This window comes from Argentina anserina, chromosome 7, assembly GCF_933775445.1.
Source record: "Argentina anserina chromosome 7, drPotAnse1.1, whole genome shotgun sequence".
Classification (NCBI taxonomy): Eukaryota; Viridiplantae; Streptophyta; class Magnoliopsida; order Rosales; family Rosaceae; genus Argentina; species Argentina anserina.
This window is the reverse complement of record NC_065878.1, coordinates 10,150,394-10,286,203: the sequence shown is the minus strand read 5'-3', so window position 1 is coordinate 10,286,203 and position 135,810 is coordinate 10,150,394. Positions and strand designations below refer to the sequence as shown.

Sequence of the window (135,810 nt, the reverse complement as noted above, 5' to 3'; positions counted from 1 at the left end):
TTATCTCCAAAAGGAGATTGTAGTAGCAGATATTGATCCGTTAAAACCTAGCCTGATTGAATTTCTAGATTATCTATATAGAGAAAAAGGCAATAACAAAGTTGCAGAACAACTCGAAAGGTTTAATCTTCGATTAAATCAACTCAAAGAAATAAATTCCCAACTAACAAATAACAAAATGACAAAATTAACAGAAAAAGAATATTTTAACGGAATATTCCAAAATTTTTAACATAAGTACCTTATTGATATCAGAATAAGAGTTCAGGGATCTCTTTGATCATTTTTAAAGGTCAGGGATCAAACTGTCCTTACCACATATGTTCAGGGACTGTTAGTGAATTTTCCTCTTTTTAATATGGCATATTGTCTTTAATTTATTAAAATCAAACTAACAAATGAGGGGACAAAATAACTTGACCTTATATGTCTGATAAACTCCAACAAAGAGGATAAATAAAAACTCAATCTGATATTTGTACACCCACCCATGCAAAACCATAGATATAAAAACCTCTAGTAAATAGCAAACCCTTAGTCAAGAAACTCTTAATTAAAGGACAGGATGAAGCTTCTAGCATTGACAGACAGTTGTGAGATACCAATAATAGATAAAATAGACATATCGTGATGTTTCTTGTAAGGATGAAAAGAATGCAGAGCAGACTCTCTGAACAATTTCAAAAGATGACGTTGAGCTTCCAACACATTAAAAATCTTACCTTCGAAACGCACCAGATTCCTAGTTATCCAAATAAACCAAATTAGATTACAGGAGACTAGAAACCAAAGTCAACGTTTAGGTTTTGGGAACGCTAAAACACCAATACCATTAAACACTTCATCAAGAGTACCCCAATGCGAGCATGAATGAGAAAATAGAAAGCAAACTCATTTCTATAAAGCCACAATTTCATAACAATGCAAAAGAAAATGTGTACCTGATTCTGCATGACTTCCACAAAAGGAGTAACGAGATGGAAGTGAAAAACCTCACCGTTGTAAAACATCATCAGTTAGTAAATACTCATGAAGAGCATTCCAAACAGGAAGAGTTTTGCAGGGTTGAATTGTTTTACTCCAAATCACTTTACCATAATCTTTATGCTCAACATGATTTGAGAAGAAAACAAAAGCTTCTTTTGCTGTCAGAATTCTTGAGGAGGAGTGCGACAATAAAAAAGAGTCAGATGTGTCTGCATCAGGCAGAGCAATGCACTCAATTTTTTCTGCTGCTTGAGGGAATGAAGAAATAAAATCTACTGGGAGAACCCAATGAGAATCAACAATAACATCATTCACCTTAGCATGAAGTGGAATAGAGCCACTTACTCCGACATTAGTAGCAAGAGGCTCACCCAACCAATTATCTTGCCAAAAAGATATCCTCTTACCATCACTAACACTCCAATGCAAAAGAATTTAAAAACATGGGCCAAACTTTTTTGAGACCTAACCAGACTGAAAATCTCTTGTAAGACTTTATAGGTTGGAAATCATCTTTTAAAAAATGAGCTCTAAGCAAAATAGAGACTGGAGAGGAAGAAGAGAGCATCTCCCAACATCTCTTTATTAGAAGAGCACGATTAGCCTCAAATAGATCACGTAACCCCAAGCCTCCTTCCTCTTTTGGTTTATAACAGTGACGCCAAGCAACAAGAGGCATGCCTATTTTCAAAGGGTCTCCAGTCCAAAAACATTTCCTGATCCAAGATTGAAGGTCATGAAGTAAACCAGCCGGCCACTCATAAATCTGAAAACTATAAACCAAAATACTTTGAATCACTGACTGAATAAGTTGTAACATACCCGCTTGCGACAAAAAAGAACATTTCTAAGAGGATAACTTGCATCTCACTCTATCTGCAATGGCCTGAAAATACACCATTTTGGGACGTCAATGGAAAATCGGAACCCCAAGATATGTGAATGGAAGAGACCCCTGCTTGACACCTAAAATTTTTCGGATAACAAAGCGTCTACGGTGTGGGCGAGTTACTTGCCACGTGGGGGAATTTCCATTGGCTACTTGATGCTCGAGTAAGCAAATGTTGTCGTGGCGTGATATTATTGTGTATATGCTGAAATCCGTTTCGTGAAAAGTCTCGCACAATTTTATTGTTTCCGGGTTGCAAAGGGAAACTAAAACAAAGACTAGAGTACAAAATCATTCGAAAAGAAAAAAGAAAAAGAGAAAAAAGAGACTGAAAATGGGATGTTGAGAACCTCTTCTACTTCTAGATTGCCAATGACATAAGCAATATAGCTTCTTGTGGGATAGAGTAACGTTAGCACCACGATGTTGCTAATTATGTACGAAACTTGCCATAGTACCTGCCGGAGGTCGGAGAGACATTGCTGGAAGCGGTGGACGCAGTGGATCGTAGGTAAGATCGTTGATGGGAATAGTAGATGCGGCCAAGGAAACAAGTACTGTTGAACCTCATCAGAATATTTCGACAGTAATCAAGAGTTAGAGAAATGATTGATAAATTCATCTTACCTTTTATTCTATATAAAATAATACAACGTACACTTCATCTATTTTATCTTCTATACATTAATACATACCAAATATCTACGCCTTATGGGTAGCTTTGCCAGTGTTATTGGGTACTTTTCGTTTCTCTTTGTTGGCCGGAACCTTCCATGAGTTCCAACATCCCCAGTGACCGGCCCACCGGAAAGCCTCAGCCGTCGCATTAAGATCAACCCGTCTATGTGACGCTACTTTCTTTAATTTCTTCCAATCCCGGAGAACAGCTTTCAAGTCTTGCACTTTCGCAACAATGCTTCGACAACAATTGGCATGGACAGTACTAACTTCCCTAACATCCCTACTGTTCTGGCAAAAACCACTGAAATATACAGTATCCAAGAACCTAACTCTAAGCCCTAACTCTGGAACAATACCACCTCGGAGTAGGTTTAGCAATACATCTTGTTCTTTCAGTCCTGTCGCATTGTCCTTCAAAGTGTACCATTTATCAAACAGTGCGATGGTCTTGTTGTTGGATTTGACGTAGTAGAACCCGGTATTGATCAACTGTTTTGTGTTCCATGGATCTCCAAAGAACATGTCGGTGCTCATTTGTAAATCCTCAGTTTCGTTGTTGCTTAGCTTTGTAAATGGGTTCCTTAACCAAACCACATCAGTGTCCTGTTATAAGAAGAAAGTAGAACAAGAATGTTAGCAAGTGCGTAACATTATTAAGTATAAAAAGGATATTCGTACGTGTTCTACTGAAGCTGGAGTACTAACGTTACCAAGTATGGCTTTTTTTAGGTTAAATGTTTTTGGTCTAAAATTCTTGAAGGTCTGGCTAGTCTTTATTTCTAGACAGAACTATTAACCAAGTGCAAGTGCAAAGTTGTTGGTTGGAAATTGTCACATCACTCACATGTATCACCTTAGAGCAAGATGAATTTGCTCACATGTATACGTATGTGTCTTCTCTATGATTTCTCACATGAATTAGAGCAGCCTAAAGGCAGTGGCTTAATTAACACACCATGCCCATCGGTATACTCACTTCACCACTCAACCTCATGAAAGCGGCTCTCGTTAATGTCACCTCTTGGTGATGTACGTACCGTCACCATCACTCTCTGACTCTGAGCGACGGAGACTGTCAAACTACCAATAATGGCACGGCCAGTTGTTGTTTCCAATACCTCCCAAATTTTTGGGTTCTGTCATTTATTCTAAGTCGACACACAGTATTGTTATTGAGTCCGCATGACATCACTACATGTAAGTTTCACCAAACCCCATGACATCACGGGTCACGCTACTACACAGACGACAAACCCATTCCTCATCATACCAAAGAAATCCTAAATCGGAAGAAGAAGAAGAACCATAGGGGGTCAATCCCTCCCCATCTCCAGGCTCCCCACGCGTACGCTGCTTCCATCTTCCCAAGCATGCAATAGATTTCAAGCTAAAGCAATAGTATATTCCTTTTCTTCTCATGCGTTTTTATCTAACTATATATGAATTAGCTGGAAGCAGTTATGGTAGAAACTATCATATACCCTAACCCCTGAATTCCTGATTGAGAATATTTGAACTTCCTATATCTTCCAAAATGTTGACAATACTGTATCTATACATACGCGGTGAGATATCAAATATGTACGTACATTCATACACTTGAGTGTTGCATGTAGTAAATCGAAATATGTAGTCACAAAAGCGAATTAATATTATAGCAACGCGCGTACAGTACGTAGCTAGCTAGTTTATAACCTACATAGATACGAAACGATCTGATGACTGACTTTATTGCGTGGTGATGGGACTGATGGTCACATATTCCAACAACGTCCCTATAATGTACTAATGCTTCACAATATAGTTGACCTTAGAAATGGGTTGAGGGGAACGGGGGAAATGGTGGGTTTGGGTAGTATGCGGTGGTTGATGGATGAATACAGCGGGTGCGGTGGCTTTGGGGGAGGGTGGTAGAGGAAAGGGACAAGTAGAAAAGGATGCCACACAAGGAAAACTGGAAAAGAATGGTCGATCATATACTTGTGGAAAATCTCAAATTTATGGGCCATTATTGCACTGCGAGTGAGTTAGAAGGTCTCAATTGCCAACTTTAAGATAGAAGTGGCAAATTTGCCCAAAAGTTCGAACCCGGCCCGGATCCGACACGTTAAAAATCGGCCAGAGTCCGTTAGCTGCCCGGTCCGACCCGAGCCCGTTATTATAATGGGCCGGGCTGCGATATTTTGGCCCATGGGTCCGGCACGACCCGAGCACGATAAATTTATGGGCCGGCCCGTTAAACACATAATTTTATATTATTTATATCAATATTTAAAACAATTATCATTATTAAACTTGAATATTATACTTTTTAAATTAAAATCTATTGATTATTTCACTATTTTAACTACAATATTTCACAAATATTATCCAAAGAGTGAATAAAACGTTATTATTTTGAAATACGTAACTTTTTAAAATAAGATTATAAAATGTGTTGTAGTATTTTATTTATTTTACTACTCTAAATAGTTATATAAAACAAATATTCAAAGTACATAATATTTTTTATTTTAATTGTGTCATATAATGCTTATGGGCCGCGCCGTCCCGCTTCTTGGTCCGGCACGACATGAGCTTCGGTCATGGGCCGGGCCGGGCCGGGCTTAATATTTAAGCAAATGGCCCCAGCCGAGCTCGGCACGATAAATAAATGGGCCGGCCCAAGCACGACACGAGCACGGTTTTGACCCGTTTAAAATGGATCGGGCCGGCCCGTCCCGTTTGTCACCTCTACTTTAAGATATATAACATGCATCTAGCCACCGTAAACAAAATCATATGTCCACCGTAAATAAAATCATATATATATATAATAAAGTGATTTGTCGTTTACATCCAAAACCAATTAACAATTGATGAAGTGGGTTAAACCCTTATAAACCCATAGGATATGTCCAAATTCTCAATATGAGATGCATATTCTTAACACAATCCCGCATGTATGACAAATTTTCAAGTCATACACATCAACAATATTTAGGTTAATATAGAGTCTGTGTGACCATTGAGGCTTCACACGTGGATGTGGGTTACCCACTCTAATATCATGATAAAGTGATCTAAAGTTTATATTCAAAACCAATTATAAAGTGACTCACACTCTTATAAATCTATAAGTTAAGTCCTAATTCCCAATATGCGTGATGTGTGATTACTGGACTTGTTTTTCCGTTAAACCCCTTGATAAGTTGGACTCCCATTGTAAAAACTTTGGAAACAAATGTTTCCCCAATTATAGTAAGTCCACAATCGACACTTTTGCCATGATTGTGAATAAAATACTTGCATACACAAAACGAAGGAAGCAAGAACAAGGACTAGAAACATACCGTGAATACGAAGCTGTAACCACGTTTGAGAACCTCTAACAGGAACCAAGTTCTCTTCCACATCATTCGAATGAAATCCTGGGACATATAAATCTTCTCTCCTCGAAAATCTACGCCATCGGTTTCCAGTCTGTAGCAATTCAGCCTCAGAAACCGGCAGCGGTCGTAGGCCGTCTGATCAACCGCCACCACCACCAGGTGGTCGATCAGCTCCCTCGTGCCCTCCCCTTGCCAAAAGCTCTCGATAAAGAGGTCAAGCATGGTTGTGTCTGCTTTCACATCTTGAACTGCGTAAGCCTTGTTTACCACGGCAATGATCACCGTCTTGTTCTCCATTGACGCCTTGGATAAAGTGGCCTCAAGTTCGTCTTGAGGCTCGAAAAATGTGTAAGTCTGTCAAAACAAAACGAATAGCTTAGAAAATCACAGACACCTTATATGGTGCAGAAATGGAGCTTGACGCTTATAAATTAAGCTCCTGCGTTGAGTAGTGTTAGTAGGAAGTCAATGACGTACCTGGTTTTCTGATACGCACCCATCGTGTTTCTGAATGGCAAAGACAGGGTTGATAGAGGAGGAGGAAGACCATATGGAGACATAAATAACACAAGCTAGAAGTAAAGAGAGAAATGCAAGACTGGATCCCAGAGAAGAGTAGTGATGTTTCTGGTGATGGTGAAGAGGTTCCATATTCCTGTTTTGTACAAATGGAGCACTAATGTGTGTTTGGATTTTGGTTTCTGAGTTTCTGATTTTGGGTACTTGGGTGAAGTCTAAGCCGGAGGATAGAAAGGAGGAGGCCAACAAGGAGCTAGAAGTACTAGGTTAGGTAGAGGCTAGAGAGGTCATGTAATGAGCCTGACGATGAGAATTTCGGTGCCATGAATTTTCTCATGAGGCTTGAAGACTTTGTTCATTACTATTTTTCCTAGTAAGTCCAAAGTTGCTTACCAACAACAAGAAATTATTGTGTAATAAGTCCCATTTTTCTGTTACGACAATTGAGATGCATGTCCCTTTGGTTGATATTGGAAACTTCTACTATACGTTCATTGTTTTTCTATTTCTTTGAGTTATCGATAACATATATATATATAAATACTTGGGTTTGGTTCCATAATCCATACTCGTGTTTTGTGTAAGTGGAGAACTAATGCGTACGTGGTTGGAAAGTACGTATACAAAATGGATAATATATGTACACCCACACCACTTGGAAACAGATTCTCATTATTCAAAGTTTCAAGCTCGAAAAATGACCGAGTCGGGTTCTATTTTGTGACCAGTTTGGTATTTGCCAATCGATCATTGTGATTCCGCACGAAATGCATGTATGAATGCTTATGAGGCTTTGAATTTGGTCAGTCCTTATTCTGAGAGAGACTCATCAGTATGAGCGACACATATATATAAATTTCGCGTCTGCTTGCTCCTATAAGCTCCACACGTCTCGCTCTGTCTTCTTTGTAGCAAACTTTAGCAATTGTGGAGTGCAGAATTTGATTGATTCTGTGATTTCAGTCCTTGTAACTGGTTCATACACTTATTCAATTTGTATTCTGGCTTTCTCTTCAGAATGATTATAAATTATACTTAAGATTCATTAATAGTAATGCTTAAAAGCAAAATAAAACGGCAAGTAATAGTCTGAAGAGAGTATATCTCTCGTCAAATCCACCCTAGCTACCGAAGTCCGTCAAATTACACACAGCATTAGTAAACAGTTGAATTTTTCTCTTGAATCAATTAAGCTCGGAGTCGCTAGTATCTTATCAGTAGTAACTTTTGATCTACGTAACAGCAATTGTTTTATATTAATTAGAGGAAAACTGACTACCTGAGTTCTACCTTCTATCCTCTTTATAAAAAATTTAAATAAAAGATTAGGGTTGGTGGTTCACTTAATTAATAAACTTAATAAGAGATGTACTTTCTGATGCAACATATACGTTGGTGATACCAAATGATAATGAGTCCCCCTATATATACTTAATTCTCTTTTTAATAAATCCATAGCTGATGTAACCTTCTGCCTACACATTTTTGTCCATTTCCTATTGCAATCTAAAAAATTAGCTAGGGAATGCAACTTCCTAACTAATCAGGGGCAAAAAATATTGCAAGAAGCATCTACTGATGATCCACCTACAAGCTTGATTAAGCCTCGGTATTTGGTAGGGAATATGTCTTCAAGGTAGCCATTTCCCTAGTTAATCCGATATTATAAAATTTATAATAGGGAAATCAAGTTGAGAAGATTAATTATGTATACAAAATTAAGTTCAAAGTTGTGACTGGCAGGTAGCTAGCAAAGGGATTCAACTCTTTGAGATTGGCTGATTCTGCGGGTCGTACGGCTCTAAATCTCTTGCTGGAAGCATTCGTGATCAACATGATTCAACAGTTCAACTTAAATTACACGTACGTACAGACAATTTCCCCACCCTGTAATTGCTATGCCCGTGCCTAACGGCTTCAATAAGTAGCTAAATTATGTTATCCTCTTTGAGTTTGATCAATCAATAATCCACTCTGAAGGTGTCTGGAAAATACATATTTAGTTGGGACACTTTACCTATATATGAGATTTGGCCTTGAATTAATATGTTTAGGGGTGAATTAAATTACCCCATATATTTATTCGTAACTATGTTGTTCTAATAAGCTTGGAAAAATTCACATCGAAGCTATGCATGGTTCTATATACATGCATTCAATTTGTTACTCTTATACGACAATTAGTTAAGCTTCGTAGCATTTGATCGATCTTCTAGCTATCATTTGATTCTATTCTGAAAATTAAGGCAAGTGCTTTTTTAATTACTTTTTTCTTCGATGGCCAGAGAAGACCGAGTTAAATGGCCGGTACGTGCATGGCTACTAAACCAGATAGAGAGCAGACAACGGAGTTGTAAACATCGGCCCGTGTTGAGTGCCCTAGCTAGCCTCCCCATGCCAAGCCATGCTGTAGGTTGCACACACATTTTCAAATCGATCGATCGATCGATCTGAAGAAAAACAGATGAAGAGAAAACATTCTCTAATGATAATGTTTCAGTATATGGAACAAAGGAGATTACAACGTATAAGTATATATAGAGCCAACAAGAATGAAAAAGCGAGACCTAATCCCACTAAATCTGCAATAAACATGACTACTATGATTTAAGAGATTTTACACAGTAGCAACATTAACAATTCTTCATAAAATCAGTGATCTACCATGTTGCAGCCACATTCTTGTCTGCTAAGAAAAAAAAGTAGATGCAAATGTTGCTAACAAACTTCATAATTCAACACGCCCCCTCAAGCTGGATCAAGAGGGTTAATTGATCCAAGCTTGGACAAAAATCTTTGAAATTGTGCAGAAGGAAGAGTTTTGGTGAACATATCTGCAATTTGGTCTTCACTGCACGAGTATATAGTTTGAATTACTTTGGCTTGCACTTGATCACACACAAAATGACTGTCAATTTCTATATGCTTCGTTCTTTCATGGAACAGTGAATTTTCTGCAATGTGCATAGCAGATTGGTTGTCACATAACATAAGCATAAGACTAGAACACTTGAACCCTAATTCAGCAAAAACTGCATGCAACCAAATTAATTCACAAGATAAAGATGCCATAGCTCGATACTCAGCCTCTGCGCTGGAATGAGCCACAAATGTTTGCTTCTTGCTCCTCCATGTTACTGCATTTCCTCCAATAAAAGTACAGTAACCAGTGGTTGACTTACGATCTAAGGCATTACCAGCCCAGTCTGTATCAATGTACCCAACAACATCACAATGACCATGATTTTTCATCAATATCTCTTGTTCAACAGACCCTTTCAAATATCTTAGCACACGATTAACCATCTTAACATGCTCAGAAATGGGAGAATGCATATGTTGACTGATTAAACTCACTGCAAAAGATATATCTGGCCTAATGATGGTAAGATAAATGAATTTCCCAACAAGACGCTGATAGGAAGTAATATCACTGACCTTGTCACCATTTTTAGTGAGTTTATGTTTTTAACTCAAAAGACTTTTGGAAGGCTTGCAATCAGTCATGTCTGCATCTTCCAAGAGATCGAGAGTATACTTTCTCTTATTTAAGAACAGTCCCTTACTGGAAGTAGCAACTTCAATGCCAAGAAAATATTTGAGCACACCAAGATCTTTAATGGCAAACCGATCTCTTATAGATGATTTAAGAGCATCAATTTCGTCTACATTGGTTCCAGTGACAATGAGATCATCAACATAAATCAACACAACTAATATACTTTCACTGCCTTGCCTCACAAACAGTGAGCAATCAGAGTAGCTGTGTTTGAAACCTGCACTGACAAGTATTGAGCTCAATTTTGAGTACCAAGCACGAGATGATTGCTTTAAGCCATAAATAACTTTATGCAATTTACACACTATGTTTGGATCAAAGGCTTAAGAGTGTCCTGGAGGAAGCTTCACATATACCTCTTATTCAAGATTTCCATGTAAAAAGGCATTCTTAACATCCATTTGAAATAAATACCAAAAATGATTGACTGCAATAGACAACAAGACTCTTACTGTATTCATCTTAGCCACAGGAGCAAAGGTCTCTTTGTAATCCACTCTATAAGTTTGAGTGAACCCTTGAGCCACCAATCTAGCCTTGCATCTTTCAACTGAACCATTTGACAAAAACTTGGTTTTGTAAATCCATTTACTCCCCATTACTTTCTTTCCCTGTGGGAATTGAACAATAGTCCAAGTTTGGTTCTCATCTAAAGCCTTGATCTCCTCATCTGTGGCAGCTCTCCACTTGGGATCTTGAACAGCTTCAGCAAAATTGCAGGGATCATGAATGCTAGAAATTTTGGTTAAAAAAGGTTGATGGGAAGTAGACATCTGATTATAGCTCACATAATAAACCATGGTATGCTTAGGAGGATACATCTGATAATCCATGAACCTCATAGGTAAATTCCTAGTCCGACTAGGATTTCTTCTAGGCTGAGATTGATCATTTTGATGATCATCAACATCTTCATCATGCCTCTCTTCAGCTTGAACTATAGAATTAGTGTGATCATCACTATTGTCATTATTTGCACTGGAATTCTGATAAGAAACTGCAACAGTATCATATGAACTCTCACTGCTTGTAGAAATAGTCTGAACAAATGTTGAAGGTAGAAATATGCATAGGGAACTAGCCTGCATTAAAATCTTGTAGATCAACCTTGTTTAGAGGAATATGGAAAAATGAGGTGCCCTCATCAAATTTCACATCCCTGGACACCACCATTTTTCTGGTTTTTGGATTGTAACATTTGTATCCTTTTTTAGTGGAAGAATAACCTAAAAACACATATCTCTCAGCCTTAGGATCAAGTTTATCTCGATGATTAGTTTGAATTTTCACATAGCAGGTACAACCAAACACCCTCAAGTGATGTAAGTTCATTTTTCAGCCCTTCAAAATTTCCCAAGGTGATTTACCATTTAAGACCTTGCTTGGTAAACGATTGACAATGTATGCTGCAGCAAGAACTGCATGAGACCAGTAGATTTTTGGAATGTTCATCTGAAACATCACATATCGAGTTTTCTTCAGCTTATCTCGATTTTTCCTCTTAGCAACACCATTTTGCTATGGTGTTGCTACACAACTTGTTTCATGAATAATGCCATGAGAGCTTAAGAAAATTTGCATGCATTACAAGTATACTCAGAGCCATTGTCAGATCTTAGAACATGAATTTTTGAAGAAAATTGATTTTGCACAATATTGTGAAAATCTTTGAAAACAGACATTAGTTCACTCTTGAATTTCATTAGATATAACCAAGTGACACGAGAGAAGTCATCAATGAACAAAACAAAATACTTATATCCATTGATAGATAAAACCTGAGCAAGTCCTCATATATCAGAGGGATGAGCCAGACATTGATGCCACAACTTTTGGTCTGCATCTGAAACTGGATAAGCATTGAGGCTTGAATTTTAGCAAAACTAGACTTTGACAGAAAGTACAAATCACCTAGACAAAAACCATCACCAATCCTCATCTGGGAAACATGATCCTGAAACACAACATCATTTTCAGAAAAAATAGCTAGACATTTTAGAGATTTTGTTAGCTGGCTAACAAATAAAAGCTGAAAGAGAAAACTGGGAAAAAAAAGCACATTGTGTTACAGAAGAATGTAATACCCATGGAATAGGGAGAAGTATATTCTTTATTCATTGATAAGGAGGCCTTATATATAGGCATTACATTAAGTATCCTGTAGATTCAGGAATTATATATCATTCCTAAACTAGACTAACTTATACTAATTAGGACAAGATACACCGGAAGATTACGGAGAGTAATTCTCCTACAACACTCCATCTTGTATCACGATTCTAATGTGTCATGGTGCATATCTGTTGCCTCGGTAAAAACATTGCCAAACAAAACAAAAACCTCTTGGGTAGAATAAAAACTTGGTCGAAGGCAAAAAAGAGCACAACGCACCAACTACAATTGAAGATAACATGTGGTATAGACTCCCCCTGAAGTCTGCAAAACAACTTCCCCTGATTGGTAACTCAATCTCAGAGTTTAGATAGATAGCGTATACGAATGCTTTTCACATTCTTCAAAAGTAGCAAATGGTCAATGATTTGAATATCAAATCTCGCCAAACATTCTTAAATCAAATATGTATACTTATCCGTACATGGATCAAAGAAAGAGAATTGCATAACAACTCAAAACTAGAGTTTGCAATAAAAACAAATTCACGTGTGGTATGACCTTCACGCACTTAAACAATCATAACTTCTTCGATACAATAGGTATCAATGAATTGTAAAAACATCTGGAAAATAGACGACCGTGGATTTCCAGTGTTATATGGTTCACAACCTATTTCGTTCTGAGCTGATCACAAAGCTCCGTCTAAGTTGACTCAGCTGCAGTTTCTGGATAGATCCGTTCTATTTTACTAAAATAGCTATAACTTACTCAATATAAGAGATATTGTCAAATGGTTAGTGTCCCTAGAAAGTAGATACATAGAGCTTTCCAATGGTACCAAATTCACCATTTCCAACAAGTGAGCTGCCCTATAAGTCCCATGGAAGTTGACATACGAATCTGGGAAGATTCTAATATCGCTTGATTAAAGTGTCTTTTGTGTTGGGATATAGGATTTGATGTCATAACGTGTTGTGATCAAGCATTGACATATGTGTGGGCACACTCAGCAATCATCTTAGCCTTACAAGTTTAAGCCGAATGAGATGTCGAGTCATGTATATTATAACAAGTACATACATACATATATCGTACTTAAATGTGGAGAGTTTCATCTTTTAAGACTTATCATCGCTCATACGGCGGGAACACGTCTTTTATGACTTCGAATGATTCATAGAATACTTGTAAGCATTGGTTTAACGTCCTTGTTGCCTTTAGCCAACTTATGAATAACATCATCAATAACGGTCATCAGTTTCGAGACTTAGTATTCTCAAGATCCTTTCATTCTAAGTACAACTGCATGCAATATTGCATATCCCCAGATAGTTATGGGTAAATTATTTACGCGTAACGAGGGCCCTATCTATAAACTTTAACTGCTTAATTATCGCTCTTGCTCATCCATTCATGTAGAATGAACATGGGGTTACGGGGATGTCCAATCCCGTCTATGCAATAAAAAGTCTTCGAAGTGAATTCTCCTTTATTGTCAAGGTGGTGAGCCTTGAGTTTTGAGCAAGGAGCTTCGGAAAGCAACATTTTGGCTCTTAGTTCATCAAGAGTCCATGACACTTCATTTTACTATCTTTACCTTAATCAAGTTATCGCACTCCGTGGTCTGGAGGCACTTAAAATAAGTGAAAACCAATCCATTCAGGATTTTTATCTACATCTCTTTAACTTAGTCCCAACAGAGATGATCTGTGACCACAAGCTGCAAATTCAGTTATTTTGGAAACCACCTAACTGATAAGGTATTATGAGAACAAGTCGTCTCATATTTTATTCCAGGGCGTTTTGCTAGAGAGTTTGCACTATAAGCTGAGTCTAAACTCTTCTCTTTCTCAGTACGCCTAAAGGTATAATTGATAGGATTTACATTTGCGGTGTTGACATTACCTGACCAATGACTTATCTCTTTGTTAAAACTGGATCCTACGGCTTTCTAGAAGGCTGTGGCGGCGACATGGGTTGATCATCACCATCAATTCCTACCGGATAACACTTTCCATGTGGGCCAATCTACAATGTTGGAATTTTGCTTCAACAGAGTATGTATAGTTTGACATCAAACTCATTCAACATCGTCATTCTTCGAGATCTCTCATTTGTATTAGTATTGACATTGAGGCGTCCCCTAAGGATATCCATCATCCAAGATAACAAACGAGTGAGTTTCATTGATCATAGATTAAGTTGTGCCATAACTTGCATTCAGTAGGTATATCGAACCAAGTGGTCTATCTACACTTTCGTAAGAGTCACGTCCTAGTGACACCATCTACCACATTTGTGGTGTCACCACGTCACCAACAAAGAGTGACTACATGTCCATTTATTGGACAACAATTCTTACAGGCATAGTTGCAGCAATCTATAATCTCGTCACTTCTATTTATAAGACTATTAGGAATATGATGAGGCACAATGGGACAAATTACGACAAAACTAACTCGTTTAATTTGAACAAACCTGTTCTTCTCTCCCCCTAACGACGGGGAGACTGGCTCATCAAAAGTGACTATACGAGATTGCATGGTAAGGTCTTTTATATAAGCGGACATAGATTGGAAGTTCATGTCTTATTTAAAGATGAAATTCAACATCAAATAACCATCATTATGCGGTTGTAGAGGCGCAATTTGGCACATAAAATACGTGGACGATAAACCGTTAACATAATCCGTTAACAAACATGCATATTGTTAGACTTGAAACACTAACATGCGAATCATTACAACCATAACGTCAATGATGGTGGTATAGATGGATACCGTAAATCAAGAAACGCTACAAACTGTAGCTTATGGTTCGAATTGTTGATTCGTTGGAAGCCTAGGCACATCAACGACCAATACCGGGCCTCTGTTTTACACTTCCATGAATCGTTCACTGACTTTCCAAACCCCGAATGCTACAAAATTTTAGAAGCAAGTAAAAACGGCTGTTAGGAATCCAATGCCACCGTCCTCACTGCCGGAACTGGTCAGAAAGGCACTGAATCGGCTAGAATACTCGCCGGAGGTCAGTGACCACTTGTGTCGAGCGGTTCACCATGTTCGAGGTCTCCAAATTGGCTCAAATGTTGTGTGTAGGTAGCCTTGGATGTTAGGAATCAGTGGACGCAAGTAGCACCTCAATATCCTATCTAAACGTAGGTGAACCGGTTCTTACAATGACAAGTCCGCAATCTGTAAATCCTGAAATTTAAGTCTTTTTCAACTTTTGTCATTGTGTTGGGTGCTCCATAACATTTAAGTGTTATGGTTTGAGTTTAACCATGATTATGTATCATTACAATATCTTTTATTCTCAAAGTGAATCATGATAAACTAATTTCGGCTTCCATCGTATCTCTCATTCTCTTTAGCGTAGGAGGGTGTATGTCACTCCTAAATTTTGCTAAATAATAGGTTTGGAGATTGAGTATAGTCAATGAAGGATCATAGAGGAGACTTATGCACTTGTTAACGCATATATTACATCTCCATTACTTTGGAGGAATATTACTGATCCGTAAAACATTTTTGCTCAAAAGAATAGCCTAAACGAGTCATCGATTCATTATTCCGAATCATAGTGTCGTGAAAGAATACAATTCACACTATTTCGACTCATGAGATGTGCTACATCATTAGAAGCGATACATAAGAACTTTTTCACAATGAGTTTGTAAGTGATAAATAATGTTGGCACAAGGATTGTCGTCAATTAGCTTATCGTCTCACCAATTTTTATATATGTTATCGTTGTGAATACATCAACGTAGACAACTACTATGACAAAAACCATTTCATAGGTTCAATTGCTCTCTTGATGCATAAAAGCATGTGACTAGAATGATGATGTCATAAGGCATTTAAACTTGAGCACATAAACCGCTCTTGATTCTATGTGTAACGATCTCGTCATCATAGTTACAATGGATGAAGACTAAATTCATTAATAGCTTTTATTTAGCTATGAACTCAATGTCTTTTTAACATATGAGAAACTTATGTGTGCTAAAGAGTAAGCACATTGCCAGTAGATCAAATAACTATGATCGGTAAAAGCAAAAAGTAGCACTGTAGAGTCGCATGGCCATGGCGGGGCTGCAGGGCCTGGGCAGGTGCCTAGGCGGGGCTGCATTGTCGCCGTGCAAGGAAGCTGCAAGGGGAACTGTAGGGGGGCCGTGCAGGGCTGCGGGGTGGCTATGCGAGGGTGATGCAGGGGTCCTGCGGGGCGGCTGTAGGGGGGATTGCAGGGTGGCCATGAAGGGGTTGCGCGGGGGCATGCATGGTGCCATGCAGGGGTCGTGAGGGGGGGGGGGCTGCAGGGAGCCGTGCGGAGGGGCTGCAGGGGGTCTACACGGTCGGCAGCAAGGCTGCAGCGGTGGTTCAGGCGGCGGTTCGGCGACTTTCTGGGGACATCTCCGGTGACTTTTTCCGACCAATTTCTGGCCAAAAAACCCAGCTAAAAAGTTTTAAACTGCTTGCGGGGGTAAACCAAGCGGCGGACGGATTATCTTCGTGAATTTCCAAGGCCACAGCTCGCGAACTTGTTATAGTTTGCCACTCCTGATAGGAGCACAAAGTGTGACGTTCTTAATGCGTTTATGCCCTATTCTTAGTCTTTGTTACATCTTATTTAGTATTTTTTAGTTCCTTTTATATGAATAAGTGTCTAGGTAGAGCTTATATCAATTATGAGTGAATTGATGATGAAATCGTGCTAAGTGTTAAGAACCCTTGTTGAGATAAGATTCCTTGTTCTAGTAGGATTCATGCTTTCGTATTTCTTTGTTTCTAACGCACTTATTCTTATTAGAAAATACCAATCCATGTTTGAGAAGGAAAGCTTCCTAGTTCCACAAGGAAAAATGAGAAGAAGATTTGCACTTAAAAGCCCAATCAATGCAAGAATGAAAATGCTGTCAAGATTCGTAGTCCAACTTCGACGGGGTCCCATGGATAGGTCCGATCGAGTTAGAAGATGTGCCTTATATGGATAGAAAGCTATGTGAGTCTAGTTTCTGTAGGATTTGGAATCAAATTAATATCTTATTCCTACAGAGAGATATGACTGAATCATTTCTCGGAGGTCCAGTGAGCTCGGCGGAATTATCTCAGCCATTGATTTACTTTTGATCCAAGGGCTATGAGGGTAACTTGGGACCTTGTTTCTCCTACATATAGAGCACATATATGTATCAAAATATCCATAAATCTCTGCACCAAACAATGTCAAAGCAGGCATGCAGAAAATTACATGAGAAGAGGGAAGAAAGTCAAAGAAGGCATGCAGCAAATTTAATGAGGAGAGGTAAGAAAATCAAACATGGCTGCAACAATTAAGACTTTTGCTGCCTCCCTAATTCAAAGGAAGAAATTTTTGCAAAAGAAATCAGCACTAAAGGAGGAAGAAGATATGCAATTAATGCAAAAGATATGCAAACCTTATAGAAATCAGAATTCTGGCAGTGCAGATCATCCAACGTTGACGGGCTCCCCTGGACAGCTCACAATGACTGAGAAAATGCATGATATGTGGATGAAAATCCATGGAAGTCTAGTTGAAATTTCCAGTTGGAATCATCTCAATATCTATTTTCTAGAGAAAGTTATGGCCACAAAAAGGGACAAAGGTCAGATCTGCCGAATCTAGGAAACCTCAACCAATTTGGTTTCAACTTTGTGGACTTTGTGGCCATCCTCCCTTGGGTTTCTTCCTCTATATATAGCACCTGATTTCCACAGAAAAACATCATCAACCTTGCACATAAGCACAAGCCATAGCTCTGCCGAATCAATCGCTCACCCTTCCAAGAAATCCTAAACCCGATTCCACCATTCTTCATCTTCATCTATAGCCTTCAAGCACGATTGAGAAGAGGTTCCATTCCCCTAGAAGTCTTGGCTACACCTTGTAGAATCGATTGATTGATAAAGTGTAACCATGATTCTCTCTTTGTTTCAATTCGGTTTTTGGTTTTCTTGTTCTTGGATGAGTATGTGATTTGTGTAGTAGTGTAATCTTGTTTCAATTTTGTCTATGAAATAGCTACTTGATTCAATTTATAGAAAGATTCGAATTTATGTTTTGGTTTTATGGATTTTCTGTTTTTGGTGTCTGTCGTGTACTATGTATGAACAATTTCGATTCCTAAGTGTTATGTATGCCATTGTAGCATGATATTTAGGTTGTTGGATTAAAGACTTATGCTATGAACATGTTTATTCTTTTCTATATGATTTTCGAAATTGCATGATTGGGGGTTAAGTAGGTAACATACTTGATGAATTCGATATGCATGGCTTTGGGATTGTATGGTAAGATGAACATGTTAGATTTCAATGAAGCCGAGTGGCAAGAATTGAATGTGTTAAGTGTCTATGCATATAGGTTACTGATTTGGAACTTAAATTGCATGATCCAACCTTAGTTGTTCATGAGCTAATCTCGGCATGACTCTAAAAGGGAGACATAGGACTTGTTTCGATTTATCTATGTGAATTGTTTTGGTGATTGTTTATGTGTTGGTTGGTTGATAACATGTATATATTAGTTTATGTATTATTTTCTGTTTTTATATCTCAATCCGAACCTATATCAAACCTTTTAAACTCTTATGAATTCGTTGTTAAATGTTTGTGATTCTTTACCCTGGTTGGATCCCCGGTTTGTGAACGATACCCTCTTGCTTTATACTACTAACGATGCTTACAGGGTTAATATTGATCTCGAGTAATCGACCCGATCAACTCCCCCCAAGTTTCATGTGTTAGTTCAATTCGAACCTTGTGAAAATATCAACATATTTTAGAACGGTGGAAATATATAATGCATTACATGGCATGTAACACTGCAAATTATCACCAAAACAAGGTGGAAACATGGCATAACAATACATCAATTTTATGCCACAATTAAAACCGTGGACTTATGTAGGTAGTGCCATGTACTATGTAATGTGTTACATTGCATTAACATATTGTTTTTGGTAATGAAACTATAAATGCATTGAGACATTCTCGTATGTTCGTTTACTTGAACTACGTGAGAATTTTATAGCCAAAAATTGGATTGAGATCTTGACCAAGAACCAATTTAAAATTGTAAAGACTAAGTGACATTAGTCATATTAAACTTGGAAATAAACGGATTTCTAGTCATTTAGACTATTAATCGAAGCATTTATGCTTCATTATTTTCATAAAATAACCGCAATGTATAATTGCTTTAAAAATCCGTAATTTTGATGGGAAATTCTCATGTTCTTCCATATAATGAGTGTCTTGCATGTTTCAAGAACGTCTCATATCTAACTCTTGTATATTTCGACCATAATGTTTCTGTCTTTCAATGAAACGATGTTGCACCAAAAGAAATCAATCTGGACTAGGTGTATAAACACATCCAACATGAAAATGCCAAAGTGTAGTCGCATGTTGCGGTCAACAAGAGAGACACAACTTCCAAGTACTGAATTAGAGGTCAAGTCCCAAATTATGGTAACTCAATTCAATAAACCGTGAAAAATTCCGTCACAATGGTATACTTGACAATTTTAGTCACAAACCGGTGGTATAAGTGACAATTGTCGTCGCAAACCAATGTTTGTCCCGTTTTTTTCAAACTTGTAGCTACACACAACGACTACGAATGGTAACAACGGCACTCCCATCCGCTTCTAAAACTCGGTACCAAGGGAATCATATCCTTGTGTACCACCCGAGAAGCAAAAGCATCGGGTTGAAAAGGAAAGGGAGGTTTAAAGTCCCCGATGAAAGACAAAATTCAGAGGAATTTAAATTTGTATGAAAGCATCAACGTTAATTTAAAACATACTTGTTTGTCTGCCAAATAGACAATGTATTATAGTGTTGCTCTTGCTTGATTTCCACAATCATGCTTGAATCCACGAATACGTTGCGAAGTAATTCTCGCCGTTCGATATCGTATCGTCATGTGATAAATTTCACTAAAATGAAAACACATGGTTAGTTTAAATTCATCACATAAACAAAAACAGTAATATTAATACAATTACTGTATCTGTGAAGGTAATTTTTTTTACCTAAGGCAAACTTACCATGCCCCTATTTGTTTACCGTTTACCGAGAGGTAATGAATCATTAAATTTGAACCGGGTGGGACACTGAAATTCGGGTCAAAAGGGTCCATATCGGAGCTGGACATTGTACGGATGATAACAGGACGTCGTAAGAGCTCCGACCGAAAGAGATCGCTATTGTTCAAGGTCGCAAAGCCGCTGAATTTAGAGCTGCGTTGTGGGTCGATCTCGATGTGGTCTTAAACCGGAACCAATCCGGGTTGTGCGTCGGTGCTGGGTTTGGGAGATGTCGGTGCACAAGGCATCAAGGCGGAGACTTTGACTTTGGGGTGGCGTCGCTGGGTTGATGATGGGATTCGGGGCACAAATGCATGGACTAGGCGCCTCCGGTAGCTTAGCCTAGAAGAGGATCCGATCGATGTAGATCGGAGATGGGGAGGGTGCCCAGAGAGGATTTCTGGTGCCCGGAGGCAGAAAACTATTTTTTTTTCGTCTTTTCTGCGATTTTTTCAGCAGAAGAATTTCTTCATGATTTTTCTTCTTCTTTCGTCGAATTTTTTTTCAAGACATAAGGAATTTATGTCTTCTTCTGTCGAAATATTTTCATGACAGAAGAAATTTTTTCAGAAATTAGGTTCTAGACTTAGGAACTCAAGGTTAGAACTACGTGTTGATAACGTGTTACAAAAGAATGTAATACACATCGAATATGGAGAAATATATTCTTTATTCATTGATAAGGAGGCCTTTTATATAGGCATTACATTGAGTATCCTGTAGAGTCACAGATTATATATCATTCATTAACTAGACTAACCTTTACTAATTATGACAAGATACACTGAAAGATTATGGAGAGTAATTCTCCTACAACACATTGGATTTAATGGCTTTTGACATAAAATTAATTTTTTCTGAATCAGAAACATGGATGCTTTGGCCATTTGCAATAGACACATGAGAATGATTCGTATGTTTCTGAAAATTATGCAGTATTGACTGATTATTAGTCATATGATTCGAAGTCCCTGAATCTATGATCCACACATCATCATCATTCAAACTAACTTTCAGAGCAGTAGCAAATGCTTTAAGGATACCTGAGTTTTCACTTTCATTGATATGCTCCGATTCTGCAAGAAATCCTCCAAATTTCCCAAGCAGTACAGTTGAAATTTCTTCAATCACTTGGCCTCCTTCTAATTTCTTACTCAGCAAGTAGTTTGCAAAGTCATTCAACAAGGCTATAGGATTGGTAGTGAAATCCATAGTTGCATTAGTAATTCCAGCAGCACTAGCACTGGAGCATGCAACAAGAGCTTTAGGCTTGGACTCACAAGATGAAGTAGATGCTTTTTTGTTGTTGAAGGATTTGTGTTCTCTTTCATACTTGACCTTTAACTCAGGATGCAAGATCCAACAAGTCTCCTTTCTATGATTTGTTTCTCCACAATGACTACACTTCCACTCTTTCCATCCAGTTTTTTTCCTTTATAGCCACCACTTCTTTTGTGATTCGCAGCAAATCCACGTGCTTCTCTAGTATTGGAAGTTGACTTCACCTTAACTCTCATCACCTTTCTGGGTGTTTCTTCTCGTTGAATGATTATGCAAGCATTTGTAAAGGTAGGGAACTCAGAATTCATCAGCATGTGTGACCGCAAATCTTCATAATCATCACTTAGACTGCCAATAAGCTTAAATAGTTTGTCCTCATCAGCTCTTTTGAGTTGGATAGTAGAATCAGTAGTGTGAGAACGATGAAGGTTAAACTCATTCCATTTAGCTGAAAGACAACCTAAATATTGAATAAAAGAGGTTTCTCTCTGTTGAACTTCAGAAATCTCTTGCATAAGTTGATAAATACGAGCAGTATTATTCTAATTCCCATAAAAGGCTCTCAAAGACTCCCAAAGCTCTAGAGCAATTAAAGAGTATTGAAATACCTCTTGAAGATGAGCTTTCATAGAGTTAAGAGTCCAAGCTCTGAGTAGTTGATCTCTACTCAATCAATCATTATAATTAGGATCATCCTCCAGAGGAGCAATTGATTTTCCATTAATAAAGGCAATCACATTCCTTCCACCCAAAGCAAGAGAGACAACATTAGACCATCGCAAGTAATTGAACTCATTGAGCAAGACTGAGCACAATCGAAGACTGGTGTTAGGATCATCACCACCAGAAGAGCTGGGCTGCCTGAAGTAGGCAAAAGGTCACCACAACTGCTACCACCGATGTTTCCATCGGAAAACGGATTTTCACCAAGACCAGTCATGATGAAAAGAACTTTCAAACAAAGTTTGCAAGAATAAGAACAACAAAAAATAACTCAAAGAGACATGCCTAGATTAGAACCTGCTCTGATACCATGAAGAAAAATAGATGAAGAGAAAACATTCTCTAATGATAATGTTTCAGTATATGGAACAAATGAGATTACAACATATATATATATAGCCAACAAGAATGAAAAAGCGAGACCTAATCCCACTAAATCTGCAATATACATGACTACCATGATTTAAGGGATTTTACACAGTAGCAACACTAACAACTATTCATAAAATCAAGGGATCTTTAAGTGTGTGAGACCATGTTGCAGTCACATTCTTGTCTGCTAAGAAAAAAGGCAGATGCAACTGTTGCTAACAAACTTCATAATTCAACATGATCGGTGCAGACTTTGAGGGTTGTGCGTACGATTTATGCAGACATAGTTTTAAACTTTTTTACAGGAAATCAATTCAAACCCTTCACAAAATTAATATGCCTCTTTGTAACACTGAAAATATTATTGCCGCACCGAATATTTGGATTGTGAATAATTAGCTGAGATTAATGAAAAAGAACGATTTTCTTTCCATAAGTATAGATCATAATTCCAATAATATTTTATATGACTTCCATATATGTAGTCGGTTATATCCGAAAAAAACATGAAAATCACAGCTCACCAAGATTATTAATCCAGTTCAACCAACGTGAGAGTTATAGATCATATTTCAGTGAAACTTAAAGATATGACCTCATGTATATATGTAGTCAATTATATTCGAAATAACAAAAAAATTACAGCTCACCGAGATTATTAAACCCGTTCAACTAGTGTGAGAGTTACCTGTCATATTACAATGAAAAATTAAAGATTTGACTTCGGTGTATGTAATCGGTTATTTGAAATAACCAGAAAATCACAGTCCACAGAGATAATCAAACTAGTTTTACACACTAACATGAGAGTTACGGGTCGTTATAAGCAGTGGCGGATCCAGAATCCCGTACCCGTCTAGGCTAATGATAAGTGTCAAAAAAAATTTCTTCTATAGGTATATTTTTTCAAAAGGCCTAGAACCTAATGGAATGATCATGAGAGGAATTGAAGTGTAGAACTATATTATAAGGAAATATTTTAGTTTTTTTGCTCTACTAAATGCTAATAAAAAATAGAAATTTAGAACAAAAATTAGAGAAAAATGCTTTAACCAAAAGAGGAAGAGGAAGAAAGGTGTGAAAATGGGATACTTAGCCCATAACTCGAATATATCGTACCTACCCTAGTGTTACAGCCTACATCTCTATGTTTTTGGTTATTTCATGTTGAGTTCTTTGCTTCCTAGTGTTATTGGCCTAGTCTAGCCAATCCCTATTTGCTTCTGCCTTGCATTAAGTTCTCTTGACATAGTTCCGCATGTGCTTAAATGAAAACATAAAACATTTCATTAAGATGGAAAGGGTATCATCAAAATCCTAAAGAGTCACTAATCTGATATCGGATTGAAATGATCTGTTATGGAAGATTACAGGAATCCCTAATGGTATCCAAGCTTAGTAGTATAACAACAACAATGAAACATACACCTGAGATTCATAAAAACAGTACAAAGAATATTCCATTACTAAAACAAAAATGAAGCAGGCACTGGTTCATTCTAGACTGCTAATGGCCGGGTAGCGAAGCCCCTGTCAACCATTTTTTCGACCAATTCCTCATGTTTCTTCAATTGTCCTGCATTCCTCAACTGCTTCAGAACCATCTCATAAACATGCATACTCGGTTTTAAGCATTTCTCCTCAATCATCTCCCTATAGAACATGTATGCAATGTTCCAATGCCCCATTGCACAATACATAGATATCAATACCTTATACGTGTTCACATTAGGCTCCACTTCATTCTCATCCATCTCCTTATTCAGCTTGAGCACCATATCAGTAGACTTTGATTCCGCAAACATCTGCATTAACACATTGTAGGTCAATGTGTTCGCCTTGCAATCCAAATCCTTCATCTTAGTATACATCCTATGAGCGCCATTCACATCCTTCAGCTTCGCGATGCACCGAAATATAGGATTGAAAGTCGATGCATTAGGGCTGCAGCCTTTCTTCACCATCAAATTCAGCACCTTGGTAGCCTCTTCAACATTCTCATCCTTACACTGACACTCTATGAGAAAATTATAAGTAATGGCATCCGCATTGCACCCCAGCCTTTTCATCTGATTATAAACCTGCAACACCTTTTCTGTCCTTCCAGCCTTCACATGAACTCTCATAAGATTGTTAACTGTGATAGAATTCGGACAGTTGATTTCTTTGCTGCAGTCTATATATATGGAGGATCAGACGGTACGGTACCAGTGGCGGATCTAGGATTCCATACCCGTTTAGGCTAATGATATGTGCCAAAAAAAATTTCTTCTATACATATATGTTTTTGAAAGGCCTAGAACCTAATGGAATGATTATGAGAGGAATTGAAGTGTATAACTATATTATAAGGAAATATTTTAGTTTTTTTGCTCTACTAAATGCTAATAAAAAGTAGAAATTTAGAACAAAAATGAGAGAAAAATATTTTAACCAAAAGAGGAAGAGGAAGAAAGGTGTGAAAATGAGATACTTAGCCCATAACTCAAATATATCGTACCTACCCTAGTCTTACAGCCTACATCTCTATGTTTTTGGTTGTTTCATGTTGAGTTCTCTAGCCAATCCCTATCAGCTTCTGCCTTGCATTAAGTTCTCTTGACATAGTTCTGCATGTGCTTAAATGAAAACATAAAACATTTCATTAAGATGGAAAGGGTATCATCAAAATCCTAAAGAGTCACTAATCTGATATCGGATTGAAATGATCTGTTATGGAAGATTACAGGAATCCCTAATGGTATCCAAGCTTAGTAGTATAACAACAACAATGAAACATACACCTGAGATTCATAAAAAGAGTACAAAGAATATTCCATTACTAAAACAAAAATGAAGCAGGCACTGGTTCATTCTAGACTGCTAATGGCCGGGTAGCGAAGCCCCTGTCAACCATTTTTTCGACCAATTCCTCATGTTTCTTCAATTGTCCTGCATTCCTCAACTGCTTCAGAACCATCTCATAAACATGCATACTCGGTTTTAAGCATTTCTCCTCAATCATCTCCCTACAGAACATGTAAGCATTGTTCCAATGCCCCATTGCACAATACATAGATATCAAGACTTATAGTGTTCACATTAGGCTCCACTTCATTCTCATCCATCTCCTTCTTCAGCTTGAGCACCATATCAGTAGACTTTGATTCCGCAAACATATGCTTTAACACAATGTAGGTCACTGTGTTCGCCTTGCAATCCAAATCCTTCATCTTAGTATACATCCTATGAGCGCCATTCACATCCTTCAGCTTCGTGATGCACCAAAATATAGGATTGAAAGTCGATGCATTAGGGCTGCAGCCTTTCTTCACCATCAAATTCAGCACCTTGGTAGCCTCTTCAACATTCTCATCCTTACAATGACACTCTATGAGAAAATTATAAGTAATGGCATCCGCATGGCACCCCAGCCTCTTCATCTGATTATAAACCTGCAACACCTTTTCTGTCCTTCCAGCCTTCACATGAACCCTCATAAGATTGTTAAATGTGATAGAATTCGGATTGCTGCCTGCATCAATCATCTCCGCGAAAACATCATGAGCGCGTGTAATATGTCCACACCTACACAACGCATCGATCACAATGCTGTAGCTATACACATTCGGCTCAATCCCCGCCGCCTTCATCTCCCTAAACACTCTCTCAGCCTCGGCTATATTCCCAGCTCTACACCATCCATTAACCAAGCTAGTGTACAGAATAACATCGGCCTCGAATTTATGCTTCAAGCTATCGAAAAACGCCTGCGTTTCGCTCGCTCTTCTCTTCTTACACAGAATGCCGAGCACCACAGAGAAAGCAATCCTATCAGGATTGACGCCATACTCCTCCATACGGTTAAACGCGTGCACTGCCTCAGCAGCCAATCCGGCCCTCACGTACCGGCGAACCAGAATCAAGAATGTGTCCACCGTAATCTCCACATTCCGAGCCTTCATCAAGTCGATCACGTGCCAGGCCAAATCAAATTGCCTCACTTTTCCGGCGAGGTCGACCATTAAGAGTTGTACATGTATTACAATAAAGGAAGAAAGAGATGAGAAAAGGGATAAAATGAGAAAAAAAAAATAATGTTTGCTTCTAGGAGGATTCGGACATCCCAACGGGAAGGTACATGTTTGGTTATATGGCCAATGAACCAAAGCTCCAACACTATTGGATATGTAAGCATTTAGAAATATATAAGATTTTTGTATGGGTTAAGCCCATATAGCCCTCCACGTGCATCCGCTGGTTATAAGAGTAGTGTTTGCATGTATGCATGGTCTGATGGCCACCAAGCCACCCACCGCCCTACCGTAGAATGCACTAAAACTAAGTTTGAAGCAACAATTAAGTCTGATGATCGATGGAAACAAACAAGTACACGACTAGATGCTACTGCACGTCTGCATGCATTATGTTATGTCTTTGATTTGATGAATAAAATGTGATTGCCTTGAAGTTTGTACGGATTTTCTTGTACGGAAAAGAATAGTATGGCATTGATGCCCGTCGCAATGCGCGACTACCCGACTGCAAGGTTTCAGTAGAGGCGTGGCTTGGAGGAAGGTACGTTTGACTTTCACAGGGAGTTTTAAGGTTATTAACTCATTATTTTTCGGTGGTGATTTTGGCAAGAAATTGGACCAAGAAATTCCCTTATTTCTTTTCTCTTGATCGACTATTTTCTAGAACAATCCGTTTCACTTCTTGACACAAGATCTTTCAAACAAAATGTAACGACATGCCTCAATGTTTGCTTAGAGGTTCAAGACAAATAGGTAATGTACATGGTTGATTTAACTCATTGTGGTCGAAGCTGTTAAAGTTGGTAAAAGAAAGAATACGAAAACCGCAAGATTTCGAGCTTCATTTCTAATGCTCAAGGTGTTTACAAAGAGCAAGAGTTGTCTTTCAAGAAAGGATGGACAACAATCACAAGATGGTAAGCTTCTACAATCTACACCACATGATTTAGGTACCAAGCAGCACTGATGAGTGGAGTTTCTTGTTACTTTGACCAATATATATGTTAATGAACTTCATAGTGTGGTATATGTACGCGGTGAAAGACATAAAATATTATTTAAATATGAGTAATCAATCAGAAATAAACACAGTAAAAATGAACCAATAATATTAAAGGAGTACGCCAGATAAACTATATACAGATATATACAATGTTCTAAAAATCGCCGCCTAGGCGCCCAGAGACCCCTGGCCGCCGCAATTTTGTGCTAAACGACGGTATTAGGCGGCTGGGCGGCTAGGCAATATTTTTTAAGTTCTGAATTTTGAGTTTGATTCAGATACATAATTAGTACTTGAAGGATACAGAGAAGAAGAATTTTATGAGCTCCGAGGAATAGGCTTGTAAGAATGCATTCCCGTTGTTTGAATTGTTTTTCTTATTTTCCAAATGGTTGGTGAATTGTGTTTCTTATTATTGATTTTCCTAAGTTCATTGTTGTTGAATTGTATTTTTTTTCCTAAGAGGCTAAGATCATTAGATCAATATTGTTGAACATTTCTAAGGATTAAGGATTAAGAACATATGTATTTTCAGTATTCTAGACATTATATATTTTTTTACATTAATTTCATGCATTATATTCTTATTTTAATTATATTTATATAATTATTTGTTATTAAAAATTTAAAATATATACAAAAATACAAATCCGATTAATCTCCATTTAATCCTCTGGGCGCTGGTTTTCAGCTGTCCACCCGATTAACGCCTAGCGTTTTTTATAACCTTGGGTACATATAATAATTTTTCATATTTTAATATGTGGATAGCCGAAATAAAAGCTGAAATGTGCGAGTGTTGAAATCTAAGAGAGCATACATTTCGCCAAAAGAAAAGGTAATTACAAAGATGGACGTTAAAGCATATACAGTTTCTGAAATTTTCTAGAGCATTTCTGGTTGCATATATTACAATTAAAGACACAATCAATCTACGTTCAAACTTTCTCCTAGAAAAGAACAAAAGGATGAAAAAGAAATGCATGGGGAAGTAAAGGATGAACATGCCGAGAAATATATATACTAGGTTAGACAACATTGCAGGGCATCAGTTTTCTCTTGTGCTTCTTGGACTTTGAAGGATAGAGAGCCAACTTAATAGCTGCGTCGAAAATAGCCTTCACGTTCTGCAAATTTAGTACTATGCTTTCAGCATAATAAGAATGATTCTGGTGTAAAACTGATTGATTATCCCATTCAACGTGAATGATACAATATATACAGGATATGAGAGTAGTTAACTCCTTGATTCCAGCTAGCTACTATTAAGGAGAAGATTACGTATCTGTTACAATGAATGAAAACATATCAACTATAACTACTTAGGATTAGTTTCCGTAGATGTCTCAATACTCCCCCTCAAGTTAGAGTGTATGTTGATTACACCTAACTTGCTTAACAGCTTTGTAAACTGTTTAGGATGTAGTGGCTTTGTAAAAATATCAGCAGGGTGCTCTGCTGTTCGAATATGTGCAGTTTGAACAAGTCCTCTCTGGATCCTTTCACGCACAACATGGCAGTCAATATCAATGTGTTTTGTGCGCTCGTGGAAGACAGGATTAGATGCAATATGGAGAGCAGCTTGGTTATCACAAAATAGTAATGCTGGTTGTGTACCTTTGATGTTCAAGTCCCTCAAGATATTTTGCAACCATGTAATCTCACAACAAGTAGAGGCCATAGACCTATACTCAGCTTCTGCACTTGATCTAGACACTGTACTTTGTTTCTTTGTTTTCCAAGATATAGGTGCATTACCAAGGAAAATACAATAACCAGTAATAGATCTTCTGGTATCTCTGCATCTCGCCCAATCTGCATCACAATAAGCTCTTAACTGCAAAGTACCTTTAGATGGTAGAAGTAATCCTTGGCCAGGTGTATGTTTCAAATACCGAAGAATTTTATGAGCAGCTTCTAGGTGTGGTTCTCGTTGCTTGTCCATGAACTTACTGAGGATATGAACACCATATACAATGTCCGGCCTTGTGATAGTTAGGTAGATTAATCTTCCTCCCAATCTCCGATATTGTGACGGATCAGGCAACAACTTTCCTTCTCCTTGTGTTAGAGTACTATTGTACTCAACTGGAAATGTGGTAGGCCTTGCTCCAAGAAAACCTGAGTCTTCTAGTATCTCCAACGCATATTTTCATTGGCTCAGGACAATCCCTTGTTTGGATCGAGCAACTTCTATGCAAGGAAGTACTTCAACACTCCCATATCTCGTAGCTTGAACTTGTCAGATAGGTACTTTTTCACACTTGATATGTTATCAAGGTGGTTTCCTGCTAGAATAATGTCATCAACATATACCAACAAGACTGTGAAACGACCTCTATGATTTCTTGTAAATAAGGAGTAATCTGACCAGGACTGTTGAAAACCAGCTTCTTTGAGAGCATTGGATAATTTGATAAATCACTGTCTTGATGCTTGTTTAAGTCCATATAATGACTTACGTAACTTGCAAACTCGTGTCTCCCCCTTTCCTCCGAAACCAGGAGGAAGCTGTATGTAAATATCCTCATATAAATCCCCATGAAGGAAATCATTGCTGATGTCGAGCTGATGAAGATGCCATCCCTGGAGAGCAGATAAGGTGAGAAGAATTCTTACTGTAGTAAGCTTAGCAATAGGCGCAAATGTCTCACGATAATCAATTCCTTCAACTTGACTGTAGCCTTTAGCAACAAGGCGTGCCTTGTATCTATCCACACTGGCATTAGGATTGTACTTGATTTTATACACCCATTTGCAACCAATATGGTGTGTATTTTATGGCAATGGCACGAGGCTCCAAATACGGTTAGTCTGCAATGCACATATTTCTTCTTGCATGGTTGTACGCCATTTTGGATCAAGAACTGCTTGGAAAAAAGATGTAGGCTCACGGTGCATGGTTAGAGCAGCAATAAAAGCTCTATGTGCAGGAGATAATCGATCATATGATAATACATTTGATATAGAAGATGAGACCTCGGTCGGTGAAGAAGATGAAACAGTATGTGAGGGGAGAGTTGCCTCGATGTGAAAGTCTTTTAATATGCTTGATGTTCGTGTCGGGCGAGTGAATCGACGAAGAGGAGGCAGATTATCAGACACATGTGTGGAAGGACTAGGTAAAGAATTTGTGTTTGTGGGAAGAGAAATAGTAGTGTTTGCGGAAGAGGTAGGTTGTAGAACAGGGGTTGAAGTGGTAGAAGGTGAGCCTAAAATCATGCTATCAGGGAGGTTGGAAGCAAGATCTTCTGTGGAGGAATGACGAATAGTTTCAGAAGGTTGTGTTTCAGAAGAAGAAGAAAGAGAGTTTGGTGCGTGATTTGTGCACGTTGACTTGACAAAGTCATAGGAAGATGAATGAGGAGGAGATGGTGGAGAAGAGTTAGGAGTGTGATGAGGAGGAGATGGTGGAGAAGAATTAGGAGTGTTTGAAATTTTATCTTGATAAGGAAAATCAGACTCAAAGAAAATTACATCTCGAAAAAAGAAGATTTTCTCATTCTTTAAGTCATAAACTCGATAGCCGTTCTTACCATGTGGGTACCCTAAGAATATGCACTCAACTGACCTTGGATCAAATTTGCTTGGCTTGGATGGATGTGTGGAGGCAAAACAGCGACAACCAAATACTCGGAGGTGATCATGTGTTGGTTCCTTTGAGTAGAGCCTTGCAAAAGGTGTTTTCCCATTTAAATTTGGGGTTGGTGTTCGATTAATGAGATAACTGGCAGTCAAAATGGCTTCCCCCCAAAACTCTTTTGGCAAATTAGCTTGGAAAAGAAGAGCACGAGCCACATTTAATAGGTGGCGATGCTTTCTTTCTGCAACTCCATTCTGTTGGGGAGTATTGACACAAGTGGTTTGATGTTCTATGCCTTTAGAAGCATAAAATTGAGGCATGGAAAACTCGGGACCATTGTCACTTCGAATGACTTTGACGTGTTTATTGAATTGAGTTTCGACCAAATGGACAAAGCTAACAAGAAGGGAACGTGTTTCAGACTTGTGTTTCATGAGATAGACCCATGTACCCCTTGAATAATCATCAACAATGGTTAAGAAGAATTGTGCACCAGTGAGTGAAGGAACATGATAACCACCCCAAATATCAACATGAATCAACTCAAAACATTCTTTACTGGAAGTAGTACTTAAAGAAAATGGTTGTCTAGTTTGCTTGGCCAAAGGGCAAATTAAGCAATTATTTGGTAAGCAATTGTTCTTGGAAAAAGGTAATAATGAAAATACTCGTTGTGATGGATGTCCCATCCTTTGATGCCAAAGATTTGGCGAATGAACTTGAGCCACATTACACGTTGCTTTCTGGTGAATGTCCAGGCAATAGACTCCCTCCCTCTCAGTTCTTGTCCCAATCGTCTTCCCCGATCGTAGGTCCTGCACAATACAAATTCGTCTTAGAAAGATGGTGATGTAGAATGAGTCACAAGCTAGCTTGCTAACAGATATCAAGTTCAGATAAAATGAGGGCACACATAGCACATTCTCAAGCTTTAATTGTGAGGGAAACACGACAGTTCCAATATATGTAACATGAGCAGTTGCACCGGAAGGGAGTCACACAGTGTAATTCATGGCAAGTTTCTTTGTAGTAAGATATTTATCATCACAGACTATATGATCACTGGCACCACTGTCAATAAGCCAAGTTGGTGTATGACAACAAGTATTGGCTAAGGAAGTAGCCTTACCAGAAAGTTCCTCATAATTGGTAATTTACCGTTTGGATTCACTGATGACTGACTTAAAGATTGATCTTCTTGAAGGAGTTCCAGCAATTGTGCACGCAAGGAGGATTTGAGAGATTGATTCTGATTTGTGCAGTGTGTTGAGATGTGATTCACTCGGCTTGAACCTTCTCCAGTTCGCATGAATCTCTTCTTTTTGTTACATTCTTCAACTACGTGGCCTCTGTAGTTGCAGAAGGTGCAGCACAAGTGAGCCTTGCAATTATTAGCTGTGTGCCCTTTATAGCCACAAGTGTTGCAATGCAAATGTGCCCTGCAATTTTCAGTGGTATGATTGGATCGATCACATTTTGTGCATCTTGGTCTGCAGTCATTGTTGCTGGAACCATGTCCTGCTTTGCGTGTGTAACCCACGAAGGATTCAGAAAGGGAGTCGTCCCTATGTTGCTGCTGAACATGGAATGCAGTTGCTTCAGAAGGTTGCATTGTGGATTTATTTGCTGCAACTGCCACTTGCTTTTCATGTCTGATACAAATGGAAAACACTTTGTTTAATGAAGGAAGTGGATCCATTGCAATAATGTGGCTTCGAGTAGTGGCAAATTCATCGCTCAATCCCATCAAAAACTTCATGATCTTTTGAGTCTCAACATATTTTTCCAATTCATCTCCTGCCTCACAAGTGCAAGAAGGAATGTTACAGAGATCTTCCTTCTCATCCCAAAGGCTCTTGAGCTGAGTGAAGAAGGCTGTGACAGTTTGAGATCCCTACTGACAATTATGGATTAAATTTTCAATATGAAAGAGCTGAACAATATTTGTTTGTCCAAACATTTCGTGTAACTCAAGCCATATCGTCCTTGAATTCTTGCAATGAGAAAAGCTCTTGCCAATTTCCTTGGACATCGACGCTTTCAGCCAAGTTTTGACTAAAATATCGCATCGATTCCTTTGATTCTGCTCATCTGGGTTCTTCTTGGGCCTAGATAGAGTCCCATCAACGAATCCTATTTTGTTTTTGATCTGAAGCGCTGCATTCATGTTGTCTATCCATGTGTTGAAGTTGTCTTCTGCCAGAAGTTGTGGAACCAAGATGGCTCCTGGTTGATCTGAATGATGAATATGCAAAGGATGATTGGAATTTTCCCATGCCGGAGCTTTGTCTGAAGCTGTTGCTTTTTTATCTTCACCTCCCATTGTTTCGGCAGGGTTGTAGTTTTAGGTTTTGTGTTTGGTTGGTCCTCAAGAGCACGAAGGCTCTGATACCATAATAAGAATGATTCTGGTGTAAAACTGATTGATTATCCCATTCAACGTGAATGATACAATATATACAGGATAGGAGAGTAGTTAACTCCTTCATTCCAGCTAGCTACTATTAAGGAGAAGATTACGTATCCGTTACAATGAATGAAAACATATCAACTATAACTACTTAGGATTAGTTTCCGTAGATGTCTCAATACAGCAAATCTGCAAATGCCAATTACATCCAATATATGTTCCAACTGTTTCTCCATAATTATCACTCAGTGTTGTGTTTGCATTGAAGTGTTGAATCAAACTAAAAACATGTCAAGCAGATCAAGTATTGATGATGACATTGAAAAATGACAATAACGGAAATTCATTGCCCTTTACTTGGTTCTAATAATGAAATATGATCACATATTTATTCACAATATCTGAGACGTATACCTGCTGTGTCTTTGAGCTGCACTCTATATAAGCCACTGCTCCTGTTCTCTTTTTCAGTTCTTCACCCTAAAACATCAAAAGTGATTATATTGAACAAGATTAATATTCTATGAAAGTTTTCACTCTACTTCTTTTCCTTTTGTTCATTTGCTTTCTTAATAGCCAAAAAGAAATATTAACATGCAAGGACAAATCAGTATATGTGGAGAAGGATTTAAAGATAGAAGTTTATTTACTTGTTCAGTTGAGATGGTACATGCCCCAGGGTAATTCATTAGGAACTGTCTGCCTTCTCGCAAATCTGTGTATTTTGTTGAAGCATATATATATGATTAGAATGAAACAATTGCAAATTCAACAAAGACATAAGCATTTGTATCATGAATAGTAACCCATTAGTATGAGTAAAGATTCTTATCCATGCCAACCCCTCGTTTTACAGTGCACATCAGTATTTTGTTTAAGTGGGTATAACTTAGCAGGGTTCCACATCCTATGAACATCAGAGCATGCAAGCAGTTTTTATGTATACTTTACATATTCTTTCTCTTCCTTGATAGAAATCTCCAACTTAAAACCAATTAGAGTTTAGACTGTTTAGGAATAAAACTGAGACAGATGTTTTGCATCTTTTACGACCCTGTCTTTCAATCAAACTCAATTATTTTGGAGCATACATTGAAACTTAAGGGAAAAAGAAAGGCATATCTGTCAAATTATCAAATTTGAATTGATTTGGTAGTGGAAAAAAGGGATTACCTAGTTTAGTCCCCACGAGAATAATGGGCACGGTTGGGGAATAATGTCTAAGCTCTGGAACCCACTTCTCCAATATAACATGCAACAGGTCAAAAGAGAAGAGAGAACACATAGATTTTGGTAAGTATCATACTTCCCTAGCTGCATATGCAAATTGAAAAAGTGAACCTTGAGCTTAGGATAGGACACTCCCACACTGCTAGAGAAAAAAGAAGCTTACTATCTTTGATATGTTTTCAAAGCTAGGCCTAATGAGGGAAAATGCAAGAAGAAAAATATCAGCCCCTCTGTAACTAAGAGGCCTTAGCCTGTTGTAATCTTCTTGACCTACGTTATAAAATTTACAGTGGTTAGTTTTATTTTGTTAATATACTAATTAACAGTATGAAGTACTCATATATGCATTTACAACATATGATAATGTTAATTAGCTCAGAAAGGTACTATTATCTCCAAAAGGCTTTTTTTTCTTTCTCCAAAGCAAAAGAGAAGGCATTTAAGTTGTCGTTGATAATTGATACACATGGATGAGTTACCATTGAAATGCATTCAATTTCTTTTCTTTTCATAAATATGGTTTTTCCTAATTGAGACCTTTTCGGGATCTCATGCAGGTGTAATGCTCACAATCATTGACATGTTTGAAAACATCATAATATCATTATGCAGTTGACAACTTTATGGACTAGCACTAATCAATAACAATTTCATTTATTCTTCGACTGATATCCGAAGTTGAGTTTATCAACTTGTACAATGGCTATGTATGAGAAAGTACTTCAATAAATCTTAACCCTCTTAAGCTGAAAATTATAAGAGAGTGAGAGAAAATAGCTCGTACCGGCAGTATCCCAAAGACCCAAATTCACAGACTATCCATCAACCAGCACTGAAGTTATCAAATATAGTTGGAACATAATCCTGCCAAGAAGAAGAGGAAGAGGAAGAGAAGTTCAAGGATACAGAAAGAACAAAGATCCTTCATGAAGGAAATTAAAACTATGAACAATACAACAATATGAAGAGAAAAGACATGGCATGGAGCGAGGAAAGAAACAGCCAGAAAAGAAAGGACTGAGATTTATATGGAGGTTGAAGGTGAGAAACTTTATACAGTAGGGAAAGCGTTGCTAGTGTAAGAGATGAGAAGGGATGTCTTTCCAACAGCACCATCTCCAACTGTCACACATTTTATGAACTTGGATGTTGATGATGAAGATACTTCTTTTGTTGTAGTATTAGTATTTGCCATACGATTTCTTTTGTTTTCTCTGTCACTCTCACTCTCAAATGGTTTTTGTTGGAGAAAATTAAGAACACATTTTCCTCTCACCAATTATGATATAGTGGTTGTAGAAAAGAGAAAGAAGAGCAATAGAGAAAAAAGAAAAATTCTTCGAGGTCGTTTGAGAGGGGAAGGAAAAGATTGCCATGATCATTGATATCACTTTAACTTGAGCTGTCATCGAGGCAAAAGGAAGCATGAGTCCCACATCGGAAATAAACATATTATCTAAATCAAACACAGAAATAGTGAGACAATGAAATTGCCGAGATGATGGCTACTTGATTAAATGACTAGTCTTTCGTTAACTGTTCATGAAGAATTTTGTCTCATTGCTGACGGTTAATGAAGAGCATATGATGCAAAGGAAAGTCTAGTTGTTTAACCACGTCCAAGGATCCATTCCTATCTTATATTTCAATGTTGAGATTGTTGACAAAATTTGCTTTCAATGTCAGTGTCACACACTCTAAAAGAAATAAAATGAAGCCAGTATGACATGTACTAGGTACACTTGGTCTGCGGACATGGTCCAATCTATCAAAGGTAAAAGTAAAAAAGTAAAAGTTTGTTATCTTACCAATATTGCCGTCGTCATTTTGTTATGGCTTCGGTGCTTTTGCCTCGCTGGGGCCTCCCCTTGATTGCATTTAATGTTTAAATCAAGAGAGCCGAGAATAGAAGAGAGTAGATATCCAAGCTTTATCAATGGCTTCATTATCATCGAGTGCGTCAACAGCTCCATACCCAAGCGCTGCTAGAATCTCTGATTCTCAATGTTATCAGCAGTACACTGCCTCTCTCAAATGTAAGCCTCTACTTTAAACCCATCTCCTTTTCTCTTTCTTTTGTTTATCGTCTTTCCTTATTGTTTAGCTAACTATAGCATGGCCCTTTATCAAATGGGTTTCTGACTCGTAGTGAAAAAGGATGTATCTTTTTGTTATGTTCTTGCTGGGTTTGCTTTAACTTATCTGATCCTTTCTGGGTTTAACATAATTGACCGTATTTGGGTTTAACTCTTTTGAGGGTTTTAGTCTGTATCAGTGTATTGGGTATTCTTTGTTTGAGTTGAATGTAATAAAGTTAGTAGCTTTTGGTTCAGAACAAGGTTCCATAGTAGTTATTTGATTAAGAATTTTAGAGGTGGATGGATGGTTTCGTATCTCTGGGAATGATAGAGGCTATGCCAATATGGGATCACACATCCCTGAGATACACATTATTAGTTTCATAGAATTATATAGATGATTTTTCTCTCGAGTAAAAATCATTGGCTGTTTCATAAAACTTACCCCAGTTGTTCAAGGTGTGCTTTTGGGACTTTCTTATACTGTATGACATTGGTAATTGCTTGGTGAGTCCTGGGGACTGGATAGTGGCGTAAGACACAAGTGAATACCTGAGGCTTAGACCAACACTCTATGTGGGGATGAGACTTTAATGTGGGTGTGGTGGTCGTAATAATGGCTTTAAGTTATTTGTAAGTTACTTTTGAACAGAAAATGATATATTGTGCATAGAATTGGCTATGTTTAAATTAGGTGATGAGGCTCGATGTAGACCGGAGTCATTATCTTATATGTGTATTAGAAAATGCATGCTATTTTTCCTTTTGAATTTGCTCCATAAATTATGTGATAGGCCCTTTATAATGAGCTCTACTTGTATGTGATGCTGCTGGCTTAGTCTAACACTGAAGTCACTTTAGGGAGCTGATATTGTAATGAACTAAATGCTGAAAAACGATTGCCTTAAGACAGAAACTGAATGGGGCTGCTAAATGAAACTATATAGTTTTTTGGAGGATGTGCAGTATTCAACTAATGAGACAACTTCCAGAGTTCTATTGACGATACTTACCATCAGAGTCTAGAATTGGAGTTGGATTAATTATTAACCTAAAGATTTGAAGATTGCAGACTAGGTAGGCAACAGGGTTGTATAAGATATACTTGCTTCGATTTAATTTTTCAGTAAGTTATTGTAGCAGCATTCCCTCCCCAGGCTGGTAGCCTGGCTTTTGGGTAAGGTTTTCCTCAGTGTGGGTTATCTAAATGTTAGGAACCCTCAAAAGTGTAGTTGTGTCTGGTTTACCACAATCTAGCCTCCATTTCTTTCTCTAGTGATTTTACTTTCAGAAAGCTTCATTCACATTCATCATAGTAAGTTATTTCAGCAGCTGATTTGTATATCGTAAGTGATATAATATTTACTGACTTAATTGATGTATGATCAACAAATCAGATACTCACATGAGATATAGCTCTCTTCTTTAATCCTCCTAGTTGTGAAACATGTCACGTTGGTTACACTGTCATCTCTTCTATGGCACTTTTAGCTGACATTAAGTTTATTGCCTTTTCTTGGTTAAATCTTTTCTTGTATATAGCTCAAGTGTGATCATGACATTGAGAAGGAAGTATAGTGTCTTAGCTTTTTATGATATGGTTATATTGGAGGGTGTATGTTGCTGACAATGAAATTCTCTTGTAGTCTATCTGTACATCCAGTTGGTGTATGCACACATGGTGCACATACACACATATAATGGATAGATACTAGTAAATGTTTGCTGACTTGGTTCTTGATTTTTACTTTATTGTTCACTTGCTCATAAGAGTTAGTCTCTAGGAAGGCTTTTCAGTTTTTTAGGCCAAATATTGATTTTGTTTTTTTGGTAAAATTTGCAGGTCTAGAAAAGTATAACTCAGACAAGAGCAAATGTCAAGAACAATTTGATAACTATAAAGAATGCAAGAAAAAGGAGGTAATGTTGCTTTTAGATACTTAATGTTAATGGTTTTCAGTATTTCATAACGTACCATTATTGATGTTATGAAAGGCTCACTATGGCTCTGAATATCAATAAATTATATACTGTAATATAAATATGTGTATGTTCTGGTGTACAAGTCCTTCCCACCTAGAAATACACTAGGGTTTTTGTGGTTCTCTGTTTTGAAGACTGCCTGCAACTTGATCATATTCTGTTCAGACTGTTAAATCCCAGGGGTATTCGAAAAATAAGTGCTCCACATATCTTTAAAAGATAAAATGACTTGGTTATTGCATGAATGATCTGTAAATAATTTTGAAGCCCGTACATTGTGTTTTAGGTTTACAAACATGAATTTTATGTAGTAAATGGTGGAATAATCTGTTTGCAGTATCACTAATCATGATTGAAATTTTGTTTCAACAGAGAGAAGATCGACTGGAGCGAAACAAGAGTAGGTCTCTTTTCTCTTGAAATCCTCGCATGATCTTAACTCATCATAAGGGTGCAAAGCTTAGATTTGAGCTCGTCACTCATCAGAATCGGTATTAGATACCCAGGCAAATATAGCTGGTTCTGTGTGGCTCATCCACTTTATTGCGGCATTTGTAAAAACACGATGATTATTTATTATATTGTTTCCAGACAATTTAGACTTGGATTTTGCTTCAAGTCTGGAATGGTGATGTTAGTTCTACTATAAACCATAAAAAAACAGAACGGTTATCATAGGCTTTTGGCCTTGCTTATTTGGACGGGACTGTTTCTTTTTGTTGCGTTGTTAATTACCCACGAGAACACTAGTTAAGTAGCTCAATTGGAAATTGGAAATTTACCAAAAGAACAAGGGAAGAAAAAGTAGCTCAATTGGAAACCTAAAGAATGGACTGCCACTTCAGTCACTGACTCACAGTATTATTTTGGTCGTTTGAAATGAAGATTTGAACTTTGTTTTAGTTTTATAATGTTTAGATTATAAAACTACAACACCTAGTTTATGTATCAGAGAGAGTTGGCATATTATCTCCAAAAGTAAAACTGTAAAGGAGAGATGAAGTATACACCAGTTGTAGGTTTTTGAGAGTTGAAGCACTAGATTTTTGACCCTAGGATAACATCGTAAGCAGGAAAGATTGAAGGAGGGGGTGGAGCTGTTCTATATACAGTAATAGATTGAGGAATATAAACTTGACACCAGAGATAAACTCAGAGAGGCAATTTCGTCTATCTGAAGAATGACAATTTCATGGTTATAATAAGAATAAGATAAGTCGTTCACTCAATCTCGTTCATCTTTAAAAAGGTTGTTGAACTTGTCACATTCCAGTTAATTACTGACATGATTCTCTTCATCTTAACTAAATAACAACGCAAAACAGTACACAGATATATCATATAGTTACACAAACTATACCAAACCTTTAAGATCCTCACTGGTGTGACAACATTGTAATTTCTTTACATCCAAGTCCAAGGCTGATAATACTACTAATTTGTGAATACAACTGTGATGGATTTTGTCTATTATTCGTCAACGACTTAGTGTTACTGCAATCCGGGGGCATTGATACGAATATTTTGACCTTTAACACAAGAGGCCTGGAGCTTCTCGATCATCAACAAGTCACAAACTCTTCATACGGAGAATGACACCATGTTCAGGCCCCGTTGTGATTTTATAAGCAGGGGAATTAATGATGGTATGCAGGCTAAGCTCTCTCTCTCTCTTTTTTTTTTTTCTGAAGGCTGCATACACAGTATTCACTCAATAAAAATGTATTTCAAAACCAGAACAACAGATCACTCATGAATTTGTGGGAATCACTGTGTTCTGGGATACCACTCTACACTCCAGATTCCTGGATATCGACTTTTTCAAGAAATAAGTGCCATACCAATATAACCATAAAATTGGTCATTTTTTGTAGAAAATCAAATTCCCGAAAGAGGCAAGTCTTACTGCTCCAAAGTAGATTTGGGAGAACATTTAGTTGTCATTTAAAGTATCATTATCCATTTATCTTTGTACTGCAAGTGTATAAAACTATAAATAAAATCGCCAGGGTAAATATACACACACATAAATATATTTAAATTGGAATGATTTGAAATTATCTTTTCTGCCAGGTTCAAGTATTGCTAAACAAATAAGTTTAATCGCCAAGAAATAAACAGCAATGCTCATGCTAAAATTTCAGCTTTTAAACTATTTTAGTTTAATAAGAAGCTTGTAATCAACTTGATTTTGAAGATGATGGCAATTCTTATCAGTTTTGTCAATTGAAAAAAAAAATAGTAATTTCGAAAGGAAAAAAGTAAAAATAAAACCTTGATGATAGAAATGCAGAAAACAATCTAAGAGACTCGCTTCGAGGCATAGTAAGTGAAACATGCCAAAGCATGAATCAGAATGGAAATAAATGTAAAAAAAAAAAAACAGAGAGAAATATGTATAAGATTGAAGTTATAGGCCAACAGCCCATAAACTACAGGACATATAAATAATCAAGATAACTGAACTTGAACCAGAGCAAAGATGAAAGAATTATAGCATCAAACAAAAACCAATTCTGAAGTTAAGTACAATAATTTCCAACAACATAATGCATGCTCATGTAGGACTTTAAACAAAGAGAATTGCAATTGACAAACGAGTGAGACACAGTTAAATCATGTACCAGCCAGGAGATAAGTGACCATGGACCTTTCAACTTTGTGCACAAGGATGAAGAAAGCATGATCAATCTAACCCACCACCCAAAGATGCGTGCACAAAAAATCAAAACAATAATCAAATAGACAGCTTACCTGGAGATTAATCACTGAATGATCTCTGATTGCGCTACATCTCAGAACATAACAGAACCTCCCAAATTTGAAAAATTCAGAGCACAACTATATAGTATGTAATTAGTATCCAGCAACATTCCAGTCACGTTCTCAATACAAAACGCAGGTTACGTTACTTTCGTGTATCAATATTACAGAAAATAAGGCACATATGAGAACTCAAAACCTATATTTGGTATCTATTGGTTTTGGATCAACACTGAGTAGAGAGGGGCATGCATTTGTTTAGTACGGAAGATTGTTCTTCACGAAATGGCTAAAATCTGTAAAACCCAGCTATTAAAGGGAAGAAATAGAGGAGCTGCCATCTAGCCTCAGTTGCAGTACCTCTACTTGTCCTACAATGACTTTGTGAGCCATGACGGTAACACTAACTTTGAACTTTTTTTCACCTCTTAAGTTAATGCCTCAAACTCCCAAGCTTAAATTAGCTGGGAATAACCTAGGGGGAGAGATTGAACTAGTTAATGCCTCTAACCATTTCCTTGCAAAAACTATTCAAACCTACCTCACAGATCCTTCCAAGCTGAGATGCCATATGTTCTTAGATACACATGCTGAATAAAATATCTAAATATTGTGAGATTGAAGCTTAGATAAATGTAATAACCCGATTTTTTCGGAACGATGTTTGGATTGTTTAATTTCTAGAAATTCATTAAAATGAAATTTGGATTGCTTGCAAAATTTCGAAACTCGAACGGAAACGTTTCGGAACGTTTATTTAGTAAAAACGTTACGTTTCTGCAACGTATATATCGACTTTTATTCCGTCGATCGTTTGTAAAAACTTTCTTCACGAAAGTCGTAGAGCTCATCGATACGAATGCGAGGACATGTGACACGTCCTAATCGGACGTCGGAGGTGAAAGTTATTAACGTCGGGAGTTCATTTCCGATTTTGGAAACGAGTATAAATAGAAAAAATTAGGGATTAGGGTTTCCATTTCTGGAAACCCTTCACCCGCGCCTCCCTCCTTCTCTCTCACCCTCCCCGAGTCTCTCTCTCCCTCCCTCAAGCTTCGCCTGCAACCTCACCGACCGGCCTCCGTGATGCACACCGCCTAGCCCAGAAGCATCACCCACTCATCCGCAGTCGACCCCGAGCTTGCGGCGCTCCGTCTCGCCGCTGAGAGCCTCTCTCTCTCTCTACCCGAGCCTTCCTCTGCCTCGCACCCTATCTTCGCCTCCAAGCTGCGGTGTCCCTCACCGCCGTTTCCTAGGGCATCGCGAGACCCTCAAATGCCACCCTCTAGCACCCCGTGCCTCGCTTCGCCACCAAGGAGCCGGATCAACGATCGAAGATCCTGCGAGAAGCTCGTCGACGATTCAATCCTTTCCAACGTATTTTGCGCTCCGATCTAGGTAAGGATGCATTCAATTCATGGTTGTGATGATTGTGTGATATTTTTAGATGGATTGGGAGGATTTTGACGGAGAGTTGAGCACCACCGCCGTAGGCAGCGCGTGTGAGTGCGTGAGATGGTCAGGAGGTGGCCTTGGGCCGTGCAGGGACGAAGAAGAAGGAGAGGGGGAGAAATGGGGCGGCGGTGGCGTGCTACATGCCGGCCATAGGTTCGGCGCGTGTGCCCCACGCGCTGCCAAAGTGAGTGGCGCGTGAGCGCCACACGTGGTTTGCCGGAGGTGGCGCGTGTACCCTACGCTGGTAAATGTAAATTTATTTTACATACAGTAAATGCAAATATAAATTACTTTCAGTAAATGTAAAAAGTAATTTCATAAGGGTAAATCAGTAATTAATATGTACTAAGACAGTATGTACATTTGACTAGTATTTATACGTATAGAAATACGTAAACAGTATGTACTCGTATAGGAATACGTAATGGATGAGTATTTGTACAGTAATACGTGAATAGTAAATATGTGAATAGTACATAGTGAATAGTACATAGTGAATAGTACTCAATGAACAGTAATTCGTAAAACCAGAAATTGCTTAACAGTAACAGATTATTACTGTTATGGCATTTAAAGGTTTACGAAACGTTTCTAAATTCTTTTCTTATCTTTTCAAGGTGATCAATAAAACAAGGAAAAGAATTATCTTCGGGAATTGTGGAATTACGCTCGAGTTGATAAGGTGAGTAAAATCTCACATATTTACGAATCTACCCTTGCGGTGATTCAAGATTTTTGCAAGAGTTTTAAATATTGAAATACGACATGTATATAATATAGTGGGATATATATATATATTTGTATAAATGGTAAATAAGCACATATATATATAGTTTGCTATATTATATACTGTTATGAATTCATTGTGAATATGTCATTTCAATGACTAGAATTATATATTGAGCATGTGATTTAATTTGTACAATATGAGGTGTGATTATTGTACGTGGTTTTAACATGGTGTTTGTCAAACGTTTTGTCTTCGGACTTGTTTATGAAATATGACATGTATATGATATAGTAGATTATATATATATTGTATAAATCGTAAATAGGTACATATATATATATATATAGTTTGCTATATAATGTACTGTTATGATTTTATCGTGATAATGTCATTTTGATGATAAGAGTTATATCGAGCATGTGATTTTGATTTGTCCAATATGATGTGTGATTATTGTACGTGATTTTAACATGGAGATTGTTAAAATGTTGATTTGTCTTCGGACTTGATTTTGGTACAATATGAGGTCTGATTATTGTACGTGTTAGCAAGTCGGAACCTAGCCCTTGGCCGGGCGAAAGTTACGATACAGTTAGAGCTCTAGTCTGTCTGCCGGAGTACTGCATGTGAGGTAACAGGTGGTTATCTGCTCATGAGTACTCATATTGTTTTGATGTTGGGTAGCAGGTGGTTACCCAATATCGGCGGTGTACTACGTGAGGGGTAACAAATGTGTACCAGCGTTCATTAGTACCCGTATTATAAATGTATTTGGGTAACCAGAAGGGTTGCCCGATTTCTCATGAGCACTTTCATTTCATATATTTTTAGGACAACCAGATGGGCCGTCCATTAACTGATGAGTGCATTTATATTTGTTGATTTGTGGATTTTTCGTATATATTGATATGCGAGTGTATTTTCATTTTACTCATACGAGCTATAAGCTTACCGGGTTTGTGTTTACAATCCCGGTGCACCAATCCGATGGTGTATGGGATAATTCCACAGGTGTTGATTAGTGGAGATTGAGAGACGACTCCGGAGACTCGAAGTTATTCATTATCCTGCTTGTGGTGAGATTTTTAGCGCGAATTTGTGTGTGAGAACTTGTGAGGATTTATTTGTGAGTTTTGTGAGAGATTGTGAGGATTATTACATTTCCATTTTATGTAATGTTGAATTATAAATTTAGTTTGTAATAATTGGTTGTCTGAGTTGTATTGTGAACTCAGTAATGATCCGATGTGCATTTAAACGATTTCGATTCATTTGAGATTGTTTTAGTGTCGTACGACTTTAATATTTTGAGTTTTTATGCTCAAAATTTTAGGGTCGTTATAGTTGGTATCAGAGCCTAAGTACGTATTTGGCGATTATCAATATCATCCGGGAGCGATGATCTGACTGTAGGCGGGCACCCATCACATGCTCCTCGGTATTGATATGTCGTCGGGTACGCGAGAGTGTTTTTGGAGCCATACCTTATGGTTTGGTCCTCTAGGGAGTATCGTGATGATACTTCGATGATTCATCTTATTCTGAAATTTCATGTTGATATCTATTGAATCTGTTTTGGTTGAATTTGAGACTTCACAAGTATTGACTAAGTGTTTCATTGTTTGAAGGTGATGAACTCGGATAAGGTCCGAGGACAGGGCCGAGGACGGGCGAGAGGCCGAGGTTGAGGTAGGGCCACAGGCCGAGTCCGCAACGTGGAGAACCTTTATGAGGAGGCTGCTCCACAGGAAGAACAGGTTGAGATTGTTACTGCGGTTAGAGATGATGGACGAGTGTTGAAGCTGATCAAGGATATCAGTGCACTGTCAGCGCCGACCTTTCATGGTGGACTAGATCATATGGTAGCTGACCATTGGATCGAGGGTATGGAGACTTATTTTGAATGATAGAGTGCACAGAGATTGAGAAGAGAAAGATAACTACATTCTTTCTAAAAGGTGATGCTCTAGACTGGTGGAAGAGCATGAGACAGACAGTGGATGTGTCTACATTCACATGGGGAAGTTTCACTACCATTTTCAGGGAGAAGTATTTTCCAGCCTCAGTACAGGAGAACTTAGAGCTTGAGTTTCTGGCACTGGTACATGGAGACATGACCGTTAGAGAGTATGATGCTCATTTTTGGAACCGTACCGGTATGTCAGACCTATGGGTGCGACCTCCTTACCTCAGAAGTATCTACGAGGGCTGAAACAGGAGTACATGACCATGATATCAGTTCTTTGTCTAACTACAAAGGAGTTGATATTTGAGAGTGCCATGAGCTTGGAACAAGCAAATAATACTCGAGCAGGAGATGTGGGGAGTAGAGATGCAAAGGGAAAAGGCAAGGCAATCTGTTCAGGCAGCGAGCATTCAGGGCCGACGGGTAGGTCATGGAAGAGGCCAAGACCCCACTATCAGGTTCCGACAAGGGCAACACCCCTAGCTATCAGGGCTGCACCAGTTAGACCATTGGCATCGGTGAGGTGTTATGGCTGCAACGAGATGGGACATTACGCCTCAGCATGTCCGAAACCGAAGAGAGCAGGCTGCCACCGGTGCGGGCAAGTGGGACACATAGCTAGATATTGTACCCTACCTCTTCAGGGTAGAGAGGAACGGCCGCAGAGACAGCTACCAATGGGCCAAGCTAGAGTGTTCGCAGTGGGTCAGCGAGACACAGGGGTGGAAGCTAGAGTACTGTTTGATACAGGATCATCACATTCATTTATTGCTAGTTCGGTAGTAGAGATGCTAGGATTGATTCATATACCTCTTGGGAATGCCTTATGTGTCACTTCACCCCTTGGAGTGTCTCTTGAGTTAGAGACAATCTGCAAGGCTTGTCCGATTGTGATTGGGAGTAGAGAGTTCACTGCTTCGTTGATTGTGATTCTGGACCACACCTATGATGTGATCTTGGGGATTGATTGGTTGAGACCGCAGCATGCGGTGATTGATTGCTTTGACATGGTGGTATCCTTTCATAGACCTGGGGAGCCATGTTTCGTTATCGTTGCCTCAAGTCAGATAATGTCATGAGATCACGAGTTTTGGCACATGTGGAGTCAGTGGATCAGAAGGTAACTATTGCAGACATTGTGGTAGTATCTGAGTTTAGTGAGGTGTTCCAAGAGATACCGGGGCTACCTCCTTGAAGAGTGGTAGATTTCTGCATTGATGTAGTACCTGGTACAACACCTGTGTCAAAGGCGCCTTATAGAATGGGGTAGAACGAGCTTAAGGAGTTGAAGGTGCAGATCGATGAGCTACTGGACCAAGGGTTCATTAGACCTAGTGTTTCACCTTGGGGAGCACCGGTTTTGTTCGTGAAAAAGAAAGATGGTTCTCTGCGGTTATGTGTGGACTATAGAGAACTGAACAAGGTGACCATCAAGAATAGGTACCCCTTACCTAGGATTGATGACTTGTTCGACCAGCTTAAAGGTGCTACGGTGTACTCTAAAATTGATTTGAGACCCGGTTATCATCAGCTCAGGGTGAAGGAAGAAGATATAACGAAATCAGCCTTCAGGACTCGGTATGGACATTATGAGTTTGTTGTCATGCCATTTGGTCTAACAAATCCTCCAGCTGTCTTTATGAGTTTAATGAACCAAGTATTTAGCCCGTACTTGGATGAGTTTGTGGTAGTGTTTGTGGATGACATTCTGATATACTCCAAGACTCAAGAGGAACACGTGGTGCATCTGAGAACGGTGTTGCAGACCTTGAAGGAGGCGAGATTGTATGCCAAGCTAGAGAAGTGTGAGTTCTGGAAAGAAGAGGTCAAATTCCTTGGTCATGTTGTCTCAAAAGATGGAGTACTAGTGTACCCGTCAAAGGTAGAGGCAATAAAGAATTGGAGTCGTCCAAAGAACCCTACAGAGATTCGTACTTTCCTCGGATTGGCAGGTTACTACAGGAGATTTATCGAAGGGTTTTCTAGTATTGCATCTTCATTGACCAAGTTGACCAAGAAAGATGTTCCGTTTATGTGGACAGAAGCATGTGAGGAAGCATTCAACAAACTAAAGACCAGTTTAACCACAGCTCCATTGTTGACTATTCCTTCTAGTGGGGGCGGTTATGTCATTTACAGTGATGCTTCGCTCCAAGGTTTGGGTTGTGTGTTGATGCAGCATGGAGGAGTTGTTGCTTATGGCTCTAGACAGTTGAAGATTCATGAGAAGAACTACCCCACACACGACCTAAAGCTTGCGGCAGTTGTGTTTGCCCTGAAGATTTGGAGACATTACTTGTATGGTGAGAAGTTTCAACTCTTTTCAGATCATAAGAGTTTGAAGTACTTGTTCTCATAGAAGGAGCTGAATATGAGGCAGAGAAGATGGATGGAACTCCTCAAGGATTATGACTTCACACTGGAGTACCACCCGGGAAAGGCAAATGTGGTGACCGATGCATTGAGCAGAAAACCGAGAGGTGTGGTGGCTTCTCTTATGGTCCAGGAATGGTTCATGCTCGAAACTGCATCAGAGTTTGATTTGGTACCATCAAGAGGAGAACCAAGGGTGTTTCTTGGTAGCGTCACGAGGATCATACAGGGTCAGGCGCGAGATAGATTCTCACGAGCTAAGTTGGCAGATCTTGTAGTGGATACGCTTGATGAGTGCCCTTCCGAGTGGAGACTTGGACCCGATAGAGGGTTGAGATTTGGGGCAAGATTGTGTGTCCCAGATTGTGATGATCTCAAGCAGGAGGTCCTTCGTACGGCACATCGATCACGTTATACCGTTCATCCAGGGAACACCAAGATGTACAAGGACCTATGCAGGCAATTCTGGTGGAACGGTATGAAGAAAGATGTTGCGGAGTTTGTATCGAAGTGCCTTACATGTCAGCAAGTAAAAGCAGAACATCAATGACCAGCTGGCATGTTGAAACCACTAACTATTCCTCTTTGGAAGTGGGAGCAGATATCTATGGATTTTGTGACTGGATTGCCTAGATCAAAGAAGGGTCACGATGCCATATGGGTGATTGTTGATCGGTTGACGAAGTCGGGTCATTTTCTTCCAGTGTCGATGAAGTACTCACTGGACGTGCTTGGGAAACTATATGTGGATGAGGTAGTGAGACTTCATAGTGCTCCAGTTTCTATTGTTTCCGATCGAGACACACGTTTCACTTCGAAGTTCTGGGGTGGTTTGCAGAAGGCGATGGGCACTACCTTGGATATGAGTACAACTTTTCACCCTCAGACGGATGGACAGACGGAAAGGGTGAATCAGGTGAGGGAAGACATGTTGAGAGCATGTGTGCTGGATTTCAAGGGTAGCTGGGAAGATCATTTGAGATTGATTGAGTTTGCCTACAACAACAACTACCATTCTAGCATTGGCATGGCACCTTATGAGGCTCTTTATGGTAGACCATTTTGATCACCGATCTGTTGGGCCGAAGTTGGTGATGAGGCACTGATGGGTCTAGAGTGTTATAAAAATCAATGATATATTGCATATATAATTTAATAAGCTGAATTAGATTGTTATAAAAATCAATGATATATTGCATATATAATTTAATAAGCTGAATTATAAATAATTATAAATCAGAAATGAAGAACACGAAAGAATTTCAACAAAAATACCGAACGATTTGTGATGGAAGAACTAGTCGAGACGTGTGTGATACCACACTGTCCTTAAGACGTTTACGCCTTCTCTACCGATGCAAGGATGCTTGGCGCTTGTCTCCCAGGATATAACGACTAAAGAATTCTAGAAAGTTGCACTACTAACTAGAACCCTCAACGAACTCGTAAGGTACCTCTATCTATCACCAGAGAAGAACTAAGAACTTTGAGAGTGGGAGAGAAATGTGTTTCGAATGGGATAATATTACAATGAAAGGATGGTGGCTATTTATACTGTGAGGATTTGCAATCAGCAATTAATAAGATGGCTGTTATAGAAATTAAAAAATCATAACATATATGAGTTACATATGTTACAAACATTGATTTCAATTCTGTTATAATTCTCCATAACACACAATAACTCAGTTGTTACAAAAGAAGAATTTGAACAGTCAAGAGAATTTGAAAAGTCAAAACCGAATTTTCGGAAATGCAAAAAGAATCTGCGTTCCGACCCTCAATTCGGTGTTGCATTCGTGTCCGCAGGTCGCACGGGCATACACGAGTTTCCCTTGCGACCTAGGATTTGCACCCCCCCTTGCGCGTGCGCGAGACGGTATAAGGGGGCTTACACACTTTACAATCCATACACAATGGATTCTATATAAAGTCTTTTCAACACTTCTCTTTTCCAATGTGGGACAAATACCATTCCCTCATTCTAAGTAGCCTTCTTTGAGTGACAATTTCTTACTCACCCACAAACCAAATTACACAAACAAACATATGATCTTGTAGCCCTCATTATGGAGAACTCAAATCTATGTTCATCTTTGATTAATTATAAGTTTAACTTAATTTAATTAATCAATTAAAATTTGGTTTTAAATGGTTTTTCCAACCATTTTCCAACAATTCCCCACATGAATGAAATTGGCCACCAAAGACTCGATAGAAATTGGTGATAGATTTCTACGGTTGAAACCTGCATAGGATAGGTAGGTTTGACCCTTTGAACCTTCCCTTATAAAAGTATGCTTACTTTACTAACTAAATAGTAGACGCGATGTCTTTGAACTATTCGTCATTTGTGTAAATGATAACATACTTTACACAGGAGTCTCCCTGGTACACTTCGGTTCTCATTTTTGTGCCCATTTTGGCCATGGAACACACGCCTGGTTCTGCAAGTAGTTTGATAAGAGTTATGCCCTCATTAACTCCCCTAGAAGCGGCCCCACTTCTCTCTTGCATAGGTGATCTCTTAATTAAGAGTAACCCGCATTACTCTGCTCGATTTCTCGACGCATAAGAATCATTAAAAGTTTTAACTTAACCTCATCCTTCACGGGTATCACTGGTTTTTATCATAGGAATGGACTTGGGGAACTCCCCACACTGATCCGAACTAATCTCTACAGTTTGGTTTTCCCTTTTGAACCTAGATCTTGGGATCTCCAGTCAGCTAGGTTGGGTATCCACTGTAGTGATTTTTAATTTCCAATGGGCTTTAGTCCCATTCCCTTCGATGATTTTTCAACTAATACTCTGTTTAACCCTTTAGTTAAAGGATCAGCAATATTATCCTTAGACTTTACATAGTCTATAGAGATAACTCCAGTTGAGAGTAGTTGTCTAATGGTATTATGTCTTCGACGAATGTGTCTAGATTTACCATTATACATCTTACTCTGTGCCCTGCTAATTGCAGATTGACTATCACAATGTATACCAATCGCAGGCACAGGTTTTGTCCATCTAGGAATGTCCTCTATGAACTGGCGTAGCCATTCTGCTTCCTCCCCACATTTGTCTAGTGTTACAAACTCAGACTCCATTGTGGATCTAGTTATAACTGTTTGAGGACTTCCAGGACACGGCTGCACCTCCTAGCGTAAATACATATCCGCTAGTAGACTTTGAGTCTTTCATGTCAGATATCCAGTTCGCATCAGTGAACCCTTCTATAACAGCTGGGTATGATGTGTAGTGTAACCCGTAGGTACGAGTATACCTTAGGTATTTGAGTACTCTTCCAATCGCTTGCCAATGCATAGCTCCAGGATTACTCGTGTACCTACTTAGCTTATGAACCGCATAAGCTATATCTGGTCTTGTACAACTTGTTAAGTACATTAGACTCCCAATTATTCTTGAATACTCTAATTGAGAAACACTTTCACCTTTATTCTTGGACAAATGTAGATTCAAATCTACAGGAGTTCTGACAATTCCAGAACCTTCCTTGTCAAATTTCCCAAGAATATTGTCCACATAGTGTGTTTGACTCAACACTAGCCCTTCTGATGTTCTCGTAATTTTAATTCCTAAAATGACATCAGCAAGTCCCAAGTCTTTCATGTCAAACTTAGAATTCAACATGTCTTTAGTAGACTTGATCATCTTATCGTTGCTCCCAACGATAAGCATATCATCCACATACAGACATAAAATGATATATCCATTTTCAGTGTCTTTGATATATACACACTTATCACCTTCATTTATTCTAAATCCACTGGTGATCATGGCATTATCAAATTTCTCATGCCATTGTTTTGGTGTTTGTTTTAAGCCATATAATGACTTAACCAATCTGCACACCTTCTTACTCTGAGAAGGAGCAGAAAAACCTTCTGGCTGTTCCATGTAGATTTCTTCTTCTACATCTCCATTTAGGAAAGCCGTCTTTACATCCATTTGGTGTACTTCAAGTTTGTGCAACGCTGCACTTCCAAGTACCATCCGTATGGATGTTATTCTCGTCACAGGAGAATAAGTGTCAAAATAAACCAAACCCTCATTTTGCCTATAGCCTTTAATAACAAGTATAGCCTTGTACTTGTCTATTGACCCATCAACTTTTAATTTCGTTTTGAAAATCCACTTGGAAGTCAAAGGCTTACATCCAGGTGGCAAATCCACTAATTCCCAAGTGTGATTTTGCATGATGGAGTCAACCTCACTTTTGATTGCTTCTTTCCATAGAGGACCATCAATAGAGCTCAATGTCTCTTTGAAGGTACGGGGATCACCTTCAACCATATATGACAAGAAGTCAGGTCCATAGGACTTTGCGGTCCTTGCCCTTTTATTTCGTCTAGGTCCAACCTCAGACTCAGATTCGGACTTCGACTCAGATTCTTGATCCTGAGCATCATCAGTTTCGGCTCGGTTGTCTTCACGTGCCCGTTTAGAAGAATTAAATTCCTCTCTAGACTTCCGTGGAAATACATTTTCAAAGAAAGATGCATTTCTCGATTCCATTATCGTATCCTTATGAATTTCAGGAATATTCGAATCGTGGGCTAGGAATCGATAAGCCGAACTGTTATGTGCATATCCAATAAAGATGCAATCACTGTTTTAGGCCAATTCTTCACCTTTTTAGGTTTAGGAATTTTCACTTTTGGGCACCTTATTTAAAAGGTAATTTGCCGTGAGAATCGCGTCTCCCCACATGTTGGGTGGCATCCCAAAACTGAGTAGCATAACATTCATCATATCATTTAGAGTATGATTTTTGTGTTTTGCTACACCATTTGATTGTGGTGAGTATGGAGCAGTCCTTTGATGTATAATCCCATTTTGAGCACAAGTCTCAGCAAATGGCGATTTATACTCACCCCCTCGGTCACTTCTTAGTGCCTTAATTTTCTTGTTGAGTTGGTTCTCAACCTTATTTTTATAGAGAATGAACTTCTCTATGGTCTCACTTTTGCATTTTAGCAAATACACATAGCAATATTTCGTGCTATCATCTATGAAGGTAATAAAGTATTTATTATTCCCTCTAGATACCGTTGATTTTAAATCACACACGTCTGTATGAATCAGATCAAGGGGTTCATTGTTTCTTTCAACACTTTGGAAGATGATCTAATCAGTTTTGTCTCTACACAAGTTCACACTTGTGCATGTTAATTGACATATATTATATTCTTCACTACCATAAATTAGGAAGACTAGTTTTTGACAATAAACAATCCACCACCCATGGCTCTATGTCAATTTCAGACAAAACACATTTGTCAACACGGAGTTTTATACTCATAAAACCCTTAAGAACATACATCAATTTATTCGATAATTTCAGTTCTGTTCTACAGATCAATCCAAAAACTTGGCTTGGTCATACCATAGCTCTAAGTCATTTAGTCCACAATCATAATCACTGACTTTTTCCATGCTATCATCTGATATCATACAACAGAGGCTGATGTCTGCAACCTCCTGAGTGACGGCTTCAATCAGGTTTGCCTCTCTCTTTTTGTTCCTCTTTGGTTTGTTGCAGTCCACAGACTTGTGACCAGTCTTGTCACAGTTGTAGCACTTGCCTTCAAACCTTGGCTTCTTGGAGATGCTACCTTTCGGCCCCAGTTTGGACCCATGATACTTGCCTTTCTTGTTTTTGGAACCTTGACCATGTTCCATCATGTTTGCCTTGGCAGAGACATCATTGATCCATGCTTTCTTTTCGGATCCTCGGTTGTCTTCCTCAATGCGAAGTCTAACCTCTAGATCCTCCATGGTCATTTCCTTTCGCTTGTGCTTCAAATAATTCTTGAAGTCTTTCCAAGCAGGTGGTAACTTTTCAATAGCACATGCCACTTGAAAACTTTCACCTAGTTGCATTCCTTCAGCGTGAATCTCATGCAGGATTAGCTGAATCTCAGAGAATTGACTCATTACAGTTTTGGAATCCACCATTTTATAATCAAGGAAGCGGCCCACGATAAACTTCTTGGCGCCGGCATCCTCGGTTTTATATTTTTTCTCCAAGGATTCCCATAGCTCTTTTGCCGTTCCCATGCCAATGTACACATTGTACAATGAGTCGGCTAGACCATTCATGATATAATTCCTACATAAGTAGTCAGAATTATTCCATGCATTCACAGCAGCAATCTTTGCTTGATCGCCATGGTCATCTTCCTTTAACTTAGGAGCATTCTCCGTCAAAAATCTTGCAAGATTCAGAGTGGTCAGATAAAACATCATCTTTTGTTGCCACCTCTTGAAATACAAACCGTTGAACTTCTCAGGTTTTTCCCCATGGGATACTGAGACAGGTACAACGGGAGCAGTAGGCACAGTTGGCACCAAAGGTCCCTTGCCATTTCCAGAATTTCCTCCGTTAGTCATTTTTAGAAACTGAAACACACACAGATAAATATCGAATACAAATTATATAAGCAATATCAAATTAAACGTCTTAAGATTGTTATAAAAATCAATAATATATTGCATATATAATTTAATAAGCTGAATTAGATTGTTATAAAAATCAATGATATATTGCATATAAATTTAATAAGCTGAATTATAAATAATTATAAATCAGAAATGAAGAACACGAAAAGAATTTCAACAAAAATACCGAACGATTTGTGATGGAAGAACTAGTCGAGACGTGTGTGATTCCACACTGTCCTTAAGACGTTTATGCCTCCTCTACCGGTGCAAGGATGCTTGGCGCTTGTCTCCCAGGATATAACGACTAAAGAATTCTAGAAAGTTGCACTACTAACTAGAACCCTCAACGAACTCGTAAGGTACCTCTATCTATCACCAGAGAAGAACTAAGAACTTTGAGAGTGGGAGAGAAATGTGTTTCGAATGGGATGATATTACAATGAAAGGATGGTGGCTATTTATACTGTGAGGATTTGCAATCAGCAATTAATAAGATGGTTGTTATAGAAATCAAAAAATCATAACATATATGAGTTACATATGTTACAAACATTGATTTCAATTCTGTTATAATTCTCCATAACACACAATAACTCAATTGTTACAAAAGAAGAATTTGAACAGTCAAGAGAATTTGAAAAGTCAAAACCGAATTTTCGGAAATGCAAAAAGAATCTGCGTTCCGACCCTCAATTCGGTGTTGCATTCGTGTCCGCAGGTCGCACGGGCATACACGAGTTTCCCTTGCGACCTAGGATTTGCACCCCCCCTTGCGCGTGCGCGAGAGGGTATAAGGGGGCTTACACACTTTACAATCCATACACAATGGATTCTATATAAAGTCTTTTCAACACTTCTCTTTTCCAATGTGGGACAAATACCATTCCCTCATTCTAAGTAGCCATCTTTGAGTGACAATTTCTTACTCACCCACAAACCAAATTACACAAACAAACATATGATCTTGTAGCCCTCATTATGGAGAACTCAAATCTATGTTCATCTTTGATTAATTATAAGTTTAACTTAATTTAATTAATCAATTAAAATTTGGTTTTAAATGGTTTTTCCAACCATTTTCCAACATTGAGGTGGTTCAGGAAACTATGGAGAAGATCTCGATCATTCGAGATAGAATCCGGACCGCGCAGAGTAGATATAAGAGCTATGCGGACTTAAAGAGAAGACATGTGGAATTTGAGATCGGCGATCATGTGTTCTTGAAAGTTTCGCCTATGAGGGGTGTAGTGAGATTTGGCAAGAAGGGAAAGTTGGCTCCGAGGTACGTTTGGCCCTTTAAGATACTTGAGAAGGTGGGCGAACTAGCATATCGACTAGCCTTGCCTACTAGCATGTCGGGCGTTCACAACGTCTTCCACATTTCCATGTTGAGGAAGTATGTACCGGATGAGTCACATGTGATTGATCATAGTACCATTGAAGTGAAGGAAAATGCCACATTTGTTGTTGAGCCGGTTCGTATTCTGGATAAATCCACTAAGAAGCTTCGGAGGAAAGAAGTAGAGTTAGTCAAGGTATTGTGGAGCCACCATGATGAGGGTGACGCATCTTGGGAGCTAGAGTCGGACATGATGACTAGATATTCACAGTTATTTGTTGAGTGAGATTGAATTTCGGGACAAAATTCCTTTAACGGGGGGTAGAATGTAATAACCCGATTTTTTCAGAACGATGTTTGGATTGTTTAATTTCTAAGTTGTGAAATTCATTAAAATGAAATTTGGATTGCTTGCAAAATTTCGAAACTCGAACGGAAACGTTTCGGAACGTTTATTTAGTAAAAACGTTACGTTTCTGCAACGTATATATCGACTTTTACTCCGTCGATCGTTTGTAAAAACTTTCTTCACGAAAGTCGTAGAGCTCGTCGATACGAGTGCGTGGACATGTGACACATTCGAATCGGACGTCGGAGGTGAAAGTTATTAACGTCGGGAGTTCGTTTCCGATTTTGGAAATAAGTATAAATAGAAAAATTTAGGGATTAGGGTTTCCATTTCTGGAAACCCTTCACCCGCGCCTCATTCCTTCTCTCACCCTCCCCGAGTCTCTCTCTCCCTCCCTCGAGCTTCGCCTGCAACCTCACCGACCGGCCTCCGTGATGCACACCGCCTAGCCCAGAAGCATCACCCACTCCTCCGCAGTCGACCCCGAGCTTGCGGCGCTCCGTCTCGCCGCTGAGAGCCTCTCTCTCTCTCTCCCCGAGCCTTCCTCTGCCTCGCACCCGATCTTCGCCTCCATGCTGCGGTGTCCCTCACCGCCGTTCCCTAGGGCATCGCGAGACCCTCAACTGCCACCCTCTAGCACCCCGTGCCTCGCTTCGCCACCAAGGAGCCGGATCGACGATTGAAGATCCTGCGAGAAGCTCGTCGACGATTCAATCCTTTCCGACGCATTTTGAGCTCCGATCTAGGTAAGGATGCATTCAATTCATGGTTGTGATGATTGTGTGATGTTTTTGGATGGATTGGGAGGATTTTGGAGGAGGATCGGAGGTGTAGGTGGAGAGTTGAGCACCGCCGCCTTAGGCGGCGCGTGTGAGTGCGTGAGGTGGTCAGGATGTTGCCTTGGGCCGTGCAGGGACGGAGAAGAAGGAGAGGGGGAGAAATGGGGCGGCGGTGGCGTGCTACGCACTAGCCATAGGTTCGGCGCGTGTGCCCCACGCGGTGCCACAGTGAGTGGCGCGTGAGCGCCAAGCGCGGTCTGCCGGAGGTGGCGCGTGTAATCTATGCGCCGCCACGTACGGCGGAGAATGAACATTGTTTTCGAAGGGTAATTTTGTAATTTATTTTTACGTATGATAAATGTTAATTTCAGAAAATGTAAATTAGTAATTAATACAGTAAATGCAAATATAAATTACTTTCAGTAAATGTAAAAAGTAATTTCAGAAGAGTAAATCAGTAATTAATATTTACTGAGACAGTATATACATTTGAATAGTATTTATATGTACGGAAATACGTAAACAATATGTACTAGTATAGGAATACGTAATGGATGAGTATGTGTACAGTAGTACATGAATAGTAAATACGTGAATAGTACTCAATGAACAGTAATTCGTAAACCAGAAATTGCTGAACAGTAACAGATTATTACTGTTACGGCATTTAAAGGTTTACGAAACGTTTCTAAATTCTATTCTTATCTTTTCAAGGTGATCAATAAAACAAGGAAAACAATTATCTTCGGGAATTGTGGAATTACGCTCGAGTTGATAAGGTGAGTAAAATCTCACATATTTACAAATCTACCCTTGCGGTGATTTCAAGATTTTTGCAAGAGTTTTAAATATTGAAATACGACATGATATGATATAGTGGGATATATATATTTGTATAAATGGTAAATAAGCACATATATATATAGTTTGCTATATTATATACTGTTATGAATTCATTGTGAATATGTCATTTCAATGACTAGAATTATATATTGAGCATGTGATTAAATTTGTACAATATGAGGTGTGATTATTGTACGTGGTTTTAACATGGTGTTTGTCAAACGTTTTGTCTTCGGACTTGTTTATGAAATATGACATGTATATGATATAGTGGATTATATATATATATATATATTGTATAAATGGTAAATAGGTACATATATATATGGTTTGCTATATAATGTACTGTTATGATTTTATCGTGATAATGTCATTTTGATGACGAGAGTTGTATCGAGCATGTGATTTTGATTTGTACAATATGATGTGTAATTATTGTACGTGATTTTAATATGGACATTGTTAAAATATTGATTTGTCTTCGGATTTGATTTTGGTACAATATGAGGTGTGATTATTGTACGTGTTGGCAAGTCGGAACCTAGCCCTTGGCCGGGCGAAAGTTACGATAGAGTTAGAGCTCTAGTCTGTCTGTCGGAGTACTGCACGTGAGGTAACAGGTGGTTATCTGCTCATGAGTACTCATATTGTTTTGATGTTGGGTAGCAGGTGGTTACCCAATATCGGTGGTGTACTACATGAGGGGTAACAGATGTGTACCAGCGTTCATTAGTACCCGTATTATAAATGTATTTGGGTAACCAGAAGGGTTGCCCGATTTCTCATAAGCACTTTCATTTCATATATTTTTGGGACAACCAGATGGGCCGTCCATTAACTCATGAGTGCATTTATATTTGTTGATTTGTGGATTTTTCGTATATATTGATATGCGAGTGTATTTTCATTTTACTCATACGAGCTATAAGCTTACCGGGTTTGTGTTTACAGTTCCGGTGCACCAATCCGATGGTGTAGGGGATAATTCCGCAGGTGTTGATTATTGGAGATTGAAAGACGACTCCGGAGACTCGAAGTTATTCATTATCCTGCTTGTGGTGAGATTTTTAGCGCGGATTTGTGTGTGAGAACTTGTGAGGATTTATTTGTGAGTTTTGTGAGAGATTGTGAGTTTTATTACATTTCCATTTTATGTAATGTTGAATTATAAATTTGGTTTGTAATAATTGGTTGTCTGACTTGTATTGTGAACTCAGTAATGATCTGCTGTGCATTTAAACGATTTCGATTCATTTGAGATTGTTTTAGTGTTGTACGACTTTAATATTTTGAGTTTTTATACTCGAAATTTTAGGGTCGTTACATAAACTGAAACCGTTTGAAGCTGTATTGGATATGCAAATCACAATTAAGCACATAGCATACCTACATATATATATAGTATTGCCTTTAGAGTTGACTAGTGAAATATTTGCGCAAAGTAAGAAACAAGGAAAATATATTTCATTAAGGCAGGGATGGATAGCACCAGACATAAAAAAACAAAGCAAATTACCAAATAGAAAGTCTAGTTTGGCATGGGATGCTCTTAACATGATAACATGCAGGGGAAGGAAAACAAGTAGCTCCTAAAGGATAATTATACATATAAAATTTGCCACAATGATGTGTTAAGGCGGTTAAGCAATGCAACAAAGTAAGTCATCCGAGTAGAAAACAACCAAGCGTCGGAGAAAAAGGAAGAGTGGATGGGCTGGAAGCGTATCCAAACATGCGAGGAGCCATGAATTGGAGAGTGAAACAATTCTTGTAGTCGTCGCTGTCCACCTTACTGGCAGCAACATGAAACTGAAACGGAAGGGAAATCCCCCGCTTGTTATGAATTCCGGGGGTTGACCCCGTATCACGTTTTAGAAACTGAGTGATGATAAAGCAGCCCTTGTTATCACCAATGTGGACAATATCACACGCTCCAGGGTCGTCCCATCCGCGAGGAAACACTGACACTGGCAGCTTGACCAACCCAATTCGCTTCAAGGATTCTTGTCCCTTTTCCTTATCCTCATAGAGATATATTCCCACACGCAGAGTATGAATATGATAACCAAAAATGAGCTTCTTCTGGTTCTTGTTGTTGTTGTTGTCATCATCCGGCAGGTCCAGGACTAAAGCTCGGCAGTAAAAACGAAAAGGGCCGCCAGCGCACATAGTAGGGACTAGTCTCCATTTTTGGTCCGGGAAAGCCGCGTCAAAGCAGAAGACAACACATAGTTCATGGGACACAAACAGCTTGGTGCCAACAACTAGATAAGAGAAGTAACCTCTGAAAACAAGTTTTGCAATTATATCGCCGGATATTTTTTCAAATTCTCATGAACTGTGATTCTGCTGTTCCTCCCTGTGTTTGGATTTCACTTTCCCAGGTTCTTAGCACTGAGGTTGTAGACTCCACTATTAAGTCCATCATACCCTTAAAATAGAGTTCCAGAAAAGATTAATGCAGTTGAATAAGAAGACCAACTAAAAGTTGATGTCATTCTGCTTTCTTATAATGGGATCATAGAAAGTAGAGGCTAATGTTATATAGTTAGAAAATCTGGTATGTTTGTTACAGAATTGACAACATCGACCACATTGTTATACAAGGATCACCAGATCAGTCATAACTTTTTCTTCTGTTTATTACTAAAGAGGAGAAAGGTACAAGTCCCTCTACCAATTGAGATAGGAGCTCCCACTTTATTACCAAATTCCAAAGGCTTAGTGGCATATTAAACTCTTTAGAAAGACGTAAGAGAAAACTAATCTGAATAAGCTGTCACGCCCCCGAAATTTCAAGTATGAAACTCGAATTCGAAGCCATGAAAAATTCTAAAACAATCTCAATAAATCGAAATCATTTTAATGTCACAGCAGATCATTACTGAGTTCATAGTACAACTCCGTTAAATTGATTATTACAAACCAAATTTATAATTCAAGTATTATATCAAATGAAAATGTAAAATCTTCTTAATCCTCACCACAAGATAAAATAAAACAACTTTAAGTTTTCAGAGTTTTCTGTCGATTTTCGCTAATCCACATCTGCGGAACTATCTCCTACACCATTAAATAGGTACACCGGAATTGTCCGAGCTCCTCATGTCCCTTTCCTTACCTTTATCCTTGAACCTTACCGAGTAGCTCTCTCAACGGGGCTCCTCCTTGCGTTGGCTTTTGTCTCCCCTACCTGTGGCATAGCGGCTCTTCTTCTCCTTCGGCTTAGTGGGCTCTCTTGAACTTGAGAAATCCACTAAGCCTTCGGCCACGGCTATGGCGGTGGCAAGGTCTTGTACTCCACGTCGCCTAAGCTCCGTCTTGGCCCATGATTGGAGACCATCCATGAAATTGAAGAGAGCATCCTTGTCAGATGTGTCGGGAATATCAAGCACCAAGTTAGTGAAATCTCTAATATAATCACGAATAGGCCCCATGTGCTTAAGCTTTCGCAAGCGAGCTCTTGCCTCGTCCTCGGCATTCTCGGGATAAAATTGCTTCTTGAGCTCTTTAACAAAGTCATTAAAGGTAGAGATGGTGCACGTACCTCTTTCGACATCTCATCGCCTTCTCCTCCACCATAGCATGGTGGTGTCGGTGAGATAAAGAGACGCGGTCTTTATCTTGGCATCCTCCTCCATGAACCCTACGGCTTCAAAGTATTGATCTAGCCCCCATAAGAAGTTATCTACTTCTTCAGCGTTGCGCATCCCTCCGAAGCTCTTTGGCTTTGGCACCTTGATCCGCTTGGACTCTACGGTATTGCTAGTGTTAGCCCCGCAGCTAGTGCGCGCTTGCATAGGGCAAGATCTGCCTGCATTGCCTCCATGCGTGCATAATCTGCCTGGATCTCCTTCATGCGTGCAAACATGCTATTATGCTCCATTTCTTGTACTTCACGCATCCGGGCGAGTTCCCCTATGAACTCCTCGCGAACCTTGTCTATCTCACCCCACAAGGACTCCTCTAGCTTGAGCATCATGCCCTTGATCACAGTGTGGATTACGGCGTCCTCCGCCTCCAAGTCTTCCACCTGTGCCCCCATGCCACTCACACTCTCTTCCACTTGAGTTAGTCGTGAGTCGATTGTAGCTAACATGTCCTTGAGTCGTTCCTTCTTTGGAACCGTTGGGTTGACAAGTTCTTCATGACCCTTCTCTTGCGTGTCGTCGGAAACACTACCAACAGGATTGCTATTCTTAGCCATTGTGTCGAGTTAGTCTCTTGATCGAACTTCGGCTCTGATACCACCTGTCATGAGCTTACTCTTTTGCTATGCTACTTGTGCCGCCTTAGCAACTCCCTTATGTTAAGTCAGCCTTACTCTCGCAATCGCCCTGCTAGAACAATTGAAAAGGCAAAGAATATATCTCTAAAGAGAACTTATATTGAACAAGGAAAGAAAGCTTACAAGTATGCTTGATGACTTCTCGCTTGATGTCTCAAATGTGAGGGGTGTCTTGCTATTTATAGGCCTCCTCATCCTACCTCAATATTTCTAGAGAATTCTAGGACTATGTACAAGTGTAGTTGCTTCTAGAGAGTTCTACACAAGTATATACAAGTCTAAGTAATACCTTGAGTATTCTAGAAACTTCCGGAGTGGTCTAGGTCTTTGAGCCTCTCTAAGGTTCTAGAGAGTTTGAAAGATGTCCAAAGGTTCCCAAACCTTCTAGAGACTTTTAAGACTTTCCAGAGTCTTCTATAACTCTCTAGAGGCTTCTACGATCTTCTAAAGTCTTCCATAACCTTCTATGACATTCTAGAGGGTTCTAAAGTCTTCCATATGCTTCTAAAGTGCTTAAGTGATCTCTAATACCTTCCTTGAGCCATGCTGGCTTCAAAAATGCCAAGGAAAATTCTATGAAGGTTGGCGGGGCGTGACACTAGGCATGCAGATATTCGTGTTTTTATAAGAGGATGCATGTGCTTCGGCATAGAATATAAACCAGGGGCGGACCTACGTGTATTCTAAGGTCCACCCAGATTTCTGGAAAAAAAAACTTACTACTATATACTTATAGAGTTTGGTCTTCTCAAGGGAAAAGAGTGGTTTCAAAAGCAAGAGATTTAGTTACGTGAAAACTTCTTAGATACTAGATTAAGTGGGTTGAGTTCAATAGATAGTACTAAAAGCATGAATACAAAAACATAATTGATATCTATCTGAAAAAAAAAGACCTCTCTCTCTCTCTCTCTCTCTCTCTCTCTCTCTCTCTCTTGACTAGGTGTGAAAATTCTCTTACACCGTTAAGAAAATTTTTGTTAACAAATTCAAGTCCACCCTATGTTGAATTCCTGGGTCCGCCCTTGATATAAACAGATAACTAGCATCACGATCTATAAACACGAGCAAATACCCATAACTAATTATAGAAACTGAAAAACTGGGTGGCAAAGTGAAACACGGTTTTGTGTTCAGTCGATGAGAAGAACATGGAGGAATAAGGTAATAGAGATGAAACCCAATTGACCCAGAAAAGTACTCAATACTGACTACTCACCAGAATGTTTCATTTTTCTTTCAAGCTAATTGGATGCCCTTTTCTCCTTGCTTCTCTTTCTGGGATACTCGAACGGCAGGGACCGAACAGAGTGAGGTTATGACTGCAACGCAAAATGGTGATATGGGTGACTCATGAGTTTAAAAACATTTAATTTCAACAAAAATTAGCTTTTTTTTTCATTAATAGAAAAAGACAGAATTGCTCTGAAATTTTATTCACACGTCTTACTGACATTTATTTTTAAATAAAAGGGCATACTATTTAATCTAATGAAACAAAATCGAATTCACAGGGGATGGAAGATTAGTATGATGCATTTGAGTTGTTTGTATAATACCAAAAAAGAAAACTGAAATCAACCCCCTTCATTTTTCCATGCCCACTTATTCAAGTTATTTTGGATATTTTGTCATTACGTAGTTCATGTGTTTTGGCCTTTTTTTCCAAGTTTTTTTTAATAGGACAAACTGCCCTTAATTTATTGAAATCAAACTAACAAAGGAGTGAGATAAAAGAACCTGACCTCCTATGTTTGATAAACTCTAACAAAGACGATAAACAAAAGCTCAATCCGGCTTTTGTACATCCACAAATGCAAAACCATAGATATAAAAACCCCTAGCAAATAGCAAACCCTCAGCCAAGAAACCCTTAATTAAAGGACGAGATGAAGCTGGTAGCATTAGCAGACAGTTTTGAAATTCTAAGAATAGAGAAAATAAACATATTGTGATGCTTCTTGTAATGATGAAAAGAATGCAGAGCATACTCTCTGAACAATTCTAAAAGATGACGTTGGGCTTCCCAAACATTAAAAATCTTACATTCAAAACGCACTAGATTCCTAGTGATCCAAAAAAACCAAATTAGATTACAAGAGACTATCAACCAAAGTCGACATTTAGGTTTTGGGAACGTTGAAACATCAACACCATTAAACACTTCATCAAGGGTACCCCAAGGCGAGAATGAATGAGAAAATATAAGGCAAACTCATTCCCATAAAGCCACAATTTCATAACAATGCAAAAGAAGATGTGTACCCGATTCTGCATGACTTCCACAAAAGAAGCAACGAGATGGAAGTGAAAAATCTCGTCGTTGTAAAACATCATCAGTTAGTAAACGCCCATGAAGAGCCTTCCAAACAACAAGAGTTTTGCGGGGTTGAATTGCTTTACTCCAAATCACTTTACCCCAATCTTTATGCCCACCATGATTTGAGAAGAAAACAAATGCTTCTTTTGTTGTTAGAATTCTTGAGGAGGAGTGTGGCCATAAAAGAGAGTCAGATGTGTCTGCATCAGGCAGAGCAATGCACTCAATTTTTTCTGCTGCTTGAGGGAATGAAGAAATAAAATCTACTGGGAGAACCCAATGAGAATCAACAATAACATCATTCACCTTAGCATGAAGTGGAATAGAGCCACTTACTCCAACACTAGTAGCAAGAGGCTCACCCAACCAATTATCTTGCCAAAAAGATATCTTCTTACCATAACCAACAGTCCAATGCAAAGAATTTAAAAACATTGGCCAAACTTTTTTGAGACCCAACCAGACTGAAGATCTCTTGTAAGACTTTATAGGTTGGAAATCATCTTTCAAAAAATCAGTTCTAAGAAAAATAGAGGCTGGAGAGGAAGAAGAGAGCATCTCCCAACATCTCTTTATTAGAAAAGCACGATTAGCCTCAAATAGATCACGTAACCCCAAACCTCCTTCCTCTTTGGGTTCACAACAGTGACGCCAAGCAACAAGAGAAGCCTATTTTCAAAGGGTCTCTAGTCCAAAAAAAAATTCATGATCCAAGATTGAAGGTCATGAAGTAAACCAGCCGGCCACTCATAAATTTGAAAACTATAAACCAAAATGCCTTGAATTATTGACTGAATAAGTTGTAGCCTACCCGCTTGCGACAAAAGAGAACATTTCCAAGAGGACAACTTGCATCTCACTCTATCAGCAATGGCATGAAAATACACCTTCTTGAGACGTCTCTAGAAAATCGGAACCCCAAGGTATGTGAATGGAAGAGACCCCTGCTTGACACCCAAAATTTTCCGGATAACAAAGCGTCTACGGTGAGTATATTTCCCAAAGAACACAAGCGATTTAGATTTTATTGACTATTTGCCCTGAATTCAAGCCATATTCCTCCATAAACTTTTTTAGATTCTTCAAAAATCTCTTGGTACCCCACATAAAAACCATAATCTCATATGCAAATAGAACATGTGAGGGTAGAGTAATACTAAGAGGAGCTGACAGTAAATCAATAAGTCCATCCTCAGCAGGTTACTGAGACGTCTACTTAAAACATCTTCCGCAAGACAAAAGATAATAGGTGACAAATGATCTCATTGATGAACACCATGAGAACAAGGAAAAAACCCTTCCATCTCACCATTAACTAAAATTGATAAGTTTGTAGACCCCAAAATGGCTTTAATTCAGTCACAAAAAGGATCTAAAAAACTAAAAGCCTTCAAAACCCGAAGTAAGAAACCCCAATCAAGCGTATCAAATGCCTTTTGCACATCAAACTTAATTGCAATTTTACCGCCCTTACAATTATGATCCAAGAGGTTAATGCATTCTGAAGTCAATATAATGGGGTCTGCAATAGTGCGGCCTCTATAAAAAGTACTTTGGTTGGATGGAATAATCCGAGAAGCAATACTTTCCAAACGGTCAGCTAAAATCTTTGTGATAAGCTTGAAAATAAAATTCGCCATAGCAATAGGACGCAACTGCATTACGGTGTCTACTCTAGGGACTTTAGGAATCAAGATAATTAAATTGGAATTGAAGTGGGGGAGAATGTATCCAGTATTGAAAAAATTATGAACAACTTGGACTACCTTTACACCACAACTGACCAACACTTCATAAAAAAAATTCCACCAAAACCATCTGGACCAAGGAGAGCTATTATGATCTATGGAACACATAGTTTGAAATATTTCCTCAGATGTGGAAATGGTTGTTAACATAACATTATCCTCAGTAGTCACGAGATTAAGAATTACTAGAGAAACTAGACTAGTGTCTCTTACAAAAGAATTTCGATTCTCATTATCTTTCATAAGTCAAGTAGGCGAACCTATAGGTCCTTAGTAGGCGTTGACAAAGAAGAACAGCCGGTTAAAAGACAACTTTGTTGTGAAGAGGCCATTGAAATAATTTACCACATGATCACTAATCTCTTTTGGGTCATCAATAATGTTGTTTCCATCTCTCATAATTGATAATGACTGTTTAATATGCCGGACTTTAACCATTGCATGGAAGAAATAAGAGTTTCGGTCACCTTTAGTAAGCCATTTTATACTTGATTTATCACATAAAAATTTCTCTTGAAGCAAAAGAGCCACATGAACTTGAGCACTGGCAACAGTCTCCATGGAAAGCAAGTCATCAGAACGACCCAAGCTAGCAATTTCCCGCTGAACTATATGCAAATAATCAAATGACTTCTCCACCATTATGTTTACATCCCCAAACTCAGCTTTATTCCAAACCAGAATCTGTTGTTTAAGAGTCTGCAACTTAGAAGCCAAAACAAATATTGGATTACCATAGAAATGATAAATCTGCCAAACCTCCTTCACCAAAGAAAGAAAATTTGAATGATCTAGCCACATGCGATGGAACTGAAATGGTGATCTTTGGGTAAGTATAAGCTTTGAAAAGGACACTAAAACAGGACAATGATCTAAGAAAAAACGAGGAAGAGTAGTGCACTCCAAATTGCGCCAAACATCCATCCAAGAGAAATTATTAAGACACCAATCAAGCCTCATTTCAACACTTGCACTGACACCCCTTCTATTCGTCTAGGTATAAGGCAATCCTTTAGTAGGAAGATGAACCAACTCACAATTAGTTGACATGTCCTGAAAGTCTGAACATGAAACGACATTAGGAAGAATTCCATCTCGTTTTTCATGAGCACCTAGGACACAATTAAAGTCACCAAACATTATCCAGGGTCTCTGAACAAAGACATTTTTAACATGAAACAGATCATTCCAAAGCCGGCGACGCTCTGTTACCGTAGTTCTTGCATAAACCCAAGTCAAAATACAACTAACATTGTCCAAAGTGCAAGAAATTGTGAGCTACTGGTTTGTAGCTAGTAACACAGTAAGTTGAATAACTTGATCACATAAGAGCCAAATATTTGGAGGTTGATCCCCACTCTGAAAGGAAAATGTAATTGGAATGACCTTAAAAGGTCAATGTCAGAATGTACTATTAAGTGAAGCGCACTACCGCTTTAAAGCAACATCGTTTTTGGTCTGCTCGGCCTAGAAAGCTAATCGCTCTAGCTAGAAAAATTGTTTCTAAAGATTCGCAAGTAAAGCGTCTCTACCTAGCCCAGTTGATTCTAGATTTTCAAGTAAATTGTTAAAATGAGAAATAATTTAGTCATTATGGTACCATTGGTTCGTAAATCCTAACATTAACAGGAAAGTAAAAGATATACCTGGTCACATGAAAAATAAGGTGACATATCGTACCCTGTAAATGAACTCCTAAGTTCTTCAAATGGAAAACGAAATATTGCTTATATGGATCAAGCTTAGTTGCTTATTAACAGAATAACAGCATATAAATTGTTCACTACTAGCTCCTATTCGGTGAGTGAATGATACTTCCAGTTCAAAACCTAAAATCATAGTAACATCGATATGATTAGCCTTATGCTTTCTGTGCATCAAGAAGCTCTGCGGATATGTAGGATAATACCGTGTTCAGGTTCAGTAACAATGTTATACACAGGCGAATGCTGGTATGCTGATGAGAAGGAGAAGCAGAAATTCGAGAGCATCATAGAGAGAAACACCTTAAGTTCTGTCATAGCCAAGTGCTGACCAACACATATACGAGAACCTGCTCCGAAAGGCATGTAGGCTTGAGGAGACTTGCAAGCCTTGCTAATCCCATCGGCAAATCTTTCTGGGTTAAACTTATGAGCATCGGAGCCCCATAGATCAGGGTTCTGGTGTAAGAAAGGGATTGGTATTTGAAGGAGCACACCCTTTGGAAATGTAATGTTTTTAAATGTTATGGGTTCAAATACCTCTCTTGCTACGAAGAATACAGGTGGGTAAAGACGCAGTACCTCCTGAATCACCATCGTGAGCTGCACATGAATGTTTAAGGCGTTAAGCTGGTAATTTATGAATAATGAAATTAATTTCATATGTGACAAGCTAACCTACAGACTACGTACGTACAGTCAGATTGGTATAGATTTTGCTATGACTTACCACTTTCATGCGTCGAAGCATATCTGCATCTGGAGGCTTATCACCACAAAGTTGAAGTACCTCGGCACGAGCACGAGCTTGCCAATCTGGATGGAGAGCTAGTAACAGCAAGCTCCATGACGTTACAAGCGCAGTGGTCTCATGGCCAGCAAAGAACATTGTCTTGCAGTTATCAACTATAAATTTCTTCTGTGATAGGCCATGTAAGTTACCAGAAGTTTTTGCCCCATCAAGAAGCATTTGCAGCAAATCTTTCTCGCATGAACCTTCATTGCGTTGTTTTACCACCTTCATTATTAGTGATTCAATTTCCTTCTCCAGTCTCCATATCTTTCTATTTCCTGGTGTTGGAAACCATCTATATCACCATGGTTGCATGCAGGGAAAATTGCACTTGGTCATGGAGGAGTAATAAACGATTAAACGTGTATATATATTAGGCTAGGGTTACCCGATATCCTTTGTTTTTTTTTTTTGGGTTAAATTTGGTGGGTTACCCGATATCCTATATATTGAGTCTTGTCAAGGTATGTAAGTGTTGTATTAATTTGACCTACTTAAGTGAAAATTCTAAATTAGAAATGTGTTAACGTACATATTGCCAGAAGCTAATTCCGGAGTACTTTGTCGACCGAAAGATACAGAATTATGTATGATATATATATAGAGAACATGGGGGTTTCATCAATTGGCCAAGAAGCTTCTTGAATAATTGACAATTTCGTTTGTTATTATGATAAAAACATCAATGTGCGTACTATACTAATTAGAGTAGAAGGAAAATTTAATTATGCATACCTGGTCAAGCCTTCTATCCCCAACAATCCCTTTGCCAAAACGATTTGCAGCTTCCTAATTTTCGAAAATATTTCTTCTCCTTGACAATAATTGCTATGAAAACAAGCTTTTGAGATGACATCTGCTGATAAGTTTCTCAAATGATTATCAACTCTAATTTCTGCAAGTCCTCTCTGACTGTGGACTTCTTTATCCCAAGTTCTTAGCATTGAGGTTGTTGAATCTACTATCAGGTTCATCATTCCCTTAATTACAAAGAGTTTCACAAATTAATGACTTTATGCTATTGCATCAACGACCTAATCAAAATTTGTTTAATGATTCCAAATAAAGGGTGTGTAAATTACACCACCATAAATTATTTGACTTTAAAACAAATAAATTAAGTTACTAAAAAAATAAGGTACAATTTTTTAGAATAAACACACCTATCATTTAATTATAATTTTTACTCAAATATTATCAAATAAGATACTAGTGTCTTTCGTTTTAACAAAATTATATATTACCACTATTTTAATTTTGATTAGTCAACTTTACCTTATTTATAGATTGCATGTGATTTTGCAAGTTTCCTTTTAACTCATCATTACTGTTAATATGTTAAATTTAAATTAAGGTATAGAATGAATGTAAAACTTATATTTTGGTGATTTAAGATTTCTATCTAGAAGGTAAATTTTTGTGAAACTTGAATATTGTTACGTTCTTATGTCATAGTCTTTTGTACTGTTTTTTTTTTTTTAAGTTTCATTCATCTCTTTTTAACCAAAATTAAAGGGGAAATCTAGTATGTACATGTGCGTCTGAACTCTATCATTTACGTACTTTTCACAATATAAACAAACAATTTAAACCATTTTAAAATTGAATAAATCAATAAAGATCATCTATGAAAAAAATTTAATACAAAAAAATTTATTTTTTCAAACAAATTAACGGCTAATTATGAGACTACTAACATTTATCATGGTTGTTCATTTGTTTGATGCAATCGGCTAACCAAACGATTTTTGTTTGCATTGATTTTTTGCAGGAATGATCTTTAATGATAAATAAACTTTTGAACGGTTTAAATTATGTATTTATATTCTCCAAGTACTAAACGAGAGAGAGTTTGGGTCGCACGCATACATACTAGGTTGTACGCAAGTTTTTTCCAATTAAAGCTACGTAGGAGTTTAAGTATTTAACCTAGTTAATAGGTATCTCTTTAATTACAACCTAAAGATCATAAGCATCTAATTATAAGCTCCACTTAGAATCGACTTTTATTCTGTCGCTCGTTTTCGAAAACTTCCTTCACGAAAGTTGTAGAGCTCATCGATACGAGTTCATGGACACGTCACGCGTTCTAATCGGACGTCGTTCATGAAAGTTATTATCGACGGAAGTTAGTTTCCAATTTTCGAAAAGGGTATAAAAAGAAATTATTAAGGGTTAAGGTTTCCATTTTCGGAAACCCTCATTCTCTCTCCTCCTTCCCCTGCAACCGCTCCTCTCTCTCTCCCCAATCCTCTCTCTCTCAAAATCGCCTCCGGCGATCTCCCAACCCAGGCTACCGTGGCCCTCACCGCCTGCCCCAAAAGCTTCGCGCGGTCCACCGCAGCAACCCTCGAGCTCGACACGCCTCGCCTTGCCGCCGTGAAGCCGCACGACATCTCGAGCCCTCCTGTGACTTCCTCCGCCGTCCAAGCTCGACGCCAGCAAGACCAGAGCACGAGGGATAGCTTGGCACTCTAATTCACACCTCGGGTGCCACCAGCGAGGCGATTGGAGCTCGAATCGCATCGCCGCCTCGCCGCTACTCAATTTCGACTCCGCCGGCATCTCGAGCTTCTCCGACGACTTCTGGCCGTCTTAGGGCTTAACATAGGTATGGAAATGCATTTAGATGATTGTTATGAGTGATTGCAAGGAATGAAATATCAGCGAGAACAGAAATATCGAGGATCCAAAAATTGGAAATTTCAATGGAAAATTCATTTTTAACAAATAATTAAGTAAATTGATGGAAATTTATATAAAAACATAAAATTTTTGAATGAAACTTTGAGAAATGTTTATTTGATCAATTATCTACTATATGTCATAAGAAATTATTATATAACTATTAATTTATAGTGAGTTATAGTAATTTGAGGTGAAATAATCGTTGAGCATTATTAAAAATCTACTTAATATATATATATTTACCTAAACGGAGACTAGCTCATCACGATTTATTTACATATGATATATTAAACATGAAATTACATAAGTGATTTAGAACCACATAAATGATCTATGAGGTACAAATCTTTCACTATTTTCATTATGTTTTTGAGTAAAATCCTTAGTATATTGTGACAAATAGTCATTAAATGATACCTCTCATTTCTAATTTTGCATATATTGACTTATATGCTAACCATATGAGTCATGAGTGATTAACTGTGGGTTGTGCTACTGGTAGTTCCCGTTTGGATCAAGTATTTCTCGACTTTGACCATAACCATAGATTTGTGAAGATTGTGCATCAGATTGTGTCCATATGTTTTCACTTGATTGCATCTCATTAGAGAATAAATATGGTGGATAAGGCATGTTGAATTTCCCCCATAAGGGTAAAGTCCATCATTGTTTTCTCCTAGGCAAAATGGGTTTGATTCCCTCAAACAACTAGTTCGGTTTTATTTTAATTTTAGATGAATGTTGAGACATGTAATGCAATATATAATAAAAAGAGTCATATATAAAATTAAGTTATAGCAGAGTTGACTATAACTTTGTTCTTGCAAAATGATGGATCAGATGTTTGATTCTCTTAACCAGTGATTTTTAATTTTATTTGAAATTGCTTTGACACGTGGCGATATTATGAAAATATCGGGAAATTTCGAAACTTTCCGGATATATCGGGAAATATCGAGAAATTTCGAAAATTTCTATCGAAAAATAATTGGTATGTAATAGATATATCCATATGTCGAAAATGGAAACTTTCGCGGAAATATCGAGGAAATTATGGATATTTTAGTCCTTCAGTGATTGTGTGTGGTTTGGGAGGATTTTGTGGAGGAATTGGGAGAGAATCGGAGGAGGAGGAGGAAAGTGAGCACCGCCGCCTTAGGCGGCACGTGAGGGAGTGTGAGGAGGGTAGGAGGCGGCCCTAGGCTGTGAGAAGGTAGAAGGGAAGAGAAGAAAGGGATTCAAGCGGCGGTGGGCAAGCCACGCGCGCCGGTTTGAGTGGCAAGTGAGCTCCATGCGCTGCCACTGTGGAGAGGCGCGTCAACCCCACGCGCCGCCACGTGTGGCAGCGCGTGAACAATTATTTTTTTAAACAATAATTTTTGTAAAAGTGATTTTCTGTACGGTGAATGTGAAATGTAATTTACGTATAATAAATGTAAGTGATTTACGTACAGTAATTTTGAAAGGTAAATCGGTGATTAGTATTTACTGACAATATTTACTATGAATAGTACATTGATGTATATGAATGCGTAAACATTACGCATATGAAAAGTAATACGTAAACAGTACGTATATGAACAGTAATACGTTAATAGTTATTACGTGAACAATAATTTCGTAAAAACCAGAAATTGCTGAACTAGAAAACTTCAGTACTGATTCGGCATTTGAGGTTTTACGTAACGTTTCTAAATCACTTCTTATCCATTCTAGGTGATCGACGAAACAAGTAAGGATTGCTTTCGGAATTGTGGAAAATTACGCTCAGGAATATAAGATGAGTAAAATCTCACAGTGACGAATCTACCCTTAACGAAGATTCATAATTACACTTATTTTAAAATATCGAACTATGATATGTATATGATATAGTGTGTTGTGTATGTGTATAATTGGTAAAATCGATACATATATATTGGTTCCTATATTATATACTGTCATATTCCCGTTTTCAAATAAGTTCATTTATGGCATTCATATTATTTATTTGAGCATGTCACTTGGTTTGTACGATAACATGTGAGGATTGTTTGGTACGTGGTTTGAACTTGAGTTATGCTAAGACGTTTTTGTTGTCTTCGGACGTGTTGGCATGTCGGGACCTAGCCTTGGTCGGGCGACAGTTACGATACAGTTAGAGCTCTATTCTGTCTGCCGATGTACTGGCATGAGAGGTAACATATGGGTTACCGGCTTATGAGTACCCATATTTTTGGGATTTTAGGGTGACATATGGGTTGTCCAATGCAGGGCGGTGTACTGCATGAGAGGTAACAGATGAGTACCTGGGTCTCATGAGTACCCGTATTATAAATGTAATTGGTTAAACATATGGGTTGCCTGATTTCTCATGAGCACTTATATTTCAAATATTATTGGACAACCAGATGGGTCGTCCTTTGACTCATGAGTACATTTATAATTGGATGTTTCAATATTTACTCTCGTATTACTATGCATGTTATTTTGTTGTTTACTCATACGAGCTGCAAAGCTTACCGGGTTTGTGTTTTGCAATCCCGGTGCACCTATTCGATGGTGTAAGGAATAGTTCTGCAGGTGTGGATTAGCAGAATCGATGGACAACTCTGAAGACTTCGAAGTTGCCTTATTTTATTTTGTGGTGTGAGAGGATTTTTACATTTCCATTTGATATAATGCTTGAATTATAAATTTAGTTTGTAATAATCAATTCGAGTGAGTTGTACAATGAACTCAGTAACGATCCGCTGTGACGATAAGATGATTTCCATTTATTGAGATTGTTTTAGAGTTTTACATGGCTTCGATTTTTGAGTTTCATACTCGAAATTTTGGGGTCGTGACAGATGTACTATGAACTCAGTTATGATACACTGTGATTATAAGATGATTTCGATTTATTTGAGATTGTTTTAGAGTTTTTCATGGCTTCGATTTTGAGTTTAACACTTGAAATTTCGGGGTGATGACATTTTTCCTCTATAATAGAGATTATTTAGGTTTTAGAGGAGCTATTGGAGATGTTATAATATCTCTTTATTAGATTTTATAGTGTACATATATACTTAAGATTCTTGTCTAGAAAACTGTATTATACCTCTTACAATGGATTAATGTGACATCTAACAAGAAATAAAGAAAAGAAAAAAAAAATAATTCAACAAGGAACAAGATATATACCTCACGATAAGAAACACTTAATGAATCAAGATCTTTTAGTACTTTTTATACCTTCATATGAATTTATCAAATAATCGTCATATGATTAGCTCTTATTGCTTGAAATAAGAACTGTATAAAATTTTACAAAATTGAATAGATAGAAGAACAAGAACAACGAAAAACTTTTATGATGAATACACACACATTGATGTTAGCAATATTAGAAAAATTATATAATATAGTTTTTTATATGTTAGAATGGTAGATTAGACTTAAACAAAAAATGAGAAAAAATAATAATAAACGATTTGGATGTAGGATGAAAGAAACAATGTGTGGACTTAGATTTAAAGAGGGACTCCTTTATTGGGTTTAAGTCTAATTCTCTCAAAAATAAAACGAGAAGTGTGGATGTACATTGGGGAGTGCAACTTTCATTTTACTAGTAACATATAATGGTACGGTAAACGATTAAATTTCATAGCGCCAATACTAGTTTATCAAGGTATACCTTAACAAACTTTATTGGAAAGACCAAAGAGTTGGTTTGATATATGTTTATGCTATGTTTACCTTCACCTTTTCAGGGTATAGTTCAGGAGCTATAATTTTCCTTTGATGCTCCCACATTGATCCATTCGAAGCTAATAGTCCCTGTCCCAATAGTGGCCCAAGAACCTTGGATGTTATAGAAGGATTTCCCAGGACTAGAGACTTGCACAAGCTAAATTCCTTCACCAATTCCATATCTGTTGTTACTAATTGTTGTATGTGTGCAGTTGAATACAAAAATGTTGGACCTGCCATCAATGTTGAACAGAAAGTATTGAAATTGAAGAATCTGACGCGAGTGGAAATAAAGATATAGAAACACATGCGTGCATTACCATTTACTGTTATCTATGTAGCAAAAACTACAGAAGTATGCTGATAACTTCTGAAACGTGAATATAAAGCAATGACATAGCTATCGATCATACGATTCATATATACCAAATGAAAACAATGCAAATCCAATTAGAAGTATAAATTATTATAATGGATCTCTACTCTATCTCATCACGTTCTTAATTATTTTCTTTTTGGCATACTGCCGTTTCCGATCCATTGCATGTTTCGTTTGGATGTAGCTCTTCTGGGATTTTTGTGCAAAGCTTCCAGATTTTATGAAATTTCAGTATACTTGTTCAAACAGTTGATTTCAGGCTAAAAGGCATACGTACATCAATCTCTTCCAGACTCGAACAAAATAGAGGTTATAATTTAAACAGAAGATAGAGTTCAAAGAACATACAAAAAAGGGGGATCGAGCTATAGAGTACCCACATACCATATTCACTTCTCCACTGTTCTATGTGAGGGAAGAGTTTTAAATGCCATTGATGAGAAACAGAAGCTACACGATCGCGACCATCATCATCAGTTGTTGTTGTTGTTGCCGTTGACTGACCCTGCTGCTTGTTTTGGAGTCTCTTCATTTCAGGGAGGGTTCCCAACAGAAATGTAGGAGGAGGCCCTCGAATTCCTTGCTTTTGCAGCTTTGATCTAATGGATTTAGGCCTTAGCAGCAGAAGGTCATACAGATATGAAAACAAGATCAAGCAGCCACCCACCAATACTGACAGTACTATCTTCTCCGCAGTCACAGCTAATTCTGCTTCCATTTCCGGCGTACCTTCCTGATTTTCTTCCCTAGCTAAGCAGAGCTTCCCCTAGCCTTCTTCTTCTTTTTCTTCTTCTTTTCTTTTTTCACCCTTGCATTATGCTGCTGCGCCTGATTTTCATGATCCATGTATTGATGTATAGCAAAATGCAAAAGATCGGGTCAACGTACAACAAGTGCGCTCTATAGTATTTTTTTGATAATTTCTTTGTTATAAAAAATTGTTTTATAATAAAATATACACCAAAAACTATGCTCGTGACTCGTGACTCGTGAGCAACCTTTTTTATATGTGCACATGCTAATGTCTCTCACCATTTCTATGTCTGTAATGCTTAAAAACTGTATGCTTCCTGTTGAATAGGTGAAAATTGGCCCTGTCATCAATATACAGTACATTAGATAAGCTTGGCCCTTCCAACTGATAGTTTAAATGCCTCTAAAACTAGTGCTTTTAGTTACCGATCCTCCTATATGTGATGTTGGGATATATGTATGTATGTTATATTATTCAGTCATTGTTCTCCTAAATCTTCACTTACATATAGCATAGTAGAGCACTATACTAATGACAACGTATACAACAAGAATCAGCATTCAACCATCCAAATTGCTTTTTCCATAACATAACCTATTTTAACAAGAGACCACTAATGACATTATGCTGATTGCTGTTCACATGTCCTACTGAGGTTCCAAAAGTAGGTTCCAGGTGAGTCTCACTTTAGTGAAAGATTTCCACAGTAATGCAGTAAACCTGAAAATTTTCAGGTATAGGAAATGAAATGCTAAGCATGTATAGTCTATGGTTTTACATAAGAAATGTTTGGTCATTTCCTTCCAACTAAAACTAGGGGATATTCAGTACATCAAACAAAACAAGCAAATATAGCCCCTCTACTAATTTCTCCCTTTCTATATGAACTAGTATCCTAAAGGAAAAAGTAGGGTTGGAACCCCAAAAGGGGTTCGTTTCGGATATGAGTATGAGAGCAGGACCAAAAAGATGACCAGAAGAGTTCTTGGGTAATAGAATGTGTCTTAGTTTACCACTACATTTCCTAAACCGAATGGTAGCAGATTGGATGTCAAGTATATTAGCTCAACTAGTAACCAATTGATATACAAAAACTCAAACTTTGCAGCACCAGTGATTGTTATAATAATCAGTGATATATTGCATATATAATTTAATAAGCTGAATTATAAATAATTATAAATCAGAAATAAAGAACACGAAAAGAAATTCAACCAAAATCCCAAACGATTTATGATGGAAGAACTAGTCGAGACGTGTGTGATACCACACTGTCCTTAAGACGTTTACGCCTCCTCTACCGGTGCAAGGATGTTTGGCGCTTGTCTCCCAGGATATAACGACTAAACGATTCTAGGAAGTTGCACTACTAACTAGAACCTTCAACGAACTCGAAAGGTACCTCTTTCTATCACCAGAGAAAAACTAAGAATTTTGAGAGTGGGAGAAGATTGTGTTTCGAATGGAATGATTTTACAAAGAAAGGATGGTGGCTATTTATACTGTGAGGATTTGCAATCAGCAATTAATAACGTGATGACTGTTATAGAAATCAAAAGATCATAACATATATGAGTTACATATGTTACAAACATTGATTTCAATTCTGTTATAATTCTCCATAACACACAATAACTCAGTTGTTACAAAAAAAAAAATTTAAACAGTCAAGAGAATTTGAAAAGTAAAAACCGAATTTTAGGAAATGCAAAAAAAATCTGCGTTCCGACCCTCAATTCGGTAAGACATTCGTGTCCGTAGGTCGCACGGGCATACACGAGTTTCCCTTGTGACCTAGGACTTGCATCCCCGTGCGCGTGCGCGAGAGGGTATAAGGGGCTTACACACTTTACAATCCATACACAATGGATTCTATATAAAGTATTTTCAACACTTCTATCTTACAATGTGAGACAAATACATTTCCCTCATTCTAAATAGCCATCTTTGAGTGACAATTTCTTATTCACCCACAAATCAAATTACACAAACAAACATATGATCTTGTAGCCCTCATTATGGAGAATTCAAATCTATGTTCATCTTTGATTAATTATAAATTTAACTTAATTTAATTAATCAATTAAAATTTAGTTTTAAATGGTTTTTCCAACCATTTTCCAACAATGATAATCTCATCAAATTCCAGCAAGCCACCCAATAACCCAAATGAATAAGGAATTGAAGCCTGAAATTCCTTATTTAGCTCAAGCAAACTATCATACAAGTGGTTGGATTTTGTTTCATAATTGGCAGAAGTTTTGTAGCTGAAATTTATATTTCATAATTTTTGGTAGACTTACTTCCATAGGTTAATACTAAGATACAGAAAATGAGAATTAAAAGTTGATGAAATGGGCTACCGTATTCCTGTCGCCACTGCACAATATGAGCGAAGACATCAAAAGCCCAATCATGAGCAATAGAAAGAGAGTCATCCTTTGCTTCTGCTGCTGTAGCTTTTAGCTTCTTCATCCTCTCCAGCTTGATCTTCTTTATTTCAGGGATATTCTCCAAGAGAATTGATGAAGGAGGAGGCCCTCTGATCCCTTGCTTTTCAAGCTTTGATTGTAGCCTCTTTGGCTGTAGCACCAATACCTCAAAGAGATACAGCCCCCTTATCACCAATCCACCCAAGAAAACTGATACTATCACCTCTGCTACCATTGATGTTTTCTCTGCTACTGCTACTCTCATTTTCATTTGTGTCTTCTAATCCTTCCTCCTCTGTATAAAGATATATCACAGGCCAACTTTGACTGTCACCATTATCAGTACCAGAAACCAATAAACGTTATAGAATATATGTGCAGTGAATTGTGGCCGGAAGAAAAGGGAAAGACAATGAAGATAAGAATTAAGAAAGCAAAACGAGTTGTATACTGTATACAATTAATAGAATTACTCAAATAGTTGATTATGGACACCTCTGCTTCTTACACCCAAGCGCATGCAGTGGAGAGAAAAAAGCCAAAAAGGTGCTCTTCTGGTTATCTTGTCACCTACATTGACATCTCCAATAATATACACCAATGAGATTATTGTTAACACCAATGAGGTGCTCTCCGACTTAATTTCTGACTTAATCTCCTCCTATTCTGATCGTCGGACCCGTGGCCAGAATCCTAGCAACCCAGCTACCTCCTGAATGAGGTGCTCTCCGACTTAATCTCCTCCTATTCTGGTCGTCGGACCGGTGACCAGAATCTTAGCAGCCCAACTGGTGGGCAATCCAGTCAGGTAGCCTCACTACATGCATATGTATCACCATTAACGCCACTCACGGTGGCTTACCTAAATGACAGACGTTATGTGCTGGCGCACATTCCCACATTGAAGGAAGAGCCAGACATATTTTCTCAATGAACTTATAAATAGGCTGCCTAAACCACTTAAAAGAGATAACGTATTCCTAAGTCCTTAACTCTCGAACTTATTTCTGCACTGGACTCTAACTTAAGTTTCAGAGGGTTAAAGACCGGTGCACCGCTGCCCTTTGACTTTGACTTGTATTGTGTGCATGTCCCACTGAACTGACACATCAGAATACAAAGCTACGAGGTTAGATCTCTCAGATTTAACTCCCGTAACAATTATTATCCATTATTACGTAATTAAAATTATCTATTACTTGTTGTAGAATCTGCATTGGTCTGATCATCTGGCTGACCATTTTGTTTTATGGATACCGGCCTTAATACATGAGAGCTGCAGATTCCTAGTACCATCCCAACAAACCAAAATGATAAAAATAATAAAATAAAAGGAAAATATTTATAATTAGAGATAAACTAAGAATTTTTTGTTTTTTTAGTTTTTGGAAGATAATCATTTTTGGATTCGGTTATAGAAGCTTTGAATGAAATTGACTTTATGATAGCTGCTTTAACACTACTGATCTACAAGCACATCAACAATACTGGGATGATTTGGCAAGAACGTTGCATCAATATTGAGGATGAGTTCCTCATTTGTAGCTTGCATCCAACCCTGTTATGGTGGTACCGATGTTGCTTCTTTACTGTAATGACTCTTTGATGTACTCTTCAAGCCAAGTAAAACTGCTAATGACTGTTGCCTGCGCATTCTATGACTTCTGCATCCACAAAGTATGATTGCCATCTTTTCAAGTTTCCAGCTTGGTCATAGGAAAAGTCACACTAAGAAATATGGTGGTAGCCAGGAAGAACAGGCAAATAATTTAGATACAATAGATTTTGGAAGTATAAGATGATTTTTTTTTAATTTTATTCTAGTATTACATCACATGACAGTTGGGATCAGTGTTTTCAAAGGCGAAATTGAGGCGCGCCTTGGGCGCGCTCCGGTGCAATGCGGCAACGAAAAGCCTCGCCACCCCAAACTGAGGCGACTTGCTGGAAAAGTGGAAGAAAAGCGTTGGGGCGGCCTATTTTTGCCGAAGGCGAGCACTGATGCGGCCGTTCAATCTCTCGTTTTGAGCCGCAGCCACCCAAAATGTCGAAGTGAGGACGCGGAGGATCTGCTGGAAACAAGTTCCGGATGTCGCTGGGTCTACCGGTGGCGGCGACGATGAACTGCGTCAACAACACCACAGCGAAGAATCTGTACATCATCTCCGTCAAGGGAATCAAGGGCCGTCTAAACCGTCTGCCTAGAGCTTGCGTCGGCGACATGGTCATGGCCACCGTCAAGAAGGGGAAACCTGATTTGAGGAAGAAGGTCATGTCGACCGTCATCGTCAGGCAGCGCAAGCCGTGGCGCCGAAATGACAGTGTCTTCATGTACTTTGAAGATAATGCTAGTGTTATTGTCAATCCCAAGGAGAAATGTAAGGGTCTGCGATTACTGGTCCTATTGGGAAGGAATGTGCTGATCTGTGGCCAAGGATTGCTAGTGCTGCTAATGCCATTGTCTGAGTGATACCATCCTCCATCTCTCCAGTTGACAGAACTTGGTAATAGACGTCTCCTAAATTTGACAGAGTTTTGCTTAATGGGTCTCATATTTTGTGTAAACTTGAAAATATACCCACATAAATCTTTTTTTTAAATCTATATAGATTCATATTTTATTTATGAACATAATACATTAAAATAATATATGTTGGAAAGGCGGTTGCCTTAGGTCGCCTTAGCACGCCGATGCTCTCGCCTCGTGAGGTTTCCTCACATCGCTTTCGCCTTCGTTTTTGCCTTTGAAAACATTGGTTTGGATCACAAATATTAGGATTCATTGAGGCCAACAATTATTTTCCATCACTGTATATTAGAACAGAAAGAGGTTCAGATTCTCCTTATATGGAGACTTGCTCCATATTCAGTCCAATAACCAACCTAAAAGCTGAGCTGTGTTGGTATGTAAGGGGGAGAGTGAGATAGAAAACTTGGCTAGTAAGAGAAACAAAATCACCTCCAGTTCTGTCAAGGCTAGGTGTTGGTCAAGACAAATGCGACCGCCAACTCCAAACAGCATATAAGCTTGAGGAACATTGCAGGCCCCAAGAATTTCACGCTCGAATATATTTGGACTGAAATTAAGGGTATCAGGGCCCCGAAGTTCATATTGTTGCTGGAGTACTGAGATTGGAATCTGAATGTTCATTCCCTTTGGAACCATAATATCTTTGAAAATAATATCTTCCGTGGCTTGCCATAAGACATTTGTTGCTGGGGGGGTAATGGCGCAATGTTTCTTAGAACACCATATTTATCTGACAACAAAGATAAAAGTGTACAATGAATATCACTTTGGTAGACAAAAAAAATGTACATATACATATACTTGGACTAATGTATTCAGAATTGTCAAACTCCATTTGAATTCATTAGGAGAATAGTTCTGAAGAATGGAGATTAAATGATACGTACTAATTTCATGTTTTGAAGCATATCAGCATCTGGAGCGCCATACCTGCAAATTTCAAGCACTTCAGCACGAGCACGAGTTTGTCACTCAGGATATGTACCCAATAACATCAAGCTCCATGATGCTGTTATTGCAGTGGTCTCATGGCCAGCTTAGTATATACCCTTGCGATTATCTACTGTGAAATTATTCTAAAAGATACCAGAAAATATACTATCTGCGTCACCACAGTTTTGTCCCCCTTCACGGATCATTTGCAGAAGGCCTTCTCATTTGTTCTTTTAAAACTGCATTGTTTTCCAACCCCTGATATCATCAATTGGATCTCTTTCTCTAATCTCCTTATCTCGCGGTTGTTAAACAGCGAAAATTGTGGCTCATAGACCAACTGTACCGATATTATCTCAACTTAGCCACCTCACAGGTATTGGTTTTAATCACAAAAGGACTCGATACAATTGGATATTATTCACCCACTTATAAGCTTTATTTTCTTTGTCACTTCTTAGATGTGGAATCTCTCATCTCCAACACGCCCCCTCACGTGCAACCTAATTTTTAGGTCTGCACGTGACAGATTAACATCTCACATAGTATGACGAAATAAACCAAGGTCCAGTAACCAACGACACTTGGTGACCATCCAATCGGAAACTCTCCGATGACATGATAATGACACCCATTTTAGGCACATGACAAAGTGGCACCCAACTCAGACCCACAACAGATTGGAGGCGCGACTGGAGAGGGACCCGCTCTGATATCATGTTAAACAGCGACAAGTGTGGCTCATGTACCAACTGTACCAATATTGTCTCAACTTAGCCACCTCACAAGTGTTAGGTTTTAACATAAAATGCCTCGGTACAATTGGGTATTATCCACCCACTTATAAGAGGCCATTGAAATAATTTACCACATGATCACTAATCTCTTTTGGGTCATCAATAATGTTGTTTCCATCTCTCATAATTGATAATGACTGTTTAATATGCCGGACTTTAACCATTGCATGGAAGAAATAAGAGTTTCGGTCACCTTTAGTAAGTCATTTTATACTTGATTTATCACATAAAAATTTCTCTTGAAGCAAAAGAGCTACATGAACTTGAGCACTGGCAACAGTCTCCATGGAAAGCAAGTCATCAGAACGACCCAAGCTAGCAATTTCCCGCTGAACTATATGCAAATAATCAAATGACTTCTCCACCATTATGTTTACATCCCCAAACTCAGCTTTATTCCAAACCCGAATCTGTTGTTTAAGAGTCTGCAACTTAGAAGCCAAAACAAATATTGGATTACCATAGAAATGATAAATCTGCCAAACCTCCTTCACCAAAGAAAGAAAATTTGAATGATCTAGCCACATGCGATGGAACTGAAATGGTGATCCACCCACTTATAAGCTTTATTTTCTTCTTGTCACTTCTTAGATGTGAGATCTCTCCTCTCCAACATCGGTTGCTTTTTGTTGGCAGATGTCTATCAAGGTTTGGACTGTAAATGGACCATTGATCAAAATATGTAGATTATACTATGAGATATATGATTCAATATATGCACCTTCTAATTGTATCATCCTCATGAAGAAAAGATAAAATCGTATATTTCACATTACTGATTATAATAATTCTCACACAATACAGCCATGCAACTGGTTCCTACCTCTGTGAGAGATGTTATCAGTACCGAGATCAGAGAAGATAAGCTTTTAAATTCTATATGCTGTATTTTAATTTTTGAATGCATACCTTAAGTCTTCAAAATGCCTTGTCCTAAAAGTGGCCTATGATCTTTAGATAGATAAGAAGGCTTCCCTAAGCTCAACAATGTACACATGCTAATTTCTTTTACCATCTCTATATCTGTATCGAGTAGTTGCTGTATGCTTCCGGTTGAATAGATGAAGATTGGTCCTGCCAACAATATACAGTGTTCAGATAACACTGGGTAAACAGCAGAAAAGTGGGAAAGAAGGGAAAATGTGATCAGCACAATATAGCTAGTGCATTTAGTTACCGAAAGTATGATTTAAGGGACCTATAAGAATCTGCAGTCTAGATGAACAACAGTTCAAATAGACAATTTGAATATATCAATGCAAGAGACTCAGGAAAAGAAATACTTTTTATGTAAAACCTATTTCAAATTGCAGCAAAAATTAGTATAGGGAAGAAACGTAATCTTGCCCCTTGAGAACCCCATGGTAAAAGCATGTACTTGGAAAAAGAATCCACAACTTCTTTCCATGAACTGATAGGGAAAAAGGGAAAGATCTAATAAATAAAGGCTATAGTTCGTTACACTACTGATGAGCTCCAGGATCCAGATAGATTTAAGGGGCATTATCTGAAACTTATATGAAAATCTAGACAAAAAGATCAGTTTCGTTGGGAGCTTAGAACAGTGATTACCATACATTTCGCTTAGATGTATGCTCTTCCCAAGTTCTAACGTAAGATGACTAATCCAATTTGGAAGAGCACACCTCAACCGAACCATATTTCAATCATCTGGTAATTAAGCAGCTAAACCAATTAGTAAACAGTACAAGTAGCTTACAGTGGCATGTCATGCTCAATCTAAGAAACTAAGTTCATCTATAAAAAACAGTACAGTTTATTACAAAATTCTCCAAAAGAAAAACATAGAGAGTAGAATCAGCATACCGTATTTTCATTATTCCATTGCACCAGATGAGGGAAGATGGTATTGAAGGCCGATCATGAGCAATAGGAACCTATGATGCACGAGTACGGGTATGGTACAGGATACAAATACGGCATGACACAGGATACGTTCTTTTCTAAAATGTAATGTTTTGGATACGTTTTGTAAAATAATATTTACTATATATATTATATATATAAATTCTAAAATTTAATCAAACAAGCAATTAAAACACCTAAATTCCATCAATTTTATAATAAACATAATTTTATAAATTAAATACTTAATAAGTTCAAGCAAAATAAAAGATACAACAATTGAATTGGCTATTAGACTCTCCACCTAATTGAAATTAGTAGTTTAGTACTATAGTTATTTTGAGTTTTTAACGTGGCAATGACAATTATACCCCAAAACGTATCCAAAATGTATTTTGACCGTATCTGGTGAGTTGACTATATGTTCATATTGTGGGTCTGTATTTTCAGCCAATGATACGTAAATGTAGCGTATTCATACCGTACTCGTATATGATACAAGTACGATACATGCATTCAATTTTTCCCACGTATCTGTGCATCACATATAGGAACATTGTACTGGTTCATTAACGCACTTGTGAAGTGAATTTCGTCACTGCAAAATTCACAGCCGTGCCCATCTTCTTCCAATTCTTGCACAACTACAAAATCCAAAAGACAACAAACAATTTACAGACAATTATCAAAATAACTAGGCTGGAATGAGAAAATTCGACAAAACCAAAACATACCAGGTTTCCTCTTGACCAGCCTCAAGAGCTCTACATCGTCACTCAGATTCAGGCTTTTGAGCTTTTTGGCTTTGGGACGCTTGGGTTCTCTTCTTGGCACTTGACGCATGCGCCGAATCGGAGACATTTTTGGGTGAGATCGATTGATCAATTTGTAGAATGTCATGGAAACGATATATAGAGTCCTCAGTTTTTCTTTTCACTTTTCTATCTTCAAACGTAAATCCTTTAGCGATAACAAATAAGCTAAGGTACATTTACTCACTTGGAATGAAATTCATCTTGAATTAAATCGGAATGAATGAGAGACGGGATAGAATAATATGGGAGAAATGAGAATGAAATTAATTACGATTGTTGTTGTTTACTTACAATAAGGAGTTGAAATTAATTCTAGCTTGATTACTAAATTACCCTTAGAGTTGGATAGTTTGGGGTTTGGTATGTTTGTAATTTATTAAAAATAGGAGGATAATTTTAAGTTTAGAAGATGGGCCTCACTACAAATCCATTCCCCCTCTGATTCCGACCTCCCCCCTCCAGAAAACAAATTCAAGTTTATCCCAAAATCCATTTCAGATTTAAAAGGTGGGCCCCACTACAATTCTCATTCCCTTATATAAATAAACACTAGAATGAAATCAATTATGAGGGAATACAATTTTATTCCTGTGAAATAAACATGCCATAAAAAGACTCATAGTAGAAAAGGAAATTTTGTCATGGATCTAACGTTAAAAACTTTAATAAAAAAAATAATGATAGATTACTACGAAAGAAAATATATGGAGCGATGCAACAGCATTGTTGAACTGAAAATAAAAATAACGAAATGCATGGGTGCATTTGCAAAATCAATAAAGATAACAAGATGCACGAAGATTGTAACTAGAGGACAAACAGCTGCAGTTCAACTCCCTCCTATGATTAAGGATGTTCTCTGGCCCTACATGATGAGGATGACAAAAAATGATCGGCAAGCTTCTGAGCGCGGTGGTGATACTGAATATATATGCTAGAAATTAGGGTTTAAATATGAATGGAGCTACTAATTCTTTAGTTCCTGTTGAAACATTTGGCTAGAGCACTATTCGTCAGGAGGATTCTGGTTCTGGTCCTCACCAGATTTGGCTGCAATCCCCATTGTTGATGCTTTCTTGTTCTACTAGACGTCTTGCCCAGCGACCTAGAACCAAACGTATACTCAGTTTTCACAGCTTTTGTTTGTATGGCTATTATCCATCTAGGTGTGAGATTTGTTGCACGGGGTGGAGGACTTTGTCAAGGTCTGGGCTTGATGACTGAGACTTTCTGCTCTGGTCTAGTACCACTCTGGTCTAACGATGTCGACCGTCACCCCTCTCCATATATTTAACCTTAATTACTGATTCAAAAACATTAACTAACGATTTCAACCGTTAGTTGGATCTGTATGGACGAATGAATTGGTGACACCTGTCTCAGACCAGAGTGGTCTCGGACCATTCCAGAATACTTCTTGCTGACCTCCTTACTGCCTTTGCTAACACGGTTGTGTTAGCTAGACTTGTCAGAAGGGATGTAGGTGGGTTGTATAGATTTTTCGTTAGGATTTGTTTGGGTTTGGTTAAAAGCATCTAGTGCTTAGGTTCCTTACCCGGTCATAGTTATTACTTATTAGTTATGTTTGAAAACTTCTAGCTTATCTGAGGATGTGTCTATGGTGCAGCGCAGCATACCATACATACCGAATCGGACGGTAGATAGAGGGTGTCTTGAAATGCACGTGGGTCTGTAGGGTGTATGGACGGTGGATTAGGAACGCTGCACGCATGCAGCGCTGCACCATAGAATTTTCCGCTTATCTGAAACTTTTATGTAACTTTTGAGATAAAAAAAACTGTGTGATTACAAAAATATATAAACTTAATGGTCTTAATACAGATTTATACTTAAGGGTAGAAGTAGTAGTTGGAGTGGTGTATACGGTAAAATGAATGAACAAGAAATATGATGGATAATGTATTAAGTAGGGAGTGTACAGAGAAATTATTCGGTGCTCTCGGATGACCATAGTAGCTTACCTTTTGGTCCTCTCGACGAATGATAGTTTGACACATAAGCCGATATTTAATTCAATTAAAATTAACCTTCTTAATTATAGGGGCAAATTCACTAATAATCTTTGAACTTATGTGGTAAGAACAATCTGATCCCTGAATTTTAAAAATGATTAAAGAGATCTATGAACTCTTATTCTAATATCAATAAGTTACTTCTGTCAAAACTTTTAGAATATTCCGTTAAGATAATATATTTTTTCTGTTAATTTTATCCTTTTGTTAAAAAAATTTACAGAGCATGGTGGGCCTAATTTTTAAAGTTTGTTTATCTAAGCAGTTTACAAATCTTTAAATCTACCCTCTATACTCAAAGGTAAACAATTATTTTATCATCATAGCAATTGTCATAGCTTTTAGACTTGAGTTTTTAGCGTTTGCTAAACTGTCTTTAAAAGAACTGCAACAAGAAAAAGAAAAATATAAAAAAACTAATAAGAAATAGAGATAACCTTCCAAGAAATACCAAAAATTATTGGGATATTATCTACAGAATACAGCGTAGAATATACGCATCCCAAGAAAATATCGAAATTCTTCAAGAAATTTTTGAATAAGATCATAAGCCTCTTCACATTTTGAGCATCGGTTAGATCCGCCCTAGCTGATATCAGAGTTTGTTTCGCTCAGAAACAAGTGAAGATCAGGGTTATGCCACAAAGTTGGCTCCTTTTATCCAATAAAAAAGAAGCCATACCTAAAAACTACCAGTTTTTTTGTAATCAAAAACTACTGATAAGTGGCAAGTGTGCTTTCATTCAAAACATATTCAAGAAAACCAGTACTCCATAGAATACGTTTGCAGAATATTAAATACTCTATACGACAAACATATTCATCTCCAAAAGGAAATTAGAGCAGCAGATCTTGATCTGTCAAGACCTAGCCGGATTGAATTTCTAAATTATCTATCTAGAGAAAAAGGCAATAACAAAGTTGCAGAACAACTCGAAATGTTTAATCTTTGATTAGATCAACTCAAATAAATAAATTCTCAAATAACAAAGCTTGAAGTCAAACTAGATTATCTCAAAGGCAATACTTCTCAGATATTGAGAAAAAGTTATCCAGCTCAGAGAATCTCAATAATATTATCCATAAGTAAGCAGCTAAATTAAGAGACACTCAGGAAAGTCTGAAAAAGCTTTTAGAAACTCTTGTATCCAGTATATGATGAATCAAAGAGTAAATAAGAGAAAAAGATGATAAAACTTTAAGTTTTCACCTCTCTACTGAGAAACTCAGCGAAAACGTTGATGCTCTTATACATCAACAAAATTACAGCATTGCTTATCTTCAAGAATTAGGTAACAGCTTCGAAGATCAATTTCGAGAATTAAGCAAAAGAATCACAAGTCTACAAAACTCTATAGAGCAAATGAAAGAAACATCTGATAATATAGATGAAGAAGCCCTAGGAAAGATTATTGCTAGTAAAATACCTTCACCAAAGGGAGAGGGTAAACTCAAGTTTAGTGAACCTAAACTACTTGAGTGGAAAAAAAAAAAGCAAAATCAAAAAGAGATATGAAATGCTGAGTATAATACTCAGTACAAAAAAGAATACCGTGCCAATACAACTCATTAATGCTAAAGAATTTGAGTACAACGAGATTGAATCTAGTGTCAGACACGCGTCTACCCCTAAATTCAAATTAAATGAGATATATAAGAGATGAGATTTTCTCTTAGATTCTCATAGGTTTAAGATCCTTGAACTAACAGTCCCTGCTACTGGTGAAGAAACAGATGTGAGATTAATCACTCCTAAAGAAGTAAGTGAAGCAGTTCGAAGATGATACTCATACATGCATATTGGAGCCGTCCAGGTTAGTATTAAACTACTTGCTAGAGATGGAATAGATTATTCTGTCTTGTGTGTTCTACAAGATGACAGAATAAAATATTTTCAGAAGAACTTGTTAGGAACAGTTGAAGCCTCTTTGTGCAATCAAGTTGCATATTTCAATGTTTTCCCCATTTCACCACTCATCTAAAGGATGCAGTTCACTGCCTTAGACTGAGGATGAAAACATATGGAATTTCTATGAAAGAGGGAATGATGGAACTTGCAATAGACTACAAAATATAGTACAAGTTAATATGTTCAACGGTTGCACCCAACACTAAATTCATAAACAGCTCAGAAAAAATCACTACAGCAATTCTTACTAATCCAAGAAATAATTCTCAACAAAAGCATGTGACAAAATGGCATGAAGTAACTTTCCCTAGAGAATGGAAACTGGCACCTCTAGAAAAACAGGTGTAGAGTTCGAATGTAACCATTTGTGATTGCTTTAAGTCATTAGCAAGAAAACAAATCGACTACACTCTGACCTCAACTACGTGGCTAGAAAAAAATAGAGCATGAGGAAAAAGTTCCTATATATATTCGGATCTCGAATTAGTTCCTGAAGATTTTGGATCAAATGATTCATTTGATTTTGATAATGAAGCTCATCTCAACATAATAAATCAGATGGAGGGCTGAGAAGCTGCCGACGCAAGAAGACACTCAACTTTGTTTTAAAAATTCTGCCGACGTATGAGGACAAACAACTTTGCTTTGATAAAAGTAAAGTTATCAAGATAAGATTCTTTGTCATCCACTTATTTCTGAATAAGTTTTAATTGAAGTTTGAAGTCGGGAGCTTATAAAAGGGAATGAGAACTTCCTTGAGAAGTCATCGAAAAACAAGAGAGAAAAACATTAGTAGTTTGTGAGAATGTGAGTGTAAGTGTGATTACAATATAATCTTTGGGTGTGGTGTCCTATTTGTAAGGTGTGCTACAATTACAAGTAAGTATTTGTATGTTTTTGTAATTTAATTCAAAATTATGAGTGGCTTAACAGTTTTAGCTATTTAGCATAGAGTGAGGCTCTAGGTATAATGATTGTAATATTGCTTGCTTAAAATAAATTCTAGGATTGTGCCCCATATTCCGTCACAACAATATTCATTTTATATTTTGCATATTTCTTTTATTATTTTAGAAACGTTTAGATTTAAATACTCTAAGACAACAGTGATTCCGCCATTTTTAGTAGCCATTTAGACCAGGGAGTCGTTAGGCGAATTTTTGGCATGTTAAATACTAGTACTTAGAGGTTGAATCTAAGAGAAAAAAAAGGGGTCTGTAACGGAATTAGTCAAAGAGTTAACGGTAGGGATCTTGTTGATAGCAACATAAGACTCTGGGAATCACATTGATCACTTTATAAGTTTGAGGATTAAACTGACCAGTGCACCAAAATTGAGGGACTATTGAGAAACTCAACTCTTAATTATATGTAAAAAAGACTTACTTGGGTCGATCTCTTAGATCAAAGGGGTGGAAGCCTCTTCGATAATGCCCAGTATCCTATCTATTCTATGCAATTTTGATTATAGAGAATCATATAGTGAACATCCAAAGTATCCACAAATTAAAACTTTTCATTATCATTGTTTTTTGAGTGGGTCATTTTGTTAATAACTGTACGAATTCTTGATAAAGTTTGAGCTCAAATTGTTCATAAATTCTTTGAGTGAACTATTGAAATTGAAATTTCTGGGTTGGGAGGAAGAGAAAAGAGAGAAGTTGTTCAAAGTACTTCTTTCAAACCAATCCTTTTTTACTTAGATTGTCTTCATGTTGTAGTGTATGAAAAAATTCCGATTTCATTTCTTTAATGTTGTTTTCCCTCTATAATGCATTAAAACAATTATTATCTCAATGTAAGATCTACATATCAATGATCCATGTATCGCTTTGTCGACAGCTTGAATACTTTTGATAACCTTTTTTTTTATCAAAACGATAACTCTTTATTGAAAATTAAAGGAATCAAGTAATACAGAGGTTAACTGTAACCGCAACTCAAAGAACATAAGGAACTGAAAAATAAAATTCATCTTGTCCTAGTGAACAAGGGTATGAGCATCATGATTACTCTTCCTACAAGTGTGAACCAAACTCCAAACTTGGAACGGTCCAAAACCCGATGCTGGAACGGTCCAAAACCGAACATATCGAATCGGTCTGGGTTCGAGCTCAATCGGGCCGAAATTTTCTAGGAAAAAAACAAGTTCATCTACATTGATTCTTTTGTAGAATTTGTCGAGTGACGCGAGAGCATATGACTGAAGACTGCCCTAATTACTATGAGTCCCTCCCACTGCTTATTCATGTCCTTGGTCCACCTAAAACTACATAACAGATTTTAAAAGAGAAGAGGTGACGGGAAGATGAAAAGGATGCCAATGATGCCGCCAAAAATGATTCTGGTGTTACTTCTTGAGCTATATGAATCACTGCTCTCAACTTTGTTTCATTTTAAATTTGCCTGCTGTATGAAATCAAACTACCACTTGGAATTGCAGTATATTTTTGAACAACTGATAGATCTTGTGGTTTTACTAATATCGGATCAGTTTTTTTTTCCTCTTCTTGAGGGGTTACTACTATTGGGTCAGCTATTGTACTTGTGCCAACTTGTTCTTGTTATGTTGTACCTGTGCCGTTCTTGGTATGTTGTACTCGTGCCGGCTTGTTGCTAGTACGCCGTACTCACGCCAGCTTGTTTCTAGTATGTTGGAATGGACTGAAGTCTATGAGGTTTGAAAGTTTTCAACTTAATAACTTGTATAATAAGCAGACTTACTTTCCTTTAAAAAAAAATCAATTTCAATTTTTTTTCGCTTCACAATTTGAAATTAGTAATTATGAAGGTGTAACTAAAAGTCTAAAATCACTATAAATTCATACAACCCAAAAAATTTGTTTGTTTGCCGCAGTCAAACATTGTGAATTAGAAAAGAAAGTGATATAATGAATTCATATACAATTAAATAGACGAAAATATAATTTTGACACATGAGTATCGTGTTTTCTTACGCACACACGGGTGTGCAAGAAGGCTAGTAATAATTTTATATAGGGATGGGATGAGATGGGATGGGATGGGACGGGACGAGGCTCATCTCACGTCTCATCCCACAGTCACATCCCACTCTTTTAAAACGGGACAGGACAAAGGTTTTTGAGAATTCATCACATTCGAGATTAATCCCAGTTGGGATCGGAACGAAACATGCCTAATCTCACCGTCCCATGACTTTAATGTACCTAATTTCTCAATTCTCACATACAATTATCATTCAACATTTCAACTATGAATTAACAACATTGAGTCATTTTAATAGTCCAAATAATCCATCACACAAACATAAAACATCAATCCATCACAAACCGTACTCTTCGAAATAATCCCAAACCATACTAGTACGTTTTGTACCTAGAGAAGAAGATTCACCGCCCTCACTTACAAAAGCAGCATGTTCAACTACGCTTGGAACAGGTCCATTGGCAGCAGCAGGTGTTCGCTTCCAACTTCAACTAGCTCTAGAGGAGTAGGAGATGTCGCTGTTGAAGAACTCCCAAGACCAGAAGCAGAGGAATTAGGTCGAACCAAACTTGATTTCTTTCATCTAGTCATCTTTAACCAATCTGCACCAGAAATGTTAATAGAAGAAGTTTATTCAATAATGTAACACCCCAAACTGCACCTCACCAGCTGAAGTACGTCACAATGCCGCAAGTCTATAAAACATAAACCGAAAACCTGATTTATATTTTAAAGAAACATAAGGCAATTTGTGAAATAATTTTAGACAAGCACAACATAAGTTTTACATTAATTTTGAGGTGAAAATATGTTTTTCACATAAATATACATGTCCGTCCAAAACTTGATACAACTGATAACATGAAGTTAACAAACTTCAGGAAAATAAATATACAGAGCAGGAAATAAACTAACTCTAACAAAGTTCTGGAATTCAATATCAACTATGGAAACTGAAAAGAAAATTGAAAGACGGTTTACCAAATTCGAACAACAGCACACCAAATTGTTCATGCACAGACACTGTTGTAGGGTGTCTCGATTAGCTTTGAAAACAATTTAAACATTTGGGATCCCAACAAAACATTTATAAACTAAATCGTAAAATGAAAGACAAACTTTAAAACAACTTAACTCGATAATCGGTGCATTGATTCTCAATATGACATGCCAAAACCAAATATCTCCTGATGACCGATCTTATAAACCCACTACACGACCTTACCTCATATAAACTGTAACAGATAAGCGTAGCAAGAGCGTCTGCTACCAAACTACACAACATTTCGAGTCTGTCCTTAAGATTTGAACTCGCACGACCAGTGTAACTAAACCCTCCGGAGGTTTAAGGGATCGAACCTAAGGAAATCAGTGCCACCCCTCACTCTTAAGCCATCACAATCTCTCACGGTTCAATTAGTACGCGAATAGCATTTAAACATAACTAAACCACAACATGCACCATTTTACAAATAACAATGGAAAGCTCTAATCGAGATAAATAAAGAATCTCTACCTGGATTCCAATGCTTTCCCTCGCTCTCTGTGAGCCACGAACTTTCCATTTTATTCCTCGGGTAACTGGAGTCCCTAAAGTCCGACATATAGTCGTTAACATAGTATCTACATATTTATGCAATCACGACGAAATATATCGTCTAATCGACATTTCTTTACGTTGACCACATACTTGACCAACCATGACAATGTCATAATCAATCCAGATATTTTTTGATCAATTACATGATTGGTTTGCACTACGAAATATTAATCAACAATGCATTATCAACCAATATGCATATACTTCCATTTTCATTTTCAATTTCCCTCGCATAGTAATTTACCATGGGCATTATCAACCAATATAGCAAGGTAAATTACTATGCACACCCATGAACTTACCATGGGCAACAAACAGTAATAACAACTCAATATATGTAAAGCATAATAACTAAGCACCCGTGAGAACCATATCAATATCATGTTACTGATTATGGCCTCACCTTCCAACTAACTCAAACTCTACTATCTTGCTATATCACAATTCCATAATTACACATCCCAAGTAGGAAACCACAGTGGCATAGTTACACTCCAAACTTGCATCATACAACCAGCCACTATTATAAATCTCATTCTGATCCATTCTCACCAGCATATAGTCAATACAACCTAAATGCACAATAATATTCATGCCATGATCATATTTTAAGATCATGACTTCATGCAATAGGAAGTGCAGGAACCATAGAAGAAACTTATTAGTTCTGCCATTTTCCTTATTTAACAACTTCATAATAATCAACCTTCCTTCCGACAATACTTTCTCAAACTTGATACAACCATGGCATCAGTTCAAACTTGTAAAATTCTGTCATATACCGTAACTTCCCATTTAAATATAATGGACAGAATTCAAGTCCGTCCTTTTCAACCTTGACAAAGTTATTTCCAAAGTAGCATAATTCCAAATTTATCTTTCAATTGGTCTACAGTGTCATTGTAGAGAATCCCTGTTTTCTTTTCCATATTTTTATTTCTTCCATTGATATAGACAAATATCTTGTCATTTCTTCTTTTTGGTTTCATATAACATATAATTATATTAAAATAGTAAAGGACTTCTATTCTATTTCTAATATATTAAAGTATGAAATAAATGAGACCCTGTAAAAAAACGACTATTTTTCGAGAATTTCTGGCCTATCAAACAACCCATTACTGTAATGGTAATCAAGGTTGAAGTTTGGGTTTACCTATAAAAATCCCAAATCGGAGAAGGCTTCTTGATTGATTCTAGAACCAGAAATTTCTCTTCCATTCTCTCCCTTAATTTTCCCCCAGCTCGGGAATCAGCTCCTAATCATCTTGTAACTCCACTACATAACGCAATGAAGAACAAAACCACTCCAAGAGAAGCCAGGAGCATCGCCGGCGTTGAGGAGCCGAGAAGAACATTAAACCCATAAACAATAAGAATCGATCAAAACTTAATTGAAAAACTAAGGTAACAGAGGGAAGGAGCACGGAGAAGAGAATAAAAATAGTACCATGAGGAACCCAATCGGCGGACGGAGATGCCGGAAAACGCTGCAAACTCGCCGGAAGGAAACCAAGAGCAGTTGGCTTTCTGCTTCCTTGATTCTCCTTCCTCCGGCGACGATAGGACAAGATGCTACCATGGGAAGGAGCGACGCCGAGAGGAACAAAACCGGGCCAGTCCGCCGGCGGCATAATTGCCGGATTGGTGCGCACGGGTGGGAAGGAGCAGAAGAAAAGAGTTGAGCGCTCGGTCTTTTGGGAAAATATGTCGTTCTAACCCATACTGATCCCATTTCCAACAAAAAAAAACCCATTCTGATCCCATTCCAATATTTACACTTTCCACCATTTGAATCCAATGGTTGATAATAAATGGTGACATTTCAATGGCCCAGATCTCATTAGAAATAATTTCTGATTTTCCAATAAATTCTTAATAATATGAAACTTCGGAAAATCATATAAATAAGCTCGTCGTGACGTGCACTATAATACCAAACTCTCATATCAAGGATTTCACCTTGTAGAAAATTCTAAAAAATATTTCTAAGCATTTACTTCAATAATTACCGAGACTATAAAATAATTTTTATACGATCTCAATTTAGCTCAATATTTCCGGGACTTACAAATAATCCTCTTGTGAAGTGTTAATACTTAATAGAAGTCTATATAGATTAGGAACAAAAACAAAACTGAAATTATGTCCTCAAGACGTCTAGCCAAGGAATGCAATCTAGTTATCTAACATGTATATGTGGTTAATGCAATAAAAAAGTCATTCAGGCATTGGTCGAATAATTTATCTGCATAAACATGTACTATATCAATATCACATCTAGCATGGTCAATAAACTCAACTGCAAAGAACTATTATGATGTCTTATGCTTATATTGATACTTAACGAATCATAGCATCAAAATAGAACAATCCACATAAAGTGCAACAACATTGAAACAATTCAGTATATAAACAAAAGCATTAGAATCAGAATGAACTTACTCGAACTATGGGATTTTGAAAGCTCCAACTAAGATTGGAAGGAGAGGAAACTGATCCTCTAGGTGAGAGGGAGGAGTCCAACTGAGATTGGAAGGAGATCGAGGAACTAATCGTCAATAACTAGCTGAGTAGGTGAAGCAGTAGGAGTGGAGAGAATGGAGATTGAGGCTAGGAGGGACAGAGAGGCGGTCGGAGACAGCAATGATGAGATCAGAGGAGGTGCGGTGGAGGAGGTGGAAGTGGTGGGTAAGATGGGAGAGAACTCAAAGAATGATGAGTTCTCTGTATTGACCAGAATGAAAAGGAATGAGCTGCTAAAGACATAAACCTAAAATGAAGGGTGATGATGAGATATTTAACGACTAAGATTATAAGTTATTTAATTGCGGGACGAGACGAAGCGGGGTAAAAATTATTCGTTTCACGTCTCATCATACTATTATGAAATGCGACGGGATCGGGACGGGACATATATTTTTAGACATCCGTTCCATTCTATCTATGTGAATTTCGGGACGGGATAGAGATTTCAACTTTTTATGCCCGGTCCGAATTTTATAGATTCAAATTTATGAAATTTTATAAATAAAAAATTTATAAAAGAAAATAGAATTAAAAAGTAAGTGGAAGGGTGAGGCAGCAAGGGCAATAAAACAAAGAAGAGCCAGAGCCCAGAAGAAAACCCAAGACCATTTTTTGCTCAAAAACATCTCTCTCTCTCTCACTCTCTCTCTCTCTCTCTCTCATTCTCGCCCACATCCTCCAAACCCTAACTCTCTTTTCCGATCCCTCTCCGATCCCCCACAACCCTAATTTACCACCTCTTCAAACCCCACCATGCTCAGAGCTTGATTCCCCTCCTCATTTCTCCCAAAATCGAAAGGAGGGCCTCTTCCCAATTTGAGACCATGTATAGAGACCGCGGAGGAGGTGCGTCGTCGAAGACTGAGCTCGCCGGTGGGCCACTTGACCGGAAGCGCATCAACGATGCACTGGACAAGCACCTAGAGAAGTCCTCCCCTTCCACATCCAGACCCAAAGACAAAGAACAACGCCTCTCTCTCCCCTCCACTTCCGCCGGTAAATCCCACCTCGATCACCGCGCCGCCGCCTCCCTCTCCAAGAACAAGTGCTCCGATGGTGGGTCTTCTTTTGCTTTTGGATTTGTTGGTTCTGTGAAAATTTGGATCAGTTATGATTTGGAGGATAATGAGGTCTGTTCTGTTTTTTTTAGTAGCTGTAGTTGAGTTTTCGGGTTTTGTTGGAAGCTAGTTAATGTGGTTTAGGAGTTGACATGATTTGATTTACGCTCTTTTGTGGTGTTTATATGGTAAAATGTGCTTAAACTCTGTAAATATATGTTAATTTTAGTTTATTTGGTAAGAGATGAGAGATAGAAAGTTGAAAGCTGTATACTATTATGGTATATTTTCCGTGTGTTCGGAACTCAGACGGTAGAGTGATGACTTGATCACTCTTCAAAGTCTTAAGCTTACCAAGTTTCAGTTATTTTCGGCAAATTTGCAATTTGTAAGAGTAGTTGGCACTAAACAGTTACATATTAAATGTTAAGAAAGGATTTCATCTTGAAGGATTTTGCAAGGAAGTGTAGTATATATATTTTTTCCTTTGCTTGTTAATAAGGTTTGTATCACTTACATATTTTGCATTAATAGCAGAGGAATCTGAGACAGACAGCGAAGAATCAGATGTCAGTGGTTCCGATGGAGATGACACATCTTGGATTTCATGGTTCTGCAATCTGCGTGGAAACGAGTTCTTTTGTGAAGTCGATGATGAATACATTCAAGATGATTTCAATCTCTGTGGTTTGAGCAGTCAAGTTCCATATTATGACTACGCTCTTGATCTGATTCTAGATGTTGAATCTTCTCATGGTAAGAGTTTGTCTGGGCTAAGTGGTTTGTATATATATTTATATTTTGCTATTAATATATCTTTGCCTATTCCATATTGTGAGAAAAGAAATATATTTCTCTTTCATAAGATTAACTGTTATAATTTGGGCCACTTTATGTTTTTCCCTTAACTTTCATATTGGTGAAAAACAACCAAGTCTAGAACCCTGTTTGGTAAATAATCTGTGCTCATTCAAGAGAATCACTTGTTAGTTTTTTCAATGCTTTTTTTATTTCTTATTCTTCTAATTTTTCAAATTGATAAAGGTGCAAGAAGGCATACAGTTTCTCACTAAAGAAGCTACTGAAGTATAAGCTAGCAATACTTTTATGTAGGGAAGAGATTTGTATGTGGATCTCAGATAGAATCTAGCAACACTTTACATTCAGATGGACACTTTTTGGGTAGTGTACCCATTTAGGGTTCTAAGCCTAGTTATGGTTTAGTCTTCAAGATTATGTCTATCACCCATGATATTTCTCAGGCTTCTACATTTGGCAGCATGGTTTCTGAGATGAGAAAAATAGTCTGTTGAACCTCAGAAATAAACTACCAGCGTAGTGGTTTAAATCTAACCAAAATCAATATCCTAGGAAATGAGATCTATATTTTATCACTATTATTTTCTGAATATAGTTCCCTATTAAAAAAATGAGAGTAATAGATCTTCCACAGTAGCTCTTAGCGTCATTTTAGGGACTAAGCATGGTCTAGGTTTTTTATATTATTAATTTAAGTTTATGACTGCATAGTGATTTCTTTCAACAAATTTACATTCTGACTTATATGCCGCCAATAGTTCGTGTATGATTTTATTGAATCCAGTACATTATGATCTATAGGATTCCAAAGCTTAAGCGTACAATGGTTGAATTCAGTTAATAAAAAAAAAAGAGAAGTATTGGCTGTATCCATATAGGTATTTGCACTACCCAGCATACCCTGTCAAATCTTAAACAAAGAAAAGGGTTCATCTTGGGTAGAAATGCTGGTATTGGTATTAGACTAGATCTAAAATATGAAAGCTATTCTCAATCCTATTCTTTGTTTGTTCAGCCTTTCATCATGGAGGTACTAAATGGTTATGGATTCTGTCCAGGTGATATGTTCACTGAAGAGCAGAATGAGTTGGTTGAATCAGCTGCGGAGATGCTATATGGTCTTATTCATGTTAGATACATATTAACAAGCAAAGGAATGGCTGCAATGGTAAATTATTAATTTTTTTTTGGCATAAATGCTGATTTGCACCCTAAACTTGGCTGAAATTGTCAATTTGCACCCCGAACTTGCATTTGAATCAATTTACCTCCTAAATTTGGTAAAAATTGCCGATTTACACCCTGAACTTGCATTTGAGTCAATTTATCTCCTAAACTTGGTAAATATTGCCGATTTCCACCCTGAACTTGCATTTGAGTCAATTTATCTCCTAAACTTGGTAAACATTGCCGATTTGCACCCTATTCGTCAAATTTAATGTTTTCAATCTAATTTTAAGTCACATGTCATGCATTTAAGGGGTAGTATTGTCATTATATATTTATTCATATTTAATAATGAAATAAATTAATAAAATTACTTAAGAGGAACACTTGTTATAATGTTTGTTTTTTCGAAACATGTTATTGATTTATATATTTATTATTTTATGTGATATGATATGTTAAAAGATATTAGAAAAAATATAAATAAATAAATACATTGAAAATTAAAAATAAATGTGTGTTCCGAGAGAATTACTATTCTACCATTGTGTGTGTTACCTTATTAGGTTTCCTGTTAGAGATAGATTCGCATTTCTGTAATAGATTAGGACTCTGAATCCTACTGATTGTGGTTATGTAATGCCTATAATTGGTCTCGTTATCAATCAATAAACGGTTACGTTCTGTTCTATTATGTCGTTATTATTCTCGTTTTGTTCATCCTCCAACAATGTGTACATATAAAAATATATTTATATACAACACACTATATTTGAATGGGTGGGTATATTGAATATATAATTCAAAGTAGGGTTAAGTAGGTAGAAAAAAGATGTAAATAAATAATTTGATTAACAAAATAATCCTCATTTTAAAGAATATTTTTATTTGTTTTTAAGAAAAATATAAATAGAAAATGACAACATTACCCCTCATGTGTATGACATGTGACGCAAAATTGGATAGAAACAGTTAAATTTAACAGATGGGGTGCAAATCGGTAATTTTTACCAAGTTTAGGAGGTAAATTGACTCAAATACAAGTTCGGGGTGTAAATCGGCAATTTTTACCTAGTTTAGGAGGTAAATTGACTCAAATGCAAGTTCGGGTGCAAATTGACAATTTCAACCAAATTTGGGGTGCAAATCAGCATTATGCCTTTTTTTTTTGTACATTTTGTTTGTTTTCTATCATGCTTTTTCAGGATATTGATATCACTATTATACAGTTAGAGAAATACAAAAACTATGACTTTGGAAGATGTCCAAGAGTTTATTGCTGTGGACAACCCTGCCTTCCAGTTGGTCAATCTGACATTCCTCGTTCAAGCACTGTAAAAATATACTGCTCAAAATGCGAAGATATATATTACCCTCGGTCAAAGTACCAAGGCAGTATCCTTTTCTGTTTAGATGTGAAATATGCAGCTAAGATTACTTGATTGATGCATACTTTTATGAACTCTTCACATTTTGATTCGTTGCAGTTTAAGTTTGATGGTGTTTCCATTTGCATGATTACTGTTAGATTTTCTCTTCTAACTTTCATGTTAATTTGGTTGCTTTTGGTATGAGCGATTCTCAGCAGTTTTTCGGTCCCTTTTGTCGGTGTAGGAATTAGTGAAAGTGCTTGAAAATCGAATTCGACAGATAGTGAGCCATAGTGTGAGGCCATGTCTGTGATGTAGGCTTTACTTTTGTTAGCATTCGAAATAGTAGCTAGAGAACAGTCTGTGTTTGTCTGGGTTGCAAAATGACCATATATACTATGGTAATAAGTTTGCTGGTCAACTATGAAAGCCTAAGAGGATCGTGTAGTGTGGAGATTCATTTTCTTCTTTATAAGTGGGATGTGTAATCATTGGGGGCGTTTGGTTGTGGTGAATGTGTGTTTGTGGGTACACGTGTAATTTAACAACTATAAGTAAACACAAATGAATGTAGTTAGGATATAAGAACTCCTTGCTTGGACTAATTATATGGAAAGTACAATTTGGATTGTCGACATGTTTCATCTTCAGTCTCTTTATAGCCGTATAGTTTCCTTTTCATCTATGTTATTAGATTTGTCTAGTTTTGCTTAAAGTACTCAGATTATGTGTCCATTTCTTTAACATGTTGAAGATATTGATGGAGCTTATTTTGGCACCACATTTCCGCACCTATTCTTGATGACATATGGACACCTTAAACCACAAAAGGCATCTCAGAGTTATGTTCCAAGAGTTTTTGGCTTCAAGCTCCATAAACCGTAGGCATGCTGCAAACTGCGAAACTTGTGATGAGATCCTCCATTGATCATCCTTGGTCCTTTTTTTGCTTCAAGCCTCCACTGATCAAGGCTCGGTTGTAACAAGTGAGGTAGCTGCTGTAGCTCCTAATGTATGAAGAGCAATCTACCATGGAAAATGTTTGAAGTGCAAATTGCCTTATTAGAGGGCAAACCTGTCTTTGAATTTAATCATGATATTTACAGAGCACTTGTAAGATTATTCTTTTTGTTGATTGAGAATCTGAGATTGATGGTCATCACATCTGCACTTCCTGGTTTCTCATTCCTTTTACTATGGTTAATCATGCTTCGATTCTATCGGTCAAGCACATTCATCTGCATCTTGTAGTGGAAAACAGACTATTTACACAGCTTTCCTGTGAATAGTATGATCTACTTTAAGCAATACTAGATGAAGGTCGTGAATTTGCCCCTATATTATAGATCGAAAATAGGGTTTATATTTCAATTTGCAAGAAGTGCTTCTGTATAGAAATCATACTGATGAATTATGTTTCTGAGAACAAAGCACCTGCACTGTTCACTACATTATTTTATCATCTATCTGCTTGTGTAAATATGACTATGTAGGAGCATAGCCGGTAGGATCTTGCAAGCGTTGAAATCTCATGTACAATTTGAATCAACTAATTCTCTACTTGCCTAACTGGCTTCTTTGGGTTGCAGATAGAGTTCAAAACTCAGGCACTCTTCTTCGTTTATCGACTGGTGGATGAAAGAAATGGGAATGGCCGAATGGGAACAGAATATCTGTTGGTCCATCTATGTTTTTGTAAGAGAAAGGGGAGATCGAAGGTTCTGTAGGAATAGAAAAATATGTTTGGTTTCCAATGGATTATTTGTTCTTGTGTTTAGGATTAATTTAAGTTTAGAAAATATGATGCTCATTTCAAAACAGCAGCGAGGGCTTTGCAACCTTCCAACTCTCCTTGGGAAAATCCGACTTTCAACGACAATACCAATGTGGCAAAAATGTTTGATGTTGAACTCGGCTTCTTTAATTGAACATGCACATCCATGATATTGGTATTCCAACAACTTCTCCCACGATTTGAATAACAAATACAGTTCCATACAAACATGAACAAGAAGCTTCTGATGCCAACTGACCCCGAAAGAAAAATAAAAACTTCATAATGCCATCATATTAGGTAGAGAACAAGCATGGATCATCCAGTCAAACAGACAAGAGACAAGGCTCCAAAGTGGCATGAGGAACCTTCATTCCACATTATTATCTCGAGTGAAAAGTTGAGATAGAATATCACGCTCTCTTGGGAACAACAATAAGAGATATCATATTAGTTCGGAGCACCTGAAAATTTACACTGACGATATATAAACTCAAGGCATAATGTCAGCAGCAGGCATTATAGTTTGTGTTATGACCATCTTTCCTTGCTTTCATTATATTAACAACTCATAAACTACAACAGTTTAAGTCTTAATTACTCTTATGGTGAGTTCTCTCAGTTAAAGATATGAGAGACGTACTTATACTACAAGGCTAAAAGTTTGACAATTCGTGATTGAAACATCTCTTTCTTTAAACCTTAAATTATTGTGGTTTAGTTGATATATATAGCTTGAAACATTGACCTTTTCTGGGGAAGGAAAATAAGTAGATTGAATTAATTCCTAACTACCAAATTTGAAATTGCATAGCACAACCTGCAGACATTGCCGAAGTCAAAAACTTAATATAGAAGCATAGAAAAGAAGAAAGGTATATATTCTTGCTTTTTAATTGATATGAACAATTACAAGGTATTTATAGAAATCTAGACTACTATTTATCAAGTATGAAACCAAATATTGATTTGTCAATTAGTACGGCTATAGATTTGGTTGGTGAGATCTGGTTGTTGTTTGTTGACTCATGCTAACACTCCCCCTCAAGTTGGTGCATACATATCGACCATGCCCAACTTGCTAAGTGAGTCATAAAAAGCCTTCTTAGATACTCATTTTGTGAGTATATCTGCAAGTTGCTCTTCCGAAGGAACAAAAGGAAAGCTAATGATCTTAGCATCTAACTTCTCCTTTATAATGTGACGATCAACCTCCACATGCTTTGTACGATCATGTTGTACAGAATTATGTGAAATATCAACAGCTGCCTTGTTGTCACAGTACAACTGCATAACATTCTTAGGCTTAACACCCAAATCTTGTAGCAAATTTCTAAGCCATAACAACTCACATACTCCTTGAGCCATACCTCTGTATTCTGCTTCAGCACTAGATCGAGCTACCACCTTTTGTTTCTTACTCTTCCAAGTAACAAGATTACCCCAACAAAAGTAAAGTACCTTGATGTGGACCTCCAATCTGTAATATTTCCAGCCCAGTCTGCATCTGTGAAACCACAAACCTCAATGGTATTGTTGTGATTAGAAAATATTACTCCTCTCCCTGGAGCTGACTTCAAATACCTCAAAATCCTCACAACAGCATCTATGTGATCCATACTGGGATTATGCATGAACTGACTTACTACACTTACTGCATACGCAAGATCTAGTCTGGTATGTGACAAATAAATCAGGCGTTAAACTAGCCTTTGATAACGAGTTTTGTCAGTATGTACCTGATTTGGGTGCTCTGCTAATCGATGATTCTGCTCAATAGGAGTATCGATTGGAGTGCAATCCAACATACCTGTCTCTGTTAGTAGATCAAGGACGTACTTCCTCTGACACAGATAGATACCATCACTTCCCCGGGCTACCTCAATGCCCAAGAAGTACTTGAGTGTTCCTAGGTCCTTCATCTTGAATTCTGTGGCTAGTTGTTTTTGTAATCTGTCCACCTCAATAGTATCATTACCAGTAACTACCATATCATCAACATATAAAATTAGGGCTGTTACATTCCCTTGTTGGTGTTTGAGAAATAATGTGTGGTCTGAATTACTCTGTTTGTAGCCAATTTTCCTCATGAATTGTGAAAATCTTCCAAACCAAGCACGAGGACACTGTTTAAGACCATACAAAGACTTTCTCAACCTGCATACACAGTTATCTAGAGAAGCTGCCACATATCCAGGAGGAAGATCCATATACACTTCCTCTGTAAGTTCTCCATGAAGGAATGCATTCTTAACATCAAATTGTCTAAGTGGCCAGTTTAAGGTAGCAGCAAAAGAGAGCAATACCCGAATAATGTTCATCTTTGCAACAGGTGCAAAAGTCTCATCATAGACTATGCCATATGTTTGGGTGAACCCTTTTGCTACTAGGCGTGCTTTATACCGGCTCACTGACCCATCTGGATTATGTTTTACTGTAAACACCCAACGACATCCCACTGCCTTCTTGCCATGTGGTGGAGATACAAGCTCCCACATATTATTCTTATGTAATGCTTCCATCTCTTCCTCCATCGCTTTCCTCCATTTTGGATCTCCCAATGCATCATGCACTTTGTTAGGTATTGATACAGCAGAAATTTGATTCACAAATGATTCATATGACTTAGACAATCTTTTAGTATACATAAAATTTGCCACATGATACTTAGCTTTAGCATGAAGGGTAGGTTCATATTTTTTTGTTGGCTGGCCCCGAGTAGACCTATTTGGCAAGATATATTGTCTACTATTAGCTTCACTAGTACTAGTCCCAATAGAATTACTAACCTCAGATGAGTGATCTTCTGTACCAGGGGAACGTTGGTCAGGAGTATAAATAACAGTAGGGGAGGCAGTTGTGCTGTCAGCTTCCGGTACCTGAATCTCTGGAGTGATTATACCAGAATCATCTGGTGGTGCATGTGTAGCTGACACATCAGTAATCCCAACCGAACCTGGCACCATATCTCCTGGCTGACTTGTCTCCCCCTTTCCATGATACAGTTCTTCAAAATATGAAATCTCCCCGTGAAGAGCAGTATCAGAAGACGTAAAATAGCTCATGTCCTCAAAGAAAAAGTAACATCCATAGTGACATAATACTGTCTGGTAGGTGGATGAAAGCACATGTACCCTTTCTGATGTCCTCCGTATCCAACGAACACACATTTAACGACTCGGGCATCCAACTTAGACCTCTGATGTTTTGGAAGATGGACAAAAGCAACACAACCTAAAACACGGGCTGAAAGATTATGAAAAGAGGGTAAGAAAACATGGGAAGCAAGCATCTCATATGGAACTCTGCCTTCAAGGACACGAGATGGAAGACGATTAATGAGGTGAGCGGAAGTTATGACAGCATCACCCCAAAGGTATTTAGGCATATGGGCACTAAAGAGAATACACCGAGCCATATCAAGTAAATGACGATTTTTCCTTTCGGAAACTCCATTTTGCTCAGGTGTGTAAGGACACGTTGTTTGATGAACAATTCCGTGTGTGTTAAAAAACTCTTGAAAGACACGATTCACATATCCCCCCCCATTATCAGAACGAAGAATTTTAATTGTGGCATTATATTGTGTTTGGACAGTGGTATAGAAGGCTTGAAAAGCTGGAAAAACCTCATTTTTGGTTTTTAGAAGAACAATCCATGAAAGACGTGTGCAATCATCAATAAATGACACATAATACCGCATTCTTGACACAGTAGATTATTTAGAGGGTCCCCAAACATCAGAATGAATTAATTCAAAAGGAAGAATACTTTTATTAGAAGTACTAGGGGAATAAGTAGACCGATGACTTTTGCCTAAAACACATGTTTCACAACGAAAAACTGACTCATCCACACCAATAAACAAAGTAGGCATGGATTTTTTCATAACACTAAATGAAGGATGCCCCAAGCGACGATGTCATAACCAAACTTCACTTAGCTTATCAGAAGTGGAGAGTAAAGCGATCCGGGACTGTGCCCCTGGTTTTTCCCCCGCATATGTCTGATCCAGATGAAACAACCTGCCCCGTAGATACCCCCGACCAATTAACTTCCCGGTGAGAAGATCCTGAAATATCACATACATGGGAAAAAAATGTCACAGAGCACTTAGCTTCAGTGTTCATTTGTGGGACAGATATCAAATGATGAGATAAAGCAGGTACATATAAGACATTGTGAAGCTCTATTGTGGGAGTAATACGAACTGATCCTTTCCCTAATACGGGGAAGGCCTCACCATTAGCATTAGTAACATATGGTACTGGTGGAGGAGATAATATAGTAAAATAAGATTTGTCATAAGTCATATGATCAGACGCACCAGAATCAATAATCCATGTATCAAAACCATCAAAGTGAGAAATATGTAAAGCCATACCAATCATACCACGACCAGCTATTGATGCTATGGATGTTACTCCTCCTGCTGTATGATGATCATGTCCAACCACACCATAAATATCTGGTTCCTGGACCAGTTGAATAGGTGTTTTTGCCTTAGGACGTTAATTAGGCCTTTGGGGCCTAAGGTGTGGATACAACTTCCAACAGGTTGCACGAGCATGGTTTGTATCATGGCAATAAGAACAAGGAGGGCGGGGCTGATTCCCGAAACCTGGTGGTGGTCCTCGGTGATGAAGTGGAGATGAAGTGGCCTGCTGAATGGGTGGTGCTGAAGATCTAGCATGAATAGTAAGGCTGGAAACTTCAACTTGTGTCTGATGAAGGCTTTCCTGGTGAGATTCATCCTTACGGATATAGGTGAAAGCTGTAATTAAGCTAGGGGGTTCGGTCTGGCGGAGTAATTCCCCTTTCGCACTGTTATGTTTAGTATCAAGACCTTTCAGAAAATGGTGAACTCGCTCAAGCTCCTTCTCACGTTGGTACCAAACAATATCCTCCTGATGTTTGATCATGCAAGGACGTTTCACATCAATCTCTACCCAAATATTTCTTAGTTTGGTGAAATATTGCGCCACCAGTTGCCCATCTTGTTGCATCGCCAAGGCGGTGCACATTAACTCATGAACCTGTATGAAATCAGAATCATTAGTGTATAAGCCTTCAAGTGTCAGCCATATTACCTGCGCAGTGTCACATGCCTCCACCAGATCAATTATCTCGTCATTCATAGCTTTCCACAAGACGGACATCACAAGGCCATCATCATCGTCCCATTTAGTGTAGGCAATAATATCATCTTTACTAGGAGCCTGAGTGACTCCGGTTACATGCCCCATCTTGTGCATGTTGCGAAGATGAGCTGCCATAAGTCGTTTCCATTTACGGAAATTGGTTCCATTGAGTTTAGTACCCCCAAAGGACCCACTGTCGGAACTCTTGACAGATACTTCAAATTTCGGAACATCAGCTTCGTCTCCAGAACCCATTGAAAAGGAAATGAAAAAAAAAACAGAATAAGGAATTATGCAGCGGAAACACCAAAAATCTGATAAGAACCTGTCTTCGGTGCACGTTCACTGTCAGTGCACCTACACTGACATTAAAGAGAGAGAAATTCTGGGCTGGGCCGGATCTTGTGCGGGTCGGATTCGAAGCCGGGTCGGGTCGAATTCGGGTTGGGTCGAATCCGGGTCGGGTCGAACCCGGGATAAATCCGGGTCGGATCGAGTGGGCCGGGCCGCACAGTTTCTGGGCTGGGCCAGGTCGAGTTCGGGCCGGGCTTTAATCGAACCGGGTCGGGAAATGTCGATTTAGGGTTGATTTTGGGGATACTTTCTGCGATTTGGAGGAGAACGACGTCCAGTGAAGAGCGGCGAGTGACGTCGGGGCGGGGGGCGCGGAGACATTAACAGCGGCGATGAGAGAACGACGTTGGCTTGAGTGCGGAGCGGCGGCGTCGGGCCGAGGGGAATCAGCGGGAGCGCTGGAGGAGTGTTGGCGACGTCGGGCTTGGCTCAGGTGAAGGGCGACGTCGGGGAGCGCCGGGGGACAGCGGTGAGGGAGCGCCGGAGTGGAGGAGGCAGCGGCGAGCACGAAGGCAGTAACCTGCCGGGAAAAAAACCGGGAAAAAAATGCCCAGAAAAACAGAGCACGGAGGCTCTGATACCAAGAAGAAATATATATATTCTTGCTTTTTAATTGATATGAATAATTACAATGTATTTATAGAAATCTAGACTACTATTTATCAAGTATGAAACCAAATATTGATTTGTCAATTAGTACGGCTATAGATTTGATTGGTGAGATTTGGTTGTTGTTTGTTGACTCATGCTAACAAGAAAGGGGTGTTGCAATAATGCTCGAAAGGTTGCATATACAACTATACCAAGAAATTGTGAGGATCTAATTCTTTTGAGTTAGTATCAAGCTAAATTAAAGAGACAATTCTTTAAACAAAATACAAACGTAATGTTCTGACAAATTATAATTTGTTAGTTGGCCACTGCAGTTATGAAGGTGGAATGCTTTAAATGCATCGATGATTTTATCATGTTCCAAGAGTGCTACACAATTTTAAACTTCATTGTTGTTAACTTGTTATAGACTTATATATCTTCTTCTATGTTGACATGCGTATTAATTTGATAACAACATTATGTTAATGATTAAAGCATAACAGCATTATGTTATTGTTCAAAGAGTATTACACACAAGTTTGAAATCCATGAACCTGTTACTATTTAATCCGTGTAGGGTTTAGGTTAGCACCACAACTTTGAAACCTTCGATCAAACAGATGTTGAAGTCTTCCAACATAGACAGATCATGCATTCTTGCACGAAAATTTGTATGCTTTCATCAAAACTAACTGAGAAAGGAAATTGGGTATGTTTTGGGTCAAACCAACTAGTCCTATACATTCTTCAAATTTGGATTACTAGCTTCTAAATCCGTGAGTTTAATTTGTCCAAATCATTAGATTTCAGACAAAAAAACCATTAGAATTAATGGAAGAACAAAACCATTGGACGGGAAACAAGATTATATTTCCTTTGTTTGTTTGAAATGAAATGGCAAGCGTTGAAATGTGGCCGTACTTGTGTTCTCAATGTCCACCAATGAATAGTCTATAAAAGCAATTATCAGTTAACTACATATCCTATTATTGAGTTTTATAACATCAAACAATCCAAATTATAGAACCTGCTTGACAATCGTTGAGCTATCAAAATGGTTATGCACTATGTTGCAACGCACAGTTAGAACATTTGACTTGTGTCGTTGAATTAGTTTTCCGATGTAGAAAATATTTCGGATAAATTGATATTGTCAAACAAAATGTCATGATCTCGCATATATAAATGAGACTCTGTGTCACCTAGACCAAATTAAATGACAGATGGATGAAATGCTCTAGCTAGCTAGCTGATTTGTTCACATAATCATGTACCTTCTGGGTATTATTGAGTTTCATGTAAAACAATGCAATTCCGATTTAATTCCAACATCTTAAATTTCACTCTCTTTTCCAATTACCTATAAAAAGCAATAATATGCCCCAATGGCCAAATTGAAGCTTTATTTAACCTCTCACTTTGTATCTTTTTACAAACAAAAGCTGCTCAAATTGAGTGGAGCACTATTTATATGTCTATGGATCGTTTCTTGCCAAGAACTACTAGTCTGTCTAGTCAAGTGGTGAAGAATGAGTTGGCTATATCCATATGTAGTGATGATTAGAAAAACTGTCGCCTCTATTCTGTAAATTTTCTATATCCAGTTGCTTTCGTTTGGTCATCTCATGTCAAATTCTGGATAAGGGGGCAAGGATTGGCATATTGCTAAGTAGAGGCTCCATATCGGAGTGTGGGGATTGAAATGTTTATGAACATTACGAGGAGCGCAATTACAATTCACTGCATAACGTTAATATGTGGCTGTATGGTTGGTATTATACAAGAAGTGATATCATGAAGAAACATGGGTACATGTGGGACAACAATTCCTTACATTGTGTTATATGATATCGTAAAAGATTGCCCTCTAAACTTACCAATAATGCATGCAAACTAAGCATGTCTTCTACCCAATTTTAGAGTATAGATAAAGGAAAACTACCTACTCGGTAAGTAAAAATTTTCTTAATTCATGTTAACGTTGGCATAATAATATGCTATTACACTAACCATTTTACCAGAAAAGACTCGACTGTATAACAATGAAAAGTTCATGATGCAATTTGAACGAATCGCAAATACAATTGTATTATATACATACGTTCATGGTGTACACAATAGTACCAACATGGATCAGTAATGACATCAAACCCAAACATTTGCATGATTGTGTTGTACATTTCACCAACATAACAGAATATATAATTCATAAAATATTTGTTGTGCTTGTAACTTATAAGTTGCAACTTTAACGGAGTTGAATGATTTCTCTTTGTTAAAACATATAATTTCTGTTTTTTTTCTCTTCCCTCCAAATAATGAATAAAAAAGGGTTTTTAACTACTTAGTGATATGTCATATTTAAAAGCAAAAAAATACATAAATTATACCATTAGTTAGAAATAACTCTTACTAAACTAAACCGATTTTTAATTTTTAAACTACAAATCAACCACTCGTCTTATCTTACTTCTTTGCTCGCTTTATCACTTACGCCGACCATAATAAGCGTCCCTAAACATCAACCCGTAAATCAGAAAAACACAAGTCTCCTACATACGAACTCGTCAAAGTCTAACCTTTCAAAAAAGAGAGTTGTCCCCCTACACAAGTTCCCTCAAATGGCTCGATACCATCCCCAAATAAGAAAGTTCTTACACGCATCTCCCATATTAGGGAGTACATTCCCGTATATTCCCCATTACACTACGCGCATTTACTTTCTTAAAGCAAAAACTTACTAAGTAAAAAAAGAAAGAAGGGGAAAATTTCACCGTTTTCAGTTTTCACCGCGTTATTTGTCGCTTCGAGTTGTCAACATAAACTTACCCCCACACTTGTGTAGGGTCCGCCGTCTCCCTCTCCTTCTCTCTCTCTGAAACTCACCTCCTCCTTTTTCTCTTGCCTGAATTTTCAAAATTAGAACGATCTTCATCATCACCACACCACACCACACTCTTTCACTCTCTCTCAAAATCTAAACCCATAAACTCACCGCTTTCTTCTCCGGCCCTCCGAACTCAATTTGTGCTCTCTAAACCACCACAAATCCGACCTCTCTTTTAACCTCCCTCTCACCTCAAAATCAAATCCCTCTTTGATCGGTGACGTTTTACTTGTTGTAGCTATTTGCTTATGTAATGCATCAGAAGAAATCAGAAGCCCAGATCGGAAAAGAAAGCACCGGCCTCTCTTCCGATTTCCACCGCCCCATCCTCTCCCTCCCTCCTCCTCCTCCTCCTCCTTTCTCCTCCCTCAATGACTCCCCTCTCCCTTACAAGCGCCCCACCCTCCTCTCCCACTCCCCTTCCTCCTCTCTAGTCAAGTCCCCCACCCTCTACAGACTCCGCCACCAAAACCCTCCTCCTCGTCCTCCTTCCCTCGCCGCCAAGGCCGCCTTCCTCCGCCTCCTCCGCCGCGCCAACCGCCTCCGCCGCCTCTTCCTCCTCCTCTCCCTCCCCTTGTTCTACTTCCTCGTCTCCCACCCCCGCCACTCCTTCCTCCTCGACTTCCTCTCCGCCTTCGCCTTCTCCTCCGCATTGCTCTTCTCCCTCAATTTAGCCCTGCCGCGGCTGCCGTCGATTCGGCTCTTCCTCGCCAAGTCCTTCCCCATCATCAAGTCCTCCCCCTCCTCATTGTCCCCGCCGCTGCCGGTGTTCTGGTCGATCGGCTCGCGGCAGAAGCCCGAGAAGAGAGGCGTGTCGGGGTGCTGGGTGCAGGTCTACAGCAATGGGGACGTGTACGAGGGGGAGTTCCACAAGGGCAAGTGTTCGGGGAGCGGGGTGTATTACTATTACATGAGTGGGAGGTACGAGGGGGACTGGGTGGATGACAAGTATGATGGCTATGGTGTGGAGACTTGGGCTAGGGGGAGCCGGTACCCGGGGCAGTACAGGCAGGGGCTTAGGCACGGTTTCGGGGTGTATAGGTTTTATACTGGGGATGTTTATGCTGGGGAGTGGTCTAATGGGCAGAGTCATGGCTGTGGGGTGCATACTTGCGAGGATGGGAGTCGCTATGTAGGGGAGTTTAAGTGGGGTGTCAAGCACGGCCTTGGTCACTACCATTTCAGGTAATGTTGCCAGATCGTTTACTATGTTTTCCGTGTTTTATATGGTGTTTTGTGATGCTTCTGGTATATAATGCTTGTCCTGCTTTCACTGTGTTTTGTTGCATTAGAATCATCAAGGATGTGTTTTGAAATTCAATTCCAAGGGTGTGATATATTGAGATATTGTGTTGTCTTGCCCTGCAATGAGTACACACCAATATACGCCCATTCTTGTTACGTTTATAAGCGTCTTTTGGTATTGCTGCTAGCAGACACGCCTGTGTAATTTATATATTTGTTTAAGAACTACTCTGATTTTTTTGTTACTTCTTCAGAAATGGAGACACTTATGCTGGAGAGTATTTTGCGGATAAAATGCACGGATTTGGTGTCTATCAATTTGCAAATGGGCATCGTTATGAGGGTGCCTGGCATGAGGGTAGAAGACAAGGCCTCGGTATGTACACATTTAGAAATGGGGAGACTCAAGCTGGTCACTGGCAAAATGGTGTCCTTGATGTTCCAAGCACACAGAATGCATCGTTTCCTGTATCTCCTGTTGCTGTCAATCATTCCAAAGTCCTTAATGCAGTTCAGGTACTTGATATAACATAAAGTCCTCCTGCAAGATCTCTGCTTATTTTTTATGCATTTGCCATTACAAATAGCATAAAGAGATGAAGTTTAATACTAAGAATACAGGACTTGTTGCCTTGGATAACTCTTCCTTATCATTATGATTTCTTGATGATGCAAGTCATCAGTGAAGACTGAACACGTTTAGATTTTTTGTTCTTGCGCCCTTCGTTTTGTAAAAAATGTTCACCTCTGTTTTGTCAAGTGGCTGCCACATACCTTAAAGAGATGTCTTGAACAATACATGTACCTTTGGGGACATCCAATAAAATTGGAACCGCTGCTCATAATACACGTTTGAGTATCTATGCAGATTTATGATATTTCCTGGTTTTTTAGTAACACTTGTTAGTCATGATAGTTATACTTGATAGTTACTAGAATTGTTTCTTAATTTGTTTCTTGTTCTGTGTTATATTCAGGAAGCACGAATAGTGGCGGAGAAAGCCTATGATGTTGCCAAGGTGGATGAAAGAGTTAATAGGTCTGTCATTGCAGCAAACAGGGCAGCCAATGCTGCGAGAGTAGCAGCTGTGAAAGCTGTTCAGAAACAAATGCAGCATAATAATAGCACTGACCACATTCCAATTCCAGTTATGTGAAACTCCTCGACGACAACTTCTTTATTGTTGCAAGTTTCTGAGGTTAGAACAGGAGGTAGCTAATGACTTCTTGTCTTACGCGGGTTCAAGTTATATGTTACATAGATTTTGTCTAGCCTCGAGAAGATGTTGCTGCTATGAACTCATATACTCAGGAGGATCAGCAAGTTACTTATCATGGTTTATTAGTTTGTGTACATAGAGCAGTGGGAATGCCCAGAGCATTTGGGTGCGTTACTAATTCCGGTTTCAATGTTAGCCCCTTTTTGTATAGATGAGATAGATGTAATATAAGTGCTGGTGCCTGGTGAAATCTTGACCCAGCAAGTCTGTTGTATGACTTGTATCTGAAGTAACAGTATTTAACAAGGTGAAAGGAAATTCAACAACCAATGCCTTTGTTATAGAGCCTTGATAGCAATGACACTTTCACCAGTGAATGTCTTCTTTTTAATACCCATTTATCTTTCGTTAAATACTATGGCTCCGTTTGGAAAATGGATTTGGATTTGGATTTCAAATCTGAAGAATTTGAAATCCGAGTAATTGAAATTCCAAGATATTAAATCCATGTGTTTGGATAACAATTGAATCATGAGGATTTTGAAGTTAAGAATTCAAAATTAATGAACAAAACCTTCTTTTTTTTCTCTGATTCAATAAAGAAAACTTTTTAGAACTAGATGATAAGCTAATTTACATCAAAACTGAGTATTGCACTATTGCCTCATCTCATATTTTTAATGGAACAGATGAGAGTCCCAGTTCAAGGAACTCTCCTATCTCAGCTAGGAAGACTCATACCGAGAGGACTTTTCCTATAATCTACTGCCTATATCTTAGCTACAGTAACTACTTCGTAGGATAAGAATCATAAGATTGTATCTGTAGATTATTCAAATGTGTAACATATGTTTATCTCTCTGTTGATGAGGGTATCACTCTTTGTAACAAACCATAGAATGATCAACATATAAACCAAGGTCAGATACACAATTGGTATCTCGACTTAGCCAAATCTTCTCTTCCTTCTGTGTTCGTTCAACTTTCTGGCTCATCTTCTCTCATCTAAATTGCAATATAAGTTGCATACTGTATACAAATTTAGATTATCCATATAATGATGTCTTTGACTTGCTCTGCTTGGTCATTGCTTATCCTGAAACTAAAAACAAAGAGAAACACGATTGGTACCTTAAGCAACAAACATCACGAGCATGACTAATATGTAAATCTCCGAGTCCTTTCTTATCATTGTTATGCTGAGACATGATTTGTTTGATCCTTTACTTCTTATATATACACTTTAATACTCTATTATTATTTTTTTATCTTGCTTCTATTTTCCTATATCTCCTCTCTTCATTTTGTAACAAAACAGTTAAAAAAATCAATCATATGCTCTCACAAACCCACCTAAAAGAAATGTATCCCAGAAATAACATAACACAAAGTAGCATGCCTCTATAACTATTTACGCTAATTTATGAGCTACATGAAAACTTCTTCATAAGGGGAAATTATCAGCACACTCTAAAATGTTGTTAAGTTACTGCTACTTAACAGTTCAATCTCTTTATCAGGAATTCAGGATTGGGAGGATGTTGTAAAATTTACCAATACAAATGAACTAAAGCACACCTGTTCAATTTTGTTAAAAGAAACTACACTTAGAGTTCTAGCCTCCTTTAATTGGCCTGCACAAGAAGGCAAAGATAAATGTCAGACAAAAATTGAAAGCGCTAGAAAAAACTGCACCTCACATAGATAAGGTGTTAGCAAGATACATATGTGTTAATTTGGGAGCTTGGAAATTTTGAATTGGCCTTGACAATTACGTAGGATACTCATCAAGAAGTTACAAAACATGCATTTTGGTCTTCTTTTTGTAGAGAAAGCACAACTAGACGGTACTGAACTATTCTAAGGTAACACTTCACTTTCTCCCGCTGCAAAACCACCAATCAAACAACTCAAATACCAAACAACCAAAGAAAGAGGAAAAGGCTAGCTCAGATTCATCGAGCTTATTTAATTCAACTATGTACAGATACATAACGATATCCGGAAGAGATAGAAATCATAAAATAGCATACTTGCACTTCTTCTATAGCAGCACGAAGCTCTGATGAGTTCTTAACAGGTAATACTAACCACAACACAAGCAACATGAGGAATATTGAGTGCAATATTTCTTTTGAGACAGACCTGTGCTTTATTTTTTCTATGTTAGTCATCCTGTGGTTTAGTTTGTTATAACGTCAAGCTCATAACATCCAGAATATGCAGATTCATTCTTGATCAACAGATAGCATCCAGAAACATTCAGACTATAAAGTTTGACAGTATTCAACCAAATTTAATCCAACTTCTTTCAGAGTTCAAATTCACCAACTTGTTTGTTAGAAAATGCAGGTTGCATCGCGGTTAAACCCTGAAAATCAAGACACATTTGAACATTAAATTGGGCATTGTAGAGAGTTCTGAAGCTGCAATAAATGCATAAACATTCGAGGTTATATGTCCATATACATACCGAGTAACCGACTAAAACACCTCAAAGGCTCAAACTGAAAATTGACAAAAACCCAACAAAGAAACCCAGAATGATCAATCAATAGTCACAGGCATAAAAGCAGGGGGACTTTGCTGCACACACAATGAATAGCCATTCACCAACATTGAAAAGTTATTAAATTAAGCCTCACCTGATCAAATTTACAGAAGAGTGATGGATATCCATTACGAATCGCCGCAAGGAACCTCGCCCAGACTGTGCGATAAGTTGAGAGAAGATGGGAAGAGAGACCGAGCGTCATTGCTCGCGAAAGAGACCATTTGATCAGCCCAAATGGAGAGATTTCCCTAGTTATTTTTGAAATCAGCCCAATTTGTCAATCCAAATCTCAGGGGTGAATTACTCAAATTCAAATACAAATCCAAATCCACACTCTCACATCCCTATATCCAAAAGAGTTTTTATTCTTCTGCTACTCCAGTTTTGAATTTGACAACAAGAGCTATGACTCTGGAAAGCTTGCAAGTTGTAGGGGAGGCTTTCTACTTTCAATCTCCTCCTCCATCAGATCAAATGAACGGTTCTGAATTTAAAGAACTAGACAAAACTCAACACACCCAATCAATTCACCCCTTCTCACCAACCCGACATCCTCCTCTACGTCTCCATCTCCTCCCCCTCCTATGCCATTTCTCAACCTCACAAACCCATTCCCTCCAATTCCACCAGCAAAAAGAAGCTCTGCTAGCAAATCCTCCTGGGCCCGGCACCATGTTGTAATTTTATAGGTTAGTACTTGGTAGTGGGATTTGGGACGTCGCTTTTGATGGGTAGTAGCAAAACTATGAGTGTAAACTGGGATTTTGGAGGAGACAGATTGGGGGAGGGGATTTTCTTGTGTTCATTGGAAGAGCAATTTTGATTTTCCTTGCCGTGATAAGAACAACATTCGATACAAGGGGGCAACAATGTTTCTCCGTTTGAATGTCTTGTCTATATTGATTCGAATTGGAGGGAGTGGGTTTATGAGACTGGAGGAAGTAGAGGAGAGAACGGCGCGCGGAGATGGAGACGAAGAGGAGGTCAGGTGGGGTGATTGAGTGTGTTGTGTTTTGTTTTGTTCTTTAAATTGAGAACCGTTCATTTGATCCGATGGAGGAGGATGAAAGTCATCACCGAATCCTCTGCATTTTCTGTAACAAAATCCAACCTATGATGCACCACTATGGGTATGAGATATGGATACGGGTACGACATGATACGGGGACACGTTTTTTCTAGTATATAGTATTTTTGATACGTTTTATAAAATATAATTTAATATATACATATATAATAAATTCTAAAATTTGATTAAAACAAGCAATTAGAAATTTATAACACTTAAATTCCATCAATTTTACAATAAACATAACTACATAAGTCTATTAATTAACTAGTTAATAAGTTCAAGCAAAATAAAAAATAAGAAGTAGTAACCATGATATATAGAATGTGATGTCTTCCTCTCTTCAATCATCTTCATCCTCATTGTCAAATATTACACCCTCCAAGTCTAGTTCATCAAGGGAGAGGTTTGCAATCTCAAACATACCACCATTCACATTAACCATTGTATCATAATCATCTCCTCCAATATCCCACATATCCACATTTTTGTAGTGGAGTTCTTCTTGAAAGGAGCCTAAGATTGTTATGAACAAAAACCAAGTCTTCGGCTCTTTGAGGTGTAACACTATTCCTTCTCAATGAGTGTATAAACTTGTAGGTGCTCCAATTCCTCTCACAACATGAAGAGGAGCAAGGTTGCCTTAGTAATTTTAAGGCTAGCTTTTGGATTTTTGGTGTGGTAGAACCATGAACAATCCACCATTTTATAAGGTCCATCTTACCTCTATCATTCATGGAATCACTACTTGCAAACTCATCCAAGCATGCCGAAAAAGAGGCAAACTCCTCATTAACCATCCTCCTCTCATCTTCATTAGAAAAGTACTTCTTGAGACATTATTTTCTCTCTTTTGCAATCTCAATATCTTGATGTGGAGGAATACGATTAGAAGCTCCACTAAGATATTCCACACTATAATATCTATAAATTTCATATAAATCACAACACACAATTAACATTTGAAAGTTGTAATTGGAAATGTAAAACTAAAACTCAAATATATAATTCAAATGTACCTTGGGTTCAATGAGTGTGCCATACAATGAAGAGGTGTGGAGCTCTTGGTCCATCTTGCAAACAAAATGGAATACACCACATTGTAAAATGGAGACTCCTCTTCATATTCCTTGCATTCTTTCATATAGATAGCCACCTTCACTTCTTCAATCGTGGTATCCCACCACTCATCCGTGTCACATCTTCTAAGCATCGCATATATAGATAATGTAAAGGAAAGGATATAGTCAATTTTCCTCTACCATTCATTACTTATAATGTAATCACTCATCGCCGTTGCTTTTCCCACATCATCATCCTTATAATTATCCCATTCATCACTAATCACCATGCGTTGTAGATTTTGCTTAATCTTCTTAAACCTCTTAAGCATTACAACAACGGATGCAAAACGTGTCTCGGCAACCGATAACATCTTCAATGGAGAATGTTGATTGAACATAGCCAACCTCATACCATGGTTCATGATGAAATTCTTTACAAAATACACATCATCGGCAATTTGACTAATCCAATTACATTCATCATAAGTTTCCCTATTAGACACAATTGAGCTAGGTGTGCATATGTTCTTTAAAGCAAGGTTAAGTGTATGCACCACACATGTAGTCCAAAATATATGTGGGAATCTAGCATTAATAATAGCTCCTGCAGCCTTACAATTTCTTGCATTATCAGTGATTACTTGGACTACATGTTGTGAACCGATCTCCAAGATAGTATCAATGAGCAAGTCTGAAATGAATTGCTTGTCTTTGGATTCTGCTTCACAATTTTCAGCCCTCAAGAACATATGTCCACTCTCACAAGCTGCCATGACATTAATAAGTGGTCTTCTTTGAGTGTCGGACCACCCATCACTACACACACTAACCCCCTTTGCCTTCCATGTGAGCTTAATCGATTCTAACAACCTCTCAATGTGGTTTCTTTCTTTCTCTAGAAGAGTTGTCCGCAATACATTGTAACCGATTGGATGGTAACCGGTAATTGGACAAGCACATGCCCGGTTGAATGCACCGATGTAGTGAGGATTCTTGGCGAGATTAAAAGACAAGCCACCGGTATAAAACATCCTTGCTATTTCACCATCTAATTGCTCTCTAGCACCATTATCGAACGCTTTTTCAAGCGGTCCACTCACTCCCTTCCTCTTCTTAGAAGTGTCTACCACTATATCATCAAGCAAATCTAGCCCAACTCTAAATGTACTTCCACACGAAGAACCTTCCTTGCTTGATGAAGGGAGAGGAACTAATTTAGGTCTGGCCATTTTCTTACTTAACTCATGTGATTCCATCAAAGTCGTAAGCTCCATATGCTTAGCATCACTGATCTTTTGACATATTCTAATCTCTTTGCCACTTATCTTAAGAAGATGTTGTTTCACTCTATAATGTGACCCATGGAACTTTATCCCACAAAAACTACACTTCCACTCACAATTCTCACCTTGTCCCTTCTTAGCTTCACTGATAATTGTTACATATCGCCACAAGGGAGAACCCTTGTTATTATCTCCAACACCACCTTCATCCTCACCCGCAGGTGAGTTAGCAGATGATGGACCACTCATTATGTATTCAATTGAATATATGAATCACTCATTTTGTATTGAACTATTAATTATATAATGAAAAATACGTATGAAGTTAGCACATTAATTTCAGATGTTTACTTATGTCCCTTTTCACAAATGTTTTTTTGAAGACCAACTATATTGTGCAGACCTTGATATTCTATGATAACCCACTATAAAATCATTGCAAGAAGTCAAGAACCAACTCCCTAATTGATATACTAATATGCTCAAGATGGATACACTAATATGCTACACTAATTAGTAATTAAAGGCTGGTGTATGGCTTGGAGAAACTTTTGTAAAACATTAAGCTTTCCTTAATCTTGATGTGTACCTTAACCTCCTATATGCCCCCATACAAAATTACAAGGTTCCCAAATGAAAAGTTTAACGGGAGATGGTTTTTTGAATTAGCAGCAGAGAGAAAAGAAAGAATATTTTGTACTAACTTCCTATTGATGTAAAGTATTCCATTATTTAATCATGTATGAATGTATGACCAGTGAACTGTTAAATGAACTGTTATGATCTTCGGTTATATACTAAGGATGTTGGATGATATCTTAAGTCCATTCCAGACAACAAGTTCTCATTCGACACTATACAGTGCCACCAAACCATAGGCCAAACAGAACAGATCAGACCTTTTGGCAACCTTTAAGATAAATTTCATTAGCTTCATTCTTAGGAGCAAGACAAACAAGGATATCCCACATAAGTAAATCCAAACCTAGTTTATCCAATTTTTGGCATCACTTATATAGAAACGTATTTGTCTTATGTAAAATAAACTCGCAATCATGTGAACTACTTGAAAAACTTGGGAAAAATGACACACTTAAGCTTTATGTAGAGTTGTTGACAGTAGTTCACATTCTATTTGTTTTAGACTTGTAGCTTATACATATAATACAGAGGATTGGATTTCAAAGGCTGAGAGTAATACCCGAATACTTGTCAGATGATTCAATGGGGTGAAGCCAAATTGGTATACGAGCACTAGACCGCAAAGCTCAAACAAATTCCGATATGTTAAACATGAACATAACAATAAGTAAGAATCATTTTCCAGTAACAAACAAGTTATAATCTGTCCTTCATGTACATAACAAACAAGTAAGAGTTGAACCTTTTTCCAGAGAGAGAGAGAGAGAGAGAGAGAGAGAGAGAGAGAGAGAGAGAGAGAGAGAGAGAGAGAGAGTATGAGGTTCAATTGAAGGGGAAGGGAATTCTTTACATGGAATTCTTTACGGGGTGAAGTGACTGAAGTCTTGGACTCTTGGTATCAAATCTCTCTCTTCAAAACAATGAAACGGCTGAAAGGTCAAGGAAGTAGAAGAGAGATAGGTTTTATCAACCTTTAAATGACAATTTTAACTTTGAACGTACTAAATCGTATCCAATGAGTTGACTATGCAGTACATAGTTGGGATATGTTTTTTCATCAATGGATACGTGTATATGGCGTATCCAGACCGTACATGTATCCGGTACGAGTACAATACAGACATACCTATATTTTGCCGTATCCATGTTTTATAGGATCCAACAAGGTCTGTACTCTGTAACCTCGAAAATGTCCTCTTTGCTCCTGTGTCACTTTTTCAACATCATGTTTGTTGCAATCCTTCCAATTCCACATCTGCTAAGAATTAGTCAAGTTTACTTTCTCAAAAAAAAAAAAACAGAGAGAATTAGTCAAGTTTTCTACTAGCTCCTTAAATTACCAAGTGAAATTTTGATCGCTCATTGTGGGTGCGTTCTGGTTGTTTTCCGAAACTCAACACGGATACCTCGACTTTCCTCAACACAATATATTGGAGATACCAGATGTGTTAAACTGCAGAAGTTGCATCGCTAAGAGCAAGACTCATAGCTAGCTGCCATGTTTCACAACTTCTAGAATCCAGAACCTATGGCATTAATGAAACCGCTTTTCAAGAGTAATTTGAAGTTGATGAAGGCTCTGCTAGGGTTTACCTTTTCTAGGGTTTTCCCGTGCTAGAATCTTTCCAAATTACTGCGTTCTTCTCTGTAGATCATGGCTGACAAGATCCCGATCTGTCCCTGGTCTTTCTTGAATGTTGAGACGACCTCGTCGTCTCCATTGTTTGTCTCCGTGGCTACAAAGCCTGTGGTTTCCCTGGCTAATCTCCTATCACCTGTAATACAAGGTGGCAGGACAACAATAACAATCTCTGAGGATGGATATCAATCTGGTTTAAATAAGTGCAAGCATATGCTTTTGGCGCGCCTTCATCTAGCTTCAGGAGATAGGTCTTATTCTTCTATGGATTTGCTTAGAAAGCTTGCCCTGGTTTGGGGTAATATTGGACACTGGAGTATTATTCCAATGGGTAGAGGGTTTTTCACCTTCAATTTTACTTCTGATGTAGCGGTCTCTTTGGTCTGGTTGCATGGACCTATATCACTAACGCCGGGAATCGTTTGTTTCATGAGATGGTCTAAAAAACATTTCCCCTACCAATCACAGAAACACAAACACACAAATGTGGGTGCGATTATGGGATTTGGGGCTTCAATTTTGGGAACCTGTTACTCTTTATGAGATTGCAAGTGGTATTGGTGTTCCAGTCAAAATAGATCAGAATACTTTAGAGAAAACGATCTGACTCTATGCTAGAGTTTTGGTGGATGTGGACTTGTCTTCTGTTCCACCATATGAATTGGTGGTGCGAAGGAAGAATGGGGAGGATGTGCAGATTGAGATTGAATATGAGCATTTACCGAAGTTCTGCTCTCAGTGTGCCAACGTGAGACATGGTGTTACTGTTTGTAAACAAGTTCAAAAGCCTATTGCTCATGATATTATGGAGCATAAAGGTCGCTCACAGAAGCCTCGACATCGTCGTAGGAAAGTTTATGTTCAGAAGCCTAAGGAAAATTTGGAAGACGGGAAGCATGCAATTGTTGATTCTTCACCCAACGCTATGGAGAATTCTCCTCCTATTCAAAATGGCGTGGTTGATGTTATTGTGGATAACTTTGTTTTAACTTCGGATGTCATCAAAGATAATGTGTTGCAAGGGACTACGCTTGCAATCTGTAGTGATCGAGGCATCAACCCAACAACTTGTCCAGGTAATGTTAAAGTTAATATTTCCATGAGTAATAGCTTTGCGGTTCTTGCTCTCATACAGCAAGAGGAGAACATTCTTGCACATGAACAAAGAACCGAATACATTGGCACTTTGATTGGTACTATTAATAAAGATTCTGCCATGGTAGATTCAAGTGTACCTCTAACCAAATTCAGTTGGGGTGATTTTGAAAATGAAACCCCCAAAGTCTTAAACCGTTGGTCATCATGTTGTGACTGAGAAGATTAGTCTTTTGAGTTCCTGGTTTGATGAAGATGAAAATCTAGATGTTGAGAATCTTCTTAAATCTCTCCTGAAATCTCAAAAGAAAAAACAGAAGATCAAAAAGGATTCACGAGACTAGGGGTGTGCACGGTGTGGTGCGGTGTTGGTTAGAGATAAAACTAAATCCAATCAGCTTTGTCACATTCCAGAAATGAATGTTTCCGGGATGTAGCCAGTATAGTTGAATTAAAAAGGAGATTTGCAAGTAAACTAAATAATTTAATATTTATTTATGAGAGGTACACATTGTTTTGATTTCAGATACCGTTACTCATAAGTAACTATTAGATTCGTATTCAGTTCACTCGAGCGGGTGAACCGTGGTACATGTCAGGAGGGATTAAATATATAGTTATCTATATATAATATTTACCTATATTGTATATCGGTGATTCCGTTGTCTTGATGTCCAACACCGAATGTATTTTATCTATAGTGATTCTATCATCCTGATATCCTGCATTATGCTTTGTTATCAATGATTATGTCATCTGGATATTTGACACTGTGTCCTATTTAGTATTGGTGATCTCATTGTTCTGATGTCCGACACCATACTGTATTATCGGTAATTTCGTCTTCCTGATATCCGGCACCGTGTTTTATTTAGTATTGGTGATCGCGTTGTCCTGATGTTTGGCACCATACTGTATTATCAGTGATCCTGTCGTCTTGATATCCGGCACCGACTGTTTATTTACAGTGATTTTGTTATCCTGATATCAAGGTTCTAAAAAATGCTAGGCGTTAATTAGACGGATAGCTAAAAAACCAGCGCCTAAATGATTAATCGGCCCAAAATCGCGGCGACCAAGGGTCTCCGGACGCCTAGGCGGCGATTTTTAGAACATTGCCTGATATATGGCACCGTATATTCAATCGTGAATGGTACCATGGTCCTGATTTCTAGTACCGTGACTCATGAATAGGACGCTTGGTTCACCTAAAAGGTATCGGCCCTAAACGGGTTAGCGAGGACGAGTGCTCACCCCCTGTTTTGCAGGTATCTAGTGGCGTTACTGACAACTAAAGTTATGAGATAGAAATGTAATGGTGACACCAATTCTAAACCTCGAAATATACTTCACAAATAAAAGAAAGACAACTAAATGTGAAGAAAGAACAACAGGCTCAAGTGTATCTACTCTGAGTAATTCATCACAGACTCATAGCTCCAAAAATAACAAGTGAACCTAGAAGATAACTATTGTAGAGGTGACTGTCGTCTTCGCTTGCCTAGTAAGGGTCAGCCCGCCCATGAGTTTGAAAAAGAGTAAGGATAAACAATCATTCTCAATCCGAGAGTTATAAACCACTTGATTTGATCATTTTCCTAGTTTAACCAGGAAAGTCAACCTTCGACATTACATTGACCAAGTCTTTCTTGGGTTGACCATGAATTGACTAAGTTGACCGACTTCGACCAATATTGAACTAATTCTCGAATGACTCGAAAATAGTCTAACTTTAATTATCAAACGATATTAAGCATGTTTTAGACTTAAAGATACTCTGAATCGTACCAATGACTTTATTATATTACCGACATAGTATTAAGATAAATGAGTTCTCTATCAAACCAGGTGAGAATTGAAACTGACATTAGTTGTAACTAAACGTTACGTTCATTCGTGAGCATTTTAAAATAAATTAGGTTTTCACAAAGTTACCTTAGGTAAGAATAAAATGTTAAAATTATTTAGTAAATAGTAAAAAGGTAACTTATGATAAACCGTAAAATAGTAAAAGTGAAATAGTAACAGAACTTCACTGTCAATGGCAAAAGAGTAATTCTCATGGGCTGTAAAAAACTGTAAATGGTAAAAACCCATGGAATTCACCCTTATCTCTCAGATTAAATCCCATCACCAAAAGCGGTTCCAAATTGTCCTCAATAACATGCAGTAGCTAAAACAAGTTCCCAACAGCACAAACACAATCGTAATCCAGAAATTAAAAGAAGAAGGCCTACTACCTTGGTGCACTTCCAGAAAACACAGAACTGCAGCATTGCACTCCTTGATCTCCAACCGAGCTGTTGCAGTCCATATCACAGATGTTGTTACTCCAAAGTCTCCGTTTTAATCTTGCCAAAGTTGCTACAACGCCAAGGAATGAAATGAGGTGTTGGGGAATTGGGAATTGAGCTCAGAATCAAAGAACAAGACTGAGGATTGGGGCACTAAGCTTACCAGAAAGATGTGATAAGCTTGCCAATGCCCTTGGAATCGTCAGAAGGGCGAAAGTGGTGGTAGTGTGACGGCAGCTACAAAAACCCAGAAAAGGAGAAGTAGATTAATCCTTGAATCGGAGAAATTGAATATAGAATCAAGTTGGGTATCAAGATACAAGATTACTCACCAAAAAGAGGATTGGAAAGTCGATCGGAGTTGAAGAAATCGCCAGAATCATTGAAGTTCGGTGGTCTGCTTCCTTCCCCGATTAACCCTAAAACATGGCCAAGTAGAAGGTTTTCTGATATAGATGTGTAGCAAAAAGTGAGGAAAAACCGACAGTGTGGTTGCATGCCTTGGACTCGCCTTAACAGCGGCAGCTCGAGGAGGAGAAGATGGTGGCAGTGCTCTACCTCGGTGAGAAGGAGGAGGAAGAAAGAGAAGTGGGTTTTTAAGAAAAGGAAAATGGGCTCGGGTCTTGGGCCCGAATCAAGGATTTTCTTTGGACTGAGCTCTTTTGAAAGCCCGAAAACATATACCCAAACTTGAAACTCTATTTTCAGAAAACATTTTAGACAATGTAAAATTTTAAAAATTTGTAAACACAAAACCGAGCTTCATAAAAATATTTCGAGAACACTTTTACTCTCGTGGCAACATGTAGTTTAATAACGGTTTAAATGGTTTGGCGATTTTACAAACCAAATCTATTTTCTGGTTTAGTCAAACCGTTTATCCAAATAAACCACATTATGATGCGGTTTTGGATAAACCACTTGTTTCCACATATGAAATTAAAATAAACAAAATCATCAAGTCTCCCAATATTATTACAAATGAAAATACTAATCAAACTTTAAAAGCACAAATCTCCGAATTATACTAAAAACTAAACAATATAAAAAAAGAAAAAAATAAAGAGAGAAAGAAAGACAAATTTGTAGAAATAGATAGAAGTCAGAATAGAGATAAGGTTTTGTTAATATTACGGTATTGGTGTATTACCATATTACCTTATTAGGATTAAATAAATAAATAAATAATCATTTATTTTAAATCCGTTCGGTTTATATCCGGTTTGGGAAATGCATAATCCTAATATAGACAATGGTCTAAATAACGATTATCGGCATCGTATCGGTTTTGTAAAATAAGGATATATCGAGATATATCAGATTTATCGAATTTGCTAATTTTTAATTAAATTTGATATATTTATAAACATATACTTCAAAATATACTAAATAAATTTGAGAAATTAAAACTTATACTTAAAAATGTACCAAATAAACTTAAGAAAAGAAAAACATTTGATTTTTTTACAATGAAAATACATAAATAAAAATTGACTAAGTATTAACTACTAAAAACAGGTGCTTGAAAGATAGATTGAGATGATCATGTATCATAAACTCCGTCATCATCGGATTCAAACTCAAACTCATCAATTCCGTTATCTTCATCATCATCTCCATTATCTTCATCATTATCTTCCGAGACAAAATCATCTTCATAAAACTCTCTTACCTCTCGGATTTCACTCAAGGGTGGTATTTCACTACCCACTTCGGATACTTCTTCATGTCTTTCCATATCTTCAATGACATTACCTTCAACAAGCCATTCTTGTGCTTCTTTAGCTTCTTTGGCATGTAGCACCTCTTTTCTCTCTTTACAATTCACACACAAATTCATGATACTTTTTCATTTCCCATCACTCTAAGAATCCATCATGATTGAGCAACCAATCTTAGCCCACTCATCTTCTTGTCTCTTAAGTGTATTCTTTGTCCTCTCTACTTCCTTTTTCAACAGTGATTCTCTTAATTCATATTGGCTTAGAGGTTTGTAGCCTGGGCCATATTGTTCAACCGCTTCTACAAATCTTCTAAAACTATCATTATCAAGAGCATGGAAAGGAATATCACTCTCATACACTCATCGTGTCAAATATCCATGCACATCTTGTGTTCTTTCCTTAGCAAATGCATCATTGATAACTTGTTGCTTATTTTTTTTGTCTACATCGGTAGGATGAATAGAAGATGCAAATATATCCATAGGCTCTCTCATGTCTTTCCTTTTTTTTTGCTCCCGTGATTTGAACCACCTCCACCTCCTTATCATTGTCACCATCATCATCTTCTTCCTCTTCTTGTGATCTCAAGTGAATTCTTCCCTCACTCCTACATTATGTGCACTCAAAGCACTTTTCTTTTCCTTCCCTACCAAGAGAGTTTTTTTGCACTTGGCTTTGGCTTCATCATGTGCTTTCTTACATGGGGCAACATTACCCTTTATACCGGCTATGTGCTCCTTTAATCGAGTTATTCCACAAGTACTAACTTTCTTGTGACACAACAAGCAAGTAATCACACTCCTCTTAGTATGATCCTCACAAACCCCAACCAACATCATCTGAAGCTGGTCTCCATAATTCAGAATTTTCTTGTGATGGGGTAGTTGTCGTTGGAGTAGAACCGGATGGATTAGAAGCTCTAGAAGAACTAGTATCAACAGTTTGAGCCATCACAGGTTCACAAGCTCAAACCTATAAATGTAGTACATTTATACATTATGCAAATGTATTCAACTTTAGCAAAGCATAGAATAAGATATCATAGTGAACACCGCATAATCTACCTAACCTACCTAATCTGGCTGATTTTTGGATTTTTACTACCAACACCACCAGCAACTAAATAACAGAACAAAAAAATAACATAAATGCATTGGTTTCTACTACCAACACCACCAACAACTATATACTTTAAGCTAAGTGTTTCAATTTGATCATATATGAACATGATAAACTACAACTGCATGAATCAAATTAGCTGGTTAACAGTGTTTTTAAGACATTGTTTTGGGACTGGACCATATGAGTAGTATAGAAGCAGATGCTTAATTTAATTAAATATATATACTTCATTGGATTAATGGTAAACGAAAAGTTGTATCATCTGTGACTCTGTGAGGAAGCAAAACTAAAAGCCTAAGCTGCCAGATCACACTGTTTAAAAATACCTCACTAAAACACATGAAATCAATAGTGGCTCTTAATAGGTTTTAGAACATCAAACTTATTTAAAGCTCATTGAAGGTTTTTATGGGCCTCAGGATTTGCCCCTTTACTCTACAACAGTCATGAAATCATAGATTCATAGTATATAAGAGATTATTCAAAGTGACTGATTCCATTGACTACGATCACATGAAATTTACAGCAGTTGATTTGTTTTTTCAAAAAAATATCATCTACAAGTCCCAGTAGGCCATTACTTATTCACATCTTAACATCAATTAACAAATTCTATCACAAAACAGAAAATTCAACAAATTCAAACTACATAAACACTGATTCACATAACAAATTCAACATAAACACTTATTCAAACAACCAAGCTAGTACGGAAGAAAATACCTGAAATATCAACGGAGCTAGGCAACTGGACTGGGCAATGACACGATTGGAATTGGGTGACGGTGCGATGACGCGAAGGGAAGTAGGTGACGGTGCGACGGAGCTGGGTGACGTGAGGGGAACTGGCTGAATGGATTGAATCGGTCGATTATTGCTCTCCCAGTCTCTCTTATTTAATTCTTCTCAGATCGATAGGGTTTAGATGAATAGATTCATATCTAATCTTAAGGGGGAAGGCTGAAGGTGAAGGTCGACTGAAATTTGAAAAAAAATGCAAATTTGATAAAACAATGTAAATTTGGAAAAACAACACCATTAAAAATAAGTCACCAAAATATTGGGTCAAACCAAGTTTGATCTGATATATCGCGAGTTTACCCGATATATTGAGTTGACCGATATATTGAGGCGATATGGAATTTATCCTATCGGATTCTAAATATCAGCGATATATCCTGATATTTAGAACGCTGAATACAATCCATTTGTAAACAGTTTGGTATATTCATAAGGAAAAAACTTGCGTACAAACTAGTATGTACGAGTGCGTCCAAACTCTCATTTATTTGCACACTTTGAGAATATAAATACATGATTTTAACCGTTTAAAAGTTTAGTTTATTTCTAAAGATCATTTCTGTAAAAGATCAACATAAACAAAAATCGTCTTCATAATCGATTGCATCAAACAAATTGACGGTTGATCATGAGACTACTAACTTGCACCATAACCGTTCATAATAAACTAAACTTTTGAAAGGTTAAAATCATGTATTTATATTTTCAAAATGTGCAAATAAATGAGAATTTAAACGCACACGTACATACTAGTTTGTACTTGATCACTATCCGGTTTGAACCAATGCGGTACCACATTTCCAATAAGAAATGCACACTCCTACATGAGACCCTTACCCTGTCAGTAATCGTGCTCCTGTTGTGTGGATACAATTGGCTATAATGTTTCTTGCTTATGTTTTAGTAGCATAAATTTTCCTTTTGCCAAAGAAAAAATATGAAACCGCTTTTCAACTAAACTCCCGCATGGTCGTTTTCTCGTGTTCAACAGAGAGCACAAAGTCTTCGCAGATGCAATTGCAAAAGCTGGAAGTTGCAAAATGAATTATTCTAGCACCCTAATTAAGCAACAAAACAAACAAGGCACCCTTATGAAAAAGGCACTTCACAGTTAGTTCCAACTTCCACAGATACAGCACCATGGAAGGTTACTATTTTTATGATACAAGAAAAAAGGAAAGAATTAAGCAAACCATGAAATAAAATCTGACAAATTAACTGGAGTTCAAAAACCGAACCACCTCCATTAAGAAATTTGATTTTCTGATGCCAGTAAAAGTGAAAACCCACTACTCTGCTTAGTCAAAGCATACAAGTAAATAGATCATCAAAACAAAAGACGGTTAACCAGGTCTGCATATAGCAGAAGTAAAGACATAATACTCCATCATCTCTAACTTTCAGTCTGCTCCCTGAGCCTTCGGATGGTGCTCCTGACTGTCACGGCAGCCGCAGTACTGCATTTGTATGACCATATGGAATGTTAAAACACTAGTGGAAAAAAAACAATGACATAAATACAACCAATAATCGTAAAACACTTACTTGAGTGTGTAGGCACCACCAGCTTTCACTTTGCCGCAGTCTTTGCAACCCCAGATTCCAACAGCCTTTCTCTTCACCGCGTACTGCAATGGTCACTTTTATTGGTACTACATACAGAAAAGCTAACAACCCTTTCCTCTTCTCAATAGTTTTCATAAAACTGAATCAGATCCTTCACAAATAAAAGCAAGACAAGTAGAATAAATACCTTGCCACAAAATTCACAGAAGTACTTGCTGTGCTGACTGACCTCCATCTTCTTAATCTGCTTTCTCAGACTAGCACCATATCGGGTTCCTGGGAAGATGTAAAACAAGTACCACCAATTAGTCACCCACATACGCATACAAATAAGAACTTACAATGAGTATGGAATTAAATGGGGCCGGCCAATTAATGAGAGCAACACTTCTATCAAAGTGTAATCTCAACAAATAGCACTCAACATCTCTACTTATTTCCTCAGACTGCCAATGGGTTTCACAAGTGTTTCAGTAGCAGTATGGTTCTGAGACTTATATCAATACAAGGTCTCAACTCTCAAGAAAGGTACCCAACTCCTATTCACTACTGTCTCAAATTTCCAAATGGTGACTCGGATAAATTCTAAGCCTCAAATTTCCACAAGTTCGAAAATTTTAGTCAGGAAACACAAGTTGAATGGTTCACACTTAAAAATAGCAGGCACTTACCATACTTCCCGACAATGCCAGCCTTCTTGGTTCTCTTCGTCTGTATAAACATATCAGGAATCAAGTCATCAGAACCAACATCATACCAATGGTTTATAAAAACAAAAGCAAAAAAAAAAAAAAAAAACAGCTTTTCGATAAGCTGTTACTATCCATAGTACAGTTCAATTGAAATTTTCTTTTGAGCTTTCACACAAAATTTGAGCCGAGTAAAAAATTACATAACAATGAGAACATAACTAAATCCCTATACGAACAGTTGCATTTCTTAAAGAATTTCCTTAGCCCAATACTTATTTCGCAATCCCAATTTGAATTACATAAAACGAAAGAAACAAATCACAACAGCTATTTGAATGTACAACTATCAAAATCTAAACGAAGAAAACCAGATCTCTTTCGACGAGATTTGTAATTCAGAAACTAGAAAACTAAAGCAAGAGATGAATAGAGGAAACTTACCATGGTTTGGGTTTGGGGTTCGGAAGAGGAAGAGCGCTAAAACCCTAGATGTCTCCGTCTGAATTGAGAAGCCCTACCCTTCATACTTCGCTCCATTAGCTTTATATATTGGCTTCAACTGAGTGGGCCTTTTGAATTGGATCACTATCGTTTTCAGCGGCCCGTATTTGAAAATGACAAATTTCAGTGAATTTGCAACGGTCGGTAAATTGATCAGTAGTTCATTAGAGGGACTCGTAGGGATGGACATGAATTACTTGAATTATCATCCCGTTCTGAAAATTTATTGGGATGAGACGAGACATAAAACCTGTTACAAAAAGACCTCAAGGCAAATAAAATTTGGAGGTCCCTAGACAATTGACAAACAAGAAAAAATAATAATAAAAGGAATTATATTAAAATAGAAAAATATCATTGAAATATAATACGTCTTAGGAGCCCTGTGTTTGGGCTTAAAATAATACTCTGGTATTATCTAGACTACTTAGGCTTGTGAACCGGATATTTGGGGAAAGTATATCACAAAGCAAGATTACCTGCCGTATTGGAATAGATTTAGGGGAATGTCGCGGTATAGAATCAGAGTTGATTAAGGAAGATAAATCTAAATCAACTAGGAAGTTCTCAAGACTTGATTCGCAAGAAAGAACAAGTTGTGTTCTCTATATAAAGGGGTTGAATGCACAGAATAACACACGCAACGTCAAACAAACTATCGCGTAATTGCATAGTCAAAATCTCCCCACGGAGTAAAAGTCCGATTTGCTTTGGCAACCAAGTCTCCCATCGGAGCGGAGCTACCCAGATACACGCCTCACGCGGCATGTAGCAACAAGTCCGATTAACTTCGGCAATTACGTCGGGTCAGATATTTTGCTACCAATTACGTCATTCGAGGCGGTGAGCTCTTGCGTAGGGCAGAAGATGGTTTGTACCTGCGATGCATCTATGGAGCTGAGGCTAAGAGATGCTTGCGAGAGGTTCACTGTGGCAATTGTGGTTCTCACCAAGCTGGTCCAAAGATGCGGTGGCTCATTCGCCAATATGGTTTTTATTAGCCTACCATGCTAAAGGACTACATCAGCTTCGCGCAGGGTTGCATCGAATGTCAAATGCATGGGCCAGTCCAGCATGTGCCTGACGTTCCTCTGCAACCAATCATTAAACCTTGGCCGGGTCGCGGTTGGGCTATAGACTTTATTGGGGAGATTCATCCCAATTCTTCCTTACAGCACAAGCACATTCTACTGGCTACAGATTTCTTCACTAAATGGGTCGAGGCCATACCAGTCAAGACGACGTCTTCAGAGGTGATCACGGACTTCATCTTCAAATATATTATCACCATGTATGGTATTCCAGAATCTTTGGTTGCCGACAGGGGGGCAGGTTTCATGGCTGAGAAGACCTAGAAGTTCTTAGCTAGCTATGGGATAAAGTTTATGCATTCTAGCCCTTATTATGCCCAAGCGAATGGCCAGACAGAGGCTAGCAACCGCGTCATTATGTTTATACTCAAACGAATGTTGGATGCAAATCCGCGATCGTGGCACACAGAGTTGGATCACACAATATGGGCTTATAGAACTTCCAAACGTACTCCAACTAGTACTACACCCTATGCGTTGATGTATGGACATGATGCGGTCCTTCTTATGGAAATTAATGTTCAGTTGCTGAGGGTTCACGAGCAGCACCAGTTGATTGGGGAGGACTATGTTCAAGCTATGTTTCAAGAACATGAGGACTTGGATTTTCGCCAGATGGAAGCTCTCGACAGCCTTATTGCCGAAAAGAAAAAGATAGCACGGCTTTATGACAAACGCATGAGAGGAGCAGCTTTGGAGTTGGGGACTTAGTTTGGAAAGCCTATTTGCCTTATGGTGAACGAGTTGATGGTTACAGTAAATGGTCTGCTAAATGGGAATGTCCTTTTGTGATTGATCGAGTAATGGGAAAAGGCGCCTACTACCTTCGCGACACTGATGGGAATGTTCACAGAAATCCCATGAATGGTCGCCATCTTAAGAAGTACTTTCCTAGTGTTTGGGAGTATGAAGATCCACCGGCTTCGGTGCGAGCAACATAGCGGGTGTTCGGACTTAGTGTTTTCTTGGACTACATGCTTTCAACCAAGTAAACAGGGGGGCAACACCATGGATACTCAGAGCAATTGCGAATTCATGCATTTTTGCTCGGTCGCGAACGTTCCTATCAGTGAATTCGCGAGCCCGGAAATTTTTTTTTCGAAACTATCGAGTTTCTGAAACTTTTGGAGTTTCTTAATCATGCTCCGGCATTTTGTGTAACACATTGGACCAATATTTGTGGTCCATAATGGGTTGTAACTTTGGTTACGCAGAAATAAAACAATACAAGTGTTTTTATGAAACAAATTGTGTTTTATTCATTTGGCTTTGTGGCCAGAAACTTCATACAAGATCTATACTATTACAGGTGAGCTTTAACCAGCTCTGATACCATCTATGCTAGGTGGAAAGGTCCTCGCGATGCCTCATGATCTTCCCACCACAGCGAGAAACTTGAGATTAAACTGCACCAGTTGAGGACCGATTGGAACCAGCTTGGTGCCAAACATAGGTTCTAATTGAAAAACTGGTGGTAGCATGAGGGATCCAGAGCCTTGATTTGTAAACTCCTCCTGATGTTCCTTCAAAGAAAAGAGATTGGAGGATATTACACATGGGAGGTACAACATCTCGCGTCGCGTATCAAAAGAGGTACGTGACGAGCATGATGTACCTATTGGCTCTGATCTTGAATTTAGTAGCCTGCTTCCCGATGCTCGGCGACTAAACAACGATGAATAGGCCGCAGGAAGGACTGCCTTTTCCTCTCTCACTTGTAATCCTTCACTAGGAACAACCCTTAATGCATGGCAGATCCCCGGTGTTGAACTACAAAGAAGGGAGGATATGAGGGTGGAATAAGACTCCCACCTCACATTTGAGGGTAGAATAAGGCTCTCACCAATTGCTACTGAGTTTGCAAGTCTGGGGGATGAAATTTGAGAAACCTAAGGGGTTTCGTTTTATAGCAGAAGGAACTTGAATTCAAGGGTTGAGATTAAGGGGTTTCATTTTATAGCAGAAGGAACTTGAATTCAAGGGTTGAGATTAGAGATACGGATTTGGAGATCACACCCGGGATTAATTGCAGCAATAATGGTCAACCTGAAACGGTTTGTGCGTTTTCCAGTATTGATTGCTCCTGTTTACGAGGGTTTGCATGCAAACTTACACGGTGATGAGTTGAGTTGGGCTCGGGTCGTGGGCATGTAGTTGGGTTTTGGATGAGTCAAGGAGATTCGAGTAGGAAGAACAGACAGATAAGTTGCAAGTCTTACAACTAAAATACGTTGATATTCAAGTTACATCCTATGCCCAACAAGGCGAATATCT

At 38.0% G+C, this 135,810-nt stretch overlaps 9 protein-coding genes and 2 pseudogenes across 13 annotated transcripts; 4 read left to right on the top strand and 7 right to left on the bottom strand.

Annotated features, from left to right (window-relative positions):
- Positions 1-2,485: 2,485 nt before the first annotated feature.
- On the bottom strand, positions 2,486-6,792 carry LOC126803174 (uncharacterized protein At1g28695-like). Its single transcript, XM_050530942.1, has 3 exons — positions 6,406-6,792; positions 5,890-6,282; positions 2,486-3,160 (listed from the first exon to the last, which is right to left on the bottom strand). Exons 1-3 carry the CDS (start codon positions 6,577-6,579, stop codon positions 2,579-2,581), a joined length of 1,149 nt encoding a protein of 382 aa, XP_050386899.1. The 5' UTR covers positions 6,580-6,792; the 3' UTR covers positions 2,486-2,578.
- Positions 6,793-23,880: 17,088 nt separating this feature from the next.
- On the bottom strand, positions 23,881-26,620 carry LOC126803127 (pentatricopeptide repeat-containing protein At1g20300, mitochondrial-like). Its single transcript, XM_050530886.1, has 2 exons — positions 26,060-26,620; positions 23,881-24,706 (listed from the first exon to the last, which is right to left on the bottom strand). The coding sequence occupies exons 1-2, from the start codon at positions 26,618-26,620 to the stop codon at positions 24,116-24,118; spliced, it is 1,152 nt and encodes a 383-aa protein (XP_050386843.1). The 3' UTR covers positions 23,881-24,115.
- A 1,928-nt stretch (positions 26,621-28,548) lies between these two features.
- Positions 28,549-132,415, bottom strand: LOC126801642 (60S ribosomal protein L37a). 2 transcript variants are annotated; one of them, XM_050529064.1, is made up of 6 exons: positions 132,386-132,415; positions 131,924-131,963; positions 131,440-131,528; positions 131,232-131,314; positions 131,067-131,143; positions 28,549-28,560 (listed from the first exon to the last, which is right to left on the bottom strand). In XM_050529064.1, exons 1-5 carry the CDS (start codon positions 132,386-132,388, stop codon positions 131,080-131,082), a joined length of 279 nt encoding a protein of 92 aa, XP_050385021.1. In that variant the 5' UTR covers positions 132,389-132,415; the 3' UTR covers positions 28,549-28,560; positions 131,067-131,079. The 2 variants fall into 2 exon arrangements, with proteins under 2 accessions (XP_050385021.1, XP_050385020.1); XM_050529063.1 differs by lacking the exon at positions 28,549-28,560 and having other exon boundaries at positions 130,906-131,143.
- Positions 28,620-36,053, bottom strand: LOC126801639 (rac-like GTP-binding protein RAC2). Its single transcript, XM_050529061.1, is given in 8 exon segments — positions 28,620-28,762; positions 34,043-34,108; positions 34,279-34,343; positions 34,802-34,865; positions 35,022-35,128; positions 35,643-35,692; positions 35,694-35,722; positions 35,916-36,053. Coding segments are annotated over 8 exon segments (618 nt in total). The 3' UTR covers positions 28,620-28,663.
- On the top strand, positions 36,749-39,630 carry LOC126801643 (cytochrome c oxidase-assembly factor COX23, mitochondrial). Its single transcript, XM_050529065.1, has 3 exons — positions 36,749-36,894; positions 38,780-38,856; positions 39,292-39,630. The coding sequence occupies exons 1-3, from the start codon at positions 36,795-36,797 to the stop codon at positions 39,337-39,339; spliced, it is 225 nt and encodes a 74-aa protein (XP_050385022.1). The 5' UTR covers positions 36,749-36,794; the 3' UTR covers positions 39,340-39,630.
- Positions 67,926-76,469, bottom strand: LOC126801631 (cytochrome P450 714C2-like). Of its 3 annotated transcripts, none has more exons than XM_050529051.1 (6): positions 75,990-76,469; positions 75,239-75,459; positions 69,560-69,804; positions 68,762-69,119; positions 68,238-68,634; positions 67,926-68,157 (listed from the first exon to the last, which is right to left on the bottom strand). In XM_050529051.1, the coding sequence occupies exons 1-6, from the start codon at positions 76,321-76,323 to the stop codon at positions 68,033-68,035; spliced, it is 1,680 nt and encodes a 559-aa protein (XP_050385008.1). In that variant the 5' UTR covers positions 76,324-76,469; the 3' UTR covers positions 67,926-68,032. The 3 variants fall into 3 exon arrangements, with proteins under 3 accessions (XP_050385008.1, XP_050385007.1, XP_050385009.1); XM_050529050.1 differs by having other exon boundaries at positions 75,233-75,459; positions 75,990-76,468; XM_050529052.1 differs by having other exon boundaries at positions 67,926-68,634; positions 75,233-75,459; positions 75,990-76,465.
- Positions 80,821-81,257, top strand: LOC126801640 (60S ribosomal protein L23-like; annotated as a pseudogene).
- On the bottom strand, positions 81,635-85,778 carry LOC126803555 (cytochrome P450 714C2-like; annotated as a pseudogene).
- On the top strand, positions 97,396-102,388 carry LOC126801636 (putative casein kinase II subunit beta-4). Of its 2 annotated transcripts, none has more exons than XM_050529057.1 (5): positions 97,396-97,826; positions 98,363-98,584; positions 99,706-99,815; positions 101,044-101,209; positions 101,939-102,388. In XM_050529057.1, the coding sequence occupies exons 1-5, from the start codon at positions 97,595-97,597 to the stop codon at positions 102,067-102,069; spliced, it is 861 nt and encodes a 286-aa protein (XP_050385014.1). In that variant the 5' UTR covers positions 97,396-97,594; the 3' UTR covers positions 102,070-102,388. The 2 variants fall into 2 exon arrangements, with proteins under 2 accessions (XP_050385014.1, XP_050385015.1); XM_050529058.1 differs by having other exon boundaries at positions 98,366-98,584; positions 101,939-102,354.
- LOC126801633 (uncharacterized) lies at positions 111,961-114,674 on the top strand. Its single transcript, XM_050529054.1, has 3 exons — positions 111,961-113,119; positions 113,434-113,695; positions 114,157-114,674. Exons 1-3 carry the CDS (start codon positions 112,188-112,190, stop codon positions 114,334-114,336), a joined length of 1,374 nt encoding a protein of 457 aa, XP_050385011.1. The 5' UTR covers positions 111,961-112,187; the 3' UTR covers positions 114,337-114,674.
- Positions 119,281-120,618, bottom strand: LOC126803554 (uncharacterized). Its single transcript, XM_050531341.1, has one exon. The coding sequence runs from the start codon at positions 120,616-120,618 to the stop codon at positions 119,281-119,283; it is 1,338 nt and encodes a 445-aa protein (XP_050387298.1).
- Positions 132,416-135,810: the final 3,395 nt, after the last annotated feature.

Excerpts from the sequence above, each read along its gene's own strand:
- LOC126803174 (XM_050530942.1), bottom strand. The coding sequence starts at position 6,579 with ATGGAACCTCTTCACCATCACCAGAAACATCACTACTCTTCTCTGGGA. Across the intron at positions 6,283-6,405 it reads GGTGCGTATCAGAAAACCAG|ACTTACACATTTTTCGAGCC; the intron begins GTACGTCATTGA and ends TTGTTTTGACAG. Across the intron at positions 3,161-5,889 it reads GTTACAGCTTCGTATTCACG|GACACTGATGTGGTTTGGTT; the intron begins GTATGTTTCTAG and ends TTCTTATAACAG.
- LOC126803127 (XM_050530886.1), bottom strand. The coding sequence starts at position 26,620 with ATGGTCGACCTCGCCGGAAAAGTGAGGCAATTTGATTTGGCCTGGCAC. Across the intron at positions 24,707-26,059 it reads AGGCTGGAAGGACAGAAAAG|GTGTTGCAGGTTTATAATCA; the intron begins GTGTTGCAGGTT and ends AGGACAGAAAAG.
- LOC126801643 (XM_050529065.1), top strand. The coding sequence starts at position 36,795 with ATGGCTTCATTATCATCGAGTGCGTCAACAGCTCCATACCCAAGCGCT. Across the intron at positions 36,895-38,779 it reads GTACACTGCCTCTCTCAAAT|GTCTAGAAAAGTATAACTCA; the intron begins GTAAGCCTCTAC and ends TAAAATTTGCAG. Across the intron at positions 38,857-39,291 it reads AAGAATGCAAGAAAAAGGAG|AGAGAAGATCGACTGGAGCG; the intron begins GTAATGTTGCTT and ends TTGTTTCAACAG.
- LOC126801631 (XM_050529050.1), bottom strand. The coding sequence starts at position 76,323 with ATGGAAGCAGAATTAGCTGTGACTGCGGAGAAGATAGTACTGTCAGTA. Across the intron at positions 68,635-68,761 it reads TGCTTCGACGCATGAAAGTG|CTCACGATGGTGATTCAGGA; the intron begins GTAAGTCATAGC and ends ATTCATGTGCAG. Across the intron at positions 68,158-68,237 it reads TGTTACTGAACCTGAACACG|GTTTTGAACTGGAAGTATCA; the intron begins GTATTATCCTAC and ends CTATGATTTTAG.
- LOC126801636 (XM_050529057.1), top strand. The coding sequence starts at position 97,595 with ATGTATAGAGACCGCGGAGGAGGTGCGTCGTCGAAGACTGAGCTCGCC. Across the intron at positions 97,827-98,362 it reads CAAGAACAAGTGCTCCGATG|CAGAGGAATCTGAGACAGAC; the intron begins GTGGGTCTTCTT and ends TTGCATTAATAG. Across the intron at positions 99,816-101,043 it reads GCAAAGGAATGGCTGCAATG|TTAGAGAAATACAAAAACTA; the intron begins GTAAATTATTAA and ends ACTATTATACAG.
- LOC126801633 (XM_050529054.1), top strand. The coding sequence starts at position 112,188 with ATGCATCAGAAGAAATCAGAAGCCCAGATCGGAAAAGAAAGCACCGGC. Across the intron at positions 113,120-113,433 it reads CTTGGTCACTACCATTTCAG|AAATGGAGACACTTATGCTG; the intron begins GTAATGTTGCCA and ends TTACTTCTTCAG. Across the intron at positions 113,696-114,156 it reads AAGTCCTTAATGCAGTTCAG|GAAGCACGAATAGTGGCGGA; the intron begins GTACTTGATATA and ends TGTTATATTCAG.
- LOC126803554 (XM_050531341.1), bottom strand. The coding sequence starts at position 120,618 with ATGAGTGGTCCATCATCTGCTAACTCACCTGCGGGTGAGGATGAAGGT.
- LOC126801642 (XM_050529064.1), bottom strand. Across the intron at positions 131,529-131,923 it reads TGGCATTGTCGGGAAGTATG|GAACCCGATATGGTGCTAGT; the intron begins GTAAGTGCCTGC and ends ACATCTTCCCAG. Across the intron at positions 131,315-131,439 it reads TCTGTGAATTTTGTGGCAAG|TACGCGGTGAAGAGAAAGGC; the intron begins GTATTTATTCTA and ends TGACCATTGCAG.